Below are 144,179 nucleotides of genomic sequence, written 5' to 3'. Positions count from 1 at the left end.
ACAGTAGCTAAAATACAGTGAATCTTCCAATAACAACTATTCAAAGAATTTTCAGAACTCTTTTATTTTCACTTTTTCATATTAGATAGTGATGGGAGAACCTCAAAATGTTTGACAGTTTAGTTCAGATAAGTCCCTAACCTGATCCAAAGCTTAACTAAACCTTTTGGTATCCTTTTCTTTCTGTATGTTCTATTATTCTCTCCACCTCCCTTTAACATAAATGGGTTTTTTCCCTCTCCCTCCTCAATTCCCAAATCCCTTTCTTATATTCCAAGCTACACAACATACTCGTACTCGTCATAATCATTTCTCAGTGTGACTAATCATGCTTAAATTAAGTCTGTGAATAAGTCTTTGCAGGATCAGGGTGTGAAACAATTACCTCCTAGCTCTCTACTATGAGTATTCCCATTAAAATCAATGAACCTACTTGTGGTACTCATAGTACAATGACATCTGGATGGGCTCCAGGCAGACACAGGGGTCCACTCTCATAGATGCAGTTGAAGGATGGGGGCTAAACAGAAAGCCAGGGTTAGTTCATAAGTGTTTGGTGGGACTGGACCATAAAGTGAGTAGCAAAATTTCTTATTAATAGTCAAGTGTGATTGTAGAAACTACTTTTCCAAGTGAAAGCTCTGCCATTTTTAGTGTTATCTTTTCAAAAGAAGAAAAACAGCCTACAATGTATTTCATTTAATTAATTCCATGTCACCCCCATTTTATTATTTAAAGTAACTTTTTTTTTAATTATAAAGAAAACTGAAGCACATTCATCTTCTTAAAAAATTCTGTACAGCTGAAGATGACTGAATCAATATTTTTTGACATTGCAGCCTGCTACGTTTCTCACTGAAGTTAGTGGAAGTCTTGCCGCTGATTTCAATAGGCTTTGGATTTGGTCTTTTGTATTCATAAAAACAAATAAACCAAACCAAAACCAGCTCATCACACAAACAGTTAAAAAAAATCTTTTCAGTATTCCCTTCTCCTGAAATCTCGGTATGTAACATCTTCCTTTGTGTGTCTTTTTCGGACCAATCTTGTAAATCTTACCAAGCATAATTCATTATGAATAGCCTCGTTAGCTACTCAGAATAGGAAGCATTATCCCTGATACTGAGTGTTTGCAGGTTCAGGTGCTAAAAATGAATGTTCTTTGGGTCAGGGACTGTCTTTATCTATATTGCTTCTCGAAAAATAATATGTTAAAACAATATCCACGGCTTCCCCACATTGTTTAGCTAATGGGCCTTAGCAGTGATCTACTGGTTTCACTGGAAGAGGTAAAAGAGTAGTCCAGTCTACATGCCCGTTCATTTCTTAGCCTCTCTACCAAGACCACACTGAGGGTAGTTTCCTGAAGTATAATGCCGCTGCTGGCTGCTGCTGTGATAAAATGCATAGCCTCATTCCAGCCTTTTGGATTAAGTAATAAAAGAAAATGATTAAAAGGGCAATTCAATCATTTTTCTTTTATTGAATAAAACACCCTTTTTTTTGGTTCACTAACGTAGACAGTCATGAAAATGAATGGTTTGGCTTCACCCAAAATGATGGATAATCTCACTAGAAAAGCGTGACAATGATGGACAGACATCTTTGGTGCAAAGAGGTAATAGAAAAGACTGACACTTTGATAGACACCATGATGAATAAGCCCTCAAGGGGTTGCAAGTTAATAGGTTAATACAAGTGTTCTCACACTCTCAGACCTCTTTCACCCTTCCTGTCAATGCAGTTCTATGTTTGTATGAGAATTTTCTCAGGATAGAATTTTTTTTTTCTGGATTTATGTGCCCTGTTGCATGTTTCTTAACGTTGTTCTAAAATTCCAGGTGATATTTGGTTTACCACTTACGTGGTGTAAAGTGAATGCTCATCTATTCGGTGAATTCCCCAGGTATCTTCACTGAACTTTTGTACAGGGAGATTTTGATAGACCCGTAAAAGGGCCAGGGTCCACTTGATAGCATAATGTCAATTGTTATACTTGTTGCTAACAGCAGCCAAAATCAGTAGGCCTTTTTGAAGGCCTGTGCAGTCTTAGCATGACTAAGCTACTTTATGGGGAGGTGACTTTTGGCTCAACCTTTATCTGACTCTGGGCCCCTCTAACAAAGTCCCTAGTGGATGTGCTGGGATCTCTGTCTTAGGAGAAAAGCAAGAAGCTTATCTATGCATGCTTTCTATTTGGTAAGGCTTGAAGGCATGCAGATTCTGCAGGAACATATCTAGCTAATTAGTACTCTGAGGAGACCTCTTTTCTAGCTTTTGAAACTGCTTGCCTATCCGTTTTTTTGACTGACATATCATTGTCTACTAACAAGGATAAATAAGGGGCGGAGAGGTTTGGACTCTTTGTGATCTCTTCTTGGACACAGTTTGGGGTTCCCCAATGGCAGCTGAAAGATGGGCCAATCAGAAGGCTGCCACTGTACCTTTCGACAGTCAACCAAACTTTGGTAATTATTGAAGGTTGGAAGTATTTTACTAACCTGTTACGGGCATGTGTAAATCCTTGAGATTAAATAAAGTATAGCTTTTAAGTGAGAGCTCTCAGGTTTTACTGTTTATGCCAGCCCATCTATCGGACAGATGGCGGTGTATCCATTGATTTATTTCCTGACACTGCCTCGCACAGAGTAAGGTTTACCAAGAGATTTGGGTTGAAAGAACCCCAGGTAACACTTTGGCTTTCCTTCCTATGCAACCATTTTCACAGAGGCCACTTGTAGCGGATATCATACTGTATGGACATTTGAACATAACAATTGTAATCATCTGTGATTTGATATGTGTGTGTATGGAAGTTAATGGTGGACCAGATTCTGATTGCAGTTAAACTGCTGTAAATTGAAAGTAACAATTTACTTCAAAAGATGTACTCTGGTGTAAGTATATAGAATTCAGCCATTTTCCCCATAATACATCTTCATCTATTGCCGTTTTAGGGGCTAAGGCTTGGTCTACACTTAGAAGTGTTGTTTGCATAGCTATGTCGGTTAGGGATGTGATTTTATGCTGGCATAGCTATGCTGGCAAAAATCTTCTTTTGCCAGTGTACCTTATTACTTAGGTAACCTATATAAGCTATACCAACAAAAGGACTTTTTTGCCAGTATAAACGGTGTCTAAACTCGGAGGGTTTGCTGGTATAACTATGTCAAATGCAGACAAACCATATGAGGCTTTAAGTTTGGGAAGTGTTAATTAATCCAAATAATATAACTTGATAGGTTTCTGAGGAGAACAGGATAGCTGAGAAACAAAAACGAGTTAAGGTTTCATTAAAAACAAACAGTAAACCATCTGGAGTTCAGACAAGGTAAAATTCTCCAGAGAATACAGAAACTGCAGAGAGATAAATTTGTAAATTGGAGGGAAGGATTACACTTTATGAGTGAGAATTTATAGCAACACATCACTTTGTTGCCAGGATGTTTAAAATACCAAAGGAGAAACAAAATGGCTATCATGAAAAGAACAATATAGGAAGATGCAGGAGATACCATGAAAATATTGTCTCCTAGGGTCGGACATGAAAGACCGGGACCTAAAACATTAGGCTAATGGATAGGGCACTGGACTAGAACTCAGGAGACCTGGGTGCTATTCCAGGATCTAGCCTGGGAACTCATATCACTTCTTTCTGCCTCTGTTTTCCCTCCTACCTTTGTCTTTCTTGTCTGCTTACACTGTAAACTCTTCAGGGCAAGATCAGTCTCTCCCTAGGTGTTAGTACAGTGCCTAACTCAACAGGACCCCAGTTGGGCACTATTTGCTAGTCATAGTAGCCACATATTTATTGCAATAATCTTAATACTATTGAAATATGGGTTTATAGATTCCTTTAAATTTTCTCGGAGTAATCCTTTTGCTTATAAATGTATAGGATACAACATCTTGGTTCAAACAAGTTGATTCAGTGTGAATTTGCTATCATTCCTTCTAAAAATCTTTGTTTCTTATTAATGTTATCCTGTCAGGATTCTGAAAACTTTGGGGTCTTGAGCTGGCAATCAAGTTGACATAACAGATATCACTTAATATTCTCTTATGTTGTTGGAATTTCTTGGATTGAACTAGCTTTATATTATCCATTTTTCCAAAACAACAACTACAACTGCTGAAAGTCATTTTTGACGGGAGGAGAATTTCAGTTGGTTTTGAATTAATGGTGATTGAACTGTATCATAAAACAAGAAAATAAAAAGAGGATTTATGCTATCAGTTAAGTATGTTCTCCCACTTAGAAAAAACAAACTCTCAAACTTCAGATCTGGAGAATATCAAACTACATTTGACTGGAGTATTATCAATAAGGATAGAATCATAAGTAATGGATGGTCATTCAACATCTTGACAGATGAAAGGAAACATGAAGAAGTCAGTCAGTCCATGGTGCTTGGCAGTAGCTTGGGAGAAGAGCCCAATGCACTAGAGGCCGACCTTCCCACAGAGGCTACAGGTCCACTCGTCAGATGGAGGTTGGTGCACATTCTGCTTCCTGGCTTGCCTACAGGCCCTCAGCCTGGGTTATCTAATGACTTTCCATGATGACTGCACCAGCCTTGACCTGGCTTCTCCAGACTGAGTGGTTGTGGGAAGAGCTTTCCCAGTTATCAGTGTGAATGCTGAATTTCTTGAGACCCTGCTTGACCTTGCTGCTGTTTTGGAGCTTTGGCCTTCCTCTGCACTATGGCTAGTTCTTGAGTTGGCCATAGAGCACAATCTTCGGCAGACGATCTTGAGGCATGCAATTCACATGTCCCAGCCAGTGAAGCATCCAGCATAGTCTGCATAGACCGTAGGCCGGTTCTTTAAAGTATCTCATTGTTAGTGATCCATTGGTTCCAAGTAACTCGAAGGATTTTTCTGAGACAGCAAAGGTGGAAGCTGTTCAATCTCTGCTCCTCCTTGAAGTACCTGACCCAGCTTTCACAGCTGTAAAGGAGGGTACAGAGGACACATGCCTGATAAACAGAGACCTTTGTATTCAGGGTTAGCAACTCATTATTCTTGACACGTGAGGTAAGTTTGCCAAAGGTAACAGAAGCTTTGCCAATTCTCACATCAAGTTCTGTATCAAGGCTAAGTTAGATGGTTAAAGTTGAGCCAAGATAGCAGAAGGGATTCATGTTGTCCAGAGCTTTATTATTGACATAGACTTTAGGTAGGATGTTAGTGCCCTGTGACATGACTACTGTTTTCTTAATACTGATTACCATGCTGAACTTGATACATGCATCAGAGAATTTATTCATCATGACATGCAATTCATCAGGAGAATTAGAGATGAATGCAGCGTCATCTGCAAAGAACAGATCCCGAATTGGCAGCTGAGTGACATGCCTTTTGCTCTGAAATCACCTGATGTTAAACAAGCTGCCATCCATCCTCAATTCAATTAGTACACCGGACTGATAACTTACAAAAGTGTACTTAAGAAGAATAGAGAAGAAGATGCCAAAGATGGTAGGTGTTAAGACACAACCTTGCTTCATGTCAGTATCAATGATAAACTCAGACGATGTTTCATTTTCATACTGGATAGTTGCCTTCATTCCCTCATGGAACTCCTTAAATTAGGAGAGCATTTTTTGTGGACAGCCAATTTTCAACAGGATCTTGTACATGCCATTCCTGTTAACCATGTTGAAGGCCTTTTGTAAGTCAACGTATGCTACATAGAGAGGTGCCTGTTATTCACGGCTTTTTTCTTGCAACAAGCTCCTTGTGAAGGACATTTGAGTTGTGGAGCATCCAGCTCTGAACCCCCACTGTCTCTCAAGGTAAACACTCTCAGCAAAGACTCGAATGGAGTATTATCACTAAGTGTAGAATCATAACTAATAACTATATGGTAAAATATATTGTTATTAACCAGAAAAATACAACAAATATGACACTGGACTGGGACTCTGGATACCTGGATTCAATTCCCAGATCTATCACTGGCCTGCTGTATGATCTGAGTTAAGTCACTTCCCTTCTCTGTGCTTCTGTTTCCTCTCCCACCCTTTTTCCCCCCTGCCCTGTCCATTTGGATTATAAACTCTTCAGGACAGGGATTGTCAGTTACCCTGTGTGTACAATGCCTAGCACAATGGGGACCTGATGTCAGTAAGGACCACAATAATACAAATAATAAATTATATGAGTATTATATTGATAGATATATAACCTAGCCCCAAGAAGTAATCAAATCCAGATAATATAGAAGTGTATGAGAATGTTACCAAACATTTTTGACTCCCAGAAATAACTCATTACAGTTTTGGGCAAAAGTGTAGGAGGTTATTTCTTTCTTTCTATACTTTGATTAGTTTGCCCTTTGATGTAAATTCTTAAGCATGATGTCAATCCTTCAGTCCTTTTGAATACAAGAATCCCATTGGACTTCACCAGTCATTTACTATAGTGACAAGAATCAAAGAAAAGTCTATCTACAAAGAAAGGGGGAGGGGGTTGTCTGAGTTAAGACTGCAGTGTTTGGCCAGCAGTGTTTCTTTTGGTGTGATAGGGTAGGGATACCAGATAAAGAAATGGTTTTTGGGTACCATAAAACATTCAGGTGTTTTATTTCCTATAAATCTCTTGGTTAAGAATCACCTTTCTATGTCAAAGCCACTTTGCTTAAGTAAGATAGCACAGGTACTACCAATATACCATTAAAACATACATGCTTCACGTTTAGTCAATACGTATATTAACTTTTTGACAAGTGAATTCTGTGTTAGACTGGGGGCAACAGAAACATTTGTTGTGGCATATTCTGGTAAAATTTACTGTATGCATGTCCTTATGACTAGCATGCCAGAGATAATGAAGGAATATTGTACCTGCCTTAATTTTTTCTCCTGTAGGTTGTTTATATTTCTAAAATAATATACAAGGTGTCTTTTTTTCCTTTTTATAAAAGCAACACATAACTAACATACTGCTAACCAAGAAGTGCAACACAATAATGAGCATGGACTGTGGTGGACAGCTCTGCTCTTCAGGAACAATGGAACTTTCTACCATAAGGATAAATCTCATCCGGACAGAAGACAGAATTTTCTTGAGGGCCAGTTTGAGACCATGGAATAAACTTCCCCAGCAAATAAGGATTGTCTGAAACTTTACCTTCCGCTCTAAATACAAGGTGCACTCCTTCAACCTGCCTTCTCTAACATAAACACAGAGCAGTGTGTATATTAAAAACAAAACCCTACCAAAACAAAACAGTACACTGCACATACACTTATCCCCTGGGGGAGAGGATATGAGATGAAAAAACCATAGGTGACAAATGGTAACCATGTTACTTAATGTACCTCTGGAAGTCGTTCAGATACCGTGGTGATGGGGGAGGTATTAACATTTAAACAGAATAGAATAGTTTAAAGTCTATCTTTTTACTCTATTTGCATCTTATTTCTTGTTACAGAATATTACATATTTATTTCTAACTGTAAACTTTCTTCTGATTATTATTAAAAACAAAGTCCCACTGGAAGGTATGATACTTTATAAATATAAAGGAAGACACAGGTCCTGATCCAAGGACCTACATCAAATAGAATACCAAGAGTACAATAGAGTGATATGTACCAGTATAATGAAGATCCGAACTTCATGCAGTGCAATTCCTGCCTGCCTAGTCACTTAGCAATGAACTGGGTAGTTTATATGTGTATCTCTACATTGTCTTGGATATCAGTGGACAGAACATGAACATCAAGACCAGCCTGATATCAATGGAGCTACACTAGTTTACTCCAGCTCAGGCTCTGGCCTATTAGAGTAAATCATTTCCTTCCTTAAGCAAAACTCTTCACTTTCTGTGTCTCAGTCTCCCCAGTCGTAAAATGAGGATAATGATACCCATCTCTTTTATTAAAAAGTGCTTTTAGATCTACAGATGAAAAGCACAATAGGAGAGCTAGGTATTATTTGTTAATAGTCTTTCAGCCAGTTCCCAGTTGATTCTTACCCAAGCCATTTTTTTAAGTAAGGTATAGTGACAGATTCAAATGCTTTAGTAAAATTCAAGTATATTACATATATTATGTACATTACATATGTTTTTATTTTTCTAAACCTGTTACACTTATCCCTAAAACCTCACTATAAATTAATTATCTTAGTGGGCCAAAATAATCCATTTATAACCAATATACTGCATTTATTCACTAATCTCTACCAAGCTAGAGCCAGCAGCACTCCAGTATGGAGTCACTAAAAGCCAAATCTTGGGGAACGCCACGCAGCAGAACAAACAGGCATTGTTCTTAGGAAAAAACAACGTGTTCATGAGGTGCAGGGCTCAAGGGAGAGATTCTTTACTGCCAACCTGCACTAACTGATAAGCAATGGAATTACATTTGCTTCTGTGGTATATAGGAAATTAAAGGACTAATGGCTACAGCCTTCTGGTTTCCCCCACGGGCTCACACAATGCACTCACTTGCCATATCTCAACCACACCTCCAGCATGTTCATTCCAGTCCCTCTTCCATGAATATAGAGATGGAGAGAGGAAAGATGTGCTTCTGGGAGTGATTTCCACTGTCTCTGACAACCAACCCATGAAGCAGAAATGAAGAACTTCTACTGTACTTTGGGCTGCACATGAATTCACAGAGATCCATACAATTTGCCCCAAACATGCTTAAAACATAGATGATACCTTACACTGTGGATTATTTACAGTATAGACCCTCATTTTATTCTTTGTTTGCCTAGCACAATGGGGTCCTGTCTATGATTGGGCCCCAGGCATGCCCACTCATCAAATAATAAATAATAATACTATTAAGAGCTTTAACAGAAAACACTGGGTACTGCGTTATTACGGCATCTCAATGATAGTTTATGATTAACGACATATATGCTGCACAGTGAAAACGTTTAACTGTAGAAAACCAAGAGGGTTAAAATATTGAAAGCTATACCCTAATCCCAACACTTTTCTTAAAAAACAATGAAGGAGTCTACTTTATTCTTTAAATATGCCCACATGGCCAATTATTATGATGATTTCTATTGCTCTTTCCAACAGAAAGAGGTATTTCTCATTATTCTATGTTCTAAAACAAAAAGGAGAGAGTAATCTGAATGCTAAATACCCACACCCACACACACACCCACACACACCTAGGCAGATAACTCAAACATACCAGATAGATAGGATATAAAATACATACAACAGTCCTGCACAATTTATCAAAAATGAGCTGCCTTATGGAACTATCAATGAATAAAATAAAATCTGATCTAATATTCAGGACACAGGAGACAAATGTAAATGGCCAGGCAACTTCAGCTTTTTATTGTTAGAGAAATGTTGTTTTTTTCATAACTTTTCCTTGTAGATTTTGTTTTCTTATTTCATAACTGCTTTAACAAAAGAACTGTGCCATCAATTTTACTCTATTGAATTATTCATGTAAAAGTATACACACCAAATTCAGTCCACAAAAGGAGAGAAATACAAAAGAGCAAGCTCTTATTATTCGTATAAAAAATTGTATAAAAACACAGGAAAGCCTTTATATTCATACACTATCTTGATACATTTATGACCCAATGCAATACATTAACTCTACAGTTCATAGTGTTCAAACATGTCCTACTGCCAACACCACGTAGAATCATAGAAGATTAGGGTTAGAAAAAAACCTCAGGAGGTCATCTAGTCCAACCCTCTGCTCAAAACAGGACCAACCCCCCAACTAAATCATCCCAGCCAGGGCTTTGTCAAGCCACGCCTTAAAAAAGATGGAAATTCCAACATCTCCCTAGGTAACCCATTCCAGTGCTTCACCACCCTCCTAGGGAAATATTTTTTCCTAATATCCAACCTAGACCTCCCCCCACTGCAACTTGAGACCATTGCTCCTTGTTCTGTCATCTGCCATCACTGAGAACAGCCTAGCTCCATCCTCTTTGGAACTTTCCTTCAGGTAGTTGAAGGCTGCTATCAAATACCCCCTCACTTTTCTCTTCTGCAACCTCTCCTCATAAATCATGTGCCCCAGCCCCCTAATCATTTTTGTTGCGCTCCGCTTGACTCTCTCCAATTTGTTCACAACCTTTCTGTAGTGGAGGACCATAACTGGACACAATACTCCAGATGTGGCCTCACCAGGGCCGAATAGAGGGGAATAATCACTTCCCTCGATCTGCTGGCAATGCTCCTACTAATGCAGCCCAAGCCTTATTGGCAACAAGGGCACACTGTTGACTTATATCCAGCTTCTTGTCCACTGTAACCCCCAGGTTCTTTTCTGCAGACCTGCTGCTTAGCCAGTGAGTCCCCAGTCTGCAGCTGTGCATGGGATTCTTACATCCTAAGTGCAAGATTCAGCACTTGTCCTTGTTGAACCTCATCAAATTTCTTTTGGCCCAATCTTCCAATTTGTCTAGGTCACTCTGTATCCTGTCCCTACCCTCCCGCATATCTACCACTTACCCCTAGCTTAATGTCATCCGTGAATTTGCTGAGGATGCAATCCACCCCATTCTTCAGATCAAATGAAAATGCTGAATAAAACCGGCTCCAGGATCAACCCCTGCGGCACACCACTTGATACCGGCTGCCAGCTAGACATTGAGCCGTTGGTCACTACCTGTTGAGTCAGATGATCTAGCCAGCTTTCTATCAACCTTATAATCCATTCATGCAGTCCATACTTCTTCATCTTGCTGGTAAGAATACTGTGGGAAGCCATATCACATGCACCCACTCACTTATTCAAAGGAGCCTCGGTATTCCATAAATTATCCTAGCCATCTTTCTCCCTTGATTTTTGCTCTTAGCTCCAATCTACTATTGATTTAATACATGGTAAACTCTTTGGGGCAGGGACCATCTATTTTTTCTATGTTTGTATAGTGACTAGCACAGTAGAATGCTGGTCTGGGACTGGGATTCCAAGGTGCTCCACAATACAAACAATCACCCTTCAGTTCTCAGCTGCCAGCTAGAAAGACAGGTACCACTTTACTAGTATGAGAGTGAATATTCAAATATAATAATGTAAAGCTGCTATTCTAATACTTTTGCTGAGTCTGAGCATGAGCATTGTAAATGAACCGTTTCCAGGAGCCTAAGCAGACTATGACTTAGCTGGGTGTTTGTGAGGCTAAGGTGAGTTGTGCTTCCATTCTAATCAACTTGCATGTTAGAACTTATTGAAAATTATGAGCCAGATCCTTAGTGGGGGTAAATAGGCATAGATTCAATTAAGTCAATGTAGCTAGTCAGATTTACACTGAGGATCTGGACTGACATCCACCTCCTTACCAAGAGTTAATATTGCTTTTACAGTACAGTAGAAGTATCTGGACTCTCATTTTGGCAACACTAAGCCTTCCCAAGTACAAATAACCTAAAATGGTCACTGTTAAAGTACTGACATCTACCATTTGAAAGTAGTTAGCACACTTCACTTCTCTATACTTACTTTCTAATTGACTATTATGCTTCAGACAAAGTGCTTTCAAACTGTAAATGTCAACTGTTTCCTAGCAACCAGGAGTATCCGAGAGCTTTCCTTTCACCTCATGTACCATCCTGATGTTATCCTATCAACAGGATCATATTTCCTGTTAGTTCCTGGGGATGAACTCTCCAGAGTCAGTAGCAGAGCTCTTTCAGCGATGTAGCCCTACCTTTGAAATGCACACCTGCTGGTGATGTGCCACAATGTTTAACTTTCTGTTGGATTAATTGTAGCAGTAGGTTATGAGGGTGGAGAGTTGTTACAAGGGTCTTCATAATAAATGAATTTTAGTTTGGCTAACATCTTTGATTTCATACACAGAAGCTGCAGAAGTTGGTGCCATTGCAAAAACAACAACAACAACAAAAACATTCCATTAGTCAGTCGGCACTAGGCATCCATTTACTTCACTTCCATTTACACTTACTTCAAACCAAAAGAAACCCAATAGATCTAGCTATTGCAATGTGATTAACCACAGGTAACCTACAAAATCAAACCACCACTCAGATGATACAAAGGAAGCAGGGACTAGCTGCACCTCCTTAGTTAGAGATTCCCCCTGGTGTGGTGGTATAGCCAGTTTTTACATCACTCTCCCTGCTGTGCTCGGGTAGTGGGAGTGTGGAAAGTTGGAGAAGAATAGGCACATGTTGCATTCTGGCTATGTGCAACTGTTGGAGAGTCCCTTGGATGCACCCTTTTCTTATGTCAGCTGTGGTTGCACATTTCACTGACCATGCTCCCTGCACTGGCTGCAGGGAGCAGCCGGCATACAGAAGAGTTCTTTCAAGGGCTGGCTACTACAGGACAGATTTGGTCCCAGATCCACAGATATCACAGTAATCGAATCATGACAGATATAGAAGAGACCAGTGAAATGTGGTAGCTTTAAGTTGCCTTCTCTTGATACTGTTGAAAAAACAGATTGTTCAGGTGTATGGTTACTACATGTGAAATGGTTCTCTCAGCTTCTACTGGTTGAACTTCTGCAAGCTGGTCCTTATAATGCCTTAGAAAAATGTTAAGGGCTTTTGAGGCCAATGCAGTGTGGAAAATGGCCTTAAGGGATTTGCTGATATGGTTTCACTTTTTTCCTCCCCTTCCTAACATCAGAGTAGGGAGATAATGTCTATGTACAAATCAGAATAGAGAGTGTGAAAAATTTATTCACAACTATTAGCACGTAAGCAGGATTTCAGTGCAGATTGATTTAGGAATGTGAAATTTAATATGCCCCCTAGGGAAAACTGTCATTTGTTTCCACAGAAAAGACTGATTACAAAACCCTCAGGTTGCCATGCAAACAAATACTATAAATCAGTATTTCAGTATTTTAATACTGTAATGGCATAAAAATTCAAATGATCTATAGAGTTGCCATTTCTTCAAGGAAGCACTAGCTTTCTCCAAAGTACCATGTGAACGACAAGAGGCAGTTGCCCTAGGGTTGGCATGGTGATTACGTTTTTTTATTGAATATTTTAAGATACAAAGGAATTAAATCTACACACTGTAACCTGACGTTGCCTAGGCTGCGGCTGCCCTTTCAGCCACACATTTTTCTGCACTCTTCTTTCTGAAAATAATTTTATTACCTTAAAATGAAAATGTATATTTCAGACAGTAACTCATGTGTGGCTAGGCATTCCAGCCCCCGTCTTTAACAGCTTCCAGCTGTTCTGACATCTAGTAGGTGCCTAAGCTGCACCCACAAAATCTACAAATCTGGGCCCAGACATATAACTAGGTGTGCAGGGCATGAGCTTACACAAGCAAAACAGGTGACTGAGGACAGCAGATTGCAGTGGTGAAGAAATCCATTTTGAATTTTAGTTGGGGCCCGTGTACAGTATCATCCTTGAACTCATCTCATCCATCCAATGTTGGGGAAATCACAGACTGGCCCAGTTCTGCTTTCAGTTCAACCTATTCCGTCACAGGATATGGACTAGGCCACTGGGCAACAAATTATTTGCTCAGTGATCCACCTGCCTGTGAAGAGGAGTTTGAAAAATGAGTCTGGAGCTGGGTCAAAATTTCGTGAATAGTTCCATCTTTATATTAGGAAGATGAACTGAAATTCCCTCAGCTGCTCCAGAAATGTGAGTTGTTTGAAATCCAGATCTGGATTTTGCAAATGGAACCCATATCCTGCGTCAACTGCAAATTATTCTGTAATTTGTGGACTGCTCATAAAGCGTATCCTGTTTGCTCTTTTCATCTGCCCTGTGTCCTAGTGCACTGTCACTGTAGTGCTGACTCACTCGCTTTGTTTCCCTTATTACATATGCTAACACACAATGGGTGAAATCTTGGCCCCACTGGAGTCAATGGCAAAAGTCTCATTGGATTTCAGTGGGGCCAGGCTTTCACCCAAGATTTGGATATACAAACAGGGGAGGAGGAGGAGGGAGGGAGGTGATTTTACTTCATATACAGTATGTGTGAGGCAAATCCTGGAATATACAGTTCTGGTGTTACATTTTAAAAAGAATGTTGAAAAAATTGCAGAGGCTGAAAAAAAGAACTACAAAAATAATTTGCGGGTTAGAGAAGATTCCTTGCTGTGAGAGACTTAGAGAGCTCCATCTTTTTAACTTACCAAAAAAAAGGTTGTGGGTTGACTTGATTACAGTGTCTTCTTAGTACCTTCATGGAGAGAAAATACCAGGTGCCAGGGGAGGCAATGCAAATTTAGTAAGAAGAGGCACAAGTCCAGTGTTCCTATAGGCTTCTGGGCCCTGTGGAGGCCATGCTAGTCCCTCTAGTCCTGCGCTCACTTCAAAGCTCCCGCCCCATGCAGGAATGGACACATAGATTGGGTCCCCATGATTTTCTACTTTCCCTTAAAGTGACAGCCCCTTGGCACATCCAAGCCCAGCATAGCACAGGGAGCAAGGGTGGGGGGGCAGGGTGTCTCCCCCAGAGCCTGAGCTTGGCAGCCACCATGGGGCCCACCAGCCCCAGAGCTTCCCAGCTCCAGGAATCATGGCCCCATGGCTTACTCTCCGTTAAGGGGTACCCAAAGTGGGGGTCAGGCTGGCTCCCCCTACCCTGCACATCTCAGGAGCTTCTGGGGAGCGGAAGTCCTCAGGTCAAGATTCTTATAGCTGGGCAGCTTGGGCTCTGGCTGCCTGAGTGGGGTGGGGAGTTGGCAGGCCTCATGGCAACTGCATCTGGACTTAAAGGCCCAGCAAGACTCACCTGCCCTACACCTGGGCGGCCAGGCCTGCTCCCTGCGCATAGCCTCGCTCAGACATGCTGAGCGTCTGCCACTTTTAGCAACTGCCTACTGCACTTCCAGCAGCTACCAGCCCCCTCTCCCCTGCCAGGTACTGAAGGTCTTCTGATCTAGCAGAAAAAGGTATAACAAGAACCAACAGCTGAAAGCTGAAGCCAGCTCAATTCAAATTAGATTTAGGGCACAAATTTTTAGCAGTGAGTGACTAAACTTTGGAACAAACAGCCAAGGGAAGTGATGGATTCTCCATTTCTTGATTTCTTTAAACCAAGGTTGGATGCCTTTCTGGAAGATATTCTTTAACCAAACTAGTTATTGGCTCAATACAGGAGTAACTGGGTGAAATTTAAGTGCCTTAATGGCAGTAGGTCAGAGTACATGATTTAATGATCCCTTCTGGCCTTAAACTCTATGTCTCAATTATTTTTTTACGCTATTGGCATACTGCATTGGCATATATATCAAGCTGGCTTTCTTTCAGGGTTGGAAGAAAGCTTTTATTCCTTGCCAGGTAGCATCGCTAACTTTTAAGAATGCAAAGCAACTCTCTTTACTGCTTGCTGAACTGTCACATACTATATTTGCACAATCTAGTTGAATATATGATTTCCATCAGATGATTAGTACCATCAAGGATGACAGCAACATCCAGTTGTGTTGGTCTCTACTACTCTGAAATCTAAGTGTCGATAGCCGTATAAATTCCATCCTAAAATGAAAATTCCCTGAGCAAAGGTCAAATAAACAAACTATGGAAAGGAGATTTCTGATGGAATGAGGTGATGGAGGAGAGAGGCCCTTGGAGTGGCACCAGAGCTATTGCCTGCATATCACTGTTGTCTCAGAGCTACAGTCACCCAGTAGTGGCTGTGCTCATGCTGCCCTTCAAAGTGACAGAGTTCATCAGGATGATCTACTGGACAATTGCAGCTCCACCCTTAAATCTCATCTATGCACTGGCTTTCAAGAATCCTGAGTAGATCTATGATCAAGAGCATTCATACTCCTCGTGTGAGACCACCTATCAGGCCTCCAAACTGCACCAAAACTACTTCATTCACAGCATTCTACGGGTGTTAGAGGTGGCGTAGACATCTTAGTAAGCTGCATCTAAAACATGGGACAAGAGGACTTGAATGAGAAGTTTATGTCACACTATAAGAACATAAGAACGGCCATATTGGATCTAGCCCAGTATCCAGTCTTCTGACTGTGGCCAGGTGCTTCAGAAGGAATGAACAGAACAGGTCATCATCAAGCAACCATCAGTAGGTGCACAGTTGCTACCACTGCTGCCAACACAGATTGACATAACAGTGTGCATTAGAGCTTCTATTATATCAAGGTTGTGCTAATCCCCACTCTTGCTTGGTATCACTTACTGTATTTATCTTCTTCAGCTCTTACTACCAGTATTGTTTTTTATTCCAGTTCTTTGTCGTATTTAAGAATTTGCTCTTTCCGGCACTATTTGTTTTGCTTCACTCTCTGTCTCTTTTGGTATTTCTCTTATTTCCATTTCTTATTGCTGGCAATTCTTTTCCCAAAAGACACATTGGGGTGGTATTTTTCTTAGTCCCTGTTCTTAAATTTCTCTAGTTTCAGCATTTATCAACCCATGGGGGAAAAAATAAGCAGTGCAGTAAATCCTGTAATAAATTACTGAGACTGCAGTTTGATCACTACCGTAAGTTATCATGCCATTTTTGTACAAACTATGCTGTCACCAGGTCATTCCTGATTCAGCTCTCATGACTGGCTGGGAAAGCATTGCTCTCAGCTCTCCAGACTGGATCATATGCAGAATACAGCTGCTTGGCTACTCCCATGCACCAACCTCATCTTCAAATACCTCTCCCCGATCTCTGTTCATTTCACAATCCTGTTTAAAACTTTCCTATTGGGGGCCAACATTCCCTCCTCATCTATCTCTCCCAGCAGAAGCAGGGAGAGGCTGCCCTGTTGTGAGAGAGAGAGCACTACCACTATACTTTCTATAGAGGTTCTTCCAGCAGGAAGAAATTTAAGTGAATCAGCACATATGGCCAGCCTGATCTCACCCCTCCCAAGGCAACCCCATCCCTTTTGTGGGCCATACCAGCTAAGCCTGGATCCCCACATGCAGTGGGGATGGGGTCAAGGATGGTCTCCATCATCGAGTCAATGAGAGACTGGATGCTTATCGAGGCAGGGGGAGGAGGGAGTATAATTGCTTTTAAAAAACTCTCTATGGATTTGCTCTAATTCTAACTCATGCACTTGTCTTCCATTACAGACATACTTTGCCCCTTCTCTGCCAGGCTTACAGCCCTCTCCCACAATGTAGCCATTGTTAGCCCAAGAGTCTTCTCCATTACAACTCCTGTCATTTGGAACAATCTTCTTGTCAATTTTAGCAGCTCTCTTGCTCTTTTCACAACTTACCTGAAAACGTACATCACTCCAGCCGTTGCTCATGCAAACACTACTAGTAACAGATGAAGGTCAAAATGTTCAGAAGTGGCAAATAATTTTTGATGCCTCAGGCTTTAGGGACCTTATCTGAGGTACTAGGGGGCCTGGTTTTGGGGTTGGGAATGCTAATCCTCTGCAGTTTCCACTGATATCAACTGGAGGTATTGGGTACTCACCATTTTGAATATCAGGTACCAGGTGTCTGAAATCTGGCACCCAAAATTGAGGGCACCCAAGTTCATAGGCCACTTTCTAAAAAATCTGGCCTTAACATTTAATATTGGAAACTACACCCATAACAAATACTGTACTCCAGCAGTGCTGCTGGAATCAAAAGTCAGTTGACACCATGGATTAAACCCCGGCCCCATGGGAAATAATGGGAGTTTTGACTTCGCTGGGACCAGGATTTCACCAGTAGTGCTGGCAGCATCTGACACTGCCAGTGCTTCTTGTAATTCCCCATTGAGACATCTCCATCAGATTGTCCCCATTTAAAAAAGTGTGACAAACTTGCCTACACATGTTGATGTTATGCAAACCGATGAAATACATTCATTTGGCAAAACTGCAGTCTAAGAGCACTAACTATAGTATAATGTTTACAAGTACAACGTAATCATCACAGAGTTATAATCATAATCTTTCTTAAACTAAAGATGCGCTATGAGAAGCACAGTTAAATAAGTTCTTCCCAGTGACGTGATTTGCTCTTGTCTCAGCAACTTACCTTAAAATATTTCTGAGTATTAGCTCACGCTGGATGGTAACTCACACAATGAGCGAAGTGATGTTAAGTGTAATTTCTGATGCAGTCTCACTCTACAGTGGCTGCACTGCTCAAATTAATTAATACCAAATCATATCTTTAGATGACAGGCAGATGTTGAGGTCAGGGTGTTTGTGAACCCTGAGCACTTTTTCTTTTCAGATCAAGAGATGTTGCTTTCTAAATTGAGGAGCTAAGGTCTAGGCCTTCTGGCAGTGAATTGGTTTTGTAATTATCTTAGTAATAAGTCCCAATTATTATTCAGCAAAGGTCTTCTTTTCTCTGCTAAGGGGGTCATGGCACCCCCCAAGGGATCCATATATTGTCCAGTTCTAATTTTTCTCTTGTAAATGAGTTTCCATCTGTGTGTCATTCAAGTTTAGCTATAGCAATTCTGAAGATACTAATAAATTAATATCAAAGTGGCAGGTTCTGGCAAGACTGTAGAATGGTTTTAGGGTTTTTTGTTTTTAAAAATGAGTTTGTGTTTCCTAAAATAATCAAGTATCTTTGATAATAAAATTAAGTTAGTAAAACTTCATCTTTTTTTAAAAAAATACTCTAGATCTGAGTACATGGGAAAAATCAGAATTTGTTTTAGGTGGATTGGATCGTTTGGGTTCTGCTTTCTCATTTTTACCATGTACACAATCTAATTCATGGAAATTATTATACTTTGAACACTTATTATACTTGGAACACTTCCTCCATGTGTTATTTATTGCAAATCTTTAATAGTGAGGGAAATTAACCATTGGAACAGATTAATGATGAATGTGGTAAATTCTACATCAGTTAGAGCCTTTAAATCAGTTTCTCCTATTCTTTGTAATTTTAAATAAAAGTGATTGAGGGTGGACTGTCCCATCTTCTGTGTTTTTACTGTTTGTGTATGGGTTTGTTTTTTGGGGAGTTCTCATGGATACATTTCTCCGATAGGCTAGGGTCATTGGTGGGATGTAAATCCAGAATCTTCATTGTTAAAAGCACGAATCATTACTGTTTCAATTAAAGGAGTAGCTCATTAGACATCATCTGTAGTAGACTATTGGCTTATGGGGGCCAGCCTCTAGACCAGGACAAAGATCCAGACAATGTTCACTTTAGTGGACAGGTGTTACTTTGGGTTTCCTTATAAGAGGTACTGAAGCCAGCTGTCATGGTGTAAAGTCTGAGTCCCCAGGCAGAGAATCCAGCCCCAGACTTCTCTTCCCGGAGCACCCCAACTAGTATCTAGTCAACCCACATCATCTGCATAAAGCCAAAGGAATTCTATCAAGAAGATGGCACCTTGCCCAAAAAGCAAGTGGGTGTAATCTCCAGGAGGCAGTATACAGCAGGTGTCTGCTTTCCCACGCGTCCCTTGCATACCCAGTATTGCCACTGAAATATGAGTGTGTGCTAGTATATAGCAAACATAGGGTTAGGCCTGAGGCAATTCACATAATACCATGGAAGTCTGAGAGTTTTGCTGTCGACACACCCAGACAAAATGGAAGAGCTGAAAGTGGATATTCACTCACTCTTTTCTTTACACTTAATAGCCTGGGTGAAACTGTGGAAAATCTTGACATGACATTTCACACACTTGGGTTCCTCCTTTAGAACCTGCACCAGGATCTGCACCAGCTTCTTTGCTCTCAGAGTCCTAGAAGTTTAGAGGTATTGGCCAAGCTAAAGTCCTAAAGCACCAGCAGCCACAAGGAGGGTGGAGGCTGCCAGATCTTCCAAATGAATGTCATCTCCCATTGCTTTGGGACTGTTCTCCCTCAGCATCACCAGACACTGAAAGACTGTGAGCAGCCCATGGATGACCAGGCACTCTGGCTAATCAGCAAGAGAAGTAGGCCTATTCCCACAGCCAAAGACCTGCGTATTGCCCTATTACTGATTCTGCCCTTGGAAGCTGCTTCTCCTCTCTACCTACTCCAGTCCATGGGAAGCCATGAAGTTGAGATGGAAGCCAATATATTAGGTATATGACTTTAAACTGGAATCCGGCACAGGCAAATTTGAGACTGAAGCCATGGTGACGACTATGGTTATGGGTTGGGTGCAGATAAGCCAGACTGTCCCTGGACCTCAAAACATTGTTGTCTCTTAGAGACCTCGGACCTGTGACTGCATGGGAATAAAATTAAATATATGCAAAGCACAGCATTAAAATAAACAATATGCAAAAGCATGCTGAAAATTATCCTCTACATACTCCAAATATTCTATATTTACTGAGGGTGGGACTGCCAAAGGATCAGAGTTTATATGCTGATCCAAATTATTTGAAGCTATGTAGGACCCCATGAAATTATACAAGCTTCTTCCCCCTGGCAGCTCCTCTCCAAATCTGCCTAGTGTTGTTCTCTTGTAGGATTGGTGGCCTGCTATTCTCCCTTTCCCCCCTCACCCCGCCCGCCCTCACCCTGCGGACCTGGCTCCATCCAGTGCTTGAGGGATGATTTCCACTGCCTCCCAACCTGATCATGCCCCAAAATACTGTATGATTGCCTGTGGGATAAGTAGTGATACCCCTGAGCACAGTATCAGAGAATAGCAGAGAACGTTTTCTCCCCTGCTTTATTCCTTACATGGCATTGTTTACTATGCACACTAAACTAATACAGGGTAAAATTAAAAAGCTAACAAAACCAATTGTTCTCTCTTGTGGTAGCCATGCTGTTATTGGTGCTGTTACCTATACAATTACCATGTAAATCATGCCATGAAATCTGCAACAGAATCAGCAGCGGTACTTGACAATACATGGCAAGTCACTGTTAATTGATATCCTAATAAACCAACCATTATAATCCATTATTATTCATTATTAACAACAACTCTTATTTTTTATTCACTGCAGAAGGATCAGCCATGATTAACTTTTCTAAAATGAACGGACTACACGAACCTACATGATTTCCAGGACCTTTTCCATTGAAGACCTGCATCACTGGAATACTCTGCCTGTTCAAAATGTTACAGACTGGAGAACGCTCATACAGGCTGCATCCTTAGACACGCCTGTGTTCTCCGGGGTGAGGCACCTTTATGCTTCTTGTGTTACAGTTTATCTTTTCAATAGCATGTGTTTCACATTCTAGGCCGTAGGGGGAACCACAGTTGGGCATGTCTGGACCTGTTGTGCATGTGCCCATGCACAGGAATTTGTTAAGAGCTTCTCTGTGTGGTAGGGTGGTGACAGACTCTGGACAGAGAGGAAGGTCTGTCTGCCTGCAACCAGACTACCCGGTAGGGCGAGAGATTGTTTACTTTACTTGCTGTACTGAGTCTAAAATCACATATTTGGATTGCAGTGTCATTTTTAACAAATGGGTGAAATTATACCTGGTCTCGCTCGAACTTAACTGAATTGCTCTTTGGGGAAAGGCAGTTTGTGATGAACAGGAAGAAGGAAATTACTAGACTAGAGCAGCCACGTGGTCCCTCTAGTCCAATGTCCTAGCTCTGACAGAGGCCAGCACCCGTTGTTCCAAGGGACAGTGCTAATCCCAGTAATAGATAGTTAAGGAAGAAAATGCCGCTTGTGGCAATTGCTTGCTAACTCACATTAGTTAGTCGTTGCCTTATGACCTGAAGCATGTGGATTTCAATGATATTTTTTAAGTTATCCATCTTAACTGTGGATGCTTTCTATATTCATATAAAGATCTAATCCATCTACTCTGCTAGCCTAAATGGGTTTTTGTTTCACTGGTTAATTATTGATAGTGCAAAAATATATTTCCTTCTATCTCTTTTAGGGCCCTGATCCAAAGCCCAATGAAAGACAATAAAACAATTCTTATTGACTTCAGGACCTGAATTTGTTGCCTTTCAGTTTTATTGCCTAGTTTTTATATTATGAGAGAGGGTAAATAGGACAATCCAGCTTAACTTCTTTGTACCATTCATTAATTTGTAGACCTTTAACGTTTGCCCTCTTTTTCATTCTCCCTTTATGCTAAACAGTCCCAGTCTTTTTCATCTCTCTTCATACAGGAGCCTTTTTTGCTTCTAATCACTTTTCTCACCTGCTTCTGGAAACTCTGGAAACTCTTACTTCTGCTGGAGATTTTTGCAATAGGATGAGACTAGATGCAAACACCGTATTCCTGTTGAGGGCATATCATAAACTGATGAGGTGATATTATAAACGTTTCAATATTATCTCTCTCTTTTTTTTTTATACCTCCTCACCACATCTATGACATCCTCCAGGACAGGCCTCAAGCCTTTTCTCTTTCCTTTTGAGAATATTTGTTACTGTTGGGTTGCCCACACATGCTGAAATCCCTTTCTTTAAGTGGGCATATTTCCTCTTTTATGATAATTTCCCTTTCTGTGATAATGCCTTTAGTTGCATATATTTTAAAAAGCCAAGAGCTCCTTGGACATGGGCACCTGGACACCCTATGTATTGAAGATCATTATTACGCCATCATAATTTTGCAATAAATTGTAACCTCAATGGGCTATAGGGAGGTTTTTCAGTCACTGCCCACAGAAGGGAGGGATATGAGTGGCAGCGGTCCTGATTCAAGCATAAGGCTTTAGGAGGCTAGTGCACATCACTACCACTTTAGGAAGAACAAGGACTGGGATTGTGAGTAGCCCATTTTCAGGGTTGCAAAGGGTAAAGTGTCGTGCATCAGCTTTTCAGCTCTCAGGCACCTATACAGATCTAGCCCAAAATGTAATTGTTATGAGGTGACAATTGTAGAGAATTATGAAAATTGTTGTTTTCTTCTAACATTAGCCAAGTAACACTACTACCTTAGGAAAACAGTATCATCCTCTAAAGATACCCAATTCCTTTGCTTCAGCTATCTAAAACTTGCACAGACCTCTTACATTGCCTCCTGCTTCTGATTTTTAAAAAGGAGTACACATATCCCAATGGCAATTCAATAGTGCTTTTCTATTACACCTTACTTCATTAAATGTCCATGATAATTGTCACTTACTAGGATATCCGTGTATTATGAATTGTTATATGAACTAAAATTACTAATCACTGCTGCTCGTGGTATTTTCTCACAACTCGGCTGCATGTATCATAAACACCCTGGAACTTTCACAGTGAGTTTAGTCGCATGATGAAGCTGTCAATGAATGCTAAGGTGTCACATCATGAGACCCTTCTGCAGATGCAACTGTATTTCAAGCTGTTTTATGAGTGTTTTAAAGTGGAAGAGCTCCAGTGACTGCAGTATTGCTACAGAATTATTTTTGCTGAGACTTCTGTTTGATGGGGTTCTCCATTGTTATACCTAGTGCTCATTTTAGTAGTTTAAATGGCCTATTTGCTTTTGTGTTTTTCCGTGATGTGACAGAGTTTGTACTAGCTATGGTTTTCCAAACACAAGGATGCAGTGCTAAAGCAGCCAATAGACTTGTAAAAAGATTTTAGTTTTCCTGGTGCCAAAGAGAATTCAGCATAATGATTCCAAATGAAAAATATAAAGCATAACTTCAAAGGAGAGAAGAAATCTGAAATGGATTCAAATACAACAGATCCAATATGTCATTTTTTCAGAAGCCTAAACTACAGTTGTTCAAATAGTGACATATTGTACAGCATACACAGCATCTGGGGTATAACAATCATCTGGTTTTCTTTTGACAACATAGGACACAACTCTTCTCTTGGATGTATGCATGGGGCTTCAACTAAAGAAAGTTGTGACCTAGTACCAGGGCCCCCAGGAAGGGTACACTTTACCAGGGGCCGAAGGCCCTGGAGGGCCCAGCCCAGGTTGCAACCCCCATTATCATGAGGAAAAAATTGAGGCTAAATTGTAGATCATGCCTGAGGATATTTATAGAAACTTATTTCCCTGTATCTATGTATCTATTGTCCAGATCTTGTGAGATTTACAAATCTTTGTAACATGGGAGGGGGCCTGTGTTACAAGTTTGTACTGGGCCCCAAAAAATTATGTTTTGGCCCTGCATAGTACAGCAAGATTTAGTGAATAAAGAAGAATATAAAACTGTTTAGGGCCCAGTTCTGGTCTGAGTTACACCAGAGTAAATCTGAAGTAACACCATTAACGTAATCTAGCAGAATTTGTCCTTTTGTATTTGCGTAGCATTTTCCTTCTTCAAAGCATTCTGCAAAACATTAACTAGCTGGTCCACACAACCACCAAGTGAGCTAGTTAATAGTGTTATCAAACTCATATTACAAATAGGAAAACAGACACACAGAAGTTACATTTTTCAAGCAGGACAGAGCCTGACCTAAAAGCCTATTGAAGACAATAGGAAGCATTCCACTGGCTTCAGTGGACTTTGGATCAAATCCTAAAATAAATGATGTCAGGTGTCATCAGGTGACACTGTTACACATAGTCTTCTAAGTTCTTTTTCTTTGCGTGTAAGCAAATGTTCAGCCTCTGGAAGACACACTGTATGTTGTTAGTTTTGTTATGCAAGGTTCTGGGTACAGGGAGCTGTGTGAATAGCAGGAGATTTTTTGCTCTTGGCTCAGTCTCTGATTAAAGCTAATTCTTGAAGCAAAGTTGATCTCTGGGAACTGGGCATTACCATAGGGAATTCCTGAAATAAGGGATTGCCTTGTGTGGTGTTTGACCCTCTCTGTTTCAGAACTGGTGTATAAGGCTAAATAAAACAAATTCCAATTAGCATATACCCAGATTCCATGTCACAGATTTCTCCTCCACTGGGAACCCAACCTGCAAGACCCTAGAAATCTACAACTGCTTAGCGGATGAGCAACTGTAATAATAATTAGCATTCACTGAATGCTAGTGCTTTTCATATTCAAAGCACTTTAAAGCCCTTATCCAATTAATCCTTACAGCAGCTCTATGCGGTAGGGCTGAATAAGTATCATCCACAGTTCACCAATAGGGAAACTGAGGCAGTTTTAGCAGTATTCAAAGCAGGCTTTCAAGCAGTTAAGTCTATCTTGCGAAAGTCAATGGTATAATGTATACACCAGCCAGCCCATTATGTATATGGTACTACTGTTATTAATTTTAGTAAGGAGTCTTATTAAAGAACAGCTCTGTGCTAAAACACACAAAAGCAAAACAATGGAGGAATTTGATCACAAAGAAAACAGTCTGTGCTGTACTGTACAATGTTACAAACAGCATGACGCCATCATAAGACATTGTAAAATTTCTATATTTTGGAAGCCAGGTAATGAAGACAAAAACGATGATCATCATGGATCACAGGCTGCAATGAAAATGATATGGTCAGTAAAAGTTAATTGTTTCCAGTTTCTCATTCTTCTTGTTTAAGAAAAGGAGATATTTCAACTGGTTTCATGGAACCTTAAAACATGGAAATATAAAAGCATCAAGAAAAGAAAGCTACGACAATCAAGTAATGGAAGGAGTTTTTCTCCAGCTGGGGCAACAGCAGGAGCTTTCCTATATATTTTCAGTTGAACAAGATTTGCTTTATTTGCCTTCCTACTATCGGAGGGCAGCCAACAATTCCTTAAACACATTTTTAAGTCTCATTGAAGTAAATTTTCAAACTAAACTGAAATGCTTTGCTGAATAGAGATTAACTACTGTCTCAGGGCTTTAGTGCCTATTGCTTAAGTAAATTCACATGCTCCTTGGGTGAAATCCTGTCCTCCATTGAAGTCAATGGGAGTTTTGCCATTAACTTCAATGGCGTCAGAATTTCAGCCCTTGTTTTTACTTGTATGGGACTAGTATATCATCTCTCTGATCCTGACCAAATAATCCTTTATACCGCTCTCTCCTATCCTGCTCCACGATTTCTTCTGTGTATTTCATAGTGGCTGTTCAATCCCGTTGTAATAACAATTTTGCATTTAAATAGTGCCTTTCATCTCAAATGATCTCACAACAACTGACAAAATATATACATACAGGATTTATTTCACCCACACCTGAAATACAACTACGTCTTGAATAGAGTGGCCAAAAGCAAGTGCAAAAATCGGGACTGGGGGTAGGAGGTAATATGTAATAACTTGAATGTAGGATGGAAGCAAGGCAAATAACCAAAGATCTAATCTATTCAGAAGATAAGAGAAACAATATCCCACAATGATTATCATCCACCCTTGTGGTAATATAGTGTGGTAGATGTTTAGTTATTTGGAAATTAGACTACTGGTTAATTCTAACATGTTTAATTAGTTGACAATTAAATGACTAGTTATTCAGAATGTGCATGCTTATTTGCCAAATTAAACTTATACTTAAACGAATCTTGGTAGCATAGATATTGTAGTGGGAGTTTCTTTGAATTTACTTTTCCTTCTAAAGATTTAATTTAAGTAGATTTTTATAACCTAGGAAAGCAGAACTGTATAAAATGAGAATGCCTTATCAAAATAACTGCACTAGGAAAGTTATATTTTAGACATTTATCATGCTGACAAATTCAATAACCAGGTCAGATTCCAGAAAGGACCAGAACTTAATGTGATGCACATGAATGTCAAACCAATAAACTTTTTAAATCATGCTACAGAAAGTAAGGAAACAAATTAAACAGTTCTCTCTGTTGTTAATTACATTTCTATGATGTCATGCTTCTGAGATCTGAAGCTTTCTTGAAGACTAGTTCAAACACAGATCTTTGTTTTTGTTTTAATTTTTTGTAATGCAAATGTATGCAAGTTTGGTGCATCGCATTGTTATCATGTTTGATTAATAGATATTTCTGTAAATTTATTAGCCTATGTGTCTGTGTTGTTTTACTAGTTTTGCTTTAATAGAAATCTCAGAAGGTCATTACCCAGAACTGAAATACAGTTATTGTGTATATTATGCCACTTGTTGCTGTGCATGCTGCATCATTATTGAACGCATTTCAGTTAGATTTTACAAGGAATCATATGGATTGAGAGCATATTGTTTTTTTTTCATTATCACAAACTCTTTTTTATACATATTATGTTAGATTATGCAATTATTAATTATTCTCTTCCCGCCTTTTGCTGGGACTACCTTTAAGAAGTTCTGCTCTGAAAACAAAGCATACTTTGATCCCTCGCCAGGGGTAGAGTTAGTGTTGCAAGTCTAAGGTCATTTGATCCAGGGATTCCTCCAATACAGCAGCCACAATAAGGAATTGCTTTTAATAATACATTTCCTTTCCATTTCTTACTTTAACTCCTGTAGCTCTAAAGTTTTATTTTATTTTTAAACACACACATATGCACACACACGCACACTAAATGCCAGGTGAGATATTAGCAAATATCGGAGATACTGATTGTATTCATTCCACTTATTTTATTTTTGGATGAAATTTTGAGTTCATACAAGTAAAGACTAGCAGCAATTACTTGCTACAGCTGGAATGATCCTTTGCAGGCATGTCCATACAATACTAACAATACATCTACCTTCTAACTTAAAACATCCCTCCTACAGTAGTCCAGAAATAGCCATTTCTTCAGTGGAAACTGCCTATCATGCTGAAATAAGTCCATTTGTGAAACGGCTTCTTAATGGCTTTGTGATGAGGCCAAATGGCTATTTACCAGACAAGGAATGTCTAGTTACAATAATGGAAGCAATGTAGATTGACTGATTTGGGGCTAAATTAAAAATAAGTTTTGTTTTATTTGGACATATGCCAGACCTGTACTTAGGTGTTCAGAGGTAATAGGTTCTTTAACCCATTCACTGACTAACAGCTTAATACTGCAAGATGCCAAGTATCTCCTGGAAGGAGATGAACTCTTTGCACTCCCACTGAATTCAACACCATTATATTTATTACCTTGCAACTTCTCAAAGTAAGCAATGCAGAAAAGGATGTAGATAATTCCCATTCTATGTACATACAGAATTTTAAAAGTAAATTCCTTGGAGGAATAAAACTTCTGCCCGCTGACTCTAGGGGTGAGGAAGAATATAGTGCATATTTGCATTGAGTCTAACGAGCACCACTTTGCAAGTAATCTTTCCTAGTCTTTTCTATATACTGATTGCTCTCGATGTTTCTTCTGTCCCTTCTTAATTAAGTAGGTACACGAAGCTATACACAAATATCCAAAGCATATAATTCATTTTTAATTTGAAAGGCCCATCTATTTAATTGCAGCTAGGGAAAAGACTCCCCCCCCACAAAAAAAATACCATTCCCACTTACCATATCTGCAGGTAGCAAGAGATGATTTATCCCATACATAGTGATACCCAAAGATAAGCTGTCAACTAAAGGGTCACATTGACCCATACCTTCATGTATATGCTTTGTAAAATTATGCTTTGAAAAATTCTCTCTTGTCATGACCACAGGATGATGATTAATTAAATACTTCAAGTGATACTTTGAAATTTATTTTAAAAAATAGATTAGATTAAAAAATAGTCATGATTAATCACATTGTAAAAAAGATAAAAGGTATAATAATTATTTTAATGTTTCTATTTATTTTCTTCAGGCCAAGTTGTCCATGGACACTCCTGGCACGCTGTGGGTGCTGAATAAATGAAAAGTCATCATAAAAGAATAAACACTCCATGCACCAAGAGCTCTGGCTAGCTGCATTTTGTTTAAAACAGACTGAAATATAAATATAATAAATAATTAAGTCTGACATCTATCCACTCACTTTCCATTGTCAGGTGGGAGCTTTTTATCCTTAGAGTGACAAAAGCACAGAGTCTGTCATTCATTTAAAAAAAAATTCTCTCTTTAGCAGTAAAAACACTCAGTTGATAAATGAATATGGATGACACACTTCATTTGATGGAAACAGGCAAAGATCACACTGTCAACATCAGGTTTTGGCTGATACAGTATTGGTGGCAAAGCTGATAAATGTATTAGAAGGGAAAATTTAGACAACTTTAAAGTGGCCATAATTGAACCTAGCCCTGGCCTCGGCTGGTAATAACAGGGAGAAGGATCCAGCGGCAGGGAAGATAGAGAAGTTGCAAAGACAGGGAGAGGGGTTCTGGGCCAGGAGAAAGGCAAGCAGGATTGGCTTTGGCAGCATCAGTCAGTGAACAGAGCAAGGGACTACAAGTCAGGAGATTTTGTTCATCTTCAAACAATTATTCTCCCCCGCAGGGTGACCGTGATCTGTGTATGGCCCTTCCATTGCACAGGCCTTTTGAGGAAATATATATGCAAAACATTCAGCCCTCTGAGTGATAGGGCTGATTGAACTTTCCCTGCACACTTTAAAATACTGACAAACGACGCTAGGGATTCAGTTAAAAAGAACTCACATGGTTTTATCGAACACACCAGATGAGAGTAGCTGGTTTTAATTGACACTTTCCAAGACTACATGGCAGGTCGCCTTTTGGTATTTTAATTTAAAATGTAGCCTAAATCAAAATGTGGATACACACACTATATATATTTTGTATCCTCCTGCTCAGAAAGCATTGTCCAAAGCCGTGTTTGTTATTGTGTGTGTTCTGGCACCGAAATGCATGCAGTTTTTCTCTGCAGTGCTGCCCTGGAGTACCTTGGCATCTGAAGTGGCCATACACATAACCAGTAGTGCCACAGTGTCCAAATTGTCCTCAACTGATTTTGTTTTGACTTACTAGCATAATGATTTGTGGACAGGAACACACAAAGATTCCAAGTGGGCCTGTCTCAACGTCCATCCTTTTCCCCCACCGAGCCTGCAACATTTCCTTCCGAATAACAGCATCCAAGATACCTCAATATGAATTCACATTTCGATAGCATCATTACATAGTTATTGGGCCTCCAGAATGTTTGTAGACAATGTAGCGATTCTTGGCACCTACCATCGTGGCTTTATGGGACCATAAAACTTGCCATACCAGGCCAAACCATTGATCGGTACAGACCGGCAATGTTATGCAGACTGAATTCAGACAAAACATTCAGGACAAATGAAACTTAATTCTACCTTTTCCAAAACAGAAGGAAACAAAAAATACCTTCCTGGGTTAGAAAAGCAGCAGTTAGATATTGATTTATTGTTTAAAAAATCTGGTTCTATGTAGATGATGAAGCTGACTCACATTTGACTCATTCAGTAAAAGAATATCTAAAGATCTAAATCAGTGATGAACCAAGATTTTGGCAGGGTTATTATAAATGTGCTTATTATCATTGAACATGAACAGATGTTCACTGTGCAGGTGCTGTGGGCGTCTTAGATCAGAGGCTGGCATATTTTAACATTCTGCATCCTATTAAATTGGTCTTGAGGTTTCATCCCCACCCTTTCTTTTCTATGTTTTTACTACATCCAAAAGACAATATAAATAAGGAACATTTGAAGGCAGAATTTGGCCTCCAAGAGACTTTTGAAAAACCCATCTTATTGACATCATTGAAAGCTGTCCATAAGAATCCAAAAGCAGAATTTGGCCATTAATTTATTGCAGCATTTAAAACATGCCTTAAAAACACGCAAAAGACCACACTTAATTTAAATTCTGCCTTAAAACACTGTTCTCCTATGAACCTTTACAGCATCAATGTGCTAAAAGTATGTGTGCATGTGCATATATATATATATATATATATATATATATATATATATATATATGTAAACAAGAAATATATACAATCTGTACTGCCTTGAGGTTAGAAAATCTTTGGTAATCAAATTTATTGTGTGTTTAAAAGACATTGTTTGTCTAATTCAGACTGTAAGCCCTTTTGAGAAGAAACTTTGATGTTTTGTACATGGCTGAGTACACTAACAGGATTCATCAAACTATATATATTTTGCAGGATGAAGTTAATGCCCCTTAGAATTACATCACATGACAGTTGTTGGCTACTTGAAATAGACTCAGACTATAAGGTTAGAAGGGACCATTATGATTATCTAGTCTGACCTCCTGCACAATGCAGGCCACAGAACTTCACCCACCCATTCCTGTAATAGACCCCTAACCTGAGACTGAGTTATTGACGTTCTGAAATAATTATTTAAAGACTTCAAGGTACAGAGAATCCACCAGCAAGTGACCCATGCCCCATGCTACAGAGGAAGGCGAAAAACCCCCAGGGCCTATGCCAATCTGCCCTGGGGGAAAATTCCTTCCCGACCACAATATGATGATCAGTTAAACCCTGAGCATGTGGGAAGACTCACCAGCCAGACACCCAGAAAGAATTCTCTGTAGTAACTCAGAACCCACTCCATCTAATATCCCTTCACAGGCCATATTTACCACTACTAATCTAAGATGAGTCAATTGCCAAATTAGCCTGTCCCAGCACACTACCTCTTCCATAAACTTATCAAACTCAGTGTTGAAGCCAACTAGGTTTCTTGACCCCACAACTCCCCTTGGAAGGCTGTTTCAGAACTTCACTTCCATGATGGTTAGAAACCTTCATCTAATTTCAAGTCTAAACTTCCTGATTGCCAGTTTATATCCATTTGTTCTTGTGTCCACATTGGTGCTGAACTTAAATAATTCCTCCCCCTCCCTGGTATTTATAGAGAGCAATCATATCTCCACTCAGCCTTCTTTTGTTTAGGCTAAATAAGCCAAGCTCTTTGAGTCTCCTCTCATAAGGCAGGTTTTCCATTCCTCTGATCATCCGAGTAGCCCTTCTCTGAACCTGTTCCAGTTTGAATTATTCTTTCTTAAACATGGGGGACCAGAACTGCACACAATATTCCAGATGAGGTCTGACCAATGCCTTGAATAATGGTACTAACATCTCCCTATCTCTACTGGAAATACCTTGCCTGATGCATCCTAGGACTGCATTAGCTTTTTTCAAGGTCACATCACATTGCCAGCTCATAGTTATCCTGGGACCAATTGATATACCAAGGTCCTTCTCCTCCTCTGTCACTTCCAACTGACTCGTTCCCAGTTTATAGCAGAAGTTTTTGTTATTAGTCCCTAAATGCATGCATGACCTTGCACATTCCACGATTAAATTTCATCCTATTTCTATTATTCCAGTTTACAAGGTCATCCAGATCTTGTTGTACAATATCCCGGTCTTTCTCTGTATTAGCAATACCTCACAACTTTGTGTCATCCGCAAACTTTATTATCACACTCCCACTTTTTGTGTCAAGGTCAGTAATAAAAAGGTTAAACAAGATCGGTCCCAAGACTGATCCCTGAGAAACTCCACTAGTAACCTCCTTCCAGCCTGACAGTTCACCTTTCAGTCTGACTCGTTGTAGTCTCCCCTTTAGCCAGTTCCTTATCCACCTTCCAATTTTCAAATTAATCCCCATCTTTTCCAATTTAACTAATAATTCCCCATGTGGAACCGTATCAAACGCCTTACTGAAATCTAGGTAAATTAGATCCACTGCATTCCCTTTGTCTAAAAAATCTGTTATCTTCTCAAAAAAGGAGATCAGGTTGGTCTAGCATGATCTATCTTTTGAAAAGCCATGTTGTATTTTGTCCTAATTACCGTTAACCTCAATGTCCTTAACTACTTTCAAAATTTTTCCCAACACCTTGCATACTACTGAGGTCAAACTAATAGGCCTGTAATTCCCAGATCGCTTTTTTTCCCTTTCTTAAAAATAGGAACTATGTTAGCAATTCTCCAGGCATATGGTACAACCCCTGAGTTTACACATTCATTAAAAATCCTTGCTAAGGGGCTTTCAATTTCCATGCCAGTTCTTTAATATCCTTGGATGGAGATTATCTGGGCTCCCCGAATTAGTCCCAGTAAGCAGTTTGAGTTTGGCTTCTACATCGGATGTGGTAATTTCTACCTCCACATCCTCAAACCCATCAGCCCCCTACCACTATCCCTAAGCTCTTCGTTAGCCTCATTAAAAACTGAGGCAAAGTATTTGTTTAGATATTGTGCCATATCTATATTATCCTTAACTTCCACCCCATCCTCAGTGTTTAGCGGTCCCACTTCTTCTTTCTTTGTTTTCTTCCTGTTTATATGGCTATAGAACCTTTTACTATTGGTTTTAATTCCCTTTGCAAGGTCCAACTCTGTCTTATCCATTGTATCACTTCTAATTTCTTTACAGTCTACCTCATCATTGAAATACAATGCTACTCTACCATCTTTCTGTCTTTCCTAAACAGCACATACCCATTAATACCTGTACTCCAGTCATGACTGCTATTCCACCATGTTTCTGTTATCCCTATAATATCTGGTTTTACTTCCTGCACCAATAGCTCTAGTTCCTCCATTTTGTTACCCAGGCTCCTTGCATTGGTGTACAAACATCTTAATTTTTGCTGTTTGGCTTCACTCACATTCCTTACATGATTCACCACAGTCATTCTACCACCAGTATCACCTATTAGACTGGTATCTACACCATCCCTTCCTCTTCATGTCTATTCTCCTACCCACTGCTGTATCCTTTCCTATTTCATTTTCCTTCCTCTGTTAAAATCAAGCATGGAGATCACCCGGGCATCTCCCAACCGTATCCCCCAAATTCCTAGTTTAAATCTCTCTTCATCAGTTGTGCCAGACTCCATCCTAGAAGTCCATTTCCCTCCCTACTCAGGTGAAGTCCATCCCAAGAGAACAGTCCCCTGTCCATGAATGCCTCCCAGTGGCCATACATCCCAAAGCCCTCCTTATAGCACCACTGCCTGAGCCATCTGTTGATCATCAGAATCTTGTCACGCCTTTGTTGTCCTCCTCTAAGGAGAGGCTAAATCCCACTGAAGATCACCTGAGCCTCCATTTCCTTAAGAGTCTTCCACAGCCTGGCATAGTCTCCCTTGATACGTTCCAGTGAGAATCTAGCTGTATCATTTGTTCCCACATGAAGAACAATCACTGGATTCTTTCCTGCTCCCGCTAGGAACTTCTTCAGCCTCAGGTCCACATCTCGTATCCTAGCATCAGGCAGACAGCACACCCTTTTGCTCTCTGGATCAGCTCTGGTTACATGCCTGTCTTTTCTTCTCAGGAGGGAGTCCTCAATCACATAGACCTGCCTTTTCCTGGTGAAGGTGCAATTCTCCGGCCTCTCCACTGTTCTTTCTGAGGTGGTCAAAAATGTGAAAACATTCTTCAGACATGTTTTTCCTTATGATGTTGAAATGTCAGTGAAAATTTTTGTTGAAATTAGAAAAAGTTCAGCTTGTAAGCATACTGGTATTTCCAGGCTGTTGTTAGCTATAGATACTTGCAGACCAGACAGTTGATAGTCACAGTCATTATTTGCCAGATGATATTTACTGCAAAAGGATATACTGTGGGTTTGCTAATTAAACCTATACATTAGCAAACTTTTCACATCAGGCTGTTGGCCAGGAAGCTATCCTGTAGTTTTCTTCTTCAGAACCTACTGTAGCATAGATGATATTGATACAACTGTGTGTTCTGAAGTTCCATTGTTAAAGGGGGGGAAAAACCCAAAAAGCTTATGGCACTTTTTAAAAGAAATTAAAATGAAGATAAAAGAAAATCTTAACTTATGTGTGGTTTATGTCTGCATTTTTATCTAATCAACCAAACCATTTTAATTAATTCAGACACTTGCCTCTCTGGTTTTTGTGCCCGTTAGGAGCTCTTTCATTAGGGATGCAAATGTGCTCCAAAAATAATGAGCGTGTTATTATCACCCTTTAGTCATTTAGGTGGTCATGAAGAGAACAAAAAAACCATTTAGTGGAAAAGCATTCTTTTTAATATACAGTGATAACATTACTGTCGGTATTTCTGCACATCATTAGTCTGATTATTCTCCTATGTAAGCTCTCTTCTGTTTAGTTTTCTGGCATAAAGTGCAGGGTAAATGGGCAGGCACATCTGTGACCAGAGCACCCCTAAAACCCTTTCCCTCATCACCCACACTTTGATCTTACACGGATCTCAGCTTCTTGGAACAATCCATCAAAGTACTTAGCAAGTCCTTAACTTCCAGATCATAATTAGCCTCACTCAGGACAAGGCTATGAAGAATAAGCAAATCATTTAGATTGTGTCTTCAATGCACAGACTGGTTTTGGGGTGGAGAAGAGGGTAGAAGGATTGTGCTGTTGTAGCTAGATCCCCAGAATCCCTGGTTTTGTAGGGAGTGCACACTCTAGTGACACTTTTGCTTCATTTTAAATGTGTGCCAGCTTAGTACTGCAGGATGTGGTACTATGGCTCTATCCTTCCTTGTATTCAGTGTTCCATCAAACAAAGAGAGCCAAGGAAATGCAATAACCAGGCTTTATTCCTTCCTCCACATATACTGTCCTCTCTCATCAAGCACTCCCTGAAAGTAGAGCCATTTAGGTTCCTCTACATAATCATATGATAAGTTTTTTATCATGACCCTTGCCCCATTGCAGAGTATAAAGGTGACACTACTAATGATCAGACACTCTAATCCCTAACTGCATTGTGACAGCTTGTACTCTGCCCCTTGCAATTTATGCCTCCACGCAAGGACAGCCATAACCATATCAAAAAGAATAAGCAAAGTATTTCTTGCATATAACAATGACTCAATATCAGAAAAAAGGCATCAGTGGCATGATTTTGAAACTAACTGGGTGCCCACTACCAAACCATATTTCTGTGAGCAATTCTGATTGGATATACAAGTTGTAAAGCGTTAACAAGTTACCCCAATTAATCATTTGCACATGCAATTATCTATTTTGGCTGAATAAACACATTACAAACAAACAAAAATATGGAACTGCAACAGCATTTTGAATAGAGCTGGTTTGGAATTTTCTGTCAAAATAAAATGCAGTTTCTGCAAAAATCAAAATGTTCTGTTGGAAAGTTTTGATTTCATAAAAAACATTTTATTTCTGGTCAGTTGGACTTCAACTGAAATATTTCAGGTTTGTTGAACCGACCTGGAATATTTTGTTTCAAGTCATTTTAATATTAAACTGCATTTCCTGATTGTGGTGCATTGCCTTATAATAGTTGTAGTTCTAGGAGCTTCATTCTTTTCTATGGCCAGGCTCTGTAGCCAGATTACACCTCCCATCATGTACCACATAACCTCCCTTATGGTGCATCATGAGAGTCGTGTGACTGCGGTCAAATGTCAAAACAAAATATTTAGAGAATAATGCTGTGGAAAATTTCAATATTTCAGTTTTTACACTTAATTTGGGCCAAAAATTCTAAATATCAGAATTTCCTATTTGACAGAATTTCTGATTTTCACTCAGTTCTAATTTTGAGTTCAGTTACACCAATTACAATCACAAAACTCCTACTGACTTCAGTAATGCAGGACTAATACATTTGTGCATATAGCAGTGGACCTAAATTGTTTAAACACCAGGGCCTGTGAATCATTTGTGTATAATCATTACATCAATTTTAACGTTCTCTATATTCTTGGATTTTAAAGCCAGAAGAAACCATTATGATCATCAAGTCTGACCTCTTACATTACACACACACCATGGAGTTTTACCAGGCAGTTCCTACATCATGACAATCAGCTTCTGGTTGAGCTAGAGCATATCATTTGGAAAGGCATCTAATCTTGATTTTGTCTTCAAGTGATGGTGAATCTACCACATCCTCACGTAATTACCCACACTTTAAAAAATGTGTGTTTTATTTCTAGTGTGAATTTGTCAAGATTTAGCTTCCAGCCATTTGGATTTTGCTGGGCCTTTGTCTGCTACATGTGATCACCAAAAAACTTTGTCCCATTCTTTAAAAAATTTAGAAGGCTTGTGTGCCAAAAAAAAAGAAAAGAAATCAGCATTCCTATTGACGTTTATGCCAATGCCCCCACAGATTAAAGGGTTGGTAAATAGGCACTGACAGACTAGACTAATGAATAACTAATGAACAGGTTCAAGAAATGCCTGAAAAACTTGCCAGGATAGCACTGATACAGATTACAGCGTTCTTAGTGAGCCATGCTGCATGGATACAAAAACAAAAAGGTTTAAAAGTCCCCCAACAATTCTGATATTCTACTGGCCTTGTGTTTTTTGACGAGGACCCTTTAATGTTACTTTAATTCAGGTTTGAGAGTTTTTGGTCAATTAACAGACAGTATTTGTTCTTTAACTAAGGTTTCAGCTTTAATCTTATATGCTATATGAACTTAAAGAGAGTAATAAAGATTTGCTGAAAATACCTTGGCCATTTTCCATTGGTGCTAATAGGATTAGGGATGTAATGAATTACTCACAAGAGATTTTGATACCTTTGAACATAAGAAATTTTGATAATCTGTATGCAATACTAGCATCATCAGCCCCCATCTACTGCTGTTTCCTCTGCAAAATGGTTTGGAAGACAATAAAATGTGATCCAAATGTTTGTTTATATTTTCTCCTTCCTCTTTTCATAAGCAAGTTGTTATTTTGGGGGAGGGGAGTTGTTGACCTATAACCTAAAAGAACATTTTTCACGAAAGCAATGCAGCAATTTGTACCATTTCCTGCTTGTTGTTGCTTACTACACTTCTTATAAATATGCCAAAAGAGATATTTATATTTTGTACTTATCCAAGCACCTCAAAGTGATCTAAGTCATTATGATTAGAGCTGGTCTGGAATATAACTGTTTTTTGGTCAGAAAATGCCAGTTTTATTGAAACCAGAACAATTTGCATGGAAAGGCTGGTACTGACCAATTATTTTTACTTAAAAAATTTTGAATTTTTTTCCGAAATTCTCAAAACATTTTATGTTGTCATTTTTTAAATACAAAATTCTGATTTTCTGTTTTTAAATGACTTTATCCCTTTCATTTCAGCCTCTCTTATTGTTTTCAGTAGAACAGTAAATTACTGAACTGTAATGTATCACATCAGACTGTAGTTTCATGCATTCTTAATTGAAAGCTAATATCCATTTCAATATCTGCATTTAAGCCAATGCACTAGCCATAATACCAGCTTTTTAAAACTCATAATCACTCTTTTACTTATACCATCTGTCAGCTTAATCTCCCCCTCCCAGAATTCAAGGAAGGGGGTCCCCTAAGGGAAAGAGGGAGAAAGAAAAAGTGCTGTCATGAAAGCTCAGTAAATTGAGATAAGGATGTTGAGTTGAAATATCACTTGATTAGATAAGATTTATTAGTTATTAATTATTTAAATAGGGAAATAATTGAGAATTATTATTATTAGGCTACTGCCATTCTTACTTCCTTAAGAGAATGTTCATTCTAAAAGATTTTCTGACACGAGGGAAAGTAAAAATATGCATTAAGCAGAATGGCAAAATAAGTAAAATTTGAAGTTAAGTTAAATCCCTCACTAACCAAAAAGGACCATATACTCTCTGATTTGCAGTGAAGAAAAACAGAAGTCATAATAGTGGATGTACTGCGACTTGTACTGTGATTCCCTTATCTGGGTTTCACATTGTAATTTCATTCATTTCTGTGGTGTCACTTCTTATTTATACCAGCATAGGTGAGAGGAGACTCAGCCCTGGTCTACATTTACCTGGAAATTCGGCGGCAGTTGACGGGAGTTACGCAAGCTATACAGAGAAGCTTGCGTAACTCCCGTTGACTGCTGGGCTTCCCTTATGTGCGCTGTCTTCACTGCACTGCGCCGACGGGAACCATGTTCCCATCAACGCAGTGCTACACCAGTTGAGGAGGTGGATTTACTGCGTCGACTTCCTGATCGATTGAGCGGGTCTACATTGACCACTCAATCGACCCAGAAATATCGATCTGAAGGCGGCAACTTTGAGATTTATGAAGAGGCAATATGGTATTTTCTGTCTTATTATCTATCCTTTTCCTAATGATTCCCAACATTGTTAGCTTTTTTGACTGCTGCTGCACAGGGAGTGGATATTTTTAGAGAACTATCCACAATGACTCCAAGATCTTTTTCTTGAATAGTAAAAGCTAATTTGGACCCCCTTAATTTTATATGTATAGTTAGGATTATGTTTTTCAACTAAATACATTACTTTCCATTTATCAACATTGAATTTCATCTGTCATTTTGTTGCCCAGTCTCCCAGTTTTGTGAGATCCCTTTGTAACTCTTCGCACTCTGCTTTGGACTTAACTATCTTAAGTATTTTGTATCATCTGCAAATTTTGTCACCTCAATATTTACCCCTTTTTCCAGATCATTTATGAATATGTTGAACAATACTGGTCCTAATAGAGACCCCTGGGGGACACCATTATTTACCTCTCTCCATTCTGAAAACTGACCATTTATTCCTATCCTTGGTTTCCTATCTTTTAACCAGTTACTGATCAGGAGAGGACTTTTGTTCTTATCCCAGGACAGCTCATTTTGCTTAAGAGTCTTTGGTGAAGGACCTTGTCGAAGACTTTCTGAAAACTTAAGTGCACTATATCCACTGGATCACCCATGTCCACATGTTTATTGACTCCCCTCAAAGAATTCTAGTAGATTGGTGAGGCATGATTTCCCTTTACAAAAACCATGTTGACTCTTCCCCAACAAATCGTGTTCATCTATGTGTCTAATAATTCTGTTCTTTACTATAGTTTCAACCAATTTTCCTGCTACTGAATTGCCAAGGTCACCTCTGAAATCATTTTTAAAAATTGGTGTCACATTATCCTTCAGACATTTGATACAGAAGCTAATTTAAATGATAGTGGCCTATAGTGCTAGGCACTATATAAACACATAATGGGAGACAGTCCCTTGCCCCAAAGCGGCAAGAGAGAAAAGACAGACAAACAAAAGGGAAAGAAAGAAATAGAGACTTGCCCAAAAGTCACACAGCTGGTCAGTGGTAGAGTGGGAAATATACTAGCCAGGGAACAGTCAGGCCTCCTGACTTATAGTCCTATGACCTGTCGGCCATATTGTCTCTCTCTACTTTAAATATAGACAATATCATGCATTAAAATATATAAAATCATGTAGCCCAGTAAAAGCATATTAATTATCAATTCAGAAATTTTTAGATATTTGATCTCAAATCTGGCCCATAGTTGACCTCCAGCTTGATATAATTTCATTTGTAAGCCTGATATAGTGTTTATTAGAGTGAATATAGGCTTTTTAGAAATTATACATGATGCACCAGGTTATTATAAGCAATAACTATAAGTGACTTGATTCATCATTGTTATGAGGTATTTGTTAAATTGCTTTAAAAAAAAAACAAAAAACCCACCACCATCACCAAATTATTTTCCAAAAAGACAAGCATATTTAAGACAGGCAGTGAGATCATCAGTGGATGTGAAAGGAAATGCCATGCCTTCTCTGGGGAGACACAAGCCATCTCTCAGAGAGCTATATAAAGGTCACTGTCAGTGTCTACACTGCGATAAAAAACCCATGTCTCAGAACCTGGGTCAGCTGTTTCAGGCTCATGGAGCTCATGCATTGGGGATGAAAAGAGCAGCGTAGATGTTCAGGCTCAGGCTGATTCAGGCTTGCATGGGTCTTGGAGGCCACGCTCCTGCCTGAGCCCAAACGTCCACACTGTAATTTTATAGCATCTCAACCTGAGCTCTGTGTACAGCCGCTAACCAGGCAGCAGAAGAGTCCCAGAGAAAGGTACATCAGATCCCATGTCTCCCTGTGTACATGAAATAATCCAGTTTTTATTCACTCACCTGCCTAGAGTTAAACATGGGCTTAAGTGTTTTGCAGAATAAAAATGGACTATTGAATTGGGGGCCTATGTAACTGAACTCTGATTCTGCAAGCTGTTGCATTGTGTGGACCTTTTTATGAGCAAGGAGCTGCACTGAAGTCAGGGGGGGTGCTGCATAGACACAAGATCTGTTTTCACAGAGCCACTTGCAGGATCAGGATAGTTTTACACCAATATATTGCATGTCCTTCCTTCTTCTTCTTCATATGTTATTTAAACTCTTCCCTCTCTCCTGCTTTTCTGTTTTAATTTCTTGATTTTACTTCTCTTATGTATGATCAGGAGTATTGTGTTTTTGATTGTAAATGAGGTTCACCCATGCAAGTGGTCCAATTGAGCTTGTATGAGTAAGGGATCCCAGACTTGGGGTCTCAAGTTTCTCTTTGATTAGTTATGTGGGACTAGGAAAAATGATTGAATTTCTGTTGCTGGCTTTGAAGATACTAAGAAATCATAAAGTACTCCTATTTGTAGTCTCACTCTCTCTTTCTCTTTTTTATCTATTCAATCAATAAGTGCTTTCCACATTAAAAAAAGAGAAAATATATATTGCAACACATCTTCCCTAATAAATAGTTTTGGAGTGCAAATAGTTTATCCAAGTTCTGTTCTTAAAATATGGCACAGCCTGAAGTACATACAGAGACAACACTTCATTCATTTAGCAGTGACAGGTTAACAAGACTTTCTAAACAAAGAATATGAAACATTGTTCAATCAATGTCATCCTCCTCCTTTTTGTTTGGCCCATTACTTGTTGTCTGAATGAGGAATTAAACTCCTGCACCACAGAACAGTCAAGAGTCATTCTGATGGAAAAGAATGTCCATAATTTATCCTCCAAGGGCAAAATTCAGCCCGGTATACAGGGCCAAGCATGAGGCATATGCACCACTTAAGTTCCACGTAAGCTGATCAAAAGCTTAAATTATGCATAGGCCTTATGCTGGTTCTTTGTACAGGAGTGAATTTCATTCCAAGACATCACACCACTACCCTTCCAGAGAAGTTAATTGTGTTTATACCAAAGGCCAAAGTAATTTTACCATCAGCTTGCAAATCAAAGTTGGGTCAATGAGGACCTCCATACACTCCACATAATAAAATCCCTTATATGTGCTTAGGAATAATTTGCCCACCCTAATAAAGCAATGCTCTGGGAAAATGAAACATTAGTATCAGAGAATGTTAGCTCCATCTATTTCATGCAATCCCCATGTCTATCAGATATACAAGCACTGGTGCTGGATCCCTCTAGCTTTTTCTGCTTTGAAAATTCTGGCATGAAAATATTGCTCTTATTTTTGTGTAGTGTTGACATATTTCTACCAGGGAGACATCTAACTTGAACTTTAAAGACACAGCAAGTAATTTAGCGCTTACTTATTGAAACATGTGCATAAGCCTTAAAAACATCAAACAGTTCCAGCATAAACATCTGTCACTCCAACAGATATCCCCATGTCAAAATGCCCCTGAGCAGAATCTCCTCTTCTAGTTCAAAGCAGCAGCAAACCTATGGTAGTTAGACAGCAAGTACTTTTGGAAAGATGACAGCTAGATTGTCAGACATTAATGCTGAATTAGACTATCTTTGTATGTTACAGAAATAATGTAAAAGCAATTACTAATTTGTAACTGTACTTGGGGCCACAAAATTACTGTCTGAAGATAGCAGGGAAAATAAGATGGGGCGGTGCCACTTCTATTCGTGTTACTAGGCTTTCATTGAATATTAGTTTTATGTGGTATCTATTTTTGATCTGATCACGGGAAGTATCAGTGCAAACATCTGTCACTGAAAAGATATCACCCAGAAATATCCCCTGGGCAAAATTATCCCCAGCAAGAAAAAAGCAGAAAAGCTAGTGACAGTAAGTGTTGCTGATGAGATGTCAGTTTAACTATCAGAAGATTTACCAGCTGAAGTAAAATTGTATTTTCTTAATCTCCATTGTTGGTATCCTTCATCAACAAACCTGGATATTTTACTCATATTTCATTTTCATACAGTGCTTGACAAAAAACAGTGGTGACCAAAGCCACCCTCAACTGTCTGGCCAGATGTATTAATTTAGACTTATTATGTATTTCTCTGACTGTAAGTGCATCACAAGTATTTTTAAAAATATAGGACCAGAACCTGGATTAAATTTGCATGGCACTATTGGATTCAACTGAGATATGCCACTTTATCCTGGCTGAGCATCTGACCCAATAATTTTCAACAAAGTACATTTAATTTATCTTTTAAGAAAATCCTTCAGGAAACCTTTCCACCACCCCCAACATATGATCCATTGCAATCTCCATTCAGAACATTTTCAGGGTCTCCTCTCAATAATCATTCATCCCCACCTGAGTCCGACCCATTATAAAAGCTTAAGATAATAGCAACAGGTCATCAGACAAGGTTCTGTTAACCAAGGCAGGAAGTGAGTTTCATAGCCAAGGACCCATTACCAAAAAGACATTTTCAGTTATAGTTCTAGCACCTTGGATATCTACTGGGATACTACAGGAAGAGGTAGACAGTCACGTAGGTAGACAGGATATACAATTTTACGAGTTAAAACCAAAACCTAGAAATTCACCAGGAAATAGATCGGTTGCCAGTGCAAGAAGAGGAACACTGGTGTAATCTTCCTTCCAATGGGACATACAACTACACACTGTTCCCAGTTCTTGTTAGGGACAAGTGAACTGGTTCAGGTAATATAAGAAACAATTTGAACTTTAACCTAAAACATGAACTGAACTAAATAGCATTTGGATACAACTGAAACCAGATAAGTAAAGCTGACACTTAATGACACAGTCAGATCTAATACAGCATCAATTGTCTTTGTGTTTCTGCGGTAAAACAAGGTAGGGCAGCATTTCTCAGACTGGGGTCCCAACCCAAAAGGGGGTGGCAAGGCTATTGTAGGGGAGTTGTGAGATTGCACAAACATTTTGATAACCGTTAGATCCCTTGCATGTCATTATAGTGCTTAAATAGTTAACCCTTAACAGCAATTGATGAAATATAAAACAAGACCTTCAGCTAAAAGTGATTACATCACTTCCCTAAGCAATTACCACTTTTGTAGCGTATTGCTGAAGATGTTCTGCCCAAACTCTAACAGTGGGGAAAAATAGGTAGCAAAAATAAAAAAATATGCAGTACTGTAATTTCTGAAATAAACAATTTTGTAAAATCAATGAATCATTTTGTTGTTCATGTCACGAAGAGGGGAGCTGAAGCTGACAGATGGTGGAGAACAGGAGTCGTAAGTAGGGTTAAAAAACCCAGAAACCAGAACCTGTTACAATTATTATTTGGCATTTGGATTTATTCACATTGGCTTAGAGGACAATCCAGGTCCCCACTGTGTTTTGTGCAGTAAAGTTTTGGCTAATAACAGCCTAAAACCAAATACACTCTGGCAACATTTACAAAGAAAAGATCCTACATATGTGGAGATGTCTGTGCAATTTTTTGAAGGAAAACTTGATGAACTTGAGCAACAAAACACTGTTATACGTAAATCAGCAACTGTGACAGCCAAAACTCTGGAGAGGTCGTATGCTGTTTCACTTTTAATTGTCTGGGCAAAGACGCCTCACACTATCGTCGAAACTCCCATTCTTCCCACAGCTAAACAAATGTGTGAGATTTAGATTGTCAAAGATGCTGCTGCACAGCTGAGCTCTGTTCCACTATCAAATGATTTAGTGAGTCATTGTATTGATAATATGACATATCAGAGGAAGTGGTGGAAAGGATTAAAAAGAGCAAGTTATTTTCAATTGCTGAATCCACTGATGTTTCAGGGGTAGCACAGTTATTGGTCTATGTTTGGTACATTTAAAAAATACAGTAAAAAAGTCTCTCTATTCTGCAATGCACTGCCAACATACTATGAGAGAGGAAATATTTCAGCACCTTGATGCCTTTATAATGAGGAAACAAATTAACTGGAACAGCTATGTAGGGATCTGCACTGATGTCGTGAAAGCTATGTCCAGTACCAAGAGTGGGCTTGTCAGCAGACTTAAGGAAGTGGCCCCAGAAGCTCAGTGGACACATTGCATGATTCACAGGGAAGCTCTTGCTGGTAGGAACAAGGATCCCTACCTTAAATCAATTCTGTAGCAATCGTTAATTTTATAAAAGCAAAGCCACTGAATTCCCGATTTTTTACAAGTGTCTGTGGAGAAATGGAATAGGAACATCAGCACTTGTTACTGCACACAGAGGTTCGCTGGCTGTCGCAGGGAAGAGTTCTAACCCATCTGTTTGAATTGAGAGATGAGGTGCATTTGTTTCTGACTGACGTGATTTTACCCTCAGGAAGCATTTCAGTGACTTCAAATGACTGGCAGCACTCGCATATCTAGCAAATATTTCTGATTGTTTAAATTCATTGAATGGGTCACTACAAGGAAAAGATGCAAACATTCTCAAACTCAGTGCCAAAATGAATGCCTTTACTAAACAACTGGATCTTTGGAAATCAGATGTTAACAACAAAAATTTTCAAATGCTTTCTATGCTGAATGATCTCCTGGAAATCTCGTCCAATGATGTCACCACTGGAGATATAAAAGAACAGATAGTTGAATACCTCTCTGCACTTCGAGCCCAGTTTTTGAAATATTTTTCTGATTGTGACCTAACCACATTTAACTGGATAAGAAACCCATTTGACTACCAGTTATCTCCAAATTCAAATCTCACCTTGAAAGCTCAAGAGGAATTGGTTGACATCTCATGTGATTCCCTTCTGAAGCAGCCATTCCAATCCCAGCCTCTGTCTGACTTCTGGGTTTCCCTGGAAGCAGACTATCCCAAGCAAGTAAAGTGCTTCTCCTATTCGCAACCACTTCCTTATGCAAATCTGGTTTCTCAGCTTTGACGTATTTAAAGAATAAATACCAGACAAAACTGAATGTGCAGGACAATTAAGGGTCTGCCTCAGTTCCTTGGAGGTGCGACTGGAAAAACTATGTGCTTCAAAACAGCAGCACCCCTCGCATTACATATCCAGATACTTGTTTGTATATAGTTGTGTATAAAGCCACAATCCTTGGACGATATTATGATTATTGCTACAAATTGGACAATGTTATAATTATTGCCTACAATCACTGGAAAAAGCTTCTGGTTCCCCAAACTGTATCCTGCAGTCTATTTTTTTCCCCAGAAAACATAGTCCTTAAATGTCAATGTATTTATTCCTGAAAACTGTTGTTTTACAGTTTTTGAAAGGCTTCAGCACCTTGACTGCAGGGATAATGATTGCATGCTTCATTTAGTGCTCCTATGAGTATATACAGTAATTTATCACTTTTTGGGGGTGGGTCATCACAGACTGAAATATTTTCAAAAGTGGCCCAGCAGAAAAAGTTTGAGAACCCCTGAGGTAGGGCAGTGACTATTCTTCTTCCCTATGGAATATCCATTGAATTGAACATTTCTTTGGTTTGGTAAACTTTTGTTCATTAACTTTTAAAAACAATACTGATTTTCACATTCACACTTCACTTTCTTGATCTACCAGGAATGGGAAGCAGGGATATCATAATATAGTGAGAGTTTTTCCATCTGATTTTTGCAAATTTAATAAGACTAGACATTTGACTGGGCAGTTGAACCATTGCATGTTTAAATTAAAGTTTGGCATATCCTTAGTTTTTAAGCCAGTTCTCTCTCCAACAAGCTCTGGGCTTCATCTTTTCATCATCACTCCTATCTTCAGCTAATAATCTTCAGAGATATCAAATGCTTTCTGAAACTGTAAATACTGGATATGGAGGTGACTTGCCATGTATCTCCGTTATAATGCCATTAATCTGAAGAACTCCAACCAGCCAGGAAAACAAAATGAGCTGTTTATGATCAATCCATGTACATATCACTAATCATCCAGGATGTGTCTTTACATATGACAAATAAACCAGCAAACTACTTGTTATATTTGCCAAAAAATAAGTTAAAGCAACTGGTATTATTTATTATATTGTATCTATAGTGGGCTCTATTGAAATTCAGCAAACACCTACAATGAATACATAGTACTATCTGAGTTCTCTATGTTTTTCCTATGCTGTGCACAGAGAAAAAAAAATCTCTCCTATCTTCTTGATATCTCTTGGTAAATTAGAGCTTTTGTAATGATGTCCACTGTAATTATGCATACTTAATAATGATGCTGTTTGTTTGATTAATTCATATATTTGCCACTTTCCAGGTGTTACTAATATTGCTATCCTGGGAATAATAATTAGTATTATTTTCATAATGCACCCCTGTGTCCCAGGTAATTCTCTATCTTGTTTCTCACAGTAAAGAATACAATTAAATTTTATTAATAAGAATATAAGAATGGCCATACTGGATCAGATCAATGGTCCATCTAGCCCAGTATCGTGGTTGCTTCAGAGGGAATGAACAGAACAGGTAATGATCAAGTGATCCACCTCATCGCCCATTCCCCACTACTGGCAAATCACACAATTATTTCTCTTTTCCTTCAGGTTCCTCAATATTATATTTAATGGGGATGGTTTCTATTAATTTCCATCTGCCTAGCTCCTGTCCACTACATTTGCTCCCTCACTCATATCCACATGCAATTTAAAAGAAAGTAATTAAAACTATAGAATTTCAGCAGGCAATATACAGGTGGTTTAGGCAGGGAGAAAATATCTAGAGCAGTTGTTCTTAACCTTTCCAGACTACTGTGCCCCTTTCAGGAGTCTGATTTGTCTTTCACCTCACTTAAAAACAACTTGCTTACAAAATCAGATATAAAAATACAGAAGTGTCACAGCACACTATTACTGAAACACTTGCTTCCTTTCTCATTTTGTCTGAAGGAAATTTTAGTTGGTGCTGACTTCGCTAGTGCTTTTGATGTAGCCTGTTGTAAAATTAGGCAAATATCTAGATGAACTGATGTACTTCCTGGAAGACCTCTGTGTACCCCCAGCAGCATGCATTGAGACCCACTGAGCTAGAGTATCTGCTAAGTAGCTTGGTAAGCATACTTTAGAAGTAAGCTTACTTCTCACTTGTTCAAACCCATCCTCAGAAATATTGCTCATCAACTTAATTGTTAATACAGTCACAGTTTAAGTCACCATCAGAAGTCCACAGAAGTTAATGGGAGTCTGAAAGGACAAGACACTGATCCTCATCTACAATAAAAGACACAACTCAAGAGGGTGGAATCCGAAAATGGCTTTCCGGCATCTTTGTGCTCCCTAATCCTGAGCCATTTTTGCCATAGTTCACTCCCCTGGATTAATTTAGAACAACCTGATAGCTACTCTAAATTACTCTCAAAGGGACCAATTTAGCATTGAGGCATTGGTAGGGTGCACTGATCCCCTGATCATGCCTCTTGTTCATGGCCACACTCCATAAGATGGCAGCAGGAAGGAAAGTGACACTGGAGCAGTTATGCAAGCACTGTATCTCTGGAGAATCCACCTGCACAGAGATTTCATTTTTTCATAGATTCCAAGGCCAGAAGCATCCATTGTGATCATATGTTATCTGACCTCCTGTATAACACAGGCCATAAAACTTCCCCAAAGTAAACCCTCTAGAGCATACATTTTAGAAAAACATCCAATCTTGATTGAATCCACCACAACCTTTGGTAAATTGTTCCAATGGTTAATTACTCCCATTGTTAAAACATTTATACTTTATTTCCAGGCTGAATTTGTCTAGCTTCAACTTCCAGCCATTGCATCAAGTTATTCCTTTCTTTGCAAGACTGAAGAGCTCATTATTAAATATTTGTTCCCCATGTAGGTACTTAGACTGTAATTAAGTCACCCCTTAACCTTCTCTTTGTTAAGCTAAATATCTTGAGCTCCTTGAGTCTATCACCATAAGCCATGTTTTCTAATGCTATAATCATTCTTGTGGCTCTTCTCTGAACTGTCTCCAATCTATCCATGTCCTTCTCGACTTGTGGACACCAGAACTGGAGACAATCTTCCAGCTGATGCTCCCATGGCTGGCTACATGGACTTTAAGGGCACTTCGCATCAGAGAAGGGAACATAAATGTGCCCCAAAGCAGCCAATAACAAGAGTCTAAAATCCAGTTTCGATAGTCCGTGGATGCTCATCCATTTGCATATACGAAACTCCACGTTTATGACTATACCATTGGTAACTGCCTGAAAGTGTCCATTTGCAAGCACAAATGTAGATTTCTGTGTGAGTCAAAGGAAATGTATGGACATACAGTACTGTGCATCTAATTTAGGAGGCCTCTGGTGGCAAATCCCACTGAAAGTTTTCTCTTGAAGCATTAGAATAATTCCTCTGATAGCAGTTAATAGAAAATTCATGCCTTGACAAAACATGTGGCAAAAACAACCAAATGCCTTATTCTGATGGCACAGAATGTAACATTAAGAATGTATAGGTTGAATTCACTTCTGATGTAACTCCAGTGAAGTCAGTCAAATTTTTTTTTAAATCAGCACCTGTACCTGTTGTCTTTGGCAACAGCCCTGGAAAAATGTGTAAAGATAAATTTATCCCTAATAGGAGCCAGAGAAACAATAAAAAGTTGCATATGAGATTGTGGCAGTATTGGAACTCTCCTGTAATATTTTGTGAGTACTGTATGTTGACTTGGCTTTACATAAAACATTTACTGTATGATTATATTTTTTAATTTAATAGGGTGCTGTAAGGAAAAAACAAGCAGGAAGGAAAGCAATAGCTCAAGATAAACTACTTCCCAGCAAACACTTGAGAGTTAAGAAACAAAGGCAGGAAAGGAAAAGGCCCATGTACACTGGGGGATCAAAAGTGTGGCAGGTTTCAAAAGTAACACTCTCTCAACCAGGACCCCCATTGGGGATGGCTGAGGAAATTAGACCTACCTAGGTTACCGTCAGGGGATGGTAAGCCTTTAGGTAAAGTAGACATGGATGTCAATTGTTTGTTGTTTTAAAATCCTTTTTCTTTAAGGTCTAGATTTTTAAAAGGTATTTGGGTGCTGCTGTGCACACTGCTCCAGGCCTAACTGATTTATAAGCTTAAGTCGTTTTCAAAAGGGAGTTAGGCACTCCGGAGTCTATCCTGCCAACTGTTGATAGAATTTAGACACCTAACTCTCTTTTTGAAAATAAGATTTCAGGTCCTAAATCAAATAGGCCTTGCAAAGCTGAGCACAGACCTAACTACCTTTAAAAATCAAGGCCTAAACACTTTGTTCCGACCGCAAAATAAAGAATAATCTGGTTTAAGAAAGATGTCTGATCACTGCATTCGCCACTGGTCACAGACACCTGAAAGGAAGAACCAGAGCTGTCCAAAATCCATCAGACCATCAGGGTGAGAACTGTCAACACCTCTGGTCCATAGGCCAAGAGTCTAAGAATAGGAGTATCTTGGAATTCCATGTTGGAATAGGGAAAGGCATAAGGCCCAACACCTGAGAGAGGGTGCTCTGAGAGACCAGAAAAGGGGATGGAACAGCAGCTAGTCTGTAACCAGGGCAATGACAATGAAAACTGTAAATGAGCTGAAATGCACTTACTTACCATCTCTAAACATGAAAGGGAAGAAAGAATCACTGTTAGCAGGACAACAAACATGTTACAACAATTACCACAAAGTGGTATTGTGATATATCTGAGGCCTTGTCTTGTCTGGCAGCAGCGCATACCACAATGAAAAGCAGGCTGTCCATGCTGTGGTATGTAGCTACATGCAGCAGTGAGAGGCTCCGGCAAGGGGAGGCAGTAGGAAAAGACTCTGGCAGACCCTGCTGTGGGGAAAGGCTCCACAGGGGGGATGCAGTGAGAGACAAGACTGATAAAAATAGCAGTGTAGACAGGGAGATACCACTTGGGCACACAGAGAGTCATATAGGGTACATACCCTCTAAGGCTCTGGCATGTCTTTCCTCTATTTGCCTAAGCAGTGTCTCACCATCTACACTGCTATTCATACCCATGCTAGGGGAATGTGCAGTGTATGTATTCTACATGCTGCTATAAATGTAGACATAGTTTTAGTTACCTCCTATTCTAAGAATAGGGTAAAAGAGTTATAGAGCCTGATCCAAAGTTAGAGGAAGTCTCTGGAATGACACTCATGGATTTAACCAGGCTTTCGGTCAGGCCCTTGTTTAAAAGCAATACTCTAGCAGGAGCATACTGGAAAGCAGGGTCTAACATAAAGAGAAAGAAGATCAATGAGAAGACAGATACTAACCCAAGAGCTCCTGGACTTTGTAACAGCGTTAAACACTAATGAACTTTATGCACCAGTAAATTGAAAACAATGAAAACACAGGCTTCTGCAGTTGGAAATGGGTCCTGTCTCTTGTCAATCACTGCTGCTGCATGACAAGCTCAGAGAAATCTGTTTCACTTATTTTCCTCATCTTAGTGCTATCTTGCTATTTGTGGCATAATCACTTTTGTGTAATATATCTATAAGTGAGGAATTATAAAACATTTTCCCCTGGGACTGGCAGCAGCAATTTCTGTAATTCTTACATAGCCTGCTGAGCTCTTTTCAGTCTTGTGGATTTGGAGCAAAATGAGTCATTGTGGTGGGGGAGAAATGCAATTTAAAACAAAGACTGTATGTGAGAGCTGTTGTTTAGAACTACATCGGCTATGGCAACTTTCCCCAACAGAAAGTCATCAGCCAGGTGGTGAGTGACTCTGCTGCCTATTGGGGCTTAAAATTTGAAGCTGAAACTTCTTTCCCAATAATCATCAGTTTTTTCTCCTGAAAGTCTCTTCCGGGGATTTGTGCTTCAATCTCATTCTCAAAGCCTCAGACTTATTAGGAGACAGTGATCTTGGGATATTACCATGTCAATTATGTGTTTCTTTTACTATTCCCATCCCTTTCAGGATAGGTAGAGAACACCACAAATTATTTTGTTGTTATCTTCCGTAATGAAAACCTGTTCCCCTATGTTAATAATTAGACAGATGTTTGTCATTTTGAGGACTCCTGAAAAGATGTTTAGCATAATCATTAGCAGCATGAACTAAATAATCTCCTACCTACAAAGTTAAAGGGAACTTTCCCGTTCAGTTATGAAACCTGAACATAAAACTGGGCAGCTTCACTGCTGAAAACCGATGACAGCTAATTTCTAGCTACTGACAGCAGGACCAGAGGATGCGACCACCTTGCTTTTGGCTAGCAGTGCTTTGGGACTTGAATTACGGTATTCAGCAGCACTGACAGACTAATGTGGTGATAGCTTTCTAAGGAGTTCTGCATAACTGGGAATTATGACAATATTTGGGGTCTCATCAATCTTAGATAAGTTTGGAGAAAGGAGTCACAAGGAACATCAGTATGAGAAGCAAAGAACGAAGAGATGAAAAACATCTAGCTCACCTGCTCCATCTCCCTGCCAGTGCATATTACTCACAGCACGTTTTATAGTTTTGTCCAGTCTAGTTTTAAATGTCCCCTGTTGTACAGATGTCCCCAATTCCCCTTGAGATATGTCTACACTGCAAAAAACAGCAGCTCAGGTCAACGGACTCAGGCTCACACTACAAGGCTAAAAATAGCCATGTAGACCTTCCCTCTGAGGCTGGAGATGGGCTCTGAGACCCAGCCCTCTTGCCAGGTTTCAGAGCCTGGGCTTCAGCCTGATCCAGAATGTCTACACTGTTATTTTTAGTCCTATAGGGCAAGCGTCAGAGCCCAAGTGAGCTGACCTGGGTTCTGAGAATCGCTGCCATGGAGGGTTTGGGTTTGTTTTTGGTTTTTAGGGGGGCAGAGTAGATGCAAAAAGACTACCCTAAAATGTCATACATTTTTCTTTTATTTATTTCAACCAATTAATCCTACTTACACAATGAAATATCACCTAAATAATTCTTCTTCATCCTTACCATTTGCCCTTGTCAAATGTTTGCAGGCTGCTACACCTACCCTAACAGTCTCTTAGCCAAGCCATGCCTTAATAGCTTTCTTTTTCATTTTCTCTCATATGTAGGGAAATGTAGGGAGTCCAAAGAAGTGCAACAATATACTTCTCAGAATGCGGTACCCAGAACGTAACAAATATTTCAGCAGGGACTCTTCCTGTACCCTCCTAATCTTCAATGAAATTCCTATTGAGTATGCAGCCTAAAATGGCATATGCCTTCTAGTTACCCTGGCACATGGCAATTTCATGTCTTATTACACTAATTATACCTGTGTCACCATTACATTGTGCTCCCCCACTGTTTGAAGTATCCACCTGTCACCCCTCGTTATAGACGGTCACCTCTTCCGAGCGATGGCTGGATTTTGGTTTCATGTGGGTATAACGTGCAGCCCTGATTGTGACCTCTAGGCATGAGGGCAATGCAAATAGGAATAATAATCATTTTCTGTGCGCTAACACCCCTACGGCTCTGTTAGTGTTACTTTTTTTTTTTTTTTTTTTTTAAACAGGTTTCTTCTTCCCTTTGAATATCTGCATTTCAGGTAATTTCTCACTTGACGCAGGATCATGATTGTTTTTAATATTACAATGATCTGAAACATTTTATCATTAACAGTTAGGGGAATCCTTTGAGCTGGAATCTTCCCTACTTCATTTTCTAAGGTTTACATCTGGACCATTTATGTCCTCTAGGTGCAGTCACAAAGGAGAATAATGACAATGCTTTAGGATTTATAATAGATAATGGGTTAAACACAGCACAGACTTTCTTCTTCCTTTTTTTCCCTTTTCAGCCTTAAGGGAGGGAAAGTCTTTCGGTCTCTGAATCATACTGCCATGCTCTTGGCAGTATTCTGAATTGTTCTGCAACGTCTCTGCTTAGTAGCTATGTCAGGCTAGCTGCACATTTGTGAGAAATTTCTGTGGATGAAGTTCACCCAGGAGAGTTATAAATATTGGAGTTGGATAGAGTTCTGATTTTCACATTTTTTAAGCAAAAGATCATTGCAAATTCAATTTTTGATGGAAAATTTCTGTGACAAAAACGCGCAGGATTTGAGCCAGCTCTCCAGCTGGTTGGCAGTTTCTGATGATGAAAGCCTGTTCAAATTTAAAAACCATTTTTTTGAAATAAAGAAAAGTAAAAATAATTCCTGCAATTTTTTTTCAACTTTTTGTTTTGTTTTTTGTTTGTACATTTTTTTGCCAACTCTAATAAATGATGAACCACTATTGTGCCCTCTGGGTATGTTTTCACTAAATCCATCCAAACACATATCAAGGATTTTTCCACCTAAAAGGATGTTCAAGAGATACTGGAAAATCCTGATATAAGCCTGCATAATTTCTACAGTTAAGGGTGCAGATCTCAGGGCACTGCCATAACTCCAGTCAGATAATTGTGTGCAAATCTGATGTAATGTACTGCCCTGACCCTGGTGTTACTCAGTACGTGCCTTCTACTATCCATTGTGTTAAAACCACCTGATAGTTGTAAATGACACTGGCCTTTAGTGACGGTAAAGGGGCCAAAAACCGAGAGTTGGTTTATGACATCCAGATCACGCCTCTCCTTTCACTGCTATGCCAACAGAAAGAGAGGCACGTGGCATATGTGTTTCTGTGTTGCCTATATGCCGCATCAGGATAACCTTTATATGGGGGCTATCCTCTCTGGACCACTACCTCAGCTTTGGCAGAATGCAGAGCAACACGCCCAAAGATCTGGATCAATGTTTGTAAAGTATTCGCTGAGTTTTGTGCTCAGAGGGAGCTGTCATGATTTTTAGATCTAAATGGTTGTCTACCTTGACAGTTGACTAATACTGTACTGATGTTTTTCATACCCATCCAGTCTTTGTATATGTGTATTACACATAGACAGGAAGTACGGGCCAGCAGATCGGGTCCTAATCTAGGAGTTCAGAGACCTAGGTTCAAGTCCTTGCTCTACTACAGACTTCCTGTGTGACTTCGGGCAAGTCACTTAGCTTCTCCGTGCTTCAATTCCCAATGTGGACAACAGAAATAATGACACTTCTCTACCTCTTTTAGGATAAATACATTAAAGATTATGAGGCACTCAGGTACTACAGAAATGGGGGCCACAGAACCATCAATAGATATTTGGAAGCAGATTGTTTGGTGATGCATAAGCTACTGCATATCTGTGTTCTCCTTACATGGCACATGTGCACCCAGTCACTTGAAACTCAAGTAAGCCACATTCTTGCCTTTCCTGCAGCACATATCCTGAGCAAGAGCAATTGTGAATTTGCAATATATAGACCTACACAAATGCATGAAATCTTGAAAGTGCCTTCTTTAAATGAACTACCGTCAGGGAAGGTAAATGTGCAGGATTTATAAAGTTGATAGTCTCTCTTCAGACAGCACCCACTCTGGGTGGAAAGTACCTTGTCTGCCTACGGTTTGTCTGAACTGTGAAGATTGTGGTCCCTCTTCCCCCACAATTCTAGTAGCATCAAATCAGTTCAGATGTAGAGAACTTCTTTGATAGTAACCTGAGCCAATCTTAACACAAGTAATGGTGAATAATGGGTGTGATTGGCAAGGGAGGAGGAAGGGCATCATGCTCCTAGATTGGTTTGGGCTTGGGGCAGAGGGGGATAGGAGTAGTCAAAATGAGAATAAAATAGGTGGTGGCAACACAAATATCCCCTATTGGCCTGCCAATGTGAGCTCAGGAGACCACATCCAACAGTGATGGATAATCCAGTGTCCATGCCAACACAGTGGCCAGCCCAATCTCAATGCATAGTCAGACTCTGGCTTCTTTACTGACACTGTCAACCAACATGACCAATTGTGGGGTTACTTCCTGTAACATGGACATCCCCACAGCCAGACATACCATACATTCCTTTCATAGAGGCCACCCCACAGCTTGTCAGACAATGTGACGAAAAGCTTTGGATAATGAAATATATAAGCCCAAATTCATGCCAGGTGTGGTAATATGTTCAAAATTCATTCACTGCAACATGTTCAAAGAGCCAGTTTACCAAAGCAAAAGCACTGTTAATGAAAGCATTTACTAGGACATTATCATTTTCTTTGCATTATAAATAATGCAATATTTCAGCTAAGAAATTATGGCTACCTCTGACATTAGCAATCAAATATTCATTGCCTTGATTATTCAAATAATTAGGCACTTTATCAGTTTCCTTGAAAAGCTCAGAAATAAAAAGACAAAGCACTGCAAGGGGCATTCAATATTTAGTTTACTGTCAGTAGAAGAGCCATTAAGCTGTAGGATCAATGTAATAGGGTGACAGGGGAATGTGTGTTTGTTGAAATAGACCTCGAGTTTTCAGAGAGAGTGTTCGGAGATCCTTCACAACACTTTAGTTATCTACTGCTAAATATTTAAGAGCCAGATCCTCTGTTGATGGTATGATTACCATAGTTTCACTGAATTTAATAGAACTAGAGCTGGTGTGAATCAGCAAAGATCTGACATTCAGGTGAAATTCATTTCAGAGCTCAGGGGATCTATACAAGTCTCTCTTCACATTTGTCTTAAGTGGTGCCCAACGCCACATGGATATTGCTGCAAGGTACTCTGAATTTCACCCCCGAAGAAGAAGGGATGAATTCATTTCTTTTTAAATAGACTTATAGATCATTTAAGATTAAATCTAATGAATTATAGTCTTCATTTTCTTTAAAAAAAGCACCATCACCTATGAAACCACATCCGTATTAAAGAAATAATTTAGCAATTCTTTAAAGAGAAAAGTAACTGATTTAGACTCCACATTACATTTCATTATTTCAGTTTTTTACAATAGTGTATGGATCCCGAGGACCATTAGAATATAATCAATTCATATCTCATGCATGATGTGCTGGAAAATGTTGTTATAATTCCTATTCTTTCAGATTAATTGTAATCAGAGAAAGCAGCCTTGGTGCTGTATTCATAAGGATAAATATAAATACAGCAACAGTAATTTTTACACACACACACACACACACACACACACACACACACACACACACACACACACACACACACACACACACACACACACACACACACACACACACACACACACACACACACACACACGATGCACTAAATACAACACATCACTTCTAAAAGATTGTTCCTGGGAGATAGTCAGCATCTATGTGCATGCACATGTTTATAATGAATGCTAATGGTGTTGAGAATGAACATATAAACATTCTTATGTCAATATTTTATGTTATAGAGTTTTATGTTATGTATAGTGCTCTGTACTGCAGACATCAAACAGACATGCGGAAGAGTGTTCTCAAAGTAAAATCAAATATGAAAGGCTCGGTTGAAACATTGATTTTTCTTGTTTTTACATATTCAGTCATAACTAGCAGTGTTAGAAAAGAATCAGGTAACGTTGAATACTAGCATAATCAGTGAAGGAGGAGAGCAAGACAGTTAAGATATAGAAATGCTAAACAAGGGTTGAGACAAGGGATGCACTGTCCTACAAAAATCCATCTTAGTTATTTCAGTTAGGTCTGATGTGCAGCTGTCAGCACTAAGTATGTATGAGGATTGCAGCTTTGCCAACAAGAGTTCAAAAATCATGAGCGAGGTACCAAAACATCATGAGATTTTAAAAAATACATTTTGTCCTTTTTTGGTTTGCTTTTCCCAACCACCTTCCTGAGTGTGCCCTAGAGATCCAAAACCCAGATCACACTTACAAGCTTTTTCTTTATAAACATAAGGTTTAGAAACTTACATTTTTAAAAAATGAAAAAAGATTCACACAGTCACATGAATCTAGGACTTTAAGACAAGACTCATGAGAGTTGGTAACACTGGAAATGATCAAAATTTTAGACCAAAGCCCAAGCCAATTCTTCATTTTGAAATTTTAAACAAACAAAAATTTATGTTCAAGATGCAGAAGAGACAAGAATGTGTAACGTAAACATAACGTGGCTGTCCTTGTAGTATTCCTGGCTTCATCGAAAGCCTGACGTACCTGAATACACACTTCGCTTCTATACTTGTGAGATGTCATCCCCAGTTTCCCAGTCTTGTAGTTCAGATAAAGTTTGGCCAGGTACCCTCCTTTCTGAATATGTATCCAATCTGAACTCGACATTTTCTGAGTGGAAGGTATGAAATAAAATGTAAAGCTACTAAAGAAAACCACTTTTTTTTTTTTCAGTTTAATTATGAACCTGAAAATAGGGCTGTGTGAAAAAATATCATTGAGATATGTGAATTTTAACCCCAAACTTGTAGACCCTGAAATGTCTTTGCATCTCCTTCCCTGAACCCAACAACATCCACTAACTCTATTAAATGTTTTTTTCTGCATTCATCTAGGAGGCCAGAAAGCATGCATTCCTTCGAAGTCTTTGGGTAATACCACCTGACGTATCAGACCATGAATACTCCAGTAGCTAGCCCTGTCCAGTTAAAAAAAAAATAGTGTTACAATATCAAACTGTAAAAAGGCATTTAAAACACTATTGCTTGAAAAGCAAATTAATATCAGAGATATTTTAGAGCCATTTAAATATATAAATAACGTACAAAGGAAAATGTGCCTACAGTACATTCATATTTAAGTTTTGCCTTTTCTAGAGGGCTTTTTCATAAATTAATCTGAAATAAAAAAATTGTAGTGTTACAAAGAAGTCAAGGAGAAAGAGGACAATTGGGAGCATTAAAAGGAGGCAAGAGGTTTTATTTTCATTTCATTTCTGCGACCTTTCCAAGTAAGACATGACCTCCCTGTGTTCTTTCCTTCAACAATGAATTTCCATTCATATTGAGAGCATCTAGTATTTCTATTAAGCCTAAACAAAATGCTAGTATAATTCTGTAAGCAGTATATACAAAATTAATTTATCGTGTGAAGGCCAAATAAGTTTTGAGTGACAACAAAATAATGTGCTGGATCTCACTTATGGTCATCATTGACTACTCTGGGTTGTGCACAGATGGTAGTTATTGACAACCAAGATACAAGTGACTAGATCGTGTTGAGGGTTAGTAAACTTGGCCCTGGGGTAGGGCCTCAAGTTAAGAGTCAATTTACTAAACAGTGAGCTGGATCCTCAGCTGGTGTAAGTCCACATATTTTCAGTGAAGGCTAAGTTACACCAGCTGAGGATCTGGCCCATTTTTTGTAGCTCTTTATAGCTTGGTTATAAAAATCAGATCGCTATGGATGAAATTTGCCTATGGAGCAGAGGGTTAGTGCAAGGACCTCTAAGCTTTGCATAGGGGCTGCATGAGGGGTTCTGCTGGTGGAGGAGACACACAGAGTGGTACCTGAGCACCTCTACAAACTGTGGGAAGGGTCTCCTTACCAGTCCCACAGGATACCACAATGGGGGCCTGACTAAGGCAGGCCAAAGGAGGGGCAGCAAATTCATGTTTATATGGATCCAGTGTCTGTGGAACCATTGACGCCTCTCTTCCAGCCCACGTACTGAAGCAGCATTTTCAGAGGGGAGGAGGAGTCAGGGGTGTGTGCGTAACAATCCTGCACTGTGGTCCAGGGCTAGGGGCTGAAACCAACCTCTTTGACTACTCTGCGGTGTGCCCAGAGAGCATGATTTTGTGGATAAAGGGTGAAACTCACCCTAGGTGAAATCTCACACAAGGCCTAATATGAGAATCAAGATTTGCAACTTCCAAGTGATTTTGAGAGATATTTTTGCTCAGAAGTGCAAATTGGGCCCAGTCTTTCCAGGGGAGCCTTAGACCCTACAACATTGCATGGCAAGGGCAAACTTTTAATGATTACAAAAATTGAACAAAAGATACATTCAAATTATATCAAAAAGGCTAAATCCCATATCACCCATTTCCAGGTATAAACCCACACAGAAGGGGAAAATGTGCTTCAATAAAGCCACATGATTCTCTGACCCACACACCATCTTTTCTGGATGCAGCAAAGAGCAATAAAGAGCACACTGGCCAACTTGGGCACAAAACAATTTGTTCCTGTGCAACAGCGAAAGCATAACAAGGACACCAAACTATAGCCGTGCAAAACTTAGCTGCTATGCTTTGCTGGGATTCTCACAAACATTTTTGTTGGTTACTCTTGCAGAGGTTTGGATTCCCCTGAGATATGCTTTGAAATTCCACTTCAAATGAACCCACAAACGTCAAATGCCCAGTTGAAACACGGCATTTCTCACAGTTTTATGTTGGAAGCCATCTGAAATGATGAATTTTGTCTGATTTCGGAGCTAAATTGTAAATTAACCTTGGCTTGCTCAAAATCCATCTCAGGTTTGCAAAACTTAGGGTAGGTCTTCACTGAAGGCAGCAAATTCACCGCCGTCAGATTGATCTGTCTGGATCGATTGAGCGGTCAGTGAAGACCCGCTCTATCGATCCAGAAGTCGACTTGTTAAAACCACCCCCTCAAGTGGTGCAGCGCAGCGAAGATGCCACGCACAACGGAAGTTAAGAAGTCGACGGGAGTTACACAAGCTACACAGAGTAGTTTGCATAACTCCCGTTGACTGTGCCAAATTTTAAGGTAAGTGTAGACCAGGCCTTAGTAAAATGTTCCATCGGCATGGTATGAATCTTCAGTCTGTAACCAAATCTAAAATCAGGTAAACTTTGTTTAGGATTTCATTGCAAACATTTTGTTCGCTGTTTGCTTATTGGTTTTGGGGTCATATGTCTTATGCAAATTCATGCACAGTTTAAGGCCCCAATTCTGCAAACACTTAGGCTGATGAGCAAAGGAACTGAATGGGACTACTTAAGTGTTGGCAGGACCAGGGCCTTGGATGACAATCGCACAGAGATGATAGCATGATGTATTGTATATTTCACATTGTTTCCCTCAATGTTCTAAGACAGCTTTGGGGTTTTTTCCTGATAAATTAAGTACAGGGGATTCCACGACTGCAAAGAGATGTTTACTACACCAATAAGCGCTTATCACAGTACAGTCTGAAAATACCTCTGAAACTATCATCTGTCTATAAGGCCTGTCATTAAACTATTGGATCAGTATACACCGTGCAACTAATGCTACTTTATGCATAGCATGTATGATTGAGAAAAGAATTCTGCACTATTACAGATTCTTTCTTCTGAATACAAATAATATGCAGTTAGGTGTAAATTGTCATTTGTATTTCTATGAAGTATGAACAATAGAAAAATTGCATCAGAACTGGCTGGCTCACACACAATTTTAGTGTGCGCTGCCAATGAAATTGATAAGATGGTTGGGGGAGGCATGGGGGACTCAGAGCTACACATTTCTTGGAAACAATAAAGCGAAGCAGCGGCAAGTTTCAAGGTAGAACTTGATTTTATGACAACTTTTCAGGCCAAGCATAATAATTTACATTCAAGAGAAGTAGTGAGTGTTTTGTGCAAGATCTACTTGGATCACATCTAAGTGAATGAAAACACAATATAATGGTGGTTACCAATGCAGTGAGACCAATGTATTGTAAGTGAATCCTCACTGCAGAAATAAAAGAGTTCCAAGTAATTTATCTGAACCAAATGGGCTTTCTGAAATAAGCTTTTAAGGATAAGGCCATTTCCCCCCCTCTGGGGTGAAATCCTATTGACTTCACAGAAGTCAGGATTTCACTCCTTGAGTCTGTTTCCTGTCCTTTTGGACTCTCTCACCCTCTAGAATTTCTCCCCCAGGATCTTTCCTCCCCACTCTTTGGAATGTCCCTTATTGGTTTGACCCATATCTCCTTCCATTTCCAGTCTCTCTTTCCCACCACCCAATTGCTTATTTAGAGTCTCTTTCTCCTCCTTGGGTTTTCAGTCTCTTCCCATGTCTGCACCTGAAGAGGATCTTTTCATTGTCTTCACCCCTCATACTCCAGTATCAGTAAAGTTTTTAAAAGGGGTGCTGGTAGTGGGGGGTGATGTCTGCTGCTGCCAGTGGTGGTGCAGAAACAGGTTATTGTCTTATCTCTATGATCTGAATCACATATAGACAGAAGGGACATGGGAGCTGACAGTGGGAAAGGCAGGTAGAAGTCAGCTGTGTGATGCAGAGATAAACTGCCACGCTGCGTCCCTTGCTGGGGAGAGGCTGAAAAGCCAGTTCTTCCTTCTCAGTGCTGACAGCTCAGGTTTGCAACTCAGAGGAGGCAGCCAACCTGGATGGGCAGGGACCATCCCCCAGCTCCTCCCCTTAGAAATATGACTTTCATGGTGCTCCATTGCACTTTAACAGGTATTAGTTTTACTTTAGTTGTCAATCGATCCTGTATCCTCTAGTGTAACCAAAAGAGGTTAAGCCCTTGGTAAGACCTCCATCCAGCTGTACAGAGTTTTGGAGGTTCCACACAATGGAATATTCCACAAGGATTGGCAGACCTTGCAAAATTTTGCTGCAGAGAAGGCCTTTTAGCTTTCTCCACATTTATTTCCTTCCAAGTGTATTTGATTTGTATGCAATTCTGTTTCCTTACACAAACCCTAGTCCTGCGCCCCAGAAACACTTCACAATTTGGGGGTTGCACTGCTGAGCATCAGCATGAAATAGTGCAATAGAAATATTCTGCAGGAGACCAGCCAATTGAACGTGTAACCCTTTTCCACAAGGATAATTGAGTAAATAAAACCCTAAGTGGAAATCCTATAAGATTTTTGTATTATTTCATTTAACAAAATGCAACTTTTATTGTTTCATGAGTGTTTAAGAGGCTGGGTGCACAGTTCTAGAACAAAACTTGTCCTAGAAAAACTGCAGAGCATTCTTTCTTATATTTTTATATTAGTGCAATTTATTTACTGTGAAATGTCCACATTATTGGATCTTATTTTTCCCCTAGCCGTTTATACAGCAAAAAGCAAAACATCCATCTTAAATAAATAAAATACCATTGACTCGGTAAGTCAGAAGGTAGCTTATTCCATATAATGGAAAATGCAAATACAAAAGCAATAGTTATTTCATGGATAGATGGAATTTATGGAAGTGTTGTGCAATTTTTTTTCTCTCTTTTGTTCGTATAATGGTTAGGTCACACAATAATCCTTCCTCACATTGCCATATACCACACATTGTATAGCACTGTTTATATGGGAAGATGGAATTAAGAGCAGTTATGCACATTTCTTTTCTGATATAGTAGTTTGGTAGCCAGAGGTTAAGGTGTTAAATGGCCAAAGGTCTTTCAAAGTTATTTCTTAGAAATATCCACTTAGTTGAAGATTATTTGGGGATAATAGCTGTTTTCCTGTGGTTCTCCTCTTCATGCCTTGTGGTGAATTAAATGCAGCATACTTCTGTAGTCAGCTCTCTGAACTCAACATGTGGGAAAATGTTATGCTGAAGAATATACTGGTCACACTGTGCTTCTTCCAGTATCTCTTTGGACTCCTTTGAAGGTTCGGATATGAAACCACTTTAAGATTAAGGATGGATGAGATGGCTTGAAGAATATAAGACTAAATCCTGTCCTGTACCACTAAATAAATCTTTTTTGTTATTCAGAAAAGATTGGTGATTTTAAAAAAAAATCTTCTCTTTCCTGTTTTCACATGCCTCATCTTTCAGTGGTGTCACTTCAGATCAGAAACAGAAATGCTGAAATATGGATAAGTATTTATTACAGTAGGATCTAGGAGCCTTGAACAAGGATCAGAACCCTGTTGTGCTAGACATTGTACACACATGTACCAAAGACAGGCCCACCAATGGGAGGGGGCAATTCCCGGGAGGAGGGGAGAACAGATAGCATCCACCTCTTCCCCACACACTTCCTTCCCCAAGGCCTCTGCCGCTCACATTCTCTGCCCCTCCCCTGAGCCTAGCTTATTTATTATGCACCATGCAGGCTCCTGAGTGGCTGAGGAGGGGTATCTGTTACTCAGCTTCCCGGGGTTCATCAGCAATCTCCCTGGGAAGTCCAAGGGACCTGGGAAGCTGAGTAGCAGATTCTGCCTCCTCAGCCGACTGGGAACCTGCATGGCACATAAGTAAGCAAAAACTTCCGGCGGAAGCCCACTCAAGACCTCAGCCATCCCGTTCTATGGGGCCATTGACTGTTCTGCCCTGGGGCCCGGAATTGCTATTCGTGGGCCTGACCAAAGATGACAAGAAATTGTTCTGTAGGGTATTTTTGGCCTATCCAGAAACTAAGTACAAGGAAAACATTTTTTTTTTTTGACAACTTCAAAACTTTTCTGTTACATAAAACTGGGCTGAACAAGCATCCAAGATTCTTTGTGCCTATGTGGAACCAGTTGAAGGTATAAAATTTTTGAGACTCACCCTTCTCTACAAAAGATCTGCTTTCTTCAGGAACCAAATTCTCACTTCATTTTCATGTGTGCGATTCAAGCATTCAGATCAAGAAATTTCACTGAATGACAGGACACAGAGAGATTGCCTCAGGCTAATAATACATTGCTTGTGTTGACTAAAAAGAGAACTGTAAGGCATTTTATGGAGCATAAGTCATATTCACCCAGAGAGCCAATTTTCAAACAACACACAGCATACCTATATCGGCACTTAAAAATGTAAATTCTTTTTTTTTAAGTTTGTCTACATGCCTCTAGTATGAGCAACCAAAGACAGGATTAAGATGTTCTATTAAGGCAACAATATTTGGGAGCTTGGTTCACAAATTGCAATTAAACAACATCAAGGATGTTGGCTAAAAATAAAAAAAGATAGGTGATTCCAAATTAATGCTAAAACTAAAGAGGAGATTAAAAATAATCCTCAACCCTGGCATTTTATGCTTTTTTATGAGTGGGTTTGCTTTTTAATTTCACTTTGGTTTGAAATTAGGACCTGATCCAATTTCTACCAAAGTCTGTGCATGCAATTCCTGTGGATAACTAATAGGAGCTCTATGTATGGTCCAAAAACAACACTTTGGTCCAGAGTGGATCATGGTTGTGGTTTTGGTAGGTTAAGTCATGTCTTTATGTTTAATTGTTTTCTTTGAGTGATATTTTCTATATAGATGCAATGGTGCTTTTCTAATAAAGAGACGTAGATCAGACTGCTAGCAAAGTGACCTGTGAGTCTTTTTCATCTCTGGAGATTGAATCATTCTATGACTCCTCCTATTCTCTTGATAAACTTTCTGTAATTAGTAAACTAATAAGAAGAAACAATCTTTTTTCTTGAAAAGTGCTTTATTTTCCTCCCTCCTAAGCTATGATAAAACTAAAGGCCAAGGTACTTGAACACATACCTAATTGTAGACAGATGAGCAGTCTGTGAAGTCCGTGGACTTCTCAGCTTCGAGTAAGGCACATGATTGCGCATCTTGTTGAATCAGGACCAAGTCACACACCCTACACATTAAATCAGAGAGGAAAAATATGTTTGAAAGGTCTATGCTTCTTATTCGCATTTCATTTTCACTGTTTCACAGCAAGCAAACCGGACAACATTACCTACCAGGAGGAGAAGTTACCAACACAAACATGTTGCTATATAATTTTATTTCTTTCACTGTAAGAGAGCTGTGTGTGTCAGTGAATTTTAATCTCCTCAGATCCCTGGGACAGGCTATTGGCTCACAGTACAAATGCCGTCTCAATTGCCAATAAAATGAAAAAGTTACAAGACTCAGAATCACCAATAAAGTGGAGGAAAGAAGGTGAATGACCATGGTCACCATTTAGATTGATGACTCTGTATTTTTTGGGTTGGTGAAACTCTCTGCATTCACACTAAGGTCTGAGCAGCAATTATGCAGGGCTGCATTCCCAGATGGTGTAAATCAGCAGAAGTAAATGGAGTTATGCCAATTTACACCAGCTAAGGCTCTTCCCTATAATCTGAGTTTTTGCTAACTATCTAGAATTCTAGGTATATACTTATAGCGCTTTCCCCCACCCCGCTATGTAGTATCTGAACGTGAAACAATCTTTAAAGTGAGGATAAATACAACACTGTTGTGAGATAGGAAAGGATATTTTACAGCTAGGGAAAAGAGGCACAGAAAAATTAAATGATTTACCCGCGGTTATGCAGAATGTCTGAGGCAGAGTAGGGAACTGAATCTAGGTCTCCTAAACCAAGCTGGCACCCCACCACTAGAGTATCCTTCCTGTATATAGCATGCAAAGTGGTTTGGCCAATTACGCTTTAATGTTCCACAAACTGATTTAACTGTAAAATAAGAATGATAACAGCACAGTGATTGGGGGAAAAAACATGAATACTTCATCTCACCCCTCCCTTTGCCTGTGCAAGAGAATTAGCTAAAGAGTATATTTTTAGTGCTTAGTCCAACTTACTGCAGTTCTCAAGTGATAGGAAATATTTTCTCACTACTTACTGGGAGGCTGAAGTGTATCAGTTTAAACTAACAAATATCTGGTTTGACTGTGACATTTACAAGTTACCTGCTCCTCTGTGCTCAGTGCTCAAGTTAACAGCTCACAATCTAAAGTCAGTTTCTTAATTGTCTTGTTTCTGCCAAAAAATTTGTCAGGAAGCTTTCTCACGATAGCCCAGGCAGATATGCTATGGCAGCAAAGCATTTCTTGACTTTGACAAGCTTTCTGGGTTACTGAAGGCTCCTAACATAAGTAGTGACTCAGCAGTTGGCTCAATATTCCCCCCTCCCATCCCCCTCACGCCACCAAAAAAAGGTCTTTCTGACATTTGTTTTCTTAAGGGGGTGTTCAGTTTCTCCTCACATGTTCAGGAGAAAAAGAAAAAAAATAATCCCTTACTTTTTTGTATTATTGAAGGCAGCTTTCAAAGGTAATTGGTATCTAGGACAACTAAGAAATGAATTAACATACAAAGGGCCAAACGAGGGGAAATGGTGTTTGGACTGTAGCCTTTTCTTATTATGAAACAACCAAAACATTCTCACTTACTTAAATCACTTGGGAAGCTGTTTTATTTGCTAATTGATTGTGGCATTTAAAAATGGATGAAACACTAGAAAATATAGTGTTTTCGTACATCAAAAACACTAGGAAATGTACAAGCTTGCATTAGCAGGGAGATGTACTAATGGGATGTAATAAATACATGCAGGACTTTGCTAATGTTGCCAAATTTGAGACAGGGAACTTTTGTTCTTGTTCTGTGTTTGTACAGCATAGTTGGGTCCTGCTCCATGGCAGGGGCCTGTAGGCACTACTGCAATACAAACATACTAAACAACACACACAATATTGGGTGTGCTTTTCTAAACCCCCAGTTCCTGGAGTCATGTGATTATAGGAGAATCCTAGTTTTAATTAAATAATTAAAAAACTAAAATGCTAGCCTGCCCCCCCTCCCGCCCGTGGTTGGGAGAAAAGCTCAAACTCACAAACCAGTGAGTAATTTGTACTGAAAGAGGTGCCGGGGCTCAAGAAATGTATTTGTTTATTTTTTACTTTCATAACAGATGCAGCAAGCCCAGATGTGCCAGGGCTATGAACTGCCAAGCTCAGTGGTGCTGGGGCTCAACCATGGCAAACCCTGGCACAAATTAAGCATTGCCATACACCCTAAAAGCTCAACAACCGGAAGACAAATAACTCAGTTTTAAGAATATCATGATTTTTAAAATAATCTCCTAATTTTTGGGGGGCCTGATTTATGACGTTTGAATTCCTGGGATTGCCAATAATGTTTTTCCATCGCTAAATCCTAGGATACGTCACTATTGTGACAGAAGCAGCTCAGCTCCTTAGAGATGGCTCGTCATTGGAGATCTAATATTGTAGAGGCTTCCAGCAACAGGGGGAGCAGTCGGTGCACCAGGCTCAGCATTTTATCAGAATTACTAAAGATGAGGGGCCAGATTCTCAGCTGCTGTAAATCAGCATAACTTAATGGAAGAATCTTGGCCTAAATCTTATCAGTCTTAGTACTGATGCAAAATTCTGGTTAATTTCAACACGAGTTTTGCCTAAGTGAGGACTACTGGCCCTAATTTGGCAGAAATACCATACAAACTACAATCTCTTTTTGAAATATGGTTAGAGATTTATCATACATTCTTAAAATCTGTTGATTCTCCACTGATAAATCTGCATTGTTCCATGTCTTCAGTGGAACGACACCAATTTATATCAACTGAGGATATGGCCTACATCTCTAAATGAAATGCACTGAACTAGCTTTTGAAAAGAATAATATTTTCCTGCTTAAAATAAAATCCTGTGTAGTAAAACATAAACCACACGTTTTGGCCTTTTTCTTAAAATCTCTACACCAAATCACAGTGGCTGTTTCCCTTGCACATCATTTCCCCTGAAATATACATGTTTTTATTTCCCTAAGAGCTTCTATTATGACTGTTCGGTGCCTTGGTATTTAATATTATCACCTAGAGAAATAAATTTGTAGTGTCATTCCGATTTAAACATAATTTGCATAGTCCCCATGCAACATTACATTAGATCTTTCTTTTTTTCCCCACCCAATTTAATTTATGGATCTTATCTTCAAACCACTGAAAAACTTTACTTAGTAAGACAAAATAAGCAAATGTGTGACATAACTACAAATGCCAGTTAATTCATATTTGAATGATATTCTAGAATGTCAGTGCTAATGTGGGATTTTTTAGGATGCCAAGCGTTTTCTTCAATTTCATTTCATCGCAAAACATGCTTATGATTATTTTTGTCTGTGTTTATAAACCAGATGCAAGTACTTTAAATAGACGGCTTTGTGGGAAAGAGGTTGATAGTTTTTTAACTGAAAACAATTCTAGGTGTCTGGGTGTGAGAGCCTGTGAAATCTAAAGGCATATACTGACATGCTTTGGTTCTGTACACTCCCAGAGTGAGGTATATGTCCTTCCCCTTCTGTGGATGGAGAAAGCTTACACTCACAACTCACTCTATTTCAGCATGCAGAAAGTGTGTTTAATATTTTACTGTCATGTGAGTAGGGCCATGCATAAAGGGCACAGGCACGGTATATTATCGACTCAGAGCCTACGGGTAGATGGGAATATCTATCTTCTGCCCCACAGGTATCTGCATTCACTAAGGTAATTCTTCCAGCTCTCCCAAATAGCACAGCTGGCTAACTGCTGGAGCTTACTCTGCGACTATGGCTTTGCTCTGCTTCCCGCTCTGAGGCGCAGTTAATGCTACAGTGTAACAATTTGCTGCCTGAACGCTAGTTGGCTATAGCAGGAAGCCTACTAAATGCTCCCTCTTCCCCTGCACAAGCCTCTCCATTGTGACAAAGCTTATTACCAGTCTCACGGTGGTGGTGGGGCAGTCACGATGCACAGCCAACACCTGTGCCTGGTCCAAATGATAACGTTTCCCATGAGGTTTCACTCTTTTTCTCCTTCCCGGCACGATGTGGAGAGGAGCAAATAATCCTACATTTGGAATTATTGCCTCATGCTAAAACTTTGTAACGGTTAATTATAACTTCCTCTCCCATTGATGATGTTGATGGAACTGAATAAGCAATTAATACACAGTTTTAAAATATACAAAACAGCTACCATCAAATATTAAAAATCCAGAGTGGGTCTTCAGCTGAGCAGCTCAAAGCACTTTCCAAAAAAAACCATAGTAAGCCTCATCATATTTGTGTGATGGAGATCTGCGATAGCCCCGTTTTGTGGATGGGTAAACAGAAAACTGAGAAGTTGCTGCTTGTTCACATTTACACCATCAGTTGGTGACAGACTCTGTAATAAAATCCTCAAGTCCTGGCTGTCATGACTGGGGCTTGGTTTGTCAGACCTAACAGTCAGAGCCAGAGTCGGTCAGAATCAGGAGTCGAGCCAAGAGTCAGCACTGGAGCCAAGAGTCAGTGAGTAGGAGCAGAGCAGGAACATGTCAGCAAGAAGGCAGGGTCCAAAATAGCAGCCAGCCAGGAATTCACTCAGTTGCACTGAAAACTTTCTGTGCCTCCTTCTGGCTTAAATAGCACAGCTGGACCAATCGGTGAGGCTTGAAGCTCACCCAATCAGGACAACCGAGGGTGGTGCCTCTGGTGGGGCCAGGGTTCCATTAGCCCAGCATTTATTAGCAAATGGCCAGGTGGCAGCCAGGCTGCGCAGGCTGCCTGGGGATACACAGGCCGAGGTTCAAAACCCACAGATCCTCACGCTGGTTCCTGTTTCCTGTCACTATTATATAACAATCAGGGCTGACAGCCTTGAACAAAAACGTTCCAAGATTTGAATAAAATCTCTCATTTCTATTATCATCATGTTCAAAAGGTGCAACTGGGATCAATAAATCTTAGGCTCACACATTACAAATAATGCTGAGGAAGGGTCAGACATTTGCAAAGGACAAAGTAATCTGCGAGGATGGAAGTATAATAGAACCTACTCATTTTATATTAGACTAATAGCTAACGGTCCCACTGCAATTGGATCCCCATAGTTTAGACACTGTACAAACACTTAAGAGGCAGTCCCTGCCCAAAGAGACTGCAGATTGTAAAGGATTTCAATTGTTTAGAATTCAGTAATATGGGCCTTTTTAAAAAAAAATTAAGGTTGGATAAAAACGTCATCCAGTGCTTGCTGAAGTCTTGTTTTTTGGACCTGTTTTTGCTTCTAAAGACAGAGTAGCACTTGAAGCACACTCAGCTAAGAAAAACCCTGCAAATGCAGGAACAAGAAAACTAACTACTAGAGTTGCCATTAATCATACATTATTTTCTACTTCAAATACCTACACAATTATCTGCATTATTCAATAGATTTGACACTTGCCATAACAATCAAATAAAGTCTATTCCAAGAGTCAGTCTACAAAGCCCCTTTCTTTATTTCTAAGGACAAGACATAAGGTATTATTGACTTCAGTTAATACAGGCACCCAACCTACTTCCTTGATGAGAGCCACAGGATTCTGTCTAGTCATTCTTATGCCTCCGACAAACACTATAAGCTGGGATTTCTCAAATGACCTGAGAGAGTTCGGTGCTGAAATCCACAGAATGTTGTTAGCCACAATGAGATGCTGATTGTACTGGCATCTGTTTTAAGGCAGAAATTTTCAAAGTGGCCTAAGAGGATTAGGCACCAATGGGGACATTTTCAAAGGTGCTTAGAGCAAAATTTTCAAGTTTTTTAGTTTCCAAAATCCATATTGTGACACCTAAATGTGGGATTTTCAAAAGTGCTTAAGTGACTTAGAAGCACAAGCCCCTTTGGTGACTAAAATGATTTAGGAACTTAAGTTTAGGCTAGTATTTTTCAAAATTTTGACTTAGTCAACAAGAATTGAGAGGAGAATTTCAAAGGCACAACTGGCAGTTAGGTGCCTAACTCTCAATCAAAGTCAATAGGAGTTTAGTGCCTAACTGTCATTTGTGCCTTTGAAAATCTTCTCCCCAACTGCCTTCCTGAAGCACTTTTTAAATATCCTGCGTGGGTGTCTTGATTCCTTACACCCTTTTGAAAACATCAGGCTTAAAAATATATTATATATATACATACACCCTGCGACTGGGGCATGGCCCGGCCAAGCGAAGTCCCAGCAGGGACTGCCTTATCTCTGACTACACTTAACAACTACTTAACTAACTAAAACTAAACTCAGAATACAAAACAAGTCCAAACAAAGGGAATAGTACTTGCTGAGAACAAGCCTAGTTCCAGCTACTGTCATGGGCGGAAAGAAGGAACTGAGGAGGCATAGAGCTGGCTGAGCCTCATATGCTGCGGCATGTGCGGGGAGCCTCCAGGGGGCGCCAGAGCTGGCCCTACGGGATCTGCTAAGGGGAAAAAATGTTCCGGGTAACCGTGCACGGAAGCGTGCACTCACCTATAGTGGAATGGACATGAGCAAGCACTCGAAGAAGAAAAATAGTTTTCATAACCATTTGTCCAAGTTCAGAAATCAGTTTGATTCAGACAAGTTCATCCTGTCCCTTGCTAATTGCTCTTCATTAGAATTTGGGGCATCGCACAAATACACCTCTTTGATTTTGAATGTCAGCTAAATCTGCAATAAGTATTACTTGCAGCAAAGAATTTGCTCAGCTCTCGCAGCAAGCACCTGGCCTGTTATTGGTTATAAAACAAAACAAAAAAGACAGACTAAAGAAGCCTTCGCCCAGGGAAAGGAAAAATGATAAGGGAAGAGAGAAAACTAAGTAATAGGTTTGGCTATGATCATAGGTTTTAATCTAGGGAAATAAAACAGTAAGATGCTATGGCGAAAGGTCACCGGATGCATTACTAAATGGCAAGAGAGCACCCAGAATAGTACACATCTGTCATCTGAAATATACCTGCTCTTTCTTTTCTGCTCAGGAAAAGACTCTAGATTTGTTATCATCTAAGAAAAACTGTTATCATTTATATGCTGCTTGTATCAAGTGAGGTCCAAGTGGTCTTTATCTAGTACACGTTGGTGTATTATAGCAGTGTAACAAGCTCACAACTGGGCACTTCCAGAGACAGTATAAGATCAGCTATTTAGTATATTACCTGGGAATCTGAGATCTCTCCTCAGATTAATGGCTCATATGATATTCAAATGGCTGATGCCTGTATTTGGTGAGGACTAGAGAGTGGGATAGATGTCAAATGATTAGGAATCAGAGATGGCAAATCACAAAAAGAATCCCTGTATAGTTTGGATGTGTATGAAAATCTTCTCCAGAGCCTTTGAGGATGCAAACTGTGGTGTGAATCCTCAAATAATTTGTTTGTTGGATGTCTCCTACCTACCGTGTGTGTGTTCTCCCTTTCCCTCATGCTCTCAGACCTCTTTCCAATCTCTTTGCAAAACTGGTCCCCTCTTGTGATGATAGAACTCTGAGAGAGAGACTTCAGTTACACTTGAAACAATGCATAGTTATTTGAAATGCATAGTTATGTGAAAGTTCTTGACTCCTGCATTCTTAATCCTCTTCATTTTGGTCACCAATTTCATACTCCTGGTGGAATGTAGAGGTTGAGCGAGATCTATAAATAAAAATCCATTCTCTTCCTGTAGCTTTTCCTCACAGAAAATATGTGGCTCTGTGCTGCTCAATGATTCTAATTAAGTCAGAACCTTGTGAAAGGAAAATGAAGCCAAAGAACTGAAAAATATGAGGTTTCCACACTATCAAGTTCAAAATACGCTTAAATCAGGGAAAGCAACTATATAGCCACCGTGGCATAGATATTTACCATTATACAACCCCCATACCCATAAAACTTCACTGTGCATGTACAAAGACAACCACTGCACAATATGCAAGACAAGGCAATTGGGCTATTTATTGACCACACTCCACCCTTAGTATAGGCAATGAAATTGTATTTATACCTAAAGCAAAAGGAATCGTATTTGCTTTAATGCATGCTCACTCTACTGTGAAGAAATTTTAAAAAAACTACCTCTTGAAACTGCTCTCCCATTGTTGTTACTACTGTAAATGGTAGTGGGGAAGGGGGGAGTATAGACTATGTTGGGATTAAGGCACTAGAGGACACAGGAGATCTGGGTTCAGTTTTCAGCTGTGCCACAGACTCCCTTTGGGACCCTAGATAAGTCTTGTAGGCCCTGAGCAAGATATTTCAGCACATGCCTAACTGATGACTGCAAATCAATTAAGTAGGTTGGTGAATTGGAACCTGAATTTCCATATGCTCCTATTCCCGATCTTGTATCCCTTTCCCCATTCCTTTTTCCTACCCTTTGCCTGTATTGTCTATTTAGACTGTAAGCTCTTCAAGGAAGATATTGTCACTTTCCATGTGAGCTGTACTGATCACAAGACCAACCAAAACAAAGCTCTGCATCTAGGCACTAATGTAGTACAAATAAATAAATTAAAAATGCATTGGCTTACACTGTGTAATCCCAGATTTTTGGTTTCAACAGGATTAATTGCCACTAATTAAAATGATTAACTTTTAACAAACTGAAATATTCCTTCTTCCTTTAGCTGAGATTTGCTGTACATTTAACCCCATGTTCCAAGCCACACTTGGAAAAAGAGAGAAATTTCCAAATCCACCTTGTTTGTGGGATGGCACTAAATGTAGTTTATCAGTAATATATTCAGATTGCTACAGAGTAAATCAGCACATTCACCATGAAAATATTCCTTCTCGTTATGCAAGCTCAAAAAAACCCTGCATAATTTTAAAAAAAAGTCATATTACAGCTAAACTGTAAGGCGTTAACTTTATGATTTTCACTCTACCTGAGACAGAAGCTTAAGATAAATCAGTAAAAAGCTCAACAGAAAACCTGATACAGGTTTGCTGCTTTTCACCACATTAACTCAACTAAATCACTCCTGATGCTTCAATCCGCTTTGGAAGCAGACTCAGGAGGATTTGTCTATAACTTAAAGATCTAAAGGGGATCATCGACAGAGCTGAAAATGTTAGGAAACAAATTTCCTCTCCCCTGTGGGTTGCACTAAAACATGGCTAGAGCAATAAGCTGTGAATGTAGTGTCCTTCCATTACATATTTAACCTGGGCCCCATAGGGTTCCTGTTTAATTAAGACCCCACCGAGTTTCTATACGAATTCCAAATCTGGTAGGAGATTGGGGCCTTTGAGAGCTACTGCAATTCAACTAAATCAAGGGCATCATAGTCCATTGGATAGATCCCTGCACAGGGCCTAAGGAGAATTGAATTCTATTCCCAGCTCTGTTACTGGCCTGCTGGGCGACTTTGCACAAGTCTCCTCACCTCTGTTTCCCCTCTCACTCTTTGCCTGTCTTGTCCATTTTCCCTGTAAGCTCTTTGGGGCAGGGACTGTCCTTTACTATTTGTTTGTACAGTGCATGGCACAATGTGGCCCTGATCTTATTGTTGAACTCTAAGTGCTTCTGTTATACAAATAAATAACAAATAAGAATAGTCAGTCAGGTGGTGGGGGCAGCAGACGAATACTGAAATCAATCTCTGAAGCACAGTTGCCCAGTACTCATTACCCTCGATTTCTTTAACCCTAACAATCTCTTTCATTAAACCGTAGCCAAAATTACCTTTTATTCCATCTTACAGAAATCCGAGCAACTATCTCTGGGGGCTACTTAGCCCAGGAAAATGGCTGGTATAAACAAAGAAGAGATGTATATTAAAGACCAGGATCCAAATTCAATGTATTTGTCATTTATAATGAGCACAACAACATGCTTCAGGCTTCAGGGATTATTTACTCTCTGAAATACTTTTCAGTGTGTTAGGGGTCTATTCACAAATGACCTTAGATAAGGATGTAGACCTGGAACTTGTTCAAAATAATTTAATCAACCTTCTACAACAACCAAGCAACCAAACAAACAAAAATGCAATAGCCAATCATTATGGACTAAGTCAATACTAACTTGATTTCCCAAAACTCATTTCAAGTAGTGACTTCCAGGAAACTACTGGTAGCTCAAAAACTCAGAAGCTCAACTTTAAACTTAATTTTCTTTAAGGACTGTAATTGAGCTTGCTTTTGTCTTTTTCTTTTTAACTGCTATTTCCCTCAAGTAAAATACTGTGTATTGGGTGACACTTGGTTGGGTTTCTGCTAAATCCTCATTTCTTAAAATGTGAATACAAATACTCTGCAAGGTTGTTACTACCTCATAATGACTAGAAATATAAACAAAACTAATATCGTTACAAGAAAAATAAACACATGGCATTAAATTTAATCTGATGGCTTGCCTGTCAGATGGAGAAGAAAACAGGGCTGAGTTACTGAGAGACTAACTGGTTAATCACATCAGCTTCTTATTGTCGTATACATAAATTCAAGCACACTCTTGCACTCGACTATTTAGAAACTCACCTGGCTCCTTGTGTAGTAATTTTATTCACAAGTACTCCAGTTTAAATCAATGGGATGATTTGCAGAATAATTTGCAGAATACTCAAAGTAGTAGTGGGTGAAAGAATTGGGCCCTTCTTATGGGCTAGATTTTAACTGTAGGCATGGCTCTGAGCAAGCAGGCAGGAGGTCCATAAAGAGTAGCATCAGAAGGCAACGTACATCTACAAGGCAACAAAAATCCTGTTGCACTGAGACTCAAAGCTCTGAGATTCACTCCCCACATGGGGTTTCAGAGCCTGGGCTCCACCCTGAGCCCGAACGTCCGTGCTGCCACTTTAGCCCTGCAGCCTGAACCATTGACTTAGGCCAACTGCTGCTGTGTCAGGCATCGTTTACTGTATTGTAGATGTTCCCTCAAAGACATGCCACTCCCTTGTTGCTTCTGTCTAGGTGCCCCTTATCCACATAACATGGCCCTCCTTTAAGCCCCCAAAACTCAGATTGAGGCTCAGGATGAATACCGGAAGGCCAGAGAAGAAAAGGGAAAGAGGTGGTGTTATAAAACAAAGGGGGGGAAAACACTCTGTAGCTCATTTTTATCGTCACAGGTGGCTGCATTAGTTTTGGGCAGGTTTGCCAAACAATATTTTGCTACCCTCCTCACCCCCAAATGAACAGATTTCTATCCACTATTAGTCTGAGTATGCATAGGGCCAGTCTAGAGATTTAGAATGACCTGGCTTTCCAGTGCTTTTTGAGGGGCTGATGGTGGTAGATAGAGGGAGAAGTGGAGGGTCAAATTTCAATGATCTTTGAAGGGTTATGCTAAAATATGTATTTGTTAATTCCAGCATAATGAAGTTGGATGTTTTTAGGTTTTTGCTAAAGCTGAGAAGCTGATTATTCTTATTTATTATTTCTTTGTGACCTCCAAGTGCTACTGTTATACAACTCAGATCAGGGCCACTTTGTGCCATGAAGTTCGTGCCTGGGTGTTTTTAGTTTTCTAACAACGCAGTCGTGAAAAACATCTCATGGAAGAACTCATATAAACAGAATAACTAGAAATAAAGTGCACATTTTTAACAGTGAGAGTAATTAACTATTGAAACAACTTACCTAGGGATGAAATGGCTTCTCCAACACTTGAAGTCCTTAAATCAAGGCTGGATGTCTTTCCAAAAGCTATGCTATAGCTCACACAGAAGTTTTGGGCTTAATGCAGTAATTACTGGGTGAGGTTCTTTGGCCTGTGTCATGCAGGGAGTCTGACTAGATGATCATAATGGCCCCTTCTGGATTTAAAATCTATGAATCTACGAATTGTGGTAATTATACCACCGCCAATTTGATTAATTAAAATATATCCTGCATGACAACTTCTTAATTAACATATATTCACCATTGGCTTGCTACCTGTAGAACTTAGACTCTTCAAATGTATGTCGAAGTCTTAAAGACTAACTCAAAAAAGTTAAGTTCTGGACTTTACCTTCACTAAGTCTATGGAGACAAAGCCGATGGCCATCTTAAATTCTTTAATATGGTCAGTTCTGCCAATAACAGAGAGCAGTTGGTTTAAGCACTTTATACCAGATTGTTCTGTTTCGAACTTTAAGGGTGGAAAAGGTTAGTGTGTGTAGAAGAGAAGTGGGAAATCAAATATGGATGGGTTGCTAGAAAAATGAGTCTTTGGTCTAGTCCAGCTCACTGGAATCTATATAGGGCTTAGAAATTTTAGATAAACCCACAAAGGGTTTAGAAGGTAATCTAAAGTGGTTGCATAGATTATGAGCACCTCAGACATCTGTATGCAGAGTCCAGAACAATGCAAATACTCTCCACACCATTTTAGAAGCTGCCAAACTCTGTCCAAGGGTATAGAGTCTAATTTCTCAGATTCAGCCCTGGGCTCTAAATCTTTCAACAGATTTTTGACTGATCCAACTCTGAGATCTCTTGACTAAGCCAATTTGGAGCAAAAAGAAAAGAAAAGAAAAGAAAAGAAAAAGGCAAATTCTTTTTATCTTTTCCTATCATGATATACATCTAGTTTTCCTAGATCTCATCTCTCAGAAATGGCATATCCAAATGATGATAAATTTTGGCACAAATATCTCATGTACATGTACCACTAAAGCAAAATGTGAAGCAGGAAGTTTTGTTATTGTTTGTTTTTAGCATATTAGAGGGAAAAACAAAAAACCTCACCACAACAAGCAAAAGTCAAACTTATAATGGTGGTTACAAACTTAATTATGAAAGGGCGACTCCTCTCCATAATACAGTGCCTTTCCAATACTTGTGAGGGAGTGCATTGGTTCTTTCGTGTTTCAGCTGTTGAAGTCTACTGGATCAACACCACCATGCCTCCTGCTGATCCCTACAATGAAAACCCACTATGCACTTGTAACTGCTTTGGATCTTTACCCAGGATGAGCAAAGATTAAACAACCGTGTTTGCTTGACATGTAGCCTTTGTTTCTCTGCCAGTTAATGCAGCACTGTACGTAGCCTCCTGATCTTCTCTGGGGAGGAGCCCCTAAAAGATGACAGTGATAACCAGAGAGCCTGCAGTAAGGACTTTGCTCCAGATATATAAGAGGAGGAAATTGTATGTGGTTTGGATTCTGTGTGTCCGTGTCAATCAGCTTGGGATTACTGAAGGCAATGGATCTCTACCGATATACACCAGCTAAGGGTCTGGAATTATGTTTCCTTTTGTTCATTTACTATAGTTTAGTGATTTGGGGGATGGAGGTGGCACCCGAGCTGGGACTTTAGGTAGCAATGTCTTTGGTGTGCCTGGTGTTTTGTTTAGTTAAATACTTCCAACAGCCCAGGAAGGGGGAACGCTTTGTTATTAATCACAGTCTCTCTGTTACGGCAGGAAGCCTGGGCTCCTGTACACTGAATGCTGATATGGTGCTTTTCATCTTCCAAGTACTTTACAAACATTAACTAATTAATTAATCCTCACAACAACACTCACTTATTTTCAGATATTGGAGTGTGTGTTTACCAAGTTAGCTCCATTTGCACACAGCATGCCGATGCTGTTAACAGCAGGCATGAGTATAAATTGATCTATAGCCACATGTTCTAATCTGCAGCAAATTTGCTTCAAACAATACAAAGACTTCTTCCTCAACAACTGCTGAGGCAACTCCAGTAAAATACCCAGTTTTTACCATACATGAACAAGGCACTGATGCCCATTACCTTCCCAGCTAGACTGACACAGCATGCAGTTTTTGCTTGGCTTCTGCTGATTTGATTCCACAGGTTTGTATGTCAAGCAGAAGGAATAATCCTGACAGTATTGGGAAAATTATAACAGAATGGTTCACATGACAGGACTGTATCATCTGAGTATGGGATTGAGAGAGAGATTTTGCAGTCTTCTAATGAAATTCATGGAAATTTGAATGAGGTTTCCACCATAAAAAGTCATGACTGTGATTATAGCCAGGGCTGGTAGCACCACCTATTAAGGTTTTCCAACACTTCCCATTATAAGCCTCTGTTTTCAGTTACTGATTGAAATTTTTTCCAGTGAAACAGTTTTCTGTTGGAAAACGCTGATTCAATGGAATTGACACATCTCACTGGAACATGTTGTGTCAAAACTTTTGTTGGAAACCAGGCAGGTAAATAAGATGGCTGGTCACCCTGTCTGCCTGATTTCCTGCCAGACTGCCCACATCCCTTGGAACCAATACGCTTAACAAAACTGAGTCGGGTTCAATGAATTTCCCAACTCAAAAAGTGTCTAGAAAAAATTCTGAAATTGTGAAAAATGATTCATTTTCTCACTTTTTAAATGGAAAATTCTGGTTCTCTGTTCAAAACAACTTTTCATTTCAAAATATGAGCTATTAGACAGAAAAAAGATCTAAATCAAAATGAAACATTTCAATTGACCTAAAATGGAAAAAAATGTCAATTTTCCAATTCATAAAAAAGGAACCCAATCCCAATTTAAGATGGAAAAAGTATTGCTCTTGAAAATATTCATGGAATTGGAAAGCTGTTTTCCATCCAGCTCTGGTGCAAAGCTCTGAGTTAAGAATATAAGAATGGCCATAGTGGGTCAGACCAATGGTCCAACTAGCCCAGTATCCTGTCTTCCAACAGTGGGCAATTCCAGATGCTTCAAAGGGAATGAACAGAACAGAGCAATTATCAAATGATCCATCTTGTATCTAGGCCAGCCTCTGGCACTCAGAGGCTTAGGGATACCCAGAGCATTGGATTGCATCCCTGGCCATCTTCACTAATAGCACTGATGAACCTATCCTCCATGAACTTGTCTAATTCTTTTTTGAAATCAGTTATAGTTTTGGCCTTCACAACATCAACTGGCAATGAGTTCCACAGGTTGCAAGTGCAAGGTGTAAAGAAGTATTTTCTTTTGTTTGTTTTAAACCTGCTGCCTATTAATTTCATTGGGTGACTCCTGATTCTTGGGCTATGTGAAAGAAATAACACTTCCTTATGCACTTTTTCCACACCATACATGATTTTATAGACCTCTATCACATCCCCTTTAAGTTATTTATTTTCCAAGATGAACTGCCCAAGTGTCTTAAATCTCTCCTCATATGGAAGCTGTTCCATACACTTACATATTTTTTTGCCCTTCTCTCTAGTTTTCCAACTCTAATTTTTTTTTTCAATGGGAGGACACCAGAACTATGCACAGTATTCAAGGAGTGGGTGTAAGATGGATTTATATAATGGCATTATGATATTTATTGTCTTATTATCTATCCCTTTCCTAATGGTTCCTAACATTCTGTTAGCTTTTTTGACTGCTGCTGCACACTGAGCAAATGTTTTCAGAGAACTATCCACGACTCCAAGATCTCTTTCTTGAGTGGTGACAGCTAATTTAGAATAGTTGGGATTATGTTTTCCAACACGCCTTACTTTGCATTTATCAACAGTGAATTTCATCTGCCATTTTGTTGCCCAGTCACCCACTTTTGAAAGATCCCTTTCTAAGTCTTTGCAGTCTGCTTTTGGACTTAACTATCTTGATAATTTTGTATCATCTGCAAACTCTGCCACCTCTCTGTTTACCCCTTTTTCAGATTATTTATGAATATGATGAACAGCACTGGTCCCAGTACAGATCTCTGGGGGACACTGCTATTTAAAGCCCTGGCTGGGATGATTTAGTTGCTGTTGGTCCTGCTTTGACCAGGGGGTTGGACTAGATGACCTTCTGAGGTCCCTTCCAACTCTAATCTTCTATGATCGTATGATTTACCTCTTTCCAGTCTGAAAACTGTCTATTACTATCCTTTGTTTCCTGTCTTTTAACTAGTTACTAATCCATGAGATGACCTTCCTTGTTATCAGATGACTGTTTAAATCCTATTCCACAGGTTAATGAGGCATATGTGAGAAAGGCATTTCCTTTCATTAGTTTTTAACTTGCCACCTTTCAAATTAATTGAATTTCACCTTGTTCTTGTAGTATGTGAAAGGATAAACATGAATACTCAATTTACCCTCTCTATCCTTTTAATTATTTTGTGTACCACAAGCATGTCATCTTCCTGAGGCACCCAAAATTAGTGGACACTTTTCGAAAATGTAGGCCTATGATTTGCTCATGCCAGAAAAAAGAATGGGCATGTTTCTTTTATTTTAAGTAACACACTGTAGGAACCATGAGAGAATTAGCACTTGCCTCATATGAATTCACAGGAGAATGCAGCAGCAAAGTGGAAAATATCAAGCATGTTCCCTCTTGCATCTCACAATGAGAGCATCTGATGTGTTTGCAACATAACTGATCGAAGCTGATTGGCACCAAGCCCTGACTAGCTCCCTTCTTTATTAAAGTGTGCTTCCCTCAACACCAAAATTCTAGGCAGTGTAACTTGCTTGAATCATTTAAAATTTGAAACATGTTGAACACACCAAACGCTAATATTTCAACAGGATCATGTCACTGACTCCTAATCAAAGCCTCATTTGATGTCATTATTTGTGTGGTTTTACATGCCTTCATCTTGCATGAATGAAAATACCTGCTCTCTGAAATTGTTGCAATGCTCTTGAAGAAGCTAAGCAAGTGGCTCTGCTGTATTTGGCAATTCCCAAGCATAATGGGGATTTTGTGCAAGAGTGCAGTGTTTGCTAGGCTGTAAATTATTGATTTATTTCAGAGGTTTAGGTTGTAGCAAATTGATGTTATAGTCAAACTAAATACAGCTTCTCTTAAGCTAATTATAATGATAGGGCCATAAACACAGAGATAGATAATTATATTTCTTTGACATGCAGAACGTAAGCCCAAACCACCCCTAACTCATCATAGACGGATGTAACTTAAATCCATATTATTTCATGAATAGTTTCTATGCTCCTGACTAGGTCTGTCAGCTATATTTGTCTGAAGCACTAACCACAGTGATTGCTAGTTGATTAAGTCTGGATCATGCCCCTGGAATACATATATGGAGAGGGCACCCACCATTCAAGAATCTGCCTTTACCTAGGCTGGGGACCATAGGGTCTGGAACTTTAAAGTAGGGATCAAGAGACTAGCCATTTCTGACATCACTAGCCTGTTGACTCCCTGGCCACTTCACTCCCAATGAAATCAATAGGAGTTAGGCACCTAACATGTTTTTCTACATCTTTAGTGCCTAAATACTTTTGAAAATCTGGCCCTTAATCTCTCTCTATGCCTCAGTTCCCATCTGTAAAATGTGGGTTATACTACTACTCTACCTGCACCTACCTTATAGCAGGTAAGGATAATATTATCATTCCTTGTGAGGAACTTAGACACGATGGTGATGATGACTGTTATAAAGAGACATATATCTTGACACCTCTAAACTTCAGAGGTGTCATCTTGAATTTGGCTAGATACCTAACATTCTGCATACAAACATGTATGTACTTTATATGGAAGATGCAGGAGGTCCAAATCAATCTTTACACATATAAAGTTAAATTGTTCCATGGCAATTTCTGTTACAAGAGGCAACTAAAGAAAAATAACAGATTTACAATGCAGCTAAGGCAATTCTCTTTCTTGATGCTTTAGGATGGATTCATGAAAAGGATAACATGGATATAATTTTTGTTTTACTAGATACGTGTCCGTCCTTAACTTATTAATCATTTTTTAGAATATTTGGGGGCAGAAGGGAATCTATTAAGAGTGCTTCAGGACAGCTCCCAAAAATTAAAAATAAGACCAAATTAAATAACTCGACCTGAACAATCATTATCTGACTTCTAGAAAACTGCACTTCCCTTGGACCTGATCTAACACCACTGATGTCAAAGATACAACTCTCATTGATTTCCATGGGTATTGGATTGGTCCCTTAAATATAGACCCAAACTCATCTCTTCTGTGACTCCATTGTCTTTAAGTGTGTTGCTACATATGAAAACGAGGCTAAATCAATGAGACAAATTATGAGCTATGAATTAATTGCTCATTTGTGATGTGAAGCAGGAGAGGTTTAAATATGGATTAACATCCAACCATAAACCACAAATATCAGGCTTGATCTGATGCTCATTGAAGACAGAAAATACTGGCTCTGCTGAAGTCAGTGACAAGACTCCCATGATTTCACCCAGAATCTTAGTTTCAGTAGTTTTGGATTAGGATTTATCTCGCATATTATATTTTGTACCTTCCAAACTCATGAACTTCAATTAGAAAATAAATTTTACCCACAGGACTGAGTTAGATCACTTGTTTCCAAACACATTGTGGCAGATTACAGTAAAGCAGAATCAATACATATTTACAGCCATTGGTGAATTCCCGTTGTGCAGTATATTCAAAGCACCAAGCAAGACAGACTTACATTTTGCAACGAAGTCCCTGGATTCCATGGCCCTTCATTAAATTTAGACTATTACATTTGTTTAGTTAACTAAGTATGAAAATGAATAAAACAATCAAAATAAAAGATATTTACACATGGGGCTTTTTTTTGTTTGTTTTACTGAAAATGTATAATTTCATTGTAGAATTTCAAGGGGAAAAGGTTTTTTTTGGCAGCCTGGCTGGGGGACTTTTGTCATCTTGGCAGACAGGTTGGAATTGTGGGATGTGTAGAGAAATTGGATGTATATACTAAAATGATTGTTAGTAAATAGTTAAGAATCTGAATCTTCAACTTGATATCTTTAAGTTTCCCGTGTTTACATTCCATTGAAATAAAAGACAGTATGCTCCCTAAGAAAGCTATTGTTTGAGATAGACAACACTGCATTGGTTTGCAGGAGAGAGAGATGTTTAAAGAATTAAACAGTGTCTGGAGCACAATTCTGCATATGCATGAGGAAGGGCTGGATTCCTCACTAATTTTGTGAGGATACATGCAGGGCAGAATTTAGGGGCGAGCGTCCTAGGTGACTGCCTGGGGTGCCAGATTTGGTGGGTGCTGGAATCAGGGTGCTGTTAGTGGCAAAAAGGAAAAATGAATGTTTGAAGTAAAATGTTTGAGGTATTTTGTATGTGGATTCATTGTTCATTAGTCTAGAATGTTCTGGACCTTTGTAGAATCTCGTATCTTATATGACAGGGATAAATCATACATGCAAATTGTACATCAAAGTTGTGAAGTGGGCTACAAATGCAATAAAAAAAAAGATATTCAAAAGTTTAACAAATGGAGGGGGCACCGAAGATGCTTCTTGCGTGGGGTGCCATTTTGTCTAGGACCCGCCCCAGCTACATGAGGTCATCATTATATTGCATAGCACAAATTGAATGCATCTCTCATGCTGTCTCAAATTAATTTTTTTTCTAAATAGGTGAAGGGATTTCCTTAAGGGATTTGGATATCCAACTTCTATTAATTTTTTTTCTCTTGGCATCCAAATCCCTTAGGTATCAATGAAAACCTGTTACCTTAAACTATGCAATAAAAATTGCCCACAATAGTTACAATGAAGAAATGGTTTCTTGGTACTAAACAAAACAATGAATATGTAAGACCAGTCGTATCCGGTACAAAAAATAGGAGAAAGTATAAACACATTAAGATCGGCTACCAGGAGCATCTTTCAAAAGATATACAACGTAAGCCATATACTCTTAAATAGCTCAAGGGACTTACAGTCAATAAATTTAACAGGCTGCAACAAAAAGTCAAAGCTGAAATACGGTATGTAAATAGAAGCTAGAATGCAGTCTCCTTTCCAACCTTAGGACAGAGTTAATAGAGGGGAAATGACAAAATGCATAAAAAGGAATATATAGGATTTGACAGGGTATGTTTTTTTCTTTTAACTTGAAGGCAAACTACCAGACTATTTTGGCTTAGAGAGATAAATCAAACTAAGAACTTTAATCAGTTTGTATAAAAATCTTATTTGGAACATTGGGAAGTTTAAGTACTGGAGCCTTGTTGTTGCATGGGGGGAGGAAAGGAGGATGCTATGGGTGCAGTGTAAATCATGACCCTCTCAAAGAGAGATTAGCTTCAATAAATTCATGACAAGACAGAGTTCTGCTTTCCACACTCTTGGTTTAAAATATTCATTGCCAATTTCTATAAACTGGCAAAGTTTGAGTATATCCAGTAGCAGCAACAGGTGGACAAAACCTTTGCTGCCTACTGACATTTTTCATTCAACAAGAAGCTTAGAATCTGGGGAGCCAGATCCTCAGACCTGCTACATTTCTTTGTACTGATCCAGTGTTTATGAGAAAAATGTTTCTACATTTTCCAGACCTGAAGAATACTTTGTAAGCTAGTCTGTCTCACCAATAGAAATTGGTCCAATAGAAAATATTACCAACCCACCTTGTCGCTTACGGTGAGTGGAAGAAAGACTCGGGTTTTCCACCGCCCAAATCTTTTCCACAAACTTTCCTTAATATTTTTAGTTTTGTTGGATCAGATTCCCTGATTTTATTGAGGATTTGCTGAGGCATTTGAAATTGTGGTAGGAATTTGGAAATACAATCCTACAACCCTAAAACTATAGACTCAGCCAATACTAAGCACTTTTGAAAATCCCATCCATAAAGAGTAGAAACTTTTGAAGAACTATAATTTTTATTATTTGTTCATTTTACTTTAAGAATCAAAATTCTTTATCTGTAAGATAGGGGTGATACTTACCTTTTCTGTATTATCCCTGGATAATTCTTTTTTTGGTTAATTTTTAAACTGTTGGGGTTTGATTCCAGTTTGGAATAAAAACAAATTTCAGTCTTGCAGTCCTTTACGAAATGGAATTATCATCCTCCAGCCAGTTCTAGAAATTATTATTATTGTAATGAAATTATCTGATAACATCTGAACCTGATGGAGTTCTCTTTGCATTGGTCTCATTTGCAAATATTCAGTAGTCACCTAACTGTAATTGCCAGCATAACCATAAACTACCTACATCCAAATTATAAAACGTGGGGTTGGAAACCGCCTTAGCCACTCATTCTTATGCTCATTTCACTACACGGCAGGCAGCATTGGCTAGTGTATAGAGTACTTCCTGGGATTCAGGAAAGCTGGGTTGTAATCCCTGGTCTGCAATGGGCCTGCTGGGTGACCTTGGGCAAATCACATAATCACTCTGTGTCTCAGTTTCCCCATCTGTTAGATGAGGATAATGGTACTCTTTTGTAAAGTACTTTGATATCTACTGATGAAAAGAACTATATAAGAGCTAGGTATTATTACTATTATTTATGTTATAATTATTTTTAAAGTAGATTGAAACTGCTTGTATTGAACTAGGGTTGTTTTATCATCCCTTCCATTATAAGCTCTTATACTGAACAGGCTGTAAGAAAGTGTCCATAAAAATATATTAATATCTAGAAAACGTTCCATGAAGTTATATTATGTAAGGTGCTGCAGATCAACTTTTGATTGTAAATTACTTCAGAGTCCCTTTTAAATACATCTCAATAAACATCATCCAATTCCATATCTCTCTCTCTCTCTTCAAGCATAAGAAGTCAACATTACAGGGAAAATGAAATTATGCAGCAGTTTATATAATTTAAAATATATGTTTAGCCACACTATGGTAATGCTAGCTAGGATTCCGCTGATTTCATAATTACCAGGAAAACTGTAAAATAAAGTAATGTTTGGGAGGAACAGGAAATTTGACGTGGTTATAATCAAAAACATTGTTCACAGTAACATATTTGAATTTTTTGAAAATTTTCAATAGCTTTACATTACCATTGCAAAGTAGTTTCCTTAGAGCTTATTTTAGTCATGGCAGGAACTAATGAATTTTTCAGACTTGTGTCTGGTTTTTATGATACTCCTATACAATCCTTATTATACTCCTACAAAATCTATTTATGTATTTACTACCAAAGAGTGGGCTGAGGATGCCCTTAGGTTCCCTTTGAATCTTTTTTACGACTTTGGAATTCCAAATTTTAACTTCCCTTTGTCTATTAAGAGTTGCTTAACTCTGAGTCTAGCCCTGGTTCTCTCTCTATAGGTTACTGGTACTGTTACATATGGTACAGTAGCATATGGAGCTCCACTAGTTTGGAGTCCCATGGTGCCAGGCACTGTAAAAACACAGCAAGAGACAGTCCGTGTCCCAAATAGCTTACAGACAAGACAGATAAGGTTGGAAAGGGAAACAGGTGACAGGTGGGGAAAAAGGGGAAACCTGTTGTCACTCTGGCTGGATGGGGGAGGGGGAGGCCTTTAATAAATTATTTAACACCACTATGTCAAAATCATAGTAATTCATGTGAGATATGCTATGTCAGGTACTGTTAGAAAGGCGATGATGTTTATGTTCATAACTTCCATTACACATATAACACATGGATATGGTTGATATATCTGTATTTCAAATTGTGCTATGCTTGGGCGACACCCCAGACAGGATGGCTGCAGAACAAAAGCCTACTTAATAGCCCATTAAGAAATTCACAGGTACAAGGTGCCCATGGGGAGAAGCCAGGGATATAACTGATGAGTCACTAGGACTTACTCATGTGACTCTGGACTCCATTTTATTCCTGTAAAATTCTACAAACAGCATGGCACAGACCAAAGAACATAAAAGGCAGCTGCCCGAGATCCATTTTGTCTTTAGTCTGTCTTTCAGTCACCACCTACCTTTGGATCGACTCATCTATTGAAGCTGTGAAACAAAGGACTGAGACCCATCCAGGTACTGGATGTATATCAGAGGGACTATACAAGCCTGTAAACTTCACAATTCTACTAGAAACTGGATATATATGGACTTTCAAATCATTTCTGTGTATCTGATTACTTTAATCCTTTAACATATTTCTTAGGGTTTGTTCCTTTCTTTTTATAATAAACCTTTAGTTTTAGTTACTAAAGGATTGGCTGGCAGCATGGTATTTTGAGTAAGATCTAAACTTATATTGATCTGGTGCTGTGGCTGACCCTTTTTGGTAAAGAGCATAGAGTTTAAATAACTTTTCTCTTTACTGGACCTAGTGGCTGACTGGGAGCCGGAGACTGAAATGCAGTAAAGGGGGATGTGTATATCTTTATTTTGGCTTCTTGGTAACTAGTGTGGGGAATCAGAAGCACAGTTTGTGGCTGGTTGGGAAGTCTGACTTCAGTGTCACCCACCAGTGCTGGGAGAATCTGCTCGCCTTTTGCAGCCTGCCCTGACCTTGGCGTTTTCAGGTGGCTACCCTGGGAGGGACCTAGGGTCACACCTGCTTTTTGCATGAATGCCTCCTGCTGGTTATTCACAGAATAGCACTGATGGTCCTTATCTATCTATCATGGTTCCTCCCTCTCTATACCTATGATGAGTGCTGTATTCAGAGAACCAAATCCAGCAGGCAGTAGGCTGGCAAAGGAAATTGTTTCCTTCTCACTCATGATTTTTTGAGCTATGAAAAGAGATGGTTGGCCAAAAAAATTGAGTTTTCAAATGAAAAAAATTGGTTTAGCTCTATCAAAGTATTTTGGTTTTGAAAACCCCCCTCCCCTTCTCCCGCCCCCTGGCACGTGCGCGCGCGCGCACACACCCACACACACTTTTTTTTTTTTTTTTTTTTTTTACACGTATACATTAAGTTGAACTTCTAAACAAAAAGTCATTTACAACTGAAAACCCACAACTTTTCATTCTGAAAATGTCAAATGGGATGTTTTGAAAATTAAAAGAAGCCAACTATTTTTGAGTCAGGAAATTTGTTAATACTGACCCTTTCCCACAAACAGTTTCAGTTTTGATGAATTTGGTACTTTTTAGCAAAAAATCCCCAGCAAAAAACCTCTAATAAATTCCTGACCAGCTCTAGCAGGGAAGCAAAGGCACTATGGGTGTGAAATTGCTATTCGGAGTACCTCCTTGCCTTTCCCATGAGAAATGCTTTGTTGAGGACAGATCAACACCAAACATATTCACAAACTTTTCAAGTGTTGAAACAGTAGGTGAAGTCACCCTGTAAGGGGAAACCCATGGCTGTAGAGACTTTGAGGTAGGGAAGTGTGATGTATTGACTTGCATTACACTGGATTCTGGTGGAATAGGATAGACTTCTTTATGTCAGGGAGGGAGTGTTGTGTCCAGTGGTTAGAGAAAGGGACAGGGACGCCTGACACTTAGGTTCTATTTTCTGCCACTGACTTAGTGTGTTTTCTGGCAAAGTCACTTCATAACTCCATGCCTCATCTCCATTTCGCCATCATGTCTCCATTTCCCCATCTACAAAACAGAGCCAACAACTATTACCCATCTTGGAGACATGATCTGAGATCCACGAGTGGAAGATGTTATGGAAATGTGAGGCATGATTGTGACTCTGGTAAACTAGGTGCCAGCTCTTCCCAGGGCTTTGGACTTTAGCCCAGCACCAGCAAATTCATTGCTGGAAATAAGTCTGTTTCACCTGTGTGTTTGTATGGTTAAGATGGAGATTGAACTTATAACCATGTGTTTAGACTTTGTGAAATACTTGTAAATTGCTGCATGCATTAATCTCACTTATAATATCTTTATCACATGCTAGAAGATAATATTTCAGTTTTTGCTTTACAACTGTAAAAAATGTTTGCTCTAACTGTGACCCTGTCAAGAGGGATTGTCCCCTGCTCGTCAAGAAGGCTATAAAACTAAATTGGACATTGTGGGACATCAGAGTTCGAAGACTTTGTTAATTGCCCCTTCACACCCATCAAGAGACTACATGCAAAAGGGCTCCTCCCATCTGCTTGAATTCTGGAAGAAGAAAATAATAGGAAATAGCTGACAAGAAAATTTCTCATCTCGCTTGCTGTTTGGACTCTTACGATGTCTTATAGTGTAAATGTAGGTTAGCCCTACAAGGCATTCAGCGCTGACAGATTGCTACAGCTCTGTCACCTTTTGGGACCATAGACTAACTCATTTGTGTATATAAATTTGCCTACCTTAACCAGTAAATAACTCATTTCTTTTTCCTACTTAATAAATCCTTAGTTAGTTTACTCTAGGACTAGCTACAAGCATTGTCTTTGGCATGAAATCTGAGGTACAAATTCACCTGGGATAAGAGACTCTTCTCTTGGGACTGGAAGCAACCTGAATCTTTTGTGGTCTTTAGTGTGTAGCAACCAACTATCATTAAGTCCAGCTTCCCTGGGTGGCAAGATAGACAGAAGTGCCCCGGGGGACTGTCTGGGACTCCATGATAAAACCGGTATGCCTCAGGAGTTCACCTTTGTTACTGGGTCAGTGAAATCTAATGATAGAACATACAACCAGTTTGTGGTGTCTGCCCTGCATTTGGACAGTCTGCTCTGAGGCTGGCACTCATGGCTGTGAACCACTCCAGAGAGCATGACAATTAGCGTAGTCTTGGCAGTATTCATATGCCACAGGTCAACTGGACTTATAGAGCGTAAGCCCAGCACTGTTAAAAGTTTAAATTTGATATTGAGTGTTAAGGGTTAAAGATTAGCCACCAGTAGTGAATCACAATCATATGAGGGCCTTGACACAAAAGACCTTGAATAAGTCATGTAAAGATAGGGGACTATCCTATAAAAAGAAAGCCTCAGAGCGGGAATGGAGATAAGCTTTGAACAGGCATCAACGGCCCTGCTTCTCCAGACACTGCAATGAAACTGGACCGATTGCAGTACCTGAGAAGAATGTGAGTGTGACAGAACGAGGCAAGCCAATGAGGAGCTTCAGGAGAGAACCCACCAAAGACGCATGGAACATATGGCAGCAGTCAAAGCCAATGCTGATATTGAGGAAGAAGTCCACCAAAGACGCATTGAACAGCTAAAGGCGGAGGAGAGAGCCCACACATTGCAGCTGAAAGTACTAGAATATCCTCAGTCAGTGAGCGTGCACACACGTACACATCCCGGCACTAAGGGGGGGGGAGAAAGTCTGCCCAATTGATAAAGAGACTGACTGTGTAGGAGAAGAGTTCCTGCCCACCTTTGTGGGATCCAAGAGATCCCAGAGGATAAGCGGATAACTACCCTCTCGACCAGATAAACGGGCAATGTGAGACAAGTTTAGTGATATGGAAGTGGGTGATGCTAAGACGTATAAGAAATGTAAAGAAAATGTATTGAAAAGTTTTAAGATTACCCCTGAGCCATATCGATGGAAGTGTAGAAATCTTAAAATGTTTGACAATAGCAACTCATGTTGAATGTGTGAATAAAATGTGTAACTTTATGAAAAATAGATAATGGGGGCAGGGGCTGAAGGAGATTATGAAAAACTGATGGCCCAGGAGCAATTGTTATGGATAATTACGGATAAGGTGAAGGCCACCATATGTCACAAAAAAAAAACTTCCACGGTTTTGGAGATTGCGGAAATTGCTGATGAATATGTTGAATCGAGGGCTCATGGGGAGCACAAATTCCAGGGGAGGGGAAACCTCCCTGTTTTCTAGGCTCAGAGGGAGGAGGTGTCCAGAAATAAACCTAATCCCAACTTTGATTTAAAAAAACCAAGGGCCAGCTTTTAAAGGGAGGACAGGTAGTCTGCCATCACTGTGGGGCTTCTGGTCACATAAAACCAAATTGTCCAAAACTTAAGGTCACCCCACAATCCGCACCCCCAAACCCCGATGTGAGTGCCACTATCCTTGCCCTAGTGGCAACAGTAAAGGAGGTGAAAGACCCTATGAATTATGTTAGGGCCGAGTCTTGGGAAGGCAGTGAAGAGTTTATTAAGGATAAGGTAAATGGCATAGCTTGTAAGGGCTGGAGGGACGCAGTGTCTCAAGTCACTCTGGTTAAGGAAAGTTTGTAAGGGAGGAAGAGCAACTCCCTGGTTAGATTTTAAATATATTAGCTTTGGCTGAGTTCTCTGTAACTGTCCCTCTGGCTAAAGTCCACCTAGGATGGGAGAATGTTAAGCCTGAGGTAACTGTAGGCATTAGGAATTTATTTCCTGCTGATATTTTAATAGGTAATAACATTATAAACAGTCTAATGTTATAACCCGCATCCAGAGAGAGCATGGCTAAGGCCAGGTCTACACTACAGACTTCTAATTGGCATAACTAAGTCATTTAGGAGTATGAAAAACCCACACCCCTGAGTAAAGCAGTTATGCCAACCTAACTCCCCGTGTAGACAGTGCTCTGTTGGCAGGAGAGCTTCTCCTGTCGACATAGCTACCCTCTCTCTCAAAGGTGGATTAATTATGCTGATGGAAGAAGCTCTCCCATTGGCATAGGAATATTTTCACTTAAATGCTAGAGCAATGCAGTGTTTTAAGTGTAGAGTTGAGAGTATCAGCCTGTCTTCAGAGGAGGGATTTGAAAATTCCACTACACTTTGCCAGAGTCTATTCTGAATTTAAGTGAGACTCAAAAGGAGTTTGCTGAAGCTCAACAGGCTGTCCATTCCCTGTACCAGGACAGGGTTCCAGCTCACAATACCATGGCTGGGGGAGTGAAAGGTAGATTTTTTTGTAGAAGGTTTGTTGTATGGGGAGGCTGTCATAGGGGGGAAAAGAGACATTCTGATGAGGTTTGCAAGAAGGTAGTTGTGCCTGATAATTACAGAATGGAGTTGCTGTAGTTAACTCATGATTGCCCATTTGCTGGACATTCAAGAGTGTAGAGAACCTGTGACAGACTTAAAAGAGAATTTCTATTGGCCTCACATGTTTGAGACAATAAAAAATTACTGTAAGCATTGTGACTTATGTTAGACACATAAGAGCTTGATGGGACCCTGCAAGTAACCATATTATAGCACCTGAAATGGATCATAGCCTGCAATACAGTCTGAACTGTCACCTTAACTAGCTTTTCTAACTATTAAATGAGCAGGATTTTGGCTTACAATAACAGTCATTTGTCTCCCTTCAAAGGAGCACACCCTACACTTTGGAAAAATGTTGCCTTAGGATTTACGGGCAGAAAGAAGATTATTGCCACTCCGTCTCTTGCAACTTTTCTCCAGCCAGCTGTACCCTAAAATAGGAGAAGGAGATCAAGAGTATGAGGAGCAGCAAACCTAACTTTAAGGACCTAAAATTTCTATATAAATAAAAATGTGTTGGTTTTATTTTAAAGGTGGTGTGGTTGTATGTCACATTACTCCATTTGTTACACAATAAATGAATTGGGGGAAAAACAGTTTGTATGTGAATTTCCTGATATCGTGTCTTTCTTTTGTGACTAATCAGAATCCACTCTGAACCCTTTTTACAACTGGTGACAAAGAGATTGCCGTTTATTTTTTAAAAGAATCAGGTAAAATAAATTCTTGAGTGTTATTTGTTTATCCTGTTTATTTTCTTTATAGAAGATGGAAAACCACAGTCTTGGTCACTTGGGGTTAACAATTCCAGAGCTTGTCTATGTTTAAGATACGCTGGCACAGCTGAGCATTGACACTACCTATGCCGACGGGAGGGATTCTTCTGTTGGCATAGGTAATCCACCAACCCAAGAGGCAGTAGCTAAGTGAATGGAAGAATTCTTTCTTAGACCTATTGCAGTCCACAGAGGGAGTTAGGTTGGCTTATTTATGCTGCTCAGGGGTGTGGATTTTTCACACCACTGACTGATGTAGTTAAAACTACCTAATTTTCTAACGTACACCAGGCCTAAAGGCACTGCTCTCAGTGAAGTTAACAGTAGACTTGCTTCTTTCTTCAGTAGGTGCAAGGTGGGAGCCTGAGGCCTGTCCTACACTAGAAAATTAGGTCAATATAACTAAGTCACTTCGGGGTGTGAAAAATCCACACCCAAGCCACACAGTTAAACCGACCTAACCCATAGCATAGACTGTTCTCCCATCAACCTAGCTACCGCCTCTCAGGGAGAAGGAGTACCTACACCAACAGGAAAACCCCCCCTGTTAACATATGTAGCGTCTTCACTGAAGTGCTACACTAGCACCACTGAAGCACTCTAAGTACAGACAAGCCCTGACGTAGTTAGACCTAGTGTCTGGGCCAGATTCCAGTTTGGGTAATTGCATTTGCCTTCTCTAAAATTCTTTCTGCAATTTCCATTGGATAATTATCGAATTTACTTCCTTTTCTGTAGTGTAGCTGTATACCATTAAATAGCTGACACTTTCTAACCCAGAAGATGTTACATTTCAATAGTGGTTGACATAATCCCTGTGCATAACTGCACTACTGTTGAATAAATGATTAGTAGAAAACAGTAATTACATGAATTTAGTCTATCTGCCTGTGGAAAAAACCAGAAGCCCATGGTAGTTTTTAAAATTTAATTTATAACCTGAAGTTATTCAAATTCTGTTGCAACTTTTTGAAGAACTCTGAATTGATCATGAATATATATGAATACTTATTATTATTTACTATTTGAGTAATGTATGTTAGTTGTCAGAGGCCAGAAAAGTTACATGGCAAAGTTCCCTGATAAGCACTCAAACACTTCCACTACAAATACTCACATGTGAAACTTTTTAAGGCCCTACTCCTACAAAGGTTTACACACAGGCTTAATTTTATGCTATGCATAGAGCTCACAGCACATATAACCAAATTCATTGGCTCTACACCCAGTGCAGAAACCTAAGCACACGTTCAAGTCTTTGCAGACTCTGGTTCTTAATTTGGTTATTCAAGCATTCACACCAAAAAGCTTGAAATGCTCTCTCTGTCTCTCAATATAAGGGGAGATTCACTTGATTGCTCAGATGTTCTCAGAAAGCAAGAGGTGTTTGAACATGGCTGCACTGAGCTAATTTAGGACCAGATTGTGAATTTCTGAATCCCAATGGTGAGCAGTGACTTGTGGGAATCATCCCAATGAAGCCAACAGTACTAGTCATACAAGCCTCTGCTCACCAGTAAGATAAGGGAGAAACAATATGGACCTTAAACATTACAGAGAATATTCAGTTTTTTCTTCCTCTACTGAGGTGCACACAACACTACTCTATGCACACTTCATAAGGCTGAGTGCTGCAGCCCTTACTAAGCCAAAATTCCTGCTAATTTAATAGTTTGAAAAGCTAGTTAATTGGACAATTCAGACTGTATTGTAGGCTATGATCCATTTCAGATGCTATAATATGGTTACTGTACATACACTTTTGGGGCTATAAAACAATTTAGTTGATGAAGACAACATGACTTAATTTACCCCCAATTTACTCTCCATTCATTAACTGCTGAAGTTCAGATTTGATGATCTCTGCGAGCAGAATGATAAAAGAGCATTTGATTTTTGACAACATGCTTAATTCAACGATATTATTCTTCTTTTTTTTTAAATATCCTGGCTTACAGAATGCTGCGAATGATTGTTTAACACTCCCAGAAAGCTGTAGTGACAGCAGTTTCAATCTAAAAAAGTAAGTCTTACAATGATTAGCAACAGCTCAAACAAGTCAGAAACAAAGAATAGAATGGAAAACAGTTCTGGAATACTCCAGTTTCACTCATACTGGGGTCTCGTGTGTTGCACAAGGATTACACGGACTCTGTGGATACAGGTGAATATTGTAGTAGATCACCATTGCCATCTCCTGGTAAATAAACCATATAACTGTATTCTGAAGCCTTTTCTAAACAGCCATATATTTCACAAATGTAGAGAGATTACACCATAAATAGGCAATAAAGGATTTAGGGTATTTATTGTGAGACTATCATTGCATTTTAATTCTTTCCTCACATAAGATCTTTAAACAAGTGCATTACAGTTGATACATAATAGCATGTGTTCCAATGTGCTCTTCATGCCACACAGAAATACTGTTTCTTATGATTTCTTCAATTAAGATGATATAATGGACATTCTTGTGATTAAAATGAATACCAGGTCGGTTTCAAAAAAAAAGAAACCCAGGGAAACAGTATTGATTTGCAATGTATTATGATAAGAGAAAGATGGGGACAGTGCTGGGCTATTGTAGTCAGTGAAGAAAATGACAGGTGGCTTTGTGCCACATAATGAAGCTGATCGCATGGATAACGGTTGTAACAACAATAATCCATCTTTGAAGTAACCGGTATTTTTGAGAATGATGAACATTAGCAGCAAAGCCCTCTGTGCTTTCTTAGCATATTTCTGTCTTTTCCCCTTCCTCCACCTCCTTTTCTAATCTCTCTTTTTTCTTCCTCCCCTTTCCTCTCTCACCATCTTTACTCCCATTGTCTTTCTGCAGCTTTCTGAGAGCTCCTGATTAATGCTTTCCACGTCTTGCTGGGAGGGTCAAATGATCTGGCTGATTCTGAAGCTGTTACGAAGGGTCCCTCTCTGAGCAACCATAGGGAGCTGTCTCTACGTGAGATGTCAAAGGCTGCAAAGACTCACCTCATCTTGCAATCTCTCGTGGTTATATGAGGAAGGAGAATGAGATGCAGGTACAACTCATTACCCTCCAGACCAGAGTGCAGCATTCAATGTGGTGCTGAGCCTTGAAAAATCACCCTTTCACTCAAATCAGTATACAGAGAGGAATGTTATCTAACTTGCAATAATTTCCACACAAGTTCAGCCAGGAGTGACAGATTAGACTAATGAACTAAGCAACTAACACTTCACTTTGTTTATTACTTTGCATTGCTTCTTTCGACAGCCAAAAAAAAAAAAAAAAAAAAGGTCTATTACTTGCAGTTGCTTATCTACTACCATATCATCAGTACAGATTTCAAGTTAGAACTCCAAGGAAGTGATCCCTTCTGTTTTTGCATTGGGAAAGGAGAAAAGAATTCTGGAAGAAATGTGGGCTTGAGATTTTCAAACAACATTGCACCTTTGGAAGCTAGCTTCCCTAATGGAACTCTCTCTCCCAAAGAATGGTGTTGGTGACAGTCACAATTCAATTCCTTTCCTCCATTTCACCACCCAGCTAAGCCAAATTGTAGTAGACAGGTTCAATCATGGACTTTGAAGAGGAGGGGCCTGCAGAAATTAAATTTGTTAGTCTTTAAAGAGCTACAGGACTCTCGTTTTTGTTAGAGGAACTGAGAGTTATCATAGTGAACTGGTAGTAGCAAAATCGGTAGAGACAGCACAGCTAATGCTGAGTGAAGCTGACGGGCATTAGGACCTGGGAGGAAAGGAATGGCATGAAATGTGAGAACAAGGTCTTGAAGGGCTGCCAGCACTAATGAAAATAGTCACTAGAGGCTCTACTGAGACTATGTGGCTCCTTCACAGCAATGAAGAACCTCACCCACACCCAAAAGACGAGGAATTTCAAATAAAAGAAACTATACAAATTCAGGTTGGAAATAAAGTGCAGATTTTAGCTGGGGTAGCCACTGGACAGTTTGCCAAGGTATGTGTTGGATTCACCATCACTAAACAAAGACCTTTAGACACACATTGAATCTTGATAGGGATGGCTTACACTGGGTAGCCATGGCAAAGAAAAGATTGAACTCTCATATTAGGGGAGGGAAGAGTCAGGGTTGCAAAGTAGAATGGAGGTGTGTTATCCTAGAAATAGAGGGAACTAGAGAGAGAGCTGAAATCCTGAACTGAGAGTGGGAGACAGAGCTCTGGAACCAGAGGAAGAGGACAAAGCCCTACTCATCCTAGTGTGGACAGGAAAACTTATATGCAGCATGGAAAGTTAGGCAGAGGAATGCACTGAAAGAAGGAGAATGCAGTTTCCATCCTACCATCCAGTGGCATTTCTCCACGTGTAGGAGAAACAGTGGACATGTTTCATACCCTTCATACGTAGAAGAACAAAATGGTCAAGACTGAAGTACTGTACAAGCATGATCATGTACAGCTCCTATTGAAAACAGAAACTGTTCTGGAGGAGTCTGACCATCGTGGGATGTCACATTGCTCATCATCTATAAGTATCACCACAAATACAGTAATGAAAGCACAACAGTGAGTAGACCATGGTACTGAATGAATACACCATCTCAGTCAGCAAAATCAGTAAAAATCATGGGGCAAAGGGTGAAGAAGTATAGAATGAACCACAAACACGAAAGCAGCTAGACCCCAGTGAAATACACATATAGGCCTCACTGCAGTTGTGGTGTCCACAGATCTGCTGGTCCACAAATCAGAACTTCATACTTAGAAAGAAATTTACAACAGCCAGCCAGATAGCAGCATTGTACACGCTGGTGGAAGGGTAGCAAATCACAGTGGAGTTCCCAAGTTATCAGAAAAGCAGTAGACAGTAAATCAGAATCCCGATCTGGACACGTGACAGAGAAAAATCTTAGAACACAGGGATTAAAGGGGTGGCTACTGAAGTTTAAACATCCAGCAGCAGAAGCATGTTGGACAGCAGCAATGAGCAGCGAGATTAACCACCACTCCACCGCAGATGCTGGACTTGGCTGATCACACAACTGGTGACCCCCAGGTTAACAGCACAGGACTTGGTGAGTGCAGCTGTGACAGTACAAGAATGCATGTGTTCACTGGGATACTATGCTGATCTAGGCCCATGATCTTGCCAGCTTTTCAGTCTGTGGATGTTGATTCCACCACAAAAGGGCCACATTAGAGCAGATTACTACTTCTTTAATATACACTGCCCACATTGCTAAATTGTATTCAAGATGAACACGCAATGCAGAACAACACGTTCGCCTTGACTGTACCCCTACAGGAAGAGAGTTATTTTGGGGGTGCTAGAGCCATTATCAGCAGCGTGCTGTCACCAAATCCTGAAAGGTGTGTCTTCATATCACAATACAAATCTGAGAGAACCATACCTGTAAGGTTTCACAAACTCCAAAGACCAGCCATGGGACGGGGCAGCAGGGGAAATGGAGATAACCTGAGATCTTTAATGAGGAAAACAAAGCATAGAAAAGTTCTTCAGACACTAGCAACAAGCTTCTATCTTCCAGGCTACCTAAGCATTCAACAAGTTTCAATTTTGTTTAGCTTTTTAAATGGATGTCCATAAGCTTTAAAAAACCAGGGATGGGCATAGCCCAAAGCCGGCTCTGAGCACAATTCCAGTATGTTCTGTAGGATTTGAACTCTCATATTGCATTAGTGATTGTGCTTAAACATTAGAGCTGAGGTGGGAACCAAATTTTCCATTTTGCATGAAATTCCATTACATAAGATACTGGAGATAGTTATCCCGCTCTATTTGGGACTGGTGAAGCCCCATCTGGAGTAGTGTGTCCAATTCTGGGCACCACAATTTATGAAAGATAAGGACAAATTGGACAGACTCCAGAGGACAGCAACAAAAATGATAAAAGGTTTAGAAAACCTGACCCATGAGGAAAGGTTTAAACAACTGGGCATGTTTAATCTTGAGAAAACAAGACGGAAAGGGGAACTGATGATAAGTCTTCCTAACTGTAAGGGTAGTTAAGGGAGCTTGCAGAGTCTCTGTCATGAGAAGCTTTTAAAAACAAGTTGAACAAACACCTGTCAGGAATGGTCTACATTTACTTGGTCCTGCCACAGCGCAAGCTACATTTCTATGAAGCCCCAAATTTTCCTCCTCATACTCCTCATACTCCTCCCTGAAAAATGTGGGTCAACCAAAATGAAACATTTTGATTGACTTTGTACTAAATTTTAATTTGAACTTTTCATTGTGTTGATCTTTCAACATCAAAATATTCAGTTCCTTCCCTCCCGCCCCCCGGTAAAGGAAATTTTGTCAAAGATGACTCCTTTTTCCAAACATTTAACTTTCTTTTCATCCAAAGTACGTGTCAACAAAACATTTCTTGCTAGCTCTATAAAAGATTTGATTCTACAAAACAAAAAAAACAAGGAGGGTAACATTATTTCCAAAGGTTTAATGAAACTCCAGCCATCTTTGACTTTCCCCTCTACTCCTCCATTCTCTATGCCTGAGGACTGAGAATTTACTATTACAGACTGCATATTTTGGGATGCATACCTCACATATAGATGGGCAGACAGAGCTCTGAACCTTTAAATTCCAATAGAAGGATATTTTAATACAGCCTCTGGGACAAATAAGTCAAGGGTGCATTTGGCAAATGTAGAAAAATGTGTCTGTACTATCTAACAAGACCTATACAGCAGGATTATGCTCTATGGGGCTTACAAGAGTATTGATCTGTGTGTACTCCTCAGTGGTGCTACATTCATTTTAACATTGATCTCTGTTTCATTACACCATTGTATCATGCACTCCCAGTGTCATCTCAGTGTCCTGCTATGAAACCTAAGCATCTTCTATTGCTGTCGAGATATACAGATGCTTTATGTAAATTGCAATTCAAAACAAAACCGTTTCAAAAGTCTATTTAGTCACATGGGCACAAAAAACTCGTAAAATAATGCTACGGGTCTACAATGCCTAAAACCCTCAAAAGCAAGGTAAATTTAGAGTGAAAAGGACACTGGAAAGTGCTTTTTGTTACAGATGCTTTCCCCCTTTGCATTGTTTGTGTTACCTTTCAAAGAAGCTTGAAAATACCATTTCTTTCCCTAATGGCTTTGCTCTTTTCCATTTGGAAAACATTGATTTTTGTTCCCCCTGCAATTCTTATGCAGCAGAAGTAAACGGGACTCTGTTTAATATATATCCAGGTCAGTGTAATGCCATCAAACTCACTCTGAGGAGCTGGTCCCTCTAGTAGCTCCTTGCACGGCTGCAGCAAAACACACAATGTTGGGATCCTGCAGATCAGACTGGCTACTGGTTTGGGGTTCTATCCTCAGCTGTAATATCAACTTGTTTTTTATTAATTATTATTATATTGTGTTGTGATAGTGTCTTGGAGCCCCAGACATGGATCAGAACCTCATTGTGCTATAGCTGTACAAACAGAACAAAAAGAGAGTGTGAGCCCTTTTGGGGGAAGGGACTAAGTTGTGAGATCTTGGTCACGTCACAAACTCAGATTTTAAGGTCAGAAGGGACCATTGTGATCGTCTACCCTGATCTCTTGCACGCTGCAGGCCACAGACCCTCACCCAGCCATTCCTGAAATAAACCTCTAACCTCTGGCTGAGTTACTGAAGTCCTCAAATCAGGGTTTAAAGACGTTACATTACAGAGAATTCACCATTTACACTAGTTTAAACCTGTAAATGACCCATGCCCCAGGCTGCAGAGGAAGGTGAAAAACCCCCAGGGTCTCTGCCAACCTGATCTGGAGGAAAAATTCCTTTCCGACCCCAAATATGGCAATCACTTAGACCCTGAGCATGTGGGCAAGACCCCCTCCCCAGGCAGACATCTGGAAAAGAATTCTCTGTAGTAACTCAGAGCCCTCTCCATCTAATGTTCCATAATTTCCCTGGTCCATGTTTTGTTTTTAATTACATGGGTGCAATTTGGAGAGTTTGTCATACTAGAAATGTTTCTCACCTTTTCAGTGTTTCACACGGGGGTACTCCTATTTCACAGGAGTACTAATGTGTATGCAGTGCTTTGAAAATGTTGCGTATTACATAGATATTTTTAGCAGAAGTGTGCTGAATTAACCAGGAGGGCATGTATCTTTATCCTCCTCCATATCTCCATCTTTTAGCCTTCCACTCTCTTTCATAGGTATCTTGCCTTTCCCCTTTATTCTTTCCGTCATCAGCCTCTCCGATTTTCCACTACCTTCTTCCTTGTAAAATTAGCAAAGCCATACATAACTGAAGAGTACATAGTGGACCTGACAATGTCCTCTCACATAAATGGGAATTTTTCTATTGACTTCATAAGGCATTGAATCAGACACTATATGCACCTGGATATCTCACAAGTCCCTATGACAGATACTAGCTCTTGAAGCGGTTCCCCAGTCATTACATGACAAGCTTATGACTTGTGTGTCTTAGGACAAAACACCATAGTGCCAAAAGATGATTTGATAAGTCACAGCCATCAGTTATTCCATACAATGCTTTAGTTAATCAACATCTTATTTTACTTAAGAGGATTATTTGACTGAAGTAACTAATTATGTCAACTAGTAAAATTGGTGTTTATCCACCAAGTTGAACACCACCACAAACACATCGCTAGTCAAACCTCCAATGAAAATTCTTACAAAGAAGTATTCCAGAGTGCTTGCAGTATTTTGTCCTTCCATTTATTTGGTTCTGTTTTTCTACATGCAGTTGATAGTGCGTCAGCTTCAATTGTATGCAAACAATCAGAAAGACCTCATTGTTACAGGAATTACAACTGTATCTTTGTGTGTGTGTGAATATATGTAGATGGCTTTCTTTGTATGAATTATCTACCAGGATGTAGTTCTGGGACCAGTAAAATTTGCAAATGGCTTCCTGATTACACACTTATGTAGATGTAACTATCCCTAGCTCCATCTATTCAGAAACATTACAATTATAAGCTAATCACACACAGTACATTTCATGTGCCGAACAGAACTCCCAGCTTTTTGCACGAAAAAACACTGGTCTCTAACAAAAAGGCAAAGGAGATGCTAAAGATTTTCCTACTTATTTTAAAATTAAAGTAGTTGTGGTAGAATAAAGATGCTCAGGGGTCCTTGTTCACATTTGGATTTGGGGCCTGTCATATTTGGGATATTTAGCATTCAAGTAGGAAGCTACCTCATGTCAATACCATTTCTGGGCCCCTGAGTCCCTAGTGGCTGGTGGGCCATTTTTTCTTTTCCCTTCATCCTATAATAATGGTGTGGTGGAGGAGGAGGTGGGAAGTCGTCTTCTCACAGGGAAGCAGTTGTAAAGTAATACCCATAATTTTGCCTCCAAAATGAAAACACCAGAAAATAAATCTCACTGATATTACCATTCACTTGGCAATGGTAATTCACGTAGATGTCTTGTTGAATGACCAGTGGGTGAATTTTTCTACAGACGAAGAGCAAACATAGAATTTCAAGTCTTGATTCATCAATGTATCACTTTTGTTTCATGCCAAGGTAACTCCATTGAAGTCTTAATCTCCTAAGAATCTATATACAAAAACACTTAACCTTTCATGAAGGAAAGAGGTATAATATAGGACAGCTTCAATCTTTCTCAGGAACAACTCAATGCTTTTATCATCTCTCTCTTTACAAAATAAAAATATGAAGAAACCACATGATCGCAACGGGGTTCCAGATAACTATATTTAATAAATATACACAACCTTGCAAGATCTAGCTGTATTCATACTGCTGAAATGGGTGTTTTTGGTGACTTCTGCAACATAGCACAGTGGAGCACCACTAGAGGACTCACAAACTATTTGTAGGAGGGCTTCTCAAACTTTTTCTGCTGGGCCACCCTTTGAAAATATTTCAGGCTGTGATGACCCACCCCCAAAATTGATAGCAATTTATTGTATATACTCATAGGAGCACTAAATGAAGCATGTAATCATTATCCCTGCAGTCAAAGGTGCTGAAGCCTTTCAAAAAGTGTAAAGCAACAGTTTTCAAGAATAAATACGTGGACATTTCAGAAACATGTTTTCTGAGAAAAAAATAAACAGCATACAGTTTGGGGATCTGGAAGCCGTTTCCAGTGATTGTGGCAATCATAACATTGCCCAAGGATTGTGGCTTTATACACAACTGTATACAAAGAAGTAGCCGGACACTTAATGTGAGGGGTGCTGCAGTTTTGGAGCATACAATTTTTTAAAATGCAGCTCCAAGGATCTGAGGCAGACCCTTAAATTGTTGTCCACATTCAGCGTTGCCTGGTATTTATTCTTTAAGTACATCAAACCTGAGAAACCAGATTTGCATAAGGAAGTGGTTGTGAATGGGAGAAGCAATTTACAGATTGGGGAGAGCCTGCTTTCTAGGGAAACCCAGAAGTCAGCCAGAGGCTGGGATTGGAATCTCTGCTTAAGAACAGAATCACATGAGATATCAATTCCCCTTGAACGTTCAAGGTGAGATTTGAATTTGGAGATAACTGGTAGTTGAATGGATTTTTTATCCAGTTAAATGCGGTTAGGTAACAGTCAAAAACTGGGCTCTGAGTGTAGAGAGGTGTTCAACTATGTATTCTTTTATATCCTCAGCAGTGACATCAATGGATGAGATTTCCAGGAGATTGTTCAACATAGAAAACATTTGAAAATGTTTGTCGTCAACTTGTGACTTCCAAATTTTTTTAGTAAAGGCATTAATTTTGTCATTGAGTTTGAGAATGTTTGAATTCATTGAATGAATCACGACAATGAAAAGAAACAATCAGAAATATCTGCTAGATATGCGAGCGCTACCAACCATCTGAAGTCACTGAAATGCTTCCTCAGGGTAGAATCCACTTCAGTCAGAAACAAAAGCACCTCATCGCTCAATTCAAACAGACAGGTTAGAACTCTTCCCTGCGACAGCCAGCGAACCTCTGTGTGCAATAATAAGTGCTGATGCTTCAATCCCATTTCTCCACAGAGACTTGTAAAAAGTTGGGAATTCAGTGGCTTTGCTTTAATAAAGTTAATGATTGCTGCAGCTTGACACAGAATTGATTTAAGGTCGGGATCCATGTGCCTACCAGCAAGAGCCTCCCTGTGAATCATGCAATGTGCCAAATGGTTTTCTGGGGCCACTTCTTGAAGTCTGCTGACAAGCCCACTCTTGGTAATGGACATAGCTTTTGTGGCATCAGTGCAGATCCCTACATAGCTGTTCCAATTAATGTGTTTCCTCATTATAAAGGCATCGAGATGCTTAAATATTTCCTCTTTCACAGTATGTTGGCAGTGCCTTGCAGAATAGAGGGTCTTTTACAGTGTTTTCCCAAATGTACCAAACACAGACCAATAACTGTTCTGAAACATCAGTGGATTCATCAATCTGTAAGGAAAAGAACTTGCTCTTTTTAATCCTTTCCACCACTTGCTCTTATATGTCATATCATCAATACAATGACTCACTGGATCATTTGATAGTGGAATAGAGCTCAGCTGTGCAGCAGTGTCTTTGCCAATCTAAATCTCACACATTTGTTTAGCTGCAGGAAGAACAACAGCTTCAGCGATGGTGTGAGACTTCTTTGCCCTGGCGATTAAAAGTGAAACAGTATAAGACGCCTCCAGAGTTTTGGCTGTCACAGTTGCTGATTTACATATAACAGTTTTTTGTTGCTCAAATTCATGAAGCTTTCTTTCCAAAGATTCCACAGACCTCTCCACGTATGTAGGCTATTTTGCTTGTAAATGTCGCTGGAGTTTATTTGTGTTTAGGCTGTTATTGGCCAAAATTTCACTGCACAAAAAACACACTGGGGACTTGGATTGTCTTCTGAGCCAGTGAGAGTAAATCCAAATGCCAAATAATAACTGCAGTATTTTCTGTGTTTTTTTTAAACTGCATTTACGACTCCTGTTCCATCTGTCATCTTCAGCTCTCCTCTTTGTGCCACATACAACAAAACCATCCATTGATTTCACAAAATTAATTTGTTTATTGCAAAAATTACAGTACAATATTTATTTTCGCTACCTATTTGTTTCTCCGCTGTTAGAGTTTGGGCAGACCATCTTGAGCAATACACTATGAAAGTGGTAGTTGCTTAGGGAAATGATGCCATCACTTTTAGTGATCAGTAAAACACAGCTGAAGGAGGTCTGGTTTCCTATTTTACCAATTGCTGTTAAGGGTTAACTATTTAAGCATTATAATGAAATGCAAAGGTCTAAAGGTTATCACAATATTTGTGTGATCTCGCAACACCACTACAATAGCCTTGTGACCCCCTATCGGGTCAGACCCCCAGTTTGAGAAATGCTGATTTATAGTAATATACTTGTTTCTAATATGCTACATACTTCAGTGGGAGTTTTACATGAGTAAAGAAAAGGCCATAAACATTAAATATGATTGTTGCAATAATTTGATGCGGAACAGGGCAAAATTATTCTATTAAATTCAAATTTAAAAATTGCTTACTATTAAGACATTCCAAGGAAGATTCAGATAATACACAGCATAAAGGAACAGTCTGTTGCCAGATCAACACAACAGGTCTGCTTACTCAAGTATCACCAGTGTGTATTTAAATAAATAAATAAATACAAATTTCTTTAAATTTCATTAATTAAGACTTAATTAACTTTATCTGTTCATGCCTTTTAGAGATTCTTACATGAGTTAATATCACCAAACAAAATTATAGATATTTAATGAACAGAGGTTTCAGTAAAAACTTTTGCACTATATAACAAAGGAAATAAAAATCCATATTTTTGCTCCTCTGACTGCTGTTACGTTAATTACTCTGTACATTTCACTTTGTCATCTTTCTTTGGCTGCTTCTAAACGATTTGTAGCTTTAAACATTTTGGTGCCTATCAAAATCAGTCAGCAGAGAAATCTCATGGACTGCAAACTTTTGATATCATTGCTACCTATTTTGTCATTCTTGGAGTGTGTTCAACATAAAATTTAGAATTTCTCAGTGGAAGAAGATTGACTCTTTTCACCAAAGACCTCTTTGTCACACAGCTTGACAGCAATCTATTATATACCTTAAGTCTTGGACTTTGTTGTATTTAGTTTAAAATTCAAAACAAGCTACAATCAGTACTGCAAGGTCAGCTTTGATATGGAGCCTCTTTAAACTTTTCGCATCCTCAGTGCGAACTGAACATTTGTTTTTAAAAAAAGAAGAAGTCAAATGCACAGAGTTAGAAAGTGATTTAGCTCCTGGAAGGTGATGGCAGATTGGAAGCTGCAGCTGCTTAGCTAACAGCACTTGAAAAACACATATCCAGAGAGTCAACGAGAATAGTGAAATGAGGCCTGAAGTGCACACTATATATGACAAGTTGCTGGAGTAATATCTCACTCACACAGTGATCCTATACATTTTGCCTCTACAGAAAGATTTTCAAAATTCTTTCTTCAGTAAAGATATCGCTTGCAGAAAATGAGCACAAATAAATTATGTATCAGAGCCAAGGGTTGGCAGAAAGGCAGAGAGGGATCAGTTGTGATGGGGTCATCCTTACCCTTTCCTTGTGTCCCTGTGCAGGGACCGGATACAACCGGAGATCTTGTGCTCAGGGGATGAAATCCTGTCTCCATTGCAGTCAATGACAAAACACCTATTGACCTCAAGGGAACCAGGATTTCACGCAGAGAACATAAGGCTAGTGTCAAAAGCAGGGTCCAAACAGCTCAAATGAGCCCAGAATAAGTGCTATTTGCAGGCTGCTCCAGCTAGCCTTGACAAGCCATTTCTTGTGCATGTGATTAGCCATACTCAACCCAATAGGGAGAGCTTTGTGAAAAGTAGCAGCAAGTGGACCTCTCAAGAGAAAGCCCCAGAGAGGTAATAAGCACCAATGTTCAGTTCATGATAGATTTTCATTCTATTTCCTTTGCTTTGTTAATGGACAGGGAAATTTTGTTTTTGTTTGTTTTGGACAGTGATGTCTAATAGCTAGAACAAGGATCTGGCGACTAGGATTCCTGCTTTCTCTTCCTGTCACTGCCTCAGGCCCCACTCCACCATCTGGATTTACTAGCACAGGACTCTGCACAGGCAGGGGGTCTGTTTTAACAGAGACTAACGCAGGATTGGATCTTCAGATGCTAGGCTATTTCCTTGCCTCCCCTGTGCATTAGTTTATAAAATGAGATATACAGGGATATTTTGAGGATTGGGTTATCAGTAAGTTATCAGAATGCATATAATATGCTTAGGAATCTGTGCATGAAAATCACTGTGTAAATGCAAAGTGTCATTACTAATAGTGTTTTGTAAACTCCTTACTGAAAAACAGCAAAACTTGGAAGTAATAAAGAGGAGGTGGGAATCTTTTGACCATGTTGTAGTTATATAGATCACCAAACAGAACACAAATGATGAAACCTTTGTCATTCGTTAATTTCCTGGATTTACATTTATTAATGACCTCCTAGAAGTAGAAATGTCTGTAACCCATTCATTACTCATCCTTGGAGCCAATATTCATCAGTGTCTGCCTTTTACCTTCTGAACACCTTCTTTGCTGTGCACTACTGCATATAGCAGCTCAGATTCTAATCCAAAATCACTTCATTGCCTGCTACGGAGTTATTCCAGATTTACAGCAGCATAGGTGAGGTTGGAATGTTCTACCTTTCTTCGAGATGAAAATAGCACCTCTGCCATTTCAAATATTTTTAATGTGCAGAGTCATATAAATAATGGGGAAAATATAAATATTTACTCAGGAAGTAAAGTGCTTGAGTGGCAGTTACATAGTTGGGAGGCACTGTGGACTAGTGGATAGGTAACTGGCGGGGAGTCAGGAGACCTGGATGCTATTCCCCGTTACGTGACCTGAGGCAGGTCAGATCAGCTCTTAGTAGAGCTGGGGAAATAACTGATTTTTCAGTTCACTGGGAGTTCAGGGGGGAAAAAATTGGTTTAGGTCAAACCAAATCTGAAATATTTAAGAATTTCAATGAATGGAAAAAGTCAGTTTTGGGTCTATTCCAGAGTGGGAATTTGAACTTGGGTCTTTCAAGACCTAGGTGAGTGCCTTAACTACTGGGCTAAAATTACAAGGGGCAGAAGGAAGCAGCAGTAGCAGCAGCACCTCCTCCAGCTGCTTTGTGAACAGCTGAAACTAATCAAGTCAAGTTTGTGAATAGTTTCTGGTCAACTCAAACTGCATTTTTTTGTCAAAAAAAACCAAAAACAACCAACCAACCAACCCACCCACCCACCATTCACCTGAAAAATTTGTCCAGGCACCTCTCTGTGCCCATTTCCCTACCCATCCTTGGTCTTGTCTATTTAGACTGTAATTAATCTTTCTGGGACAAAAACCATCTCTTGCTATGTGTTTCTACAACACCTAACACAATGAGCTTTCAGTGATAGCCTCTAGGCACTGCTGTAATACAAGTAATAGTTCTCTGGGCACACTGTCACATTGAAGTCACACTGAAAGTGAGTAGATTGAAGACCATAGCTAGGTGGGATGTTTACAGTGCAAAGAAATGCATCAATAAATAAAGGAGTTTTCCTTTTCCTGCTACCTACCAGAGCAACGCCATAAAGAACCTTTTAATTTAGTGCTATGAAGATTGAAGTATAATTGAAATACTGATATTAAAAAACAAAAACAAAAAAACAAGAGTCCTGTAGCACTTTAAAGACTAACACATTTAATTTCTGCAGGCATAAGCTCTCGTGGGCTGTAACCCACTTCGTCAGATGCCAGAAGTGGGTTACAGCCCACGGAAGCTTATGCCTGAAGAAATTAAATGTGTTAGTCTTTAAAGTGCTACAGGACTCTGGTTGTTTCTGCTGCATACAGACTAACACGGCTACCCCTCAGGAACTAAAAAAAACAAAATACCTTTAGAGAAAAATGGTGTAAGAAAAATAAAGACAGTTATGGTCTGGCAAATACATATCACTTGTTATAAACCATTGGAGCAGGTGAGTGTTCTCTTACAATTGAGTTTAATTTTATTCTGATCATAAATTGAAATAGCCAAAGAAAAACTTAGGATCAGAGCAGTTTATAAATGGCTACGGTCAATTGTAAGGAAGGTATTAGCTTGCTCAGATTGTGGTAAGTGGGGAGATAAATAGTGGATTTTATTTGCTTCTTCTCCAATCCCCCCCTTCCCCTGAAGACTTCTCTCTTACAACTGACAAGGAAACAGGCTTTGTGAGGGCAGAAAACAAATCGCACACTGACCAGCTTAAATGGCTTGCACAAGAACACGGGTTTTCAAAATGGAAGAGCTTATTACACTTACATTTAGTTCAGCCTACATCCCTTCACTAAATTCTCAAGGGGCTAAATTCCCAGCTGATGTAAATTGGCACAGTTCCATCAATTTCAATAACATCTTCAGTTTATATCATCGAGTGAACAGCAGGATTCAGGTCTCTGTGGGATATGAGAAATCTTTCCAGCAACAGGCCTTCTGTCACTTTCTTTGGGATAGACTCCCTCAGCCCAGTAGGTCACACCATTATCTTGTCCATTAGCCACGACCTGTGCATTCCTGGATCTCTTAGGTAGAGGGCACCTGCTGTGTGGCTGAATATGGGAGCACAAGGGTATGGAGAATAGCAGCAAGTGGGTTAAAAATTACCCATCTCCCCCTATTCTCAGGACCTTCTTATCCTTAAAGCAGATTTCCTCAAGTCAAACAATCCACATTCTCCCAGCTCTTAAAACCAACCAACCAACACCGTCCATTAGAGGGTATCTGCTTCTTCTAGTTTATCATCATAGTAAAACAGTGATCAACAAAATCACACTGCTCTGCAAAGCAGATATTACACTGCATTCTTTAAAATAAAATCAGTTCATCCCCCCCCTCCCCTTTTATTTTAACCATTTACATTCCATGGAGACAGCTGAAACGACATTTTCATTCTATAACTATTTTTAATTGCAGCACCATACCTTCACCCTTGAGAAGTCACTTGTCCTCCTAATCCCTGAATTTATATTATGATCCAAATGCAGGTGGACCACAGAGCAGGATCAGGACCTGGGAATGCAAGATCCCTCCAACAGAGACTTCGTTGACTTACCCCCAGCCCTTATTAGGTATGTTAGCTAGTGCTGTGACATCAAGGTTGAATCGTAATGACGTTGTGCAACGCAGAACTGGCGCTGGGCTGAAAGATGTGAGGCTCTGTACTGAATAGTACAGGGGGGTTGAGAACCACTGTTACTTAGGATGAGCCCAAATGACAAAGTGAATACCAGCTCTAAAGGTTGGGAGTGTTTGCAACGGGCATTTTGGCATTGCCTATACTACAAATGAGGAAGGATGCTCCAGTGGTTAAGGCAGTAGCCTACAGCCTGGGAAATTTGGGTTCCATTCCCTGCTCCAGCAGAGCATTCCTGTGACCTTGGGCAAGTCACTTAGCTGCTGGGGGCCCATTTGTAAAATGAGGATACTGTGACTTGATTTTCCTACCTCAGAGGGGTGCTGTGAGGATAAATACATTAAAGATTGTGAGGTGCTCAGATACTGTAGAGAGGGGGGGCCTGTCATAAGACTGACAGTCTAATGAGTAGGGGTGTGCACAAGAATTTAAATGTGAATACTTTTGGAGGGGCATGTTAAACACACACAAATGAAAGGTTCATGTGACAGCCCTCACCTCCCCACAAATTTCTCAGGACACCTGTGGCAGGGACACTCAGCAGTGAGACAGCAGCAGCTTCCCCTGGCCCCAGCACTCTCCATGTCCCTGCAAAACTGGGGGAGGGAAGAAGCAGCAGGTTACCAGCTGAGTTCCTCTTCCCCCAACCCCTACAACTGCTGCTTCTCCTTCCCTGCTGCTTGAGTCCAAGTGCTGCTGCCTGCTCTGCAGGCTCCCCCAGAGGTGATTCAGGAGTGGAGGCAGAGGCAACACCTGGGACGCCAGTAGCAGGGAAGGAAAAGCAGCAGGCTTCAGCTGGGGGGGGTGGGGAAGCTCAGCCAGACAGCCATCCTGCCACTTCCTCCCTCCCTGGACTGCAGGGACAAAGATATTGGGGGGGGGGGGGGGGGGTGTCATGCCCCTGCTAAATGAGCCTGGGATATTATCAGCCACACCAAAATAGTCTTTAACCCTTGCTTCTTGGCTCCATTTATCATCTGAATGACCCCAAAGTCACAACAGGAAAAACTAAACTTCCAGCTGGGGCTTTCCACACAACCCCAACCACAACTCCCAGGACTTCCCACCTGACATCATCTTCTTCCTCCTTGAGGGGACACTGCAGGAAACTCTCTTTCCCTGCAGCTTCACTCTGCACTCCACAGTCAACTGAGGCATGTGTTGGCTTTTATAAACCAGCTACTCCTTTTTCAGCTGGGTTTGATAATTAACCAGGGCTGGCTTGCCTCAGGCCCTTAAAGGGGCAGGCCATCCTGTTACAGTGCCATATAAGCATCAGAGATAAACCAACATTAAAATTCTGAATCCAGATGCTACACTGATTTCAGTGGGTTGGGTCCTAGAGAAAAGCTCTACTTGGTGTGTATTAGGAGATCAGAATCTGACTCCTAACCTTCTGCTCACTGGCTAAATAGGCACTTTGCAACACCATTCCATTAGAGTTATTCCCTATTTACACCCATAGGAGACGGAAATAAGACCACTGTCTCAATGGAGACAGCACATCTTAGTCTGTCACTTCACCTCCATTTTCTGTTGTCCCTTCCTGTTGCAACAAAGCTTCACACACAGTCCATACTCTCCACCCCACCCCTCAGTCTTTTCTGCTTCTGGAGCTCAAGAGCTTCTACTCCACTTCCCATTGCACTGCTGAGATACCTTTACCCTGTGTTCCAGCCCCCGGCCCTATACAGAGGAGTGGCCATCTACTTCCTCTCTTCTGTCCATCCTGCAGCTATTTGCTACCTAGCATTTCAGGTTAATAGACTTTTCCCCATTTCTTTCACTGCTTGTTTCTGCTTAAGTTCTACAGTTGTCTTGGCTCCCCCAGACCACTGCTTTTCCCCAAAAGTCAGCTGTCGTGCTGCAGGGTGCCATGGAGAGACCATACCTTGGTCTACCTCCCTACGTGTGGGGGGGAAAAAAAGTCAACACCTCTCATAGCAGGTGCTTCTTCCAGATTTCTGTCACTTGTTCTTTGGTCACCTGATTCATGCAAAGTAACAACTGAGGCTTACAGGCCTAGCTTACCTTTTGACAGTGATGTTGACTGCTTAATTCTCCATAACACTGCGTGTGATCTGAGACACAATTGACTAAGAGTTCTCTGGTGGTAACTTAAGAGCTCCATGTAAAGAACTGCTCCCAAGAAGCCATCAACAGCGCCAAGTCCTACAAAACCCAGGAAGAATGCTGCATGTTTTTGAACACCGCATTTATTAGCTATTTGTATATACAGATATCTCTTTTGTAGACGGTGGTCACAGCAATAAACCAGAGCTCGGTGTTTAGAGAAGATGGAAAACTTGGCATTGCTCTTTCAGAAGATATCTAGGTAGGAAGTTCTCTGAGGAGCTACACTTCCATGAGAATTTTCTATTTCCCAAATATAACACCAAATCCTGGGGCCTTTACAGAGTCCTTTACTTTAGGGGTGGGAAGGAAATCCAATGGAAGTCAATGGGTCTTTGACTAAATAAGGATTGTAGGACTTGGCTCCTGTATTTGAAGGGTTATCATTGAAAAGTTTCTTAGAGGAAGTTAAAGTATCACTCCTCATACATTGTCCATACCAGAAATCCTCTAAGAGCAGTGCCAAGCTCATGTTGCCCTCCCATTGTAAAGGTGTATCTGTGTATGGAGCAGGGGGAGATCTCTCTCTCTCAATAGTAAATGTTACCTTTGTGATATAAACCAGATATATATTGCAGAACAGTATTACACTTAAGGTAATGCATAAAGTTTATTGCTTTGACTCCAATTCTCATTTCTTTTGTCTATCTAACACTCTCCTTTCTGTTACTTAAATGAAAACATAATTTGTACCATCAATATTTCATTTCTCTTCCCTAAAACATTAGCAACTAAACAGCAACTTCAATAGAATACCCTCCCAAAGATACATTAAGAGAAAAGTACACCCAACTATAACAAGTGCACTAGAATGTGGCAGTTGTAAAAGTCATTTACCACAGAAAACAAGATTTCAATGGAAACAGTTTTGACCAGTAGTAGTTTGCGTACGTTTTCTTTCTATATTTGAACTTTAGAGGTTAAACATATGAACCTTCTGATGAATGCTCCGAATCACATTACTTGGGCTTTCTCTGACCTTAGGCCCCATTATTTTTCCTTGTGTTCTATTTCTTTACTGTTTATTTTTTAAGCTTTGTTTTTCTCCAAGTGTCTCAACATCACATTTCCCTAATTTCTTTCTTCTCAGTTGCTATACTCTAGGGAAAGTCTCATTAGAAATTTCATGCATAACAGCTTTGTTATGCAGCCAACTGCTCTGAGTATATGACTCTTTGGTTAGTAAATGATACACGTTGCTTTCTTGTTAAACACTTCTTTCTTGAGACAATTCAATAGGAACTGTAAGACGATCATCAAGATCTCTTATATTTGAATAGTTTCCAGGGAGATTTGTGGATGACTTTTTGTTTTTGTTTATTTGCTATTGTTTTTGCAATAAAGATGGAGCCATCTGTTCCTCTGAAGATGTGCCAAATTAATTGAAAATAATTCATTCAGGTAGTCAGTGAACCACAAATCTTCAGGTTTAAGGATGCTGGGAGGTTTCAACTGTGAACACAAAGTATACTCTGTGCAGTTTGGATTAGATTTGATCAAAACAGTGTAGAAAATTCTGTGTAGAAAAGACCCCACCCTCACACACACAACCCCCCACGATAGTGTTAACAAAAACAAAAACTCATACAACATGGCCAATTCAGACAAGTTGGAAGATGATTACAACTGATGTTAATGATTCTTGTATATGTGGCAGAGTTGGCCTCTTCAACACCCCTCCTAGCCAACCACGACACTTACCCTGCCTCAGTTTCCCTCAAAGTCTTCCGCCATCTCCAACATGGTCTACTGCTACAGTGACTTAGCCCTCTGGTTTCATCACACCACAGTTCTACACCTTTTGGAGTATCAAAGTTCCAAAACAAATATAACAAAATTAAAAAGGAGAGTTGTCTGTCCCAATTCACAGCTAAATGCTGCCCTTCTGCTGAGAGTCCGACTTTTCTTGTTAGTGCTCATTTGAACTCCCTGCTAGAGGCCAATCTTCCCTCAAAGAGTCTATGACAGGCATCAGTCTCCCTCAGCACCAGCCAACGAGGCATTGCAAATGAACTCCAATGGTAATCCCACTTTAGGCCTCTTTCCCTCAGGGAGGCCTTGACCAGCAGCAGCCTGAGTCAGCTTCCTAACTCCAGCCAGGCTTTACTCATCAAGTAAGAACTGAAGATCTGTCTTCCTCAGTGAGCCACCAACTGAGCCAATTCGTCCCTGTTAACTCCTTCCTCCAGGCCTGACACCTACTGCAAGCTCTTATTAATGTATTGGCCAGCATGGGTTTTTCTATACTCCCTCACAGTATAATTGTATTTTTGAAAGAGGCCAATCAAAGGATGTTTGATCCTGCATTTGTTTATGCCCCCCAATTTTAAATATTTGTGTTTGGTTTACAGCACTGCGTTGTCCCACCAATGTTCATGTATAGTAAAAATTAAGTTATGCATGAACATCAACGGGAAATATTTCATAGGTAGCTGACAAAATGGGATAAGGCCTATCTAGTTTAACAAACTAAGACCTCAAGCATTGGGTTTCTGATCCTGCATCATTGAGGTCAACGGGAGCTTTGCTTTGGCTTCCTATAGTCATTCATCAAGTCTATTCAATCCTGTTGCGGGAAATGATCAAGCAATCACAAGAAGACTAGTTAACTCGGAATCAGCCTCAGTCATGAACTTAGCTATCAACAGATTCTATATTAACTCTCATCACTGTAATATTTGAGTACCGACAAGGCTCAATCCTGGTTCAATCAAGCTGAACACATTGGGCCCAATGCAGCAAAAGACTAAAGCACATGGTTAAATATGAACATGAGGATTCTCACTGCACCAAAATTAAGTGTTCGGCTAAATCAGGCCCTGTGAGCTCAGCACCTTGCAGGAACAAGTGTATAGTGGACATACTTTCTAAAGCACTAGTAGTAGTATGACCAAAAAGTAGCAGGATGTAAATATGTTCCCAGAGCTACTTTCCAAAACAAATTTGACAAGTTTGAATGAGAAGCAGCAATTGACCCACCTCAGAAGAGCCTGAGACATTCTAGACGGACAGCCAATAGAAAATACTCAGATACCTCCACACACCAAAATGTATTAGAACTCCAGAGATTAAATTGTTCCATCTGAGGGGAATCTGTAGCAAGGACACCGTGTCATTGGACCACACAGATTGATGTCAGAGGTGTTACGCACAATCCACTTCATCCAGCTAGGTAATGAGAACCTGAAATGTAAGGTACAGTCACTATATCAATTAAAATGGTCAGTGTAGTAAAAATACATAAATATATTTGGATAATAAGCCCATTTCAAAGATACAGACATACACTATAGAAACTGATGTGGAGGTGATGTGGAGGAGGTGTAAATTAGTACGTCAGACAGCCTTACATTCTTACAGAATTCTTTAAGTATTTTTTCCTGCTACACCCTTCCTTTCTGGCCGTGACATGTATGATATAGAGTGCTTATAGGAAACTCCTATAGAATTGTTGAGGCTTTACCATTTTGGCAATTGAGGTTCACAACCGGTTGATATGGGAATAGCACGGATGGGGTCATATACATTTAGGGCTTCTGTTTTTGAGGATTTATTAACTTCATTTTTCAGGGTTCATTTTTAGCAATTTTTTTAGTTCTATGTAGAGGTCCAAAAGTCTGGAGTTTTCAGGGCTCTCTCTTTGTATATACACATAGTACTGTTTCAAAACAGCACTATGTTAAGAGCAGTAGGGAACCTTTGGTGTGCCAGCAGGATCTACACGGACCAATAAATGCACAACACATTCGTGCTCTTCAGAAATCACACCATTGTGATCCCCATTACTGTTCCATGTAGACAAGTCCTTAGGTACAAACCAGGGAAAAGGGACATTGCATTGAGCGAGGTGTGAAGTCTACATGAACTGAATGAATGTTTCCAGCGTTTTTTGGATAAACACTGATTGTATTTATTTATTTATTTTGCATTTAGGGTCATCCCTTAAAACCTAAAATCAGAAGCCCTATATATTTTCAGGGTAAGCTATGAAATACAAGGTGTCTCTGCATTGCGTTTATGGCACAGTTTTTTATTCCTTCATATAATAGGTATCATTACCCTGTTTCCCAGTTCAGGTCTAAATCTTCTCCCCACTTTTTTTTTAAATGTCTCTCTCAGTAAAAAGCTGATTTATTCTATAGAGAGCTTTCTCTGGTTGTCCCAGCAACCATTGGTTGGTTGGTCCATATTAGTTGGCCCATATTTTATCTTACTTCCTCTACGTCCTTAGACTTGGAACATATATAACCATATATATTGCTCATTGGTGTCACATTAGGTGAATCGCAAAAGTTTTATTATAAAAGGGAAAGTTCTGCTCTAATGCTTTTGCATAACCCACATAATCAGATCAGGTATCAAGGTGTATCGAGACAGATGTACCCAAATAGGTCAGGTGTTTTAGTCTGGGTCTGCTCTAAAAGGAATATGTCATATTCCTTTAGCATGATGCATTTGCTGTAGGTTGTTAACTTTCAGTTTAGTTATTGCATACATTCTTCTGTAGGTCTTTTGTATGCAAAAAAACAAGTTGAAGGCTTATTACTTTTTACTTAGGGAGGTTGATTATTTTATTTTAATACTACTGTTTTACATTTTAAATAAGGAATAGTTTTGCTTTTGTATTCCTCTCTCTTTAGTGTTAGATACACGTAAGCATAAATGAGACTGGTATTAAATATTGCTCGAGAACAATTATAAGAAAAAATAATGTTGTATGAAACCACCACATTAAACCTTCTGAAGCTGTGACAGTTGAATGTTCATTACAGTGTTGTTAAATAGCTATTCTATCAACAGCTCTGGCATTACAATGCAAGGGCTTAATTAAACGAGGAAAGTTGCTATGCATGCTATATTTGTTAGGTTTTCATGCCACAATAAACACAAAAATGAGTTGCAGCACTAATAAAGTACCAAAAATGCCGTATTTCTTTCATATATTAATACTATGTTACTAACTTTAATAAGGATGTATTTGCATTTTCTATGCTCTGTTTATGATGAATTGGTGTTTCACAGCAAAAAAAACAGAAACTGCCAAGCAAATCAAAATATTGGCATTAAGCTGCACAGCGGGTTATAGTATATTGTAATAATTAAGTAAAAAGTAAGCTTGTGAATCAAATATAAAATACATGTTTGTATTTCACATGAACACATGGTTCATGTGAACTTCAGTCTCCAGAAGAGCTATTAATATTCACAATATTAATATCACAAACATAAACCTCTAAAAACTATATGAAATAGCTCTCTAAGTAAGATATAGTGAATTTAAAGTTTCAGTATCTCTTGATTTGTGTATAAGCAAATGCTTTTTCCTCCTGGGCAGAAGAGAGACTCAGATCTCCAATAATATTTAAATCAGTTATATCAAGTCCTGGCGACTGGTGAGATATTGGACCTGACACATGTCACTGTTCAAGAATATAATATTGTTCTTAAAGAACATCATATTATGGATTGGGTTTTTTTTGGGGGGGGGGAGGGGGAGGGGGTGGAGGGGAGGAGAGGAGGAAGTGGGGAGGGAGGAGGAAGAAGAATATATTTATCTGGCTAGTTATCTTTTAAAAAGGCAGCTGTTTGGGAATGAGGTTGGAATAAGAAATAATCCTGCAGAGATGGATTAACAGATAGAATGTAGATAAACTGATGGAAGGTACAAGATAAATGGAATTTATCACACTGTTCTGCAGGTTGTAATGTGGATGTTATAAAAAAAAGATATGCTGGATCAGGTGGTCCATAATGGGCCAGCTAACCCAGTATTCTATTTTCCAACTGCGGCCAATGCCAGATGTTTCAGAGGGAATGAACTGAACCGGATAATCATCAAGTGATCCACCCTGTCATCCAGTCCCAGATTCTGGCAGTCAGAGGTTTAGGGGCACCAGAGCATTGAACTGCATCCCTGACCATCTTGGCTAAAAGCCATTGACGGACCTAACCTCCATGAATTTATCTAATTTTCTTTGAACCCAGTTGTACTTTTGGCCTTCACAATATCCCCTGGAAATGAGTTCCACAGGGTGACTGTGCATTGTGTGAAGAAGTACTTCCTTATGTTACTTTTAAACTGTTACCTATTAATTTCATTGGGTGACCACGGGTTCTTGTGTTACGTGAAGGGGTAAATAATACTTCCCCATTCTCTTTCTCCACACTATTCATGATTTGATAGACCTCTATCAGATCCCCCCTTAGTCATCTCTTTTCTAAACTGAACAGTTCCAGTCTTTTTAATCTCCCCTCATTTGGGAGCTGTTCCATACTCCCAAACATTTTTGTTGCCCTTCTCTGTACCTTTTCCATTTCTAATATATCTTTTTTGAGGTCGGACAACCAGACCTATACGCACTATTCAATGTGTGGGCGGATCATGGATTTATACAGTGGCATTATGATATTTTAAGTCTTACCCTTACCTAATGGTTCCTAACATTCTGTTAGCTTTTTTGACTGCCGCTGCACATCAAGCAGATGTTTTCGGAGAACTCTCCAGGTTGACTTCAAGATCTCTTTCTTGAGTGGTAAGAGCTAATTTAGACCCCCATCATTTTCTATGTATACTTGGGATTATGTTTTCCAATATGCATTTCTTTGCACTTGTCAACACTGAATTTAATCTGCCATTTTCTTGCTCACTCACCTAGTTTTGTGAAATCTCTTTGTAATTCTTTGCAGTCAGCTTTGGACTTAACTATCTTGAGTAATTTTGTACTGTCTGCAAACTTTGCTACCTCACTTTTTTCACTACCTTTTTTCAGATCATTTATGAATATGTTGAACAGCACTGCTCCCAGTGCAGATCCTTGGGAGAACCCCTATTTACCTCCCTCCATTTTGAAAATTGGCCATTTTTTCCTACCCTCTGTTTCCTATCTTTTAACCAGTTAGTGATCTATGGGAGAACTTTCCCTCTTATTCCATGACTGCTTACTTTGCTTAAGAGTCTTTGGTGTGGGACCTTGTCAAAGGCTTCTTGAAAGACCAGGAATACTGTATCAACCCTTATCCACACACTTGTTGACACCTCAAAGAATTCGAATAGGCATGATTTCCATTCACAAAAGTCTTGTTAACTCTTCCTCAATATATCATGTTTATCTAAGTGTCTGATAATGCTGTTCTTTATATTTTCAACCAATTTTCCTGGTACTGTAGTTAGGCTCACGGGCCTGCAATTGCCAGGATTGCCTCTGAAGCTTTTTTTTTTTTTTTTTTTTTTTTTTTGGGGGGGGGGGGGGAGGGCGGGTAAATCTGCATTACATTAGCTATCCTCCAGTCATTTGGTATAGAGGCTGCTTCAAGACATAGGTTACATACCACAGTTAGTAGTAGTTCTGCAATTTCACATCTGAGTTTCTTCAGAACTCTTGGGTAAATAACTTCAGTTCCTGGTGACTTATTGCCGCTTAATTTATCTATTTGTTCCACAACCTTCTCTATTGACATCTTATTCTGGGACAGTTTCTCAGATTTGTCATCTAAAAAGAATGGGTTAGGTGTGAGAATCTCCCTCACATTCTCTGCACTGAAGACTGATGTCAAAAAATTCAGTTATCTTCTCCCCAATGGCCTTGTCTTCTTTGAGTGCTCCTTCAACACACAGACTGTCCAATCTCTCCACTGGTTATTTGGCAGGCTTCCAACTTCTGATGTACCTAAAAAAACCAAAAAACCCTGCTGTTAGTTTTTGTGTCCTTTTGCTAATTGCTCTTCAGATTCTTCTTTGGCCTGCCTAATTATATGTCTATACTTGACTTGCCAGAGTTTATGCTCCTTTCTATTTTCCTCAGTAAGATTTGGCTTCCAATTTTTAAAGGATGTCTTTTTGCCTCTAATTGCCTCCTTTACTCTGTTGTTTAGCCATGGTGGCATATTTGGAGTCTCTTACAGTGCTATGGGGAATTTTTTTTTTTTTTGGGGGGGGGGGGGGGAATACCTTTAATCTGAGTCTCTATTATGGTGTTTTGGAATAGTTTCTATGCAGCTTGCAGGGATTTCACTCTTGTGACTGTTCCTTTTAATTTCTGTTTAGCTTCCTCAGTTTTGTGTAGTTCCCCTTTTCAAAGTTAAATGCTACTGTTGTGTGTGTGTGTGGGGGGGGGGGGGGGGAGGGGGGGAGAATACCGAAGAAAACCCCAAAGGTGTTAAATTTAATTACATTATGGTCACTATTACTGAGGGATTCAGCTACATTCACCTACTGAACCAGTCCTGTCCTCCATTAAAACTATATCTTAATATCCAGAATTACCTCTTCCCTTGAGGGTTCAAGGACTAGCTGCTCAAAGAAGCAGTCATTAATGGTGTCCAGAAATTTAATCTCTGCATCCCATCATGAGGTGATATGTACCCAGTCAGTATGGGGATAATTGAAATCCCCCATTATTATTGGCTGTTTTGTTTTTGTAACTCTCTAATCTCCCTGAGCATTTCACAATCACCATTCTAATCAGGTGGTTAGTAGTATATTCCTACTGCTATACACTTATTGTTCAAGCATGGAATTTCTATCCGTAGAGATTGTATGGTACAGTTGGAGTCATTTAAGATTTTTACTATCTTTTACCTCTCTGCTTTCTTTCACGTATAATGCTTCTCCCCCATAAGCACGGCCTATATATTTTGTACCTGATATTACCATGTCCCATTGATTTTCCTTAATCCACTCAGTTTTTGTGATGCCATTTACATCAATATCTTCATTTAATACCAGAAACTCAAGTTCACCCTTTTAGGATTTAGACTTCTAGCTTTAGTATACAAGCACTTATAAAATTTGTCAATATATCGTTGTCTGTCTTCATGCGATGTAATTGAATAATACTCCTTTGTTTGACTGTTTCTCTTCAGTTCCCACCTGTACTTTATCAATTTCTATCTTCTTTTATTTACTAGGAAAATAAATCCTCTAAGGGATGTCGTTGTCCAAACCATGCTCCTGTCAGCTTTCCCTCATCCCTTAATTTAAAAACTCTTCTACAATCTTTACAACTCTACATGCCAAAAATCTGGTTCCTTTTTGGTTTAAGTGGAGCCCATCCCGCCTGTAAAGGCTCCTTCTTTCCCAGAAGGCTCCCAAGTTCCTAATAAACCTAAATCCCTCTCCCCAGCACCATTATCTCATCTATGCATTGAAACCTTGCAGTTCTACCTGCCTAACTGGCCCTGGGCATGAGAGTGGAAGCATTTCAGAGAATGCTACCATGCAGGTCCTGGACTTTAATCTCTGACCTAACAGCCTAAATTTGGCCTGTGGGGCCTCTCTCCTACCTTTCCCTATGTCACTGGTGCCTTCATTTACCATGACCACTGACTCCTCCCCAGCACTGCGCATAAGACTACCTCAGTGTCTGGAGAGGTGCACAACCTGCCACTACCACATGGCTGGCATATGATAGATGGATGGATAGATATTTTAGGAATATTTCATTGTTGGTTTTCTGCCTTCGACATGGCGGTCGCATGTTTTATGTTATGTAAATGTATTGCTGCCACTAGTTTGGAACTGGCCAAGGCATGCTGTCACCATTATCCTCTAAAGAAGAGAAGATGTTCTGCCATTATCAAAAGAAATGAGCAAATGCACAAATGAACAGTCACTTTTGGTATCCAGCAGGAAGTAGGGTAAGTAGAACTTACAGTGTCAATGGTGAATACTCAGATTGCAGTGAAAAACCATTAGTGTTTTAGCATAGGTTGTAAGACACACACACACACACACACAGGCTGCTTAGTAAATCGTGTGTGAAAAGGCAGTGCTGAAAGTTAGCTGGACAGGTAGAAACTCCTGCCGGTTTGGACACCTGCCTCACAGGATGGATTTTATGCATACTGAATCAATTTGCCCAAAGAATGATTTTGTAGGATATGCAACTCCCCCTGTCCCTAATACAGATAACAAATCAGAATAAAAAGGAACAATAATTTAGGTTGCTATTTTCAAAGAAAGTCTAAGGGATTTAGGTGCCCAATTCCCATTGAATTTCCCATGCTTAAATGATTTACTGTAATGGAGCCCAAAACTTTTGAGTGCTTATCCAAAGAGAATCCACGCCTTCTGTAATACAATGGTCAGTAAATAAAAAGGACATTTTCCGAAGTTTTAAGGTCCATTAAACTATTGTGAACTCCTTAAATTTATATGGGTTCAGAACCATTCTACCACTATCTCCAATTTATTGTCAGTTTTAATTTGCTGCATATTTACAGCATAAAATTGCATAAAAGATTGACTAGCGTTTCAGTTCAGATCACCTCAAACACGTAGTAGGGCAAAGCCTTTAATAAGAGACATCACCTATTGTTAGAAAGACAAGGTTGGTATTTTTATTGGACCAGTTTCTGTTGATGAGAGAGAGAAGCTTTCGAGCTTTCACAGAGCTCTTCTTCAGGACTGGGAAACTTAGTCAGCACTCTGTGTAAGTTCAAAGCTTGTCTCTTTCACCAACACAAGTTGGTCCAAGAAAAGATATTACCTCACCCACCTTGTCTCTCTAATATCCTGAGACCAAAATGTGTACAACAAAGCTGCATATCACGTATTATTAAAATTCAGCACATTCATTGTAATCTGTTTAAGTTTTCCACATGCACAATTAATGCTATTCACTTTAAACTCCAGGAGACTCAGGATGTTAGGCAGTGTATTTCTATACTAATATGTTAATGTGAGTTTATACAAACACTAATCTTATAAGAACATATGTGAACTGCTATTCATATTTTATCTTTCCTCTTTATTTGTACTTCATGCCTAAAAAGCTCCCAGTTCTGATTAACATCATTTTAATGGTTTTAGTGACTGTAACAGACCAGCAGTGTTTGCCTAAAAACCACACCCCTTGAGAACAGGCAGTGTCTCTGCTGAAAAATAGAACTGGTCAAGATGATTGGAAAATGCAGTTTTCAAAGAACTGGAATTTTGATTTTGCTAAAGTGTTTAAATTTTCCATCAGAAAAAAGAAATCATTTAATTTTGTGTTAGTTTGACCTAGATAAAAATATTTCAGTTTGTTTCAGTGATCTAAAATATTTGTTTTGAATCAATTCAATATTAAACTGCATTTTCTTTGTGGTGCCACATTGCCTCATGGAAACTGTAATTCAGGTACCTAATGCCTCCATTTGCTCATGTGGGCTGGGTTCCGTGGCAGGATTACATCTCCCATGATGCAATATAGTCTCCTCTCTGGGCAAGTTGCATGCTACATCCTGAGAATCACATGACCGTGGTGCAGCACTCCCCAGGAAAGGGATAAGTTCTGTCCTGCTTCAGCTTGTGACAACTGTGTTTGTACATGCTCAGGAATCCACTTGCTAACAATGGCATTGCATACATCAGCAAAACCAACAATCTTCAAAAATGTTAGTGAATATTTAAGGAAATTAATGCTCAGTTAGATTTGGGAATAGGATCTGTTTTGAAGGCCTTTTAAAAAAAAACAAACCCTGAAAATTCATATATCAAATACATTTACAAGGACAACTTCAAGCAAAGGAAAAAGTTGCTGATGAAAATTGGTTCAATCACGTGAAGAAGGAAAATATTCAAGGGTGGCAGTGGATGCAGAACCATGGACAGATCTTGTATATATTCAAAGGAAGGTGCACATCCATGTGCTAAAGCAAATGTTCAAAAAGACCCTCCTTGTACAAACGGAGAGTTAACATGCTATCACTTGCTATATATGTGGGGAGGCAGCTCGGTGAACTACAGTGGAGTGGTAACAAACCCGTACTTTTAAAAGGATCACAATTGATAAGCCTACTTTGTAGACAGTTATTTTTCTTTGCTTAGCTCTAAGTGCTTTGTTCTTACCGTTTTCCCAGTTCACAGTAAACTGAATCACTTAAAAATGATTGTTGACATCAAGCTTTGTCTTTGAGAACAAAATGCTGGTTTGCAAAATGTTTAAAAACTTTAACATTTAATATGTTGTTTCCCAAATACCTCATATGGCTAACACACTGCCAGTGACTGCATGTTTAGAATTAATGCCCTTATATCATAATTGCAATTTTTAAAAAAAAAATCCAGTTAATTTTGTTCTATTTGTATGCACAGTAACTCCCATTTGTATGCATACAATTCGCTCAGCCTGTGGTCTATAGCTGGCAAATAACACCACTTAGCAGCTGTTAAATAGGTAATCACCTGTTGTTATCCACAGGTAGCTTTAATTCAAATGCTAATTGCTCTCAGTGCTCTATTCATAACCTCCCCTCCCCTCAGCCAACCCCCCATGTCAGGTGCTGTATGCTATGCAACAGATGGATGCTAGTGAGCAATGGATTATATTGTCCCTTAGCAGAAAAAAATGCAATTGATTAGTATTAAAAAAAACCTTCTACCCTGGAGTGTCACGGGAAATTACAGAATTAAACATGATGGTGTCTTGGTTGTTTGGATTTTGAGAATTAGAGGAAAAGACTAAGAGTGACTGGAGAAAAGGAGGAAACAGGAATGCCAAAGAGCAAGACACTAAAAAGATGCCAGAGTCTATCTAGAAATTTTGGTTGGGTTGTAAATTGAGTAAATTGTCAATTAACTTGAGTTAACACACGCAATTGGTAAATGTTAGCCCAACAGATTTATAAACATTTGTTCCTGGTTAAGTTTCAACTGTCAATAGACAAGACAATAAAAGGCAAGTGACAAGAGATGGTCAAATATTTATAAAAACCCAATTCAAAAAATGTCTCTTCTTTCAGTTCCAGTAAAGGCTGTCATCAGTTTCTAATTTGAGCGCCATTAACTGTAAAATCTTGCCAAAAAATGATGATAAGGAGTTGACTAATGATGATAAGGAGCTGACTAAATGAAGAGCAAAAACAAACAGCACAGTGAACTTTTTGATCTAATCATAGGATAGAGCATGGGGCTGCACCCAAAACCCATGATCAGAAGGGAGTGGGAATGTGGGTCCCAGAGAGAAATGAAGGCTAGAAGCCTGAGACCTAAGGGGCATTCTCAGACTAGACCACAGTGAAGGGATTAAAAGGTGTAATTATCCTGAAACTATGACACACACGAGACCAAAATTAGGCTTTTTTTTTTTAAGTGTGCATATGTCTCTGCTGCTCACAACTGATTCAACAACATCATATGTATATTTCTCAATGTGGAGTGTTTATGCAAGTAGTTTGGTGATCTGGAAGAGTTTATTATGAAATACAGAAGAAAGTGTCATTAACATGCACTTAGAGCAAAAAATACAGTTTGTTAGTGAAATCAGTGGAAATGAAGCATGTGCTTGAAGTTAAGCAAGTTCTTTGCTGAACTGGGGCCTAGGATTCATAGGCCAAGATTCAAAACTATTTATTTTTTGGCTGTGTCTTCACTGGAAAAGGCATTCTCCCCCCCCCCCCCCCACACACACACTTAATAGGACATATCCTTTGATCCAGCAGCCATTTTTACATGCAAAAGTTTCAATGAGAGTTAGAGTATTCATGGGAAAGGACTACAGGATCAGACCTAATTTTTAAATGCCACCAAACGGTTTGAAAAATTTGTAAGCTTTGCAATTCTATAAATCTAAATCTAAATAAATATAAATTCATGGTTCCAAAATATATTTAATATCAAATATCTGCTCTTCAACTCTTTTTTTTTTTTTAAGCCTAGAGTAGTTGGATATTGGGAAGGAAAGTCCTTAATCTGACTGACATACAAGTCTTGGATAGTAATTTCTCTGCCCTCCCACGCCTCCACTCTCGCCTCTTCCAGACCTTTGTTTTGTGCCATTTTAGCCTTCACAGCTTTCCCTAGAAAATATCCCAGTCTGTCTGTTGAGAAAAGCTGAAAGTATTTACATTTTGCATTTTAACAGATATATAACATCTTTCAGCAAAGAGCGGTATGCAGATCTAGTGCCCCTGTGTAAAAGTTACTTAATTTGGCTTTGAACCCTTTCTGGTTTTGGTTCCCATCCCCCCACCCCCCCCAACACACACACTTCTTAAAACTGAATAGTAAAGACAAACAGGAATAAATAGAGTTCCACACTAATTAAAAAAGAAATCCCCAACACAGGAAATAGAAAATCAATGTAAACACAACTAGACTTTATCTTGCATGAGAGAACAAATTAAGGATGATATTTTCAAAGTTGCTAAGGAACGTGGGTGCTAATTCTCATTAATTTAAAGGGAAAGCAATCCATTTAATTATTTAGCTTTGGTCAAAAAATGAAAACCAATTGATTGAATAATTTCATCCCATTTAACATTACTTATGTTTCCAAAAGGTACTCAATAAACCCCAATGTTCCATTCCCAAGAAGTGAAAACACAATGTAGGATACTAATGTTTTTACAATTTTAATGAAAAACAAATGAATTAATAATAAGCCTACTTTTTTTTTCCACCCCCAAAGATCAAAAGTCCATGTACTTTTTGTTCCCTTGTGCAAACAATGAAACAAATTCTCTGTCCAGGTTATATTCTATAGTTTATAGAACACAGTTAGTATTGCCTGGTCTACACTTCAGAGTTAGGTCGACATAAGACAGCTTACATCAAGCTAACTCTGTAAACATCTATATTAAAAAATAGCTCCCAGAGATGTAACTTGCCCACTACACTGACTTAACTCCACATCCACAAGAGGCGTAGCGCTTAAGTCAATGTAGTTAGGTTGATGCAGTGTCAGTGTAGGCACTGAGTTGCTTATTTTGATCGTTGCTGCCTTTCAGAAAACTCCCACACTGGTAGTTAGATCAGTGCAAGCACTCCTGGTGAGGATTCACGCCACCAGCACAAGGAGTGTAAGGTAGCTGTGTAAAACCAATTCAATTATTATACGTCAACATAACGTAGGTTGACTTAATTCCATAGTGTTGACTATAAGGCAAGTGTAAGGTGCGATAAAATGAGGCTACTCACAAAGATGGGAAAACTCAAAAAATTGAGGCGTAGTCAAAATTGTTGCCATTACTGTGTCTAAGTGTTATATGAATTATACTGGGATAATATTTTAAAAACTGTCATTATTTGTTCAAACAAAAAACTGGATTCGGTTCAGCTGGGTTTGGGCCCTATTTGATTCCCTTTCAGCAAAAATTCCAGTGAATTAATTAGTCGACTGGCAGGATTTTTTGTGGAAATACCGAATTTTAAGCAAGTATTGGTGAATATTCAGGGATACCCTGCTGTCCTAGATAAATAAAAGACTGCCTCTCCTCCTGTATTCTGACACAGGTAAGATTAGCTGGTCATCTCTTGCTATCAATCTTTAGAATTCCAAGTCTGGGTACAGGGCATTCTGTGTACAGTACCGTTGGTCGGAAAACAAATTTTCCATCCTGGGGAAAACAGATATTTGGAAGGGGAAGGGTGGAAGGAATTCATCCCAGATCAGGCCCAAAAGCCAACATTTTTCATGAAACAAAATTCTGGAAAAAAAATTTTTTGATGGATTTGAAGTACTTCATTTTGATTTAGCCCATATACATACATATATATATATATATATTAATATATATATATATATATATAGTGAATTTCAAAACAAACTTTATTGACATTTTCAGAATGCTTTTCTCAATTTCTTTTCTAAACAAGGTATTGTTAAAACTTATATTCTTTCACAAAAAACATTGTTTTCCTCAAAATGGAATTTTCTAACAGAAATCTTACAACAAGAAATTTCTGACCAGGTCTAAAATACATCTCTGATTTTTGAACTTTCTAGTCCTGTTGGTCTGACCTACCCCATATTTATTAAACTTCAAGACATGATGCAAAGCACACCTGTGTAATCAAGTTTTATCCAAAGAGGATGGGAGAAGTGATTATTATGGTGAGTCTATATTGCTGAATTAGTGTTTAAAATTGTTTTTTTTTTTGTTTGCACGTCTTGCACTGATGCGTACACGTTAAGCATTGAAAAAATGAAATTGCATACATATATAAACACAACTGCTGAAAGTATGGGCTTCTGTGGAGTGGAACTTTTTGTAATGATGATATTCAAGATGCTGGCACCCAACTGTTTGGAGGTAAGTTGGTTACACAAGATACCAGACATTCATTTTATAAGCAGTACCCAAAAGTCATCCATTAATGCAAACTGTATATTCTGTGTGTCTTAAAACTAGAATGCTCCTTCTCTCATTAATTGTGTGTGTGTGTGTAAGTAAAAGATGCAAGTCCAGCCCACCCATCTCAACTGCAATCTTCTAATTCATTATCTAGGGTTCTCCAGTAATGTACTCCTAGGTCATTTGGCTTGACAGAAGTGGGATCAAAAGTAGTAATCAGCTGCACAGAAGTTCACAGTTTATTGTAAAAGTTACTGACCTCAAAAGCTTTTCTGAACAAAAGGGCAAAACCGGGAACAAAAGGAATATTTCAGGCTGCCATGATCTCAGATTAAACATAGGAGAGGCGGTGCACTGCGAACAATGCAACTCTCAAACACAGATAATGAGCAAGTACCCATGCAATGGGATTACCAAGGCAACAGGCAATTTTAGAATACTGGTTGCTGTTTCTAAGTACAGTAGCTTTCTGAAGTGAGGAATCCTAGGTAGAAGGACAAATGAAAACAAAGTGAATGTTTTACAGTTGGAAGAAAGAAAAATTCATTTAGGTAACAATATAAGGATGAACAATATAATTACGTACACAAATGTGTCATTAAATGCCAGAAGATTTCAGGCTTCTAAATAAAATGAATGCCTCCCAGGTTTAACTTGCATACAATTAATTTTAAAAGACCATAAACTTGTCAGTGGATAATGAGTAAACTCAGTTTTAGTACCATTTCATTTAACAGCCTGAGGTGAGTTAAATTATTTCTCATTTTACCTACCAGTTCTGTGACAGGAATTTGATCCACGATGGAAGAAGCAGTGGACAAGAGAAAGAGACACTGGAAGATCAGGGCATAAAAGCAACAGTAAATCAGACCAGAGATGAGAAAGTAATGCAGAAACACGAGGCAGAGTGTTTGAAATCAGGATGGTCATGAGAGATTCATATCTGCTGATTCATCTAAAAGTAAATGGAGGATGAGAAAAGACAGAAGAAGAGGAGGAGGAGAAGGAAGCTAGATAACAGACAAATAAAGATTTGTGATGAACAATCTTGAAGAGGGCTGATGTATGGCTAGAGAACCTAAATACTGTAGATGTTTATCAGAAACGTATCCAAACTATCTGAACCACCATCTGAGTCCGCAAACTGGGATGAAAATTTCAGGACCTGCTCTCAATAGATTTCCAGGACTGCTAGGTTCTAGTTAATCCAGAAATACTCCAAGATGAGCATCTTTGAGTATCCACTTCTGGCAGTGGACAGAATCGAATTTCCCCTTTTTAATCTTTTATGTCCTCAGAATTTTATTACATATGCTTTTAAAGTACAGATTGTTTACCAAAATAAAACATATGCAAAGTAACGTAAGGATAGATCAGTTATATAGCAAATGTATAGACAATGGGATGAAGTTCCCATATTACTCCACTCATGTTGAATGCTGCCATTTTAAAATGGCACATATAGGTAAGGTTGCAACCAGGGTCTTATTTTTAGCCTTCTTCCCTTTTCCTGAAAACTGTCATGCTTGTTCTTGGACCAGACAATACTGCTCCCATTGCTATGCCCTCTCGCCCCGAGTCTATGAGAAAGAGAAGGTTAGTATAGAGAGGTCTCAGAGGTCTTTTGCTGGCACCGTGGGGAGAATGTGGCTCTGAGTGGGTTTTCTGAGCTACACAATGCACTTCCATTTGAATAATCAGTGGGTGAACTATTATTGAATCCTTTCAATAGAAGTGAAGAAGCAGGTCTTCACCGTCATTTAAAGGATGAGCTTGCGTATCAGAGGACTCAAGAAGCTTGAGGATAAGGAAATAAAGGAGAGTCTTGTAAGATAAAGGTTGATGTAGAAAGGTGAAGTCTTGGCTTACTAACTCCCTCCTTCCTCAGGAGCAAGAAGCAAGCACAACTGGTGCTCAGTTGTATCTGGGGATATATCTAAACTGAAATAAAAAAACCCACAGCACTGAGTCTCAGACCATGGATCAGCTGACTCCAGTTTACGGGAGTCAAGCTATGGGTCTATAAAATTGCAGTGTAGACATTTGGGCTCAGGCTGGGCAAACCGAGCCTTCTGACCCTGAGTCAACTCACCCAGGCCAGCTGCAGATGTGCTGTAGGTCTCTTATTGCAGTGTAGATGTACCTCGGGTCACAGTGTTTCCTGATGCTATTCTTGGAGTGATAGCAGCTTATGTACCTCCCCTAGCTCATAGCTATGCTTAATGTCACAACCTAGCCCTTCAAATCAACAACACTCTTCAGGTATTCCTTTATTTCTTTAGCAAGTTTTAATGGATTATAATGATGTCCATATCTTTATTTTTGTGCCATAAGGAAAGAGGGAAACACTTTGCACGTGCTCTGGCACTGGATGGACTGGGAAAATGGAAGGGAAAAGTTGCGCCTGCACTCCTCAGTTTGCTATGTCTCCAGGTCCACAATTGCCTGGAGATACTCAAATGTGCCTCAGAGGGCTGGTCAACCTCACCAAGCTAGGTTGACATAACTTGTGTGGTTTGTGGGACACTGAACAGTGTAATCGCAGCAGAGACCAGAAACCCAGCAAGCTGAGGAGAGAGGCATGGTCAAGCTACCAAGAGCCAGCCTAACTGCACATTTGAATCCAGACCAGAGAGGCACTAGGATGATCTTACCATGCTTGCAGGGACAGTTCATGAGCCCTGGCAAGTCAGGCACAGCCTAACCAAGAATTCCCAGAAGTTGCAAAATACATTTGGCATCTTCTTTTTTATATAATTGATAAATATATGCCGATTTAAGGATAAATTATCTTTTGATTTAAATGTCACAGCTCATTCTCTCCAGTAGCAAAACACGACCAGAAAGTCCAAAGAATGTAATGCTACATGAGGCTCAACTCTTGGAATAGCTAATAATGCCTCAAGAAGCTCCCATGGCCATTTACCACACCCATGGGTCACTTTATAAGGGTGTTACTGTGGTAACCATTGCTTGGTGATGTCACATATGATTGTGTCAGTTAAGACCAGTCACGGGGTGGGGACGCAGCCTGTGTATCCCTGGCCCCCTCCCCTCCAGAGCAGGCCCTGTGTGTGAGGAGACACCAATCAGCCCAGGACCTGCCTCATTCTCCATCCTCTGTGCCAGTCCAGCACAGCAGCAGTGGCAGCTCCAGCTCCCGGGTCCACTTGCTGCTACTTCTCTATAAAGAAGGTAAGCTTTTAAAAACTATTCAATTATACCTTGGGCAGGAGTGGAAATAACTATTCTGAGATTTGTCCCTCACCTGTCAAAGTCACGAGCTGCCACTGCATCCTTTTACGACCACCCTTGTGATAGCTATTTTATTTAGTGAATTGTGATAGTGAATTGTGAGAGCTGTTTTATTTTTGTATACTCTGAATCTCCTCAGTATGAGGTTGGGTGTTGAATATTTTCTCAAGGGGCAGGCCCTCTGTGTTCTTGGCACTAGGAGGGGTTTCCTTGGGTGGTAGCACCAGGCATCTTCTTAGGTGAACCCAGGACCAAGACTGCTGAAATAAAAAAGGAGAATGCTGCAGCCATGCCTCAGGGTCAGTTACAGACATAAATGTTTACTTCCTTTCTGATAGGAATTTAAAAAGTTTTACCTGGTTAAGTTATGTTTTAATGACATTGTATGTGTTTGTTTGCATTTGGATTTTGTGCACTGGCTTTTTGCACTCTGTAAAGTTTTGTTTTTAGAGAAAGTAAGTATTTTGATTGGATATTACAGAATACAGAATGGCAATCAAGAAATCACACAGTACTTCTAAAGGTACACCAAACACCTCAGGAAAACCTCCAGCTTTATTTATAAACATATAGCAAGCACCATAGAGTTCAAGAAAAGCTCCAGGCCCAGCAGTATTTTAAATGTGCAGCAGGCACAACAGAATATATACCAGCAGGGAAAAAATGGTACATAATGTCTGTCTTGTGTAATTTAAGTTCTCTCTCAGGACAGAACATTACTGTGGCTGACTATGAAAATGAACTTTTAAAGCCTCTGGGTATGTCTACACTTTAAAATCTACAGCAGTGCAGCTATGCCATAGTAGCACTTCAGTGTAGACACTCACCACAGTGATGGGAAGGGTCCTTCCTTCATTATAGTTAATCCACTTCCCCAAGAAGAGGTAGCTAGGTTGATGGAAGAATTCTTTGGTCAGCCTAGCAATGTCTACACCAGGAGTTAGGTTAGTATACTCCTTAGGCACACATAGCCATGCTGCTTACAGACACATAGCTATGGGCCCCTTACAGAATTGGGGAGACAACCTAGTGACAGAGAATGTGGAAAAAGCTGAAGTACTCAATGCTTTTTTTGCCTCTGTCTTTACAGCCAAGGTCAGCTCCCAGACTACTGCCCTGGGCAGCACAGAATGGGGAGTAGGTGAGCAGCCCTCAGTCCTTAAGGAACAGGTTCAGGACTATTTAAAAAAGCTGGACATGCACAAATCCATGGGGCCGGATGCACTGCATCCAAGGATGCTGAGGAAATTGGCTGCTGTGATTGCAGAGCCATTGGCCATTATCTTTGGAAACTCGTGGAGACTGGGGGAGGTCCAGAATGATTGGAAAAATGAAATCTAGTGCCCATCTTTAAAAAAGGGAAGGAGGAAGATCCGGGAAACTACAGACCGGTCAAGCCTCACCTCAGTCTCCAGAAAAATCATGGAGGAAAATCAAGGAATCCATTTTGAGGCACTTGGAAAAGAGGACAGTGATCAGGATTGCCTTCTATGATGAGTTGACTGGCTCTGTGGATGTGTGGAAAGCGGTGAATGTGCTATACCTTGGCTTTAGCAAAGCTTTTGATATGGTCTCCCGCAGTATCCTTATCAGCAAGTTAAAGAAGTATGGGTTGGATGAATGGACTATAAGATGGATAGAAAGATAGCTAGATCATCAGGCTCAATGGGTAGTGATCAATGGCTTGATGTCTAATTGGCAGCCAGTAACAACTGGAGTACCTCAGGAGTCGGTGCTGGGGCCGGTTTTGTTCAACATCTTCATTAATGATCTGGAAGATGGGGTGGATTGCACCCTCAGCAAGTTTGCAGATGACACTAAGATGGGGGGAGTGGTAGATACCCTGGAAGGTAGGGATAGGATACAGAGGGACCTAGATAAATTAGACCAAAAGAAATCTGTTGAGATTCAACAAGGACAAGTGCAGAGTCCTGAACTTAGGGGAGAAGAATCCCATGCACTGCTACAGGCTCAGAACCAACTGGCTAGGCAGCAGTTCTGCAGAAAAGGACCTGGGGGTTACAGTGGACAAGAAGCTGGATATGAGATATAGTGTGCCCTTATTGCCAAGAATGGCATATTCGGCAGCATTAGTAGAAGCATTGCCAGCATATCGAGGGAAGTGATTCATCCCCTCTATTCGACACTGGTAAGGCCTCATTTGGAGTACTGTGTCCATTTTTGAGCCCCCCCCACTACAGAAAGGATGTGGACAAATTGGAAAAAAGTCCACTGGAGGCCAAAAAAATGATTAGGGGGATGAAGCACATGACTTATGAGGAGAGGCAGAGGGAACTAGGCCTGTTTAGTCTGCAGAAGAGAAGAATGAGGGGGGATTTGATAGCAGCCTTCAACTACCTGAAGAGGGGTTCCAGGGAGGCTGGAGCTAGGCTATTCTCAGTGGTAACAGGTTACAGAACTAGGAACAATGGTCTCAAGTTGCAGTGGGAGAGGTCTAGGTTGGTTATTAGGAAAGACGTTTTCACTAGGAAGTTGGTGAAGCACTGGAATGGGTTACTAGGGAGGTGGTTTTTAGAAGGTTTTTAAGGTGCAGCTTGGCAAAGGCCTGGCTGGGATGATTTAGTTGGGGTTGGTCCTGCTTTGAGCAGCAGGTTGCATTACATGACCTCCTGAGGTCCCTTCCAACCCTAATCTTCTATGATTCTATGCCAATGTAAGTTTTCAGCATAGACCAGCTCTCTCTCAAACATACAGCTCCAAGTTGAGCACTTGTAATAGCCTTGATGTCTAACTGTAAAAATTCAGCAGCCACTCCACTTTGCCCCTCCATCATCGCAGCAGTTTTTCACGCTTTGCCTTCAGACATTATGAAGTACCCAACATAGATCTATAACCATAGGGATGTTTTACTCACTGAGGTTAATCTAGTGAATAAAGAACACCAGTGACCCTTCAATCTACCAGAAGTAAATTCTGCACCTACTGATCCAGTAGCTGAATTTTTCCTCGGCATTGTCAAGGTAGCCAGTGAATGGCTTCATGAGGAAGGGGAACAAGAGCTAGGCTGGGTCCCCCAGAATCATTGTTGGCATTTCCACATTGCTAATGGTAATCCACCTCTCAGGAAATAATATCCCTGCATGCAGTTTTTTGAGAAGTCCTGTGTTTTTAAAGATGCTCCCATCATGCGCCTTCCATGATCAGCCCACACTGATATTAATTAAACATCCCTAGTAATCCACTGGTGCTTGCATAACCATGTAAAAGTAGCTCTTTCTGTTGATGTATTCAGAAGTAAGATGGGCTGGTGCCAAAATAATGATATGCATTCCATCTATCACCCCATCGCAGCCCAGGAACACCATTACTGTAAATCCGTCTATCATTTCTAGTACATTGCGAAGAGTCACAGCCCTGCGTAGCAAGAGATGATTAATGGCCCTACACATTTCCATGACAACAGCCCCTATGATGAGATTTTCCAGATCTAAAATGATTTCCAACTGACCGCTTGCAATCCGGCATTGCAAGCTTCCAGAGCATGATCACCACTCGCTTCTCCATGGTCAGGGTAGGTTCCATTCTGCTGTCTCTGGACTGGAGTGAGTTTGGAACACAGATCCAGGAACAAGGCCTGTCACATCTGGAGATTCTGCAACCACTGCTCATTGTCCCAAGCCTGCATTACAATGTGCAGTTAGTGCTCATTTCTCGGGCCCAGAAATGGTGCTTCACCATCTGCCGCTGGTCGATGGAACCTGGAATTTCTCCTTTCCCTTCATTATGTCCATCAATAAACTCCCCTCAAAGATATCCTCATCTTCCTCATTCCCAGTTGTTGCAGGCCTTCAGGAAGTACTGCAAGGACAAGAGAATCCTGCATCTGTATTTGCAATGTTTATGAGAATGGTGCTGAGCTCTCCTGGCTCCATGCTTCTGTCAGAAATAGCAGAGACCAAAAAGCACTGCGTGGGTTTGTGGGATTTTCAAAAAATGGGGCAACAATTATGGGATGGAGAATGTATTATGGGATGAAGAAAGTTACACACTAAGAAGTTGACCCCTAGTTCCCAAAAATCCCGGCTGCCCCTGGACTGGAGGACTGAAGTGAGTTTGGAATGCAGATCTAGGAACATGACCTGTTATATCCAGAGATTCTGCAGCCACTGCTCAATGCCCAAGCCTGCATTACAACGTGCATTTTGTGCTCATTTCTCAGGCCCAGAAATTATTACTATACTACAAAAACACTGCAAAAGTGTCCCACAGGCACTGTGCTGGACAGTGGCACATAGCACACCGGGATACCTAACCATGCTGCAACGCATTTTACAGCCACGCAAGCACTCGTGATGAATACGCGCAGCACTGATGCAAGCAGACAAGTATTTCACATTACCCAAGCAATTACAAACTTTGGTGGCTATATGACAATGCAGCTTGCCTCATCCATGTAGACCTGGCCTGGGTCAGTCACAATTCCTCTTTTGCTATACCAGAAGAGCGTAGCCTGCCCATGGTGGTTCTGATACTGAGGCCAATGACTTGATAAGTGAAGTGGAGTCAAGGGTCTGTCACTTCTCCCATCTCTCTCCACCCATTTGTTTCAGAGATGGCAAGTGGGCCTGCGTATTCCTGTGTGTCCAGACGCAAGTTCCAGGTACCATGCATGTATCAGCATAAGGGGAGTTCCTACCCCCTCTTACTATCTTATGTAGATACAGAGTTTGAGTCACAAGTAAGCCTTAAATTAGGGTTGCTACATTTTGCCTTGTTTACTAAAAACTTGCTCATCATAACTGAGAAGATCCAAAATTTTGCAAGGTAAAGTGTTTAACTAAACATTCTACAACGTGCTGTTTTTGTAAGTAAATCATTAAAGTTAACAAATTTAAAATTAATGGAGATTTTTGTTTGGGAATTAGAATAAATTGGGAGGGATTGTTTTGTTTTTTGATACATTTACCATACTGTTAATCTCCAAACAGCGGCCAACACTGCCAGTTCCTGAAGTGTCTGCATATTTATGAACTGTCAGAGAATTTAAGAGACATACGTAATGCATTTTATAGATAGCAATTGTTGATAAGTGCTCTTGGAATAAAGTACTCAAAGAGACCTGATGTGAATCTAGGAATTCCTGTCACACATCATGGCAAGTGAAATATTAATACATCATATTTCTTATCTACAGGCATGGAATCTGTAGTGCACATTCCAAAAATTGGTTTCTTCCCCCATTTTTGTTAAATGCTACTTATTTTCTGGCCTATAACAAAGGAATTCCCGTGATGTTTTTACATCAAGACAAGAATAATTGTTTTCCTCCTTCAAGGTTATATAACTTTTCACATTCAGATTTCTTGAGTGTTGCCCCTTTCAAAGCTGTGCTGCTCAATGGCTTGTGACAGCATTGTGATTCAGGCAGTATGAAGCGAATTTTGTTTATTATTGTTACAACATATCCATTCAGATTAGATGACCCTTTTACCCAGAACAAATACAAGTACTAACTTGGAGCATTAGAGGAGCTTCTACTTTTGGAGCTTTGAACTGCTGGGATACTATTTCCTCACTGTTTATCCTGGGCAGGACTGCAAAAGGTCACCAACCAGGAAGAAAAAAAATCAAATCACTGAGGGGCTCATACCTTTATGAAGGGCTTTGTTCGACAATCACTACTATTAGCATAGGACAGTGTTAAAATTTTAAAAATCTAAGATAGTTACTGCCTCAGTGGAAGTTCTGGTGACTAACTCTTCTCATTTTAAAACAGCAGCAAATGGGTATATGTAATTACATGGGTTAAAACTGAATGTGATTATGAAACAAACATACATATAAAATTGTGAGTTGTCTGTACCAAGTGCATACACATTTATGTCAGCTGGGATTATGATAGACTGCCCCCACTTTTCAGTCTGCATTTCCGCCTTTCCCCAGCAATCATATCAAAATCTTCTTACACTAATGTGTGTTACGAAAGGGAAATACTGCACATAATGGACTTCAGTGGCATGGTAAGCCCGTGTGAAGAAAGCTTATTTCAGGGGATTCTTTAAACAGGAGGAATCATAGTGAAAAGTGAGTACAAGCACATCACAGAATTCTGATCCAGAGGGAGAAGTCAAAACCCACCATCGGCAGGGACTGCAGAAATATACAGGGAGTTTTTCAAAATCATCAGATATTCCCCAGCTATCTACCCATCTGAGAAACATCTGCAGAAGGTTGTTCCCCCCCCCCCCTTTCCACTTGTCACTGGTTTCTTTAATCATTTAGCTAGATTTGTAAGGGGAACGTAGCTATCCCAGACCCTAGGCAATCTTTGTTACCTCAATAAACCCAGCAGCATCCTCCAAAAACAGAGAATAAAGTTAAAAATCAAACTGGGCACCACAAAGGCCATCCCTTATTTCATTCCTCTTTACCCAGGGGAGAGAATGTTAACCATTCTGGCCATTTTGGGACAAAAGGTTGGAATTCATTCCAGAATTGTGAGCTCTCAGAACTCACCTGCAGGCAGCTCCCTCCGTTCTCTTAATGAGGTGGTTTCAGTTCCAGCATCTCCAATGACCACAAACATAGTGGATTTCATAGGTCAAGAGGAGATGTCTCAAAGAAGTAGGTACCAGACCCACTTATAAGCAAGATTTATAAGATACAAATCTTATATTTGTTTTATAAACAAGATTAGCACAAGCTCCACTCGGAAACCAATAGGTAGCCAATGCCAATGCCAATACCAGAGCAGAGCATTTGTGTTCTCTGGGCTATATATTCCGCTTAGTTAAAGTGAGCTGCTACAGTCTGCACTAGTTTGAATTTCTAGGTTGAATTAAGGTGTAGCCCCATGTAGAACACACTGCAGTAATCTAGTCTAAAAAGGACAAGGCATGGATTATGGAAGGAAAGTCCTCCTCCAAGAGCAATGGTTACAGAGATTATATAACCAGATGCCTTCCATCTGGGATGTAAGAACCAGGAACTACTGCAAACATAAGAAATTAAAAAAGCCAAATGTTCCTTATAATAAAAAGCAAAGTAAATGCCTAAACTGTCTGTCTATATCTATCTGTCTTAGGTTTTTATGTAGCAGCTAACATCAGTGTACCTGCACAAGCAGAATTTTCTGACAAATATGTTCAGGTTTTTTTTTTTTTTTTTTTTTTTTAAAAGGACACTTTAATTCTGGAACACATAAATGGTGAGAGCATTTTCTAAATTTTGGTTTGAGGTTCTTGTTCAGTACCCCAAGACTCTCATCCATCAGAACTATCATGATGTTCCAACCAGCTTTAGCATGAAAGTGACATGTATGATGGGTGAAATCCTGGCTCCGTTTAAGTCAGTGGCTAAGCTCCCATTTGACTTCATTGAGTCCAGGATTTCACCTGAGGAGTAGAAAGAAAACCTGTGTAATATTATACAGGAAATAGTACTGATGGCAATTAAATTATCCTGAAAGTAAGAGATCTATTACTTTACTCTTCCCAAAGGAAAAATAAGTATATTTTTTGCTACTATCCTGTTAAAGAAAAAGATTTCAGAAATAAAGATAAGGCATTGTGAAGTCTTATACATGTGAGATGCTTTTATCTAGTAATAGTGACTTACATTTATAACTCAATAAGTCCTTAAAAATGATTATTTCCCTACCTGTGACAATATCCTCTTTCAAAAGGGAATTTCTTGATTGGGTGTCCCTTTTCTTGTAACAAACAACCATTAACTCTTAAATGTGTTTAAATTAGAAGGAAGAAAATACTAAAGCCAGTCTGTCTATTCCTGTAAATGGAATTGATGATCTAAAAGGACTTCTACAATTCCCTTAAGGAAGATGATTTCTTTAATCAATGGTTGGAATTAAACAAAGCAATGTTGCCTAGGAGTCTTAAAGAAAAGCATGAGATCACACTATTAAGATTGTCATAAGAACGTGATAAATTTGCACCATTGTCTGGTTTCATTACACTCTGTCACAAAAATGAGTTATCAGAGAATTATGATGTCTAATGTTCCCCTTTATAATACATTCTTATTCATATGACAAGACTTATAACAGGAGAAGAAAATGGACAAAACTAATCCGTTCTCATCGAAGAAAAATATGCACCAAATTAATTTATCTCCTAAAATGGCCATCTTCTGGTCCTAGGTAGGGTTTTGGGGGAGGGTGCAGGGGAATCAAACATTGTTTAAAAAAATTAGAATTAAACATCAAATTCAGATTAGTTTAACAGGCTGCAACTTCATTTACTCCATGGAGTGTAAATCCAATGCCATGGTGTTGCACCAAAACACTGGAGTATGAATCAGGACAAAAGACCTTGAAGCCAATGGACTACTCATGCTCAAAGTTCTGCACAAATGTGCCTTGCTGAACTGGTTCTGAAGGCCCCAATCCTGCTGTCATTACTCATAGGTAGAGCTGGTTGAATTTTTTGCCTGGAAAATCTTTGCACTTGCTTTTCTCAAAAAGTAGATTTCTATGTGAAAATGTCAATATCAACTTTTTTTTTTTCTTTTCTGAGCAGGATATATAAAAAAAAGTCCTTTCATATTGCTGAATCCAAACTAAGAATTATTATTATTTGTATCACTGTAATTTCAAAACAATGTCATTTTGACATGTCAAATCGTTTTGCTCGAGAATATCTGTTTTATGTTTCCAAACTTCTGATTCAACACTTTTCAGAATGTCTTGTTCTGTGAATTTTTTTGTATGTCAACTTCCTGCTCTGATATGGAATGAAAACTCATTATGAAATGTTGACATTTCCTGTGAGAAGAGAATTACATTTCCTGTGCATCTCTTTTCCTAGGGAAATTGAGGTCTTTAGGAGTTTCAGCTGAGTAAGGCCAGCAAGTTTCTGATCTAAATTTTGCAGAAACCTAAAAAAAGCCATTCTCTAAAGAAGAACAAGGAAAAACCACAGACTGTGTGATGCATGCTGCTTTGGGAGAGTGGCTTTCTGTATGATTTAAAAATAGCCACTTTTCTTCCAGATAAATGCACTTCACTGCAGATCTGGATGTGGGACTTGTTTACAGGAATGCCTTGTCAGCCCAATAGCTAGCCTCAACCCGAGGCCCAGTTTTAAACATTGTGTGTTAATTCAAAGTGCCTTTTATTACCATCTATCTTCTTGTCTAGGTTCTTATCTGGCTGTGGTATTGAATAAAAACAAATAATCCAACCAGTGAACTGGAATTCATCCGTCTCCACAGCCAGAAGTGGGGGGAAGGGAGGTACACTGGCCCTGATCCTAATTAGCTATCTGAAACAACCTTCCTTGTGCTAATAAAAATTGCCATAGCACCACAGATTTTAAATAGAACTATGCCAGTTTACACCAGCTGAGAATCCGGTCACAACATCTACAGTTGGAACGACAGCTCCATGATGTATTGTCCTCAGTGGTGTTTAGAAAAGTTATTCAAAAAGCACAAATGAGAGCCAAGAATCTGTAGAGGGAATTTATGTAATGATAGGATAACTGAGTCATCACAAAATCAGGTAACCAACAATATTGTCTGAGATACTGCACTTATTTCCCCATCCTTAGAATATAAACCCTTAATAATTGCTACATTTTCTCTTAATTATAGGCCCTCATCCAGTATTAACAATAATAATAGACATTTCTTAATGTGAAGAAACTGTCAATGTTCACAACCAGTGTACAGGAAAACATTGTGGTACTTCAGATGCAGCTGTTATGTGAGTGATGACAAAAGCATACTATTTAAAATGACGATTCCTATATATGGAGACAATACCACCTCATCACAACAGGGTCTCATGGATGTGCAAAGCCAGGCTCCCACAAGAATATTTGGTACAGAGCTACAACATTTATAACAATGCATTTTACAGTGTGTCACACATATTTACAACTGTTTTGGACATTATACCTATGTCGTTGTTGCAAAGACTTTACACCTCATTTTTATGAAGTTCCAGAGCCAAACCCTCATCTGGTATAACTGTTAATTTTAATGGAGCTATGCTGATTTATGCCAGCGGAAGATATGGCCCGTTTTTATTTCTTTATCTGTGGATTTCTTTAAGAAAATATCTTTTCCACTACCTATAAAAATATCCATTATATTTAAGTACAGTAATTTGTTTTTCCCCCAGGCTAAGATTGTCCTGACATTTTAGGTGGTTTTTGTATTGTAAACTCTGGATCTTTCCATAAAAAGTTACATGCTGGTTTATTTACTGAAAAGAGGCTAATTCAGAGGCAGCATCTGTTTTTTCAGTGAAGTTCTACCCATTATGTGGTTCAGCTGACAAAGATGTAACAAGGTAAAATGATTCACTCAAAGATACTCCATGAGCCACAGTCCAAGTTAGACCCCAGAAGTCTGCTAACATCTGATCCTTTGCACTATTTGCACTAGACTACTTGGTGATTCCATTTGCCTTTGCACATTTGAATGTAGCTAGATAGCTTAGCCTTTTTCAATGAAGCTCCTGTATTATACACAGCACAGCCTGCCTGAATAACCTTATTTGCTGCACCAACACTTTGTTTGCAGAGCCAGCTCACTCAGCTGGTCTAAAAAGTAGCAGAGGAGCAAAGCAGATTTCACATAATTCCATGGTGAAAATAAGGCCAGAAAATCAGAGGGTAACATCTGCCATAGATGCCTGAAGGTCTTTTTGGCCTGCACAGGAAAGTCTGATTTCTTTATATTTTTGCATTGCATTGGGTTGCATCAGGTTATGCCTTACCGCAGGACATAATGCAGCCCAGTGAGATGCATACATAATAGAAATAAACCTAGCTCTCTCTGCAATAGAAGCATGATGCTGAGGGCTGTACATGTGAGAAATAAGTATTTCAAAACTCCATTATCATTAGACAGAGTCTTATCCAGCTCCTATGCACTTCAGTCCAGGCTTGGTTAGCTCCCCAAAGTAGATCTATTTAATATCAGGATGTTCACAGACATGAGCTAACCTAACATTAAAAAAAATCAATAAAAGATCAATTTTTGGTTTGGGTATTAAGGTCTGATCCTGCTTCTATTTGATTAAAAAGTGCTTTTCCATTTCAATAGGAGCAGAGCAAATCCTAGATCTATGCTTAAAGGGTCACTCAATTGGCATCTTCTGAAGTACTGATCTCTTTGAACAGCTCCCACGGAGAATGTGGGAGATCAGTAGCACCCATTCGCCTTCTCCATTAGCAACTCTCAACATTGAAAGAGTTGAAAGTTTCAGATGTGTTTGGTGAATATATTATAAAAATATGTTCTCTATTGCTTCTGATCTGATTCTCTAATGCTTCTAGTGATTCTGATCTACTTTTGAAAGCAGATATATTTACAAAAACAATAAAAGTGTCCACAAAAAACGGGACTTGGTTGTGTCCATTTAATTAATTCTCTAACCATGAACATTTAAAAGTGATATAATTAGAGTGCAACAGAATTACCGTGGAAAGATGATGTATAATATACAAAATAGAGATCAAAATAAATAAGTAGGTAGAACGACATGAGACTTTATCTAATAAAACTCAAATAGAGGCTGTTGCAGGAGGAAGATGCATATTCAGAAGACATGGGGCCTGATTCTGATCTCACTTGTGTGAATGAGTAACTCCATTAACCTCAATTAGAGTATGGAGGCTCATCATCTTCAAGTAACAAAGGAAATGTTGAAAGACATTGTGCTAAAGACAGTTATTTAAAAAATTCACAAGTCACAACAAAATATTTAAGAGAGACACATTAGTTCAGAGTTATGGGCTTGATGCAGGAGTTACTGGGTGAAATTCTAAGGTCTCTGTTATGCAGGGAGCCAGACTAGAGATCAGGGTTTTCCCTTCTGGCCTTTAAAGCTATGAATGTAGAGAGGGGAATAATTCTGCACTAGAAGCTAGGAGGGATAGGGGGTGTAGTAGCATCTTTTTAAACCTTTGCTTTTGTTTTTCTCTATGAATTATGAAGACTTATCAGTGTTTTAAAGATTGCTCTCCCCCAGCCCATTTTTTGCATTAGAGATTTCACGTCTTCATTTTTCTTTTTTTTTTCTTGAAGATCTTTGGCAAGATCTCTGGAGGACCTGAATAATGATACAACCCAAAACCTATCTTAGCTGGAGCTTTTTTTTTTTTTCCCCACAGTACTTTGCCACCATTAGTCAGGGAAGAGTGAAATGAGAACCTATATTCCCAATGTAAAAGCAAGCAGAACAAAGCCTTTAAGGAAAAGCTAAACGCTTTGGGCATTCATTTGACCCACTTGTTCCTTCATACTGCTGTCTTCTCCTGTACTCAAAGGAGTGGAGATTCTCTACACTACAAAAGTAGTGCAGCATGCTGCGTTGAGATATAATTTCTCCTATGTAGTTGTAGTTTAGGGGTGGGTGGGGAAAGGGGCAGTTTATAAAACAGAGCAGCTCAAATTTTGTATATTTGATTTTTCCTGAATAAACAATTATTGTTCTCTGTTGGCATCCAGGAAATTTATGTATTGCACCACTCCCTCATCCCTACTATTTAATATGTAGCATGCTCTTGGTTGTAAGATAATATACTTGATCAAAGATTCAATTCTTTTGCAGCAAATTGCCAGTTAAATAAAATATTCAGTGGCATGATTTCCAGACAATATATTTTTCATAATATGACTTATGGCTCATCAGCCACAAAATCTTAATAATAATCAGAAAACCTCCATATTTTCAATGGTAAGATTTTCCCATTTACTGCTTCAATTCTTGAAATGGCACAG

General features: G+C 39.5%; 1 long non-coding RNA gene across 2 annotated transcripts; it reads right to left on the bottom strand.

The window, feature by feature from the left end:
• Positions 1–44,923: 44,923 nt before the first annotated feature.
• LOC137145692 (uncharacterized) lies at positions 44,924–111,158 on the bottom strand. Of its 2 annotated transcripts, XR_010917728.1 has the most exons (4): positions 111,089–111,158; positions 64,610–64,712; positions 57,409–57,534; positions 44,924–45,042 (listed from the first exon to the last, which is right to left on the bottom strand). It is a non-coding gene; the product is annotated as an uncharacterized lncRNA (long non-coding RNA). The 2 variants fall into 2 exon arrangements; XR_010917727.1 differs by lacking the exon at positions 44,924–45,042 and having other exon boundaries at positions 57,233–57,534.
• Between the last annotated feature and the right edge of the window lie 33,021 nt (positions 111,159–144,179).

This window comes from Emydura macquarii, unplaced genomic scaffold, assembly GCF_026122565.2.
Source record: "Emydura macquarii macquarii isolate MOO-44397 ecotype Brisbane River unplaced genomic scaffold, CSIRO-AGI_Emac_v2 contig_3603, whole genome shotgun sequence".
NCBI classification, from domain to species: Eukaryota; Metazoa; Chordata; order Testudines; family Chelidae; genus Emydura; species Emydura macquarii.
The sequence above is the reverse complement of the archived record's forward strand: the minus strand, read 5'-3'. Positions and strand labels throughout refer to the sequence as shown.